The 124607-nt window shown below is 40.4% G+C and overlaps 10 protein-coding genes across 44 annotated transcripts; 4 read left to right on the top strand and 6 right to left on the bottom strand.

Moving 5' to 3' along the window:
- The first annotated feature begins 20337 nt into the window (after positions 1-20337).
- On the top strand, positions 20338-24322 carry LOC1272617 (sodium channel protein Nach). Its single transcript, XM_061661462.1, has 5 exons — positions 20338-21031; positions 21100-21445; positions 21524-21638; positions 21717-21826; positions 22066-24322. Exons 1-5 carry the CDS (start codon positions 20576-20578, stop codon positions 22233-22235), a joined length of 1197 nt encoding a protein of 398 aa, XP_061517446.1. The 5' UTR covers positions 20338-20575; the 3' UTR covers positions 22236-24322.
- On the bottom strand, positions 22522-27162 carry LOC1272618 (succinate dehydrogenase [ubiquinone] flavoprotein subunit, mitochondrial). Of its 2 annotated transcripts, XR_009766528.1 has the most exons (4): positions 26720-27162; positions 24464-26209; positions 23704-24066; positions 22522-23488 (listed from the first exon to the last, which is right to left on the bottom strand). XR_009766528.1 is itself a non-coding variant. In XM_311518.5 (3 exons), exons 1-3 carry the CDS (start codon positions 26771-26773, stop codon positions 23887-23889), a joined length of 1980 nt encoding a protein of 659 aa, XP_311518.5. In that variant the 5' UTR covers positions 26774-26913; the 3' UTR covers positions 22522-23886. The 2 variants fall into 2 exon arrangements, 1 of the variants encoding a protein (XP_311518.5); XM_311518.5 differs by having other exon boundaries at positions 22522-24066; positions 26720-26913.
- Positions 27163-27190: 28 nt separating this feature from the next.
- Positions 27191-31011, top strand: LOC1272619 (1,4-alpha-glucan-branching enzyme). Its single transcript, XM_311519.4, has 4 exons — positions 27191-27745; positions 28272-28441; positions 28931-29621; positions 29696-31011. The coding sequence occupies exons 1-4, from the start codon at positions 27660-27662 to the stop codon at positions 30795-30797; spliced, it is 2049 nt and encodes a 682-aa protein (XP_311519.4). The 5' UTR covers positions 27191-27659; the 3' UTR covers positions 30798-31011.
- Positions 31012-31064: 53 nt separating this feature from the next.
- LOC1272620 (serine palmitoyltransferase 1) lies at positions 31065-37885 on the bottom strand. The gene is made up of 7 exons (XM_311520.5): positions 37667-37885; positions 34381-34568; positions 33815-34302; positions 33411-33738; positions 33081-33316; positions 32862-32991; positions 31065-32787 (listed from the first exon to the last, which is right to left on the bottom strand). Exons 2-7 carry the CDS (start codon positions 34429-34431, stop codon positions 32611-32613), a joined length of 1410 nt encoding a protein of 469 aa, XP_311520.4. The 5' UTR covers positions 34432-34568; positions 37667-37885; the 3' UTR covers positions 31065-32610.
- Positions 37886-39069: 1184 nt separating this feature from the next.
- Positions 39070-41899, top strand: LOC1272621 (general transcription factor 3C polypeptide 3). Its single transcript, XM_311521.4, has 2 exons — positions 39070-40628; positions 40684-41899. The coding sequence occupies exons 1-2, from the start codon at positions 39171-39173 to the stop codon at positions 41842-41844; spliced, it is 2619 nt and encodes an 872-aa protein (XP_311521.4). The 5' UTR covers positions 39070-39170; the 3' UTR covers positions 41845-41899.
- A 162-nt stretch (positions 41900-42061) lies between these two features.
- LOC133394110 (putative uncharacterized protein DDB_G0289263) lies at positions 42062-75399 on the bottom strand. Of its 33 annotated transcripts, none has more exons than XM_061663062.1 (9): positions 75268-75399; positions 72567-73034; positions 64783-64806; positions 49273-49592; positions 48507-48817; positions 48303-48434; positions 47600-48097; positions 44145-46793; positions 42062-43566 (listed from the first exon to the last, which is right to left on the bottom strand). In XM_061663062.1, exons 2-9 carry the CDS (start codon positions 72670-72672, stop codon positions 43224-43226), a joined length of 4383 nt encoding a protein of 1460 aa, XP_061519046.1. In that variant the 5' UTR covers positions 72673-73034; positions 75268-75399; the 3' UTR covers positions 42062-43223. The 33 variants fall into 33 exon arrangements, with proteins under 33 accessions (XP_061519046.1, XP_061519048.1, XP_061519052.1 ...); XM_061663064.1 differs by having other exon boundaries at positions 72567-72971; XM_061663068.1 differs by having other exon boundaries at positions 75310-75326.
- A 1114-nt stretch (positions 75400-76513) lies between these two features.
- Positions 76514-80749, bottom strand: LOC3291085 (uncharacterized). Of its 2 annotated transcripts, none has more exons than XM_559025.4 (2): positions 80602-80749; positions 76514-80457 (listed from the first exon to the last, which is right to left on the bottom strand). In XM_559025.4, the coding sequence occupies exon 2, from the start codon at positions 80427-80429 to the stop codon at positions 77301-77303; it is 3129 nt and encodes a 1042-aa protein (XP_559025.2). In that variant the 5' UTR covers positions 80430-80457; positions 80602-80749; the 3' UTR covers positions 76514-77300. The 2 variants fall into 2 exon arrangements, with proteins under 2 accessions (XP_559025.2, XP_061519070.1); XM_061663086.1 differs by having other exon boundaries at positions 80533-80681.
- Positions 80750-88804: 8055 nt separating this feature from the next.
- On the top strand, positions 88805-90544 carry LOC133393815 (carbohydrate sulfotransferase 8-like). Its single transcript, XM_061660444.1, has 2 exons — positions 88805-89154; positions 89220-90544. The coding sequence occupies exons 1-2, from the start codon at positions 88902-88904 to the stop codon at positions 89954-89956; spliced, it is 990 nt and encodes a 329-aa protein (XP_061516428.1). The 5' UTR covers positions 88805-88901; the 3' UTR covers positions 89957-90544.
- Positions 90545-94223: 3679 nt separating this feature from the next.
- Positions 94224-95802, bottom strand: LOC133393667 (carbohydrate sulfotransferase 11-like). Its single transcript, XM_061659501.1, has 2 exons — positions 95329-95802; positions 94224-95246 (listed from the first exon to the last, which is right to left on the bottom strand). The coding sequence occupies exons 1-2, from the start codon at positions 95522-95524 to the stop codon at positions 94507-94509; spliced, it is 936 nt and encodes a 311-aa protein (XP_061515485.1). The 5' UTR covers positions 95525-95802; the 3' UTR covers positions 94224-94506.
- A 15604-nt stretch (positions 95803-111406) lies between these two features.
- LOC1272625 (signal transducer and transcription activator) lies at positions 111407-115670 on the bottom strand. Its single transcript, XM_061660443.1, has 3 exons — positions 115297-115670; positions 113009-115227; positions 111407-112936 (listed from the first exon to the last, which is right to left on the bottom strand). The coding sequence occupies exon 2, from the start codon at positions 115184-115186 to the stop codon at positions 113018-113020; it is 2169 nt and encodes a 722-aa protein (XP_061516427.1). The 5' UTR covers positions 115187-115227; positions 115297-115670; the 3' UTR covers positions 111407-112936; positions 113009-113017.
- Positions 115671-124607: the final 8937 nt, after the last annotated feature.

Genomic DNA, 124607 nt, shown 5'->3' with positions numbered 1-124607 from the left:
TATTACGTTTCGTGTCATGTTTGGAACAGTCACATTCGAATTAATCTCATACCGCTCCAAGCGTTCCTCAGGATTCCTCTTCCCAGTGCAGTCGTTAGTGCAATGTACAGCACTTGGTGTTCCGGATGGTTTAACCAAATGAAATATACTACCAACGTTGGATGATGAACACCCTTGTGGAAAGCAAGAACATGAACAAGTAAACTGTACAGAAGCGAAGAGAAAACAATTACATAGAGAGCGTTTTCGGCACTGCCGTGAAGTGTAGAGTTTTCGTTGTTTTTGCTTAGCTTTTTTGCACCAATATGTGCTCGGCGCTTCAAAATTAAAAGAAATGGAACAGCGCAAACCATAAAGGAAGTTGTACGAAGATAATTGAATTGTAAATTACGTTACATTTTGCTGTGCGAGGCGTTCATGTTTCGTAACACTGATCATTGACTGCAGGCAGCCAGTATAACCAGAATTGTATTAATTTCGGAAAATGCTACAGTTTTGCTCATGACATCCGGTACACCGCAGTTTGACAGCGGTGTTTACGAGGCATATCCTGTTTCCAACAGCGGCATGTAATAACTCATCTAACAACACTTGCGCCGTTCGAGGCTCTGTTGGTGTTAATGGTTTTTGGTACAAATTACATTGACTCTCAGCGGGAGTTTGAAGAAATGTTGCTAAAAGCCTTATTTTAAAAATAACAAACAAATTGTTCAATTGTAAAAATTTCATTTTTTCAAACTCAAGCAAAACATGTTGTACGATGGTGTCATTTACACCAGGTAGAATTAGTTATAAAACAGGTATAAGATTAAAATTAACCAGATGCGGCTTTAATCCCTGAAATGATAAGTATGTTTTAAATATATAAATCAATATATGTTTTCCTAAAACATAAACTCACTTGAAATGCCATTGATAAGACAATTAGTCTAATCCTATCACAAAACCACACAAATGGAAGCGAAAAGTTTTCGTTATTTGCTCTCTTGAAGTTTTGAACGTTCCCACAAATTTGCCAAGTATAGACTAATTTACCTAACAACAATCGATGTTTGATTGGGAGGACTGTGGGTAAAAGTTTGGGATGTTAATCAAACCATTCTTATCCCGCAGATGCTTTGCAGGCTTTTGAAGCTCTCTTTCCTTTCCTAAATTATCCACATTGCTACGATAAGTCGAACTGAGCCTCGAAGATCGGTTTCTTCAAGCCCATCCGTCCCAAAAACGCTGTCACCGGTGCGACCAATGCGAACGAGCAAATGAAAGAACATCACACGAATTTCTATTGAAATTATTGAAATGACTTCATCACGTTCCCTAAGTGCATAACCACCGAACGTCACTCTGGCAAAGTGCGAAGAAAACTTTCTGCTTAACGCCAACAACCAGACACGACACGAATTCTTCTGTGCACGATGCGACCGAGATTCATTCGATGGTTTCAAGGAGATCAAATCAGAATGCGAACGAAATACCATTCCACATTGCTTCTCTCCCTTTTGCGAGAGCATCCCCTAGACCGCAGGCAGGGAAAGTTTTGAGGGCAAAATATTTTCACTTCTACCGATAAACGTTGGGACTTTTGGAGAACGATGACCGTGCCTCGCTGGGGAAAGCAAATTAGAAATTCATTCACACATTCCTTCAAACCTGATTCCTTCCACCATTTAAAATTTACGCTGGGCAACCGTTTTAACAAGCAGTGCAGAAGAACAAACGAACAGTTCCAACGGCACGTAACTCATACACTTAGCCCCGTAGCTCGTATTGTCACAATCGATACCAAATAAGCTTTAAAAACCACATTTAGTGTGCAGTGTGATGGAGATTTTATAAAAACCAGACTTGGTTCGATTCTTCTTTGGACCGACAGCTCTTCTCCTGCTTTAGCAAGGACTAACTATAACTCAATAGGTTCTTTTAATACCGGCCAAGAAGACAAATATGGTACAACTTACTTTATCATTAGACATTTTATAAACAAAACGAACAATTACAATAACACAATTAATTAAAAGTTTCCGTAAACTTTCATGTTACGGAGAAGAAAATACCAAGGCTCCCCTGTGCTAAGAATTACTCTGGGTAGTTAAACATTGCATTGATTTCTGTTGATCCTAATAATCTTCACATAACGTCACCGGAGAGTGAATTATTATCTTCAGAAAGCTACTAATTTGACACATCTGCGTGTTTCCACCCTTAGGCATATTCGCATCGTCAAAATGAAAGTACCCAAATGGTCATAAACAACTTTTCATACACACAAGCAGCAAAGCATCGCGCCAAGTTAGCAAAGCGCTATAATGTTTACGGGCTCAATGAAAGAATGAGCCGACAGTGCTGTATATATTCATAAATTTTCCATTTTACAGCAGGCGCGTCTCAAGATGAAAGTTTGGGCCATAATTTTTTATCCATCTTTTTCTTTGCACACTCCGTATCGGACAAATTCGCTTGCAAAGCCCCAAGGTGACACTTTGCCTATCTCGGTTAGGCTCACCTTTAATATCACCAATGTCAACAGATAACGAAACAAGCTAAATTCGCACAGCTAAACCGGCACATACACTCTACACTCTCTTAAAGAATTTTATCGACGTGCTCCATAAATTCATGCTAATGGTTAAAACTTTTCGTAGAGCCTAATAAATGTCTCATCGAAATGCGTAGCGAAGGAAGGCCTGCGTTAGGTTGAATTGCCCATTCCCTTTGGCCATCTGATGCTGCACACTAGATAGATTAATCTACTGGGGCAATTCTGTACCCCCCTGCCTCCCCCCCCCTCCCCTGTTACCGATTTAGAATATTATCCAAACAGCACGATAAGCCGCGGCGAATTAAATACTCATTCGCACAAAACATCAACCTTGCCCTCTGTATCTAATCTAGATTTAGCAAAACCAACATTTCTACAAGATTGAAAGAGGAAAGCTAAAAACATGGCGAAAAAAGCACTCCGGCACCATTTTCCTTACATCCGAAACGAGGAGATTGTAGTTAACCACATAATATCGACCACATTTTACTGCTAATGCTCGTAAACATCGATTATCGTGTCCATCGAAAATCCGACCACGGACCGTGAAGAAGGAAACGGCTGACAAACGCGTGTCTTTCGATGGAATCATCATCTTGAGCACAATTCAGACAAGAACCTGGAACTAAAGCTAAAAGCAGAACAGGAGAATGAAAATGAGCACACGATACACCCACACACGCACACACACACACATACACACTCACAGATAACAACAACAACAACAACCTCGACGAGATTGGGGAAGGATATGATGAAGCAGATTAGGTTTCGGAGTGGACCATTCTTTCTATTTGCCGTCATTTTCGTTGAATCGTCTTATCAAAATGAGGTCAACTATCGAGAGTGTAAGTAGATGGTCAAGAGGGCTGGTTGGGCCGTAACGAGGGGAACTACAGTGGCTTGGAATGAGTGACAGCCTTACGGCGATTGCCTGATTCAGGACAACATTGCGAAAAAGCTTCCGACCGTGAGAGTGAAAGATCTTCAACATAAGTATCCAATTATGGGTGCATTATGTATAGTTTCATGAAACTAGCGATATTGAAGTTAATCATGCTTGGAGAGTTAAATGAATATCGTTTCGAGCGTTACGTGGCCATTGGTTAAGAAATTTCTGCGTAAAATCACCAAATGCAGAAATGATGAGATGAGAAAAGCAATGTATCTGCCCTTTCTATTTGTGTAGAAAAAGATTGTTATGGTGTTATTAACAGGAATTTCGCATTTTTAAAATATATTGTTATATGTGTGGTAAAAACTTATTGAAGCATTTGTACAGTGTGCTTATTTATTCCTTTACACGTTGCTTACACCTCACGTTCTTAATACAAAAAATATCGTTTGAGGTTTTAAAAGTTTGTTTGTTTTTTAGTTTGCTATTTTTGTAATGTTTAATAATTTTATAAATACATTATTAGTACTTATATTCATGCACTGCTATTTATATCTACTATAAAACTTTATATTTTTTGTACATATTTAATAAAATGAATTACATATTCCGTATTGCAAACACAGCCGATGCACCTAAAACGAATAGTTGCTTAACTTAATTTACCGGGTTAAGTGTGCTATGTCTGCACTATTGTTTTTTTTTAGTTTGGCACAGAATGAGGATACTACCATCAGTTATCCGAAAATGCCTCCGTCCAGCAAAGTGTTTCTAGAATATCACTCATGCTCGTATTAAAAAGGCTTCAAATTGCCATCTCGAGTTTACTTTTTTCACCAAAAATCTTGAACAACATACTCTCCATAATAGTAAACTTCTGATTTTTCTTTAAATTTTTAGTTCAGATCTGGCTGAGGTTAGTGGCTGGCTGAATAAAGGAACGATTTTATTTTTTCAGCAAATCCATCACGGCTGCTAAATTCACACTATTGACGCTTCATCGCCGGTTTTGTAGGCTTTTGATGAAAATGCGCCGCTATCCATCGTTGGAAGTGGCATCATAAAATTTTGCACCGTGCTCGCAGGGATTTTATCTCAACAAACAATGACGCTCCAGCCTAGTCAATAGAGAGGCACTCGAATCTCTTCCAGCAAAAACCGCAAAACCTCTGTGTCCGTTTGAAATGGAAGGAAAATATTTGATAATAATAACAACAACAAAACCGCCGAACCAAATTCGAAACGAATGCCTGACAATGACAATGGCGAAAAGAAAAGTTTAAAAAGAAACCGAAACGGCTTTCCACACCCAGGATGTTCACCGTGAAACAATGGAAATTCGAAACAGAAACTGTTTTCTCCTGCCAACAAATAACTCCCACAATGCAGCCGTTTGTGGATGGTATTTTTCTCACATTCAACACACAAAAGCTGCGAAGAAAAATGGTTTCCTTTCCGTGCTGTGCCTCGGTGGTGATGGTGGTTTGCTGCCGCCACAGTCTCGTCCGTCTCCGCGAGCTCTCAAAGAAAACTATAGCGGCTAGCTATTGTGCGAGATAGCATAATGATGTTTCAGAAAAAGTAAAAGAGCAAAACAGCATCAGCAGTATGATATTCAAAAGTTCAAACAAAAGTTCTGCAACCCGTGCAGTGCGGGACCACTGTCGAATGAGTTCGGTGTTCTGCAAACTTAATGCACTGAAATAGTTATGCCACTGCAAGCCGGGAATTGCCATGCAGGGAATAGGTGAGCTGAGCATTCTTGCTGACGCTGAAACACACAAAACACCTCTTGAACGGGAAGCTCATAAACGGAAACAATTCTTGCGTGGTATTCCTGTTCATCAAAGAAAACTTGTGAGTTTTTGTATCCCTGGTGTGGTGCCTGCTGCATTGCCAATGACAAGATGAAAAAGGTGGGTGGCCGCAATGCTACAAAACAAAAATCCCTACCTCTGAGCTGATATAATTCTCTAACAATAATAAAACACCGTGCGTTTCCATCGCGACCCGCGAGAACTGTTTTCAAAACCTTTCTTTGTACGTTTGGAAATGCGACCACACGATGTCGCCCATTTACTTTGATCGTCCTGTAACGAGTCGTGTTTCTTGAGAGGCTAGTTCGTTCCTATTCCTGTCAAGTGGACCCATTGACAAGATCTGTAGCGTCTCGTTTAGCCCGTGCCAATCTAATACGGTAACGGCGTATCATTTGAAGAAGTTAATAATGTTGCACTTGTTGCCAGCCAACGAATCCCACCCCAGTTGATAAGACATTTCCCGGAAGACTCTTCAAATCTTCACGGCAGCATCAAAGACTTCCCTATCAACCGGTTTCCCAGAAGAGCCATGATTTGGCTTTCGTCTCTACCATTTGAGAGTGCTGTTTGGGAGCCAAGCTCCGGTGGTTTATTTCCACACAGCAACCAACGCAACGCAGACCCTTTTCGCGCGGTTGACAGATTTTTAGACCATATCTAGGGCCCAATTAATCACCTTTAGGTATCCATTGCCTGCCACCGCAAAACGTATTGGATGTATTGACCGTTTCCTTCAAACAGCCTCGAGCTAATTAGAAAGCGCTGGAGTGTAACCACTTTCAATCGAAAGCTGAGCTATCGCCCAGCTACCATTCCGTCTACGAAAACTTCCGTCTTTTGAGTTTTGTGTGCTCAACCCATCCCTGGCTTCTTCGCTTGCTGCTCGCAACGCATATTTCGTTTGCGTGTAGTCAGCGGATCGAATATGCTCACAATTTACCGAGCTGTTCAAGCTGGTGGCGAACGTTTGCGCAGCCAATATATCAGCGTCCGTTTGGGTGCGAGTGTTTGAAGGCTGAAAAGATAAAAACATCCCTAGCGTCTCTCAAACCATCAGATATCCGATGTTGACTCGCGTGCCAGCCCTTCGGTTCACTCGGTCGCACTCTCCAAATCTTTCGCCAAACATCCAGCTGACCTTGCAAGGACTATTGGCTTTTTTGAGGGCGAACGAACTAAAACTGTCAAAGCCCAAGACATGCGCATTTTCCAACATGAAACCATGTCAATGAGGAGCGGTAAGGCGTTCGGTTGGACTTTGTAAACATTTTACGCTGTCTGCTAACACCATCTCTGTTTGCCGCTGGCCCCGCTGCCATATCTTTTTCTCCGTTGTTGACCTGAAATTTCTTTACAGATATATTTTACCCCACTGCCCTTTTCGCCCTCCCCCTTTGAAAGATACCACTCTCATACCTTACGATAGCGTTTATGCTCCCAGGGGAGGCTCAGTGATTTTTTTTTCTTAGAACGTGACGTTATTCACCAATTTGCCCGACCCGTCAATAAACACTGGTCCCTTTATCCTCTCTCGTTTGCACGTTGGGATGGCACTTTCTATCTACAGTTAGTAGAAAAAAGAAAGCTATACGACATACCATTTAGGAGCATTACATAAAAAGAACATTATGCTTTCTTTTCTACCCATTTATTTCGAACCATCGACACCATCACAAGAGCATTGTGACGGACTGGTTCGAGTCCAGTAGTAGCGCACATGAGCGGATGCAATTGTTTCAAGGTATCCATGAATGCTCTCCCTTACAGCATTCGATTGTATAGAACTGAGAAATGGTTGCCTTCAATGTAGCACTGGGTTCATGTTACGTATAACAACTGGAAGCTGGATGCAAAACGTTCATTTGTTGGAAAGCTTTTATATGAAGCTTCCAATGAGCAATCGCAAAGGCGTTCTGGACAGTGGTGGGGAGAAATGAATTATGATGAATTTCATCAGCTGATAGAATAGCAGTCCTTTTGGAAGCTTCATTCATTTCATGAACAAATTACAATTGAAAATTGGAAATTGGAATACACAGTGGACTATCTTGCAATGAGTTCAATTAATTCCAGGTTTCGAAAACTCGCTGGATATACGAAAAATCGTTTGTGTATCATTTCCATACAATTTGTACCAAAAATCTATTAGTTATTTCGATGGCTCAAATGATATTCCACAAGTCACCTCATTTATATTTGATCAAATATTCGAATTTAATCGTGTTTGTAATAAGTAAAAAAACTGTTTAGCAATTAATCATCGGATTAGAACTGTAACCAAATAAAAACACCACAATTAAAGAAACTGTTCAAGCAACGATAGTGGTTATGTGCTCGTTTTGTGATATTTTGTTCGTTAAAAGAGTGGCGGGCACCCTTTATTAAAAACACTATTGCAAAGATAAGATGAGCCCAATGAGTCAAAATGTTATCCTTTGAGTGTTTTATCAAAACGATTTAAATTATATAATCCGTTATGAATCAACGGATGTATGAATTATATTTTAACTGCAAAATAATATTGATGCATTAGTTTGAAAATAATCAAGCTATAACCATATCAAGTCTTTTTAATAATATAAATACATATTTTAATAATATCAAACATACCGTTATGATTCAAATTACGAAAAGCTATTTAATATTTTCATATTCAGCCTTTGGCCATATAGCTTTTTAATTTTAAATAATTGCCATGATGTACTATAACCAATTAAAAATGTGGCTGACCCCTAGTAGGCCCTAATGAAACGGTATATAAATATTTTCTGTCAGTCAGTTCACCGCCGGAGGCATTCTTTGCAATTTTGCTAAATACCGACGCCAGTGTAATTTCTTGGGTAACTCCTATTCATCTGATTCAGATGCATTGAAGTACACCTGAATCATTTGTAGAGTCAGCTATCCACATGATAACAACTGTGTTTTAACATAATGTGCTCTGAAATTCATTAAAACACATATTTAAAATACTGTCCGGAATTAAACGAATGATTTATTATATTGTTTTTAATTCCAGACAGCCCAAGTAAATTGCGATTAATTGCATAAACATATGTTTTTACACAGTGATAATAGCTAGATTCAGTGATAATAATAAAACAACGATATTTGAAGATAGATGTTCCGAATACCTTGATAGCCATTCGGGGAAGATTGTCGAATGCGCTGCAGTAGTTCGGTTCAATGCAGCCGGACCATCGACCAGAATCGATGTCTACCGGGGTCAACATGCGCCATCCGGTGCAATGTGCTTTTTATCAGGCATTTCATTAATTTCTGATTTTGTTTTTTGTCTTTTACTTTACGGGTGCACTTCGTATAAAGCCCTTGTTTCAAAAGCCGACTCCGGCTGATTCCGGCCGACTCAGGACGACTCCAAACGTCTCCGGACGACTCAGACTTTGATTGACCCTGGACAACTCCGAACGACTCCGAGCTACTCCGAATCCAGTCGAGACAATTCCGGACGAATCCAGACGATTTTGGACGATTCCGTACGACTCCGGACGATTCCAGACGTCTCCAACTCCGGGCAACTCTTGACTACTCCGAATAATGCTGGACGAATCTACCTTCTGGAGTTGGTTCCGAAATTACCGGGCACGGATCAAAGTCACCTCCGAATTTTGGCCAACTTTACCCATTACTAGTCCGGGCCATAAAATAAGTTAGAAACAAAAAATGTGGGTGTGAAAGTTAAGATTATTGAAAAAATCCCGTGGATGTCCAGAATATGAATCAAAACGTCCGTAACTTGAAACATGAGCTCGAAACTATCCAGAATATGGATTAAAATATCGTTGCAATTTCAAGAGTGTTTGCAATGTTTCGAATAAAATTATTTGAAATCCATATTTTTCTTCTAAAATTTGAAAAGTTAGTTTCACTCAAGTGAGTTCTAATGAAGTATGACCAATTTAGTTTCAATTATTAAGAAATTATTGTATGAAAAAATGCCAAGGTATCCGTAATTCGAAGCAATACGGTACTATAAAATGCTTCGACCGAGGCAACATGGACAATAATCTATAGAGCAAAGTAAACAGTTTCTTGTATCAAATCGTACTTTTTGAGACATTGGTGTTCCATTCAGTAAATAAAAAGCGCACAGCTATAAAATATCTCATTTTATGTCGATATTGTCGATTGAAACACATAAAATTAGCTTTAATTTTGGGGTTGATATTTTTTTTATTCAATTTACAAGGCAATGCGATATTCAAACATAAAAGTTTATCAAAATAAAAGTTTATCAAAAGTTTAGAAGAGAAAACATTTCACAACACAAGCGAGGAAACTACGACCAATACCTAAATGCTATTGATATGGACCATTTTGTCAAAATGTTTTAACTTTCCTATTTCGTTGCTATATTCCCATTTTATTCCGCGTTCCGACTAAATAAGGAGATTTAGATCTGTCTGATAACGGATGATCATCATGATGTACCGTTTTTAGCGTGTATAACGGTAAAAAATTGTCCCAAATGACCAAATTCAGAATAGTGGGGTCTTTATATATATAATGGAGTAGTTTTATAAATTTTAAAATAAAAAATGAATTATTGATTTAGTATGGATTGAATTTCGCAACATCAAAAGTAAAAAACAATTATTTTCAAAACTATTGAATAATTCATCAGAAGGGAGTGGGACGTTATACACGCTTAAAAAAAAGATGCCTGTTTTTTTTTTTTGTTTCTAAGCTAGGGTAAAGCTTGGAATTTAGTTTAAAACAACCTTGGTATTTCTTGTAGTTGATAGGATTTTTTTTTCGTTTCGTTATTTTAGTCACATTTAGATTTTATCAGATTTTGGTTTGTGTGTGTTTTTTTATATTTAGCACTTAAGTATATTTTAAATCCACACACAGATACTTGTTTAAAATCTTAAAATTTTAAATATACTACACGAATCAATTTAATAGACGTGCTGGTTCTTAAAGGCCCGCATAGGTTCGATTTCTCATTGACGTCATCGTCAATGAAATGAGAAACTATACTTGATGGTATATTATATAATATAAATGTTTTTTTAGTTAGAAAATAGAATATTTTTTCGTTTCCAGTGTACTTTTGGAGTCTATTTCACTGCATTATTTGTTATTTAATTATTCAAATTCAAATTCAAATTCAACGGACCACTAGTGGCCCTCTTGCAGCGAATTCTCTTACATTAATTACATAAAGTTACGTATCAGTCATCGATTTGTCACGTTTAGTTTTAGGTTAAAATAATTAAAACGTAGAAGGTCGCACGCCACGAATACAATTTAACAACGCAGCGCGCGACATGTCAGCTTAATGACGACCACAAATGACATTAAACTCACCGAACATAAGAATAAATGGATCAAAAGAGCCGAAACGAGTGCGGCGTTCCTACTTGTCGAGTAGCGATCTAGCTCGGAGCGATCGCGGCGGGCATACATATTGAGCCTCGAAAGAAGTGCAGGCGAGTCGATCCGTCGATTGTCAAAAAGTCCCGCGACAATTTCTGAAGATCGTTGTTATTTATGCGTTATATTTTTCAAACAACATAAATAATAGATTTAGATATTACTAAACCTATAATTTTGGAAAATAAACTAATTAAGCCATAACATAAATCCTAACCAAACTATGACAGTAAAGCGAACGATCTGATAATCGGTAGAAAATATCTAAATTAAGTTATATTTATCCAAATTTTATCCAAATAGCATTAATTTTTATATTAATTTACATAGCATTAATTAGGCCTTGTGTTACGAGAAATAGAGTACATAATTCTACAAGAATGACAAACAAAACAAATAAATTGATTAAGTACAATCTACTTTAAGCAACTACAAAGCATCGTGTGAAAATTTATCATCATTTTCAACTTTTCAACAAAAAACTATTCTGTTCAAAGCAGTAAAACAGTAAAGTAGTCCAGCATTGCCTGGTAACTATTTATCAGCAATTAACAGCCTCGGTATGAATGGAAGAAAAACAAACCACCGATCATAAATCGTACTGTTTTCTCCGAAAATATAATTCACTTTTTTTACCCAGCGCTTCATACGCATTTCCCTTCCCCGCTCGCTTTTCGTTACTAAATGGCACCAACACGACGTCGAGACTCAAATCAACAAACAAGGACACACAATTTATGCCTTCTATTAGCATTAATATATCCGTGAAAGTAGTTCATTTGGACGGTAATTAAATTCACCTTCAACCGCGACTCACAACGCCCCGCGATGGCGTTTTTGCACGAAGCTGCTCGCATACGCATCGAACCAAAGATACCCGTGTTGGGGTTGGTACGTTTTCAGTCCTCAAACCACGGGCTGTCTTCCCTCGTTCCTGCACACTACTGGTGGGCTGGGTTGGCCGAGCTTGCAGCACTTAGTCAACTGTCAACGAGTCGTACCGAACCCTCGTGAAGAAGCGTCCACTCGCATGCTGCAATCTATGGTCGCAGCAAAAACCTGTCCAAGTGGTGGCTGCTGGCTGTTTGCTTCACGGCCCGTTTCAAGCGTCAGTGGCAATAAATTATCTCCCCTAGTACGATTCGAAACTCAACGATCACCGTGGTATGTTTCTTGTCGTAGCTTCCGCTCAGCTTTATCCCTTGAGCCCTGCTGGAAAGGACACATTTTCCTATGGTCCGGTGGCGTTCCAGGCGTCCCCGGGTTGTACCCAGCTCACCACTCGCCGAAAAGATCATCATCAGCGGAATTGAATTTACAGTTGTAGCAAGTTTTCTGTCTCCACCTCTTAGACGGCCCTTCAGCGGACCATTCGCCATACAACTGTGACTACCCGTTGCCCATCGCATTCAGTTCCAAGAGTTCCTGCAGTCTCTTAAGATTTGTGGTTTTTGTGCGCTGCAATCTTTCTCAAGAAAACCCCACGCCGTTTCGCTAAAGCGCCCGTCAACCGTTAAAACACAAGCCGAAAAGAAAATGGTACTAGCAGGGAAAGCAACATTTTCGGACTACCAAATCAACGGACAACGGGTAACGGGTGGAAAGCACGCGAACAAAAAATTTGCGACAAGGGACATTTGCACCTCCTCGGCTATCCTTCTTCTCGTGACACTTGCCATACCGTGCGCCTTACGGAGCTGCTTGCGATGATATCGGGGACATTAGCAGCAAAAGAAGAAGTTCTTAAAGGATTGGTTCGGTGTTTGCTTGGAAATTCCTCCGAATGGTGTTTTTCGTGTGGAAAGAGTGGTGTCTGCGCTCCACGCCAAACTTGTCGTTGAAACGGACGACGAGAGTTACAGTTTAAATCAGTGTCATCAATTCCAGTCAAACAGAGGCTAACCCATTCGCGTTGTACCGAATGTTGGCAGTAATTTTGGCCTAAGGATTTTCCACAGCGAGTGTAGAATAATGGTAATATCACTAATTAGTAGTCGCGTTTGTAGTATCATGTATCTAAGGACAATACAAATGTAACTGGTGAATATCACCAATGAGTCAACAATGTTTAACAATATTTCGACGAATTTAGGAGAACACAGGTCACAAGTGAGTCAAATATTTTTAACAAAGATATTGTTGTGAGATCTAATATTTGTGTAATTGATAGACACTGTAGTCACCAATAAGTATAAATAATAAGAAGAAATCCATGGGTTTAAGTCCCTGGACTAAATCTCCTGTACTTAGTACATAAATAAAAATAACATAATAGACAGTATTTAGCATTAAGGACTGCAATACTATGTTTAGAGCAAGGCAATTAGGTTCACAATCAGTTTTTCAATCAGAATTGAATGTATCATTGTTTTCGTTTTGTTGTAACGTAATAATTATATTGGCAATTGAATAATGGATTTTTATATTTACACAATTGGCATCTTTAGTTCGATCTATGCTCGATGTTTGGATTACTAATTCAAAAATAAATAATCAATACTTCATAAAACTGGACATGGATTGACTTTTCAATCACATTTCAGAAAGAGGTCTTGTAAACCTGTACGCACGCCCATAAAAATAGCTACTATATTCCAAGATATATTCTTTGTATAATCACGAACAATTAAAATTATACTTTTGGGATCCTGCACCCTTGTTTACAAAATATCATAAAAATTTGACCTAATAATTTAAATGTACAAATGTACTATCAAAATCGGCATTCTCGATATTCTAAAGCATCACTCATATTGACCATCCAAACACAGGAATAAATTAACAGTAATGGAACACACAAATTATCTAACATAGTGGTTTTCAACCGAGGGGCTTGGGAGTCTCCTCTCTAGGAGAAATTTTTACATTGTTTGCAAAAAAGGTGGAAAATCACTGCTCTAATATCTTAAACATAATTTATAGACTTACTGTCAACCATTATGACAATTTGTAAAATATATAAATATATATAAATCCCTATAGTAATTAAGTCAACCGTGCGCTCCCTCATACTTCATTCGATTGCACTACACAACATAACACATAACGCAAAAGCACGATTCAAAATAGCATCCCACATTGTTGCAAACCAGTTTGCAAAGCTATTCCATCACTGAAAAACAAAACAAACCTGGTTAGAAGCCCTTATATGGGTGATTGGTGTGATCTGCTACCGACTGTGATAACAAGGGTCATGGTGTCCTTCTGGGAGACAACATCTGCCAGCATTGCCAGCGTTTGTATTGACGAATATCGCATGGAGTCGATTCCTAGATTCCTGTTGTTGCGTTCAATAATAAATTGGGTTTCCTGCCATGCGGCTGCGATTGTGCTTCTTGAATGTGGTTCGGCCAAATAAAACGCTCCCAAACAAAGCGCCACGCGTATAGCAGATGCTTTAACATGCCCCACGGTAACATGTCAGCCCGGGTCGATCACGTGTTTGGAACCATTTGTTACCGGTCATTGCTGCCTACAGATTATCGGTGATTTCCGTCTCGAAAGAACATGTTTTCGAATGTACTACGTTTTTTCTTCCCTCTGCGTCGCTGTCACTGAACTAAACGACTATGCTTAATTGTCCTCAAAGTGCTTCGAAAACTATTAATCATTCCAAAACGGTCAAATATAAAGCTATTATGTCTTTGGTTTACCACCATTGTTGCTAATGGTCGAGGGAATATTGTTCTAGAACGACCCTAAAACTGTTCAGCCTTTTCCACAACAGGTCGTAAGAAACAGCTCTAAAAGCTGCTTTAGCAAACAAATTGAGATGAACAGGTATACAATATACGGTGGTTTGAAGAGAGAAAGTCTTTATATTTAAAACATATCTCTTTAACCCAGATTGATCAGCAAAGTAGATTTTTGTTGTCGTCATCATGCAGATTGTATTGAAATTTTGCTTCAAAAATTAGTTTTTTATTTTAATTCATTAATCCGATAATGTAAGTGTTTCTGGAAATTCAAATGAAATGATAGATATATTGTTATAAACTTAAACAAATAATGTTCACTATATAACTATGTTATCTGTACATTTTAAGTTGCGGACAAGCATCCGTGCTGGTTCGTTACCTTCCCTTACATTTGCTCCTTCCTCTACTGTACACTTTCGCAGCAAACAAATCACGTTTCATGCAGTCCCAACACCAGTCTTTCCCGAATGTCAAACATTAATCAACGCCGAGCAAAACTAAATTTGGATATTTCTTTACCATTCGCAATTATGCTTCAAAGATTTGCGAGCACGCATTACCCCCGAGGGTTTAGGATTGGTTGGTCAAATATTTGCTCGTTACATAAATTTACCAATTCTCTTCCCTCACATTTAGCAGCGGTCAGTAGGGGAAGAATTAAATTCGCAAGAACTCAAGCATTGCCGAGGACCTGCGAGAACGATAAGTTTTGACCATGCTCTATTGCCCCGTCGAAAACGTCGGAAAATGAGAAATGGATCCATGCTTTCAAATAAATGGAACCACGGGTAAAAACAATACAGAGATATCCGAAACCCCTGACCGCAGCTTGGGACCGGGCCCAGGAGTCGCAGCACGGGGAGCATATTTATGCCATCGTAACACAAAAATTCAGATGAGAATACGACGACGATCCAAGCATAATCCAAGCAAGACGAAAGCGTGAAAACGACCCTTGCACGAAGAGGGGGAAGAAAAAATGACGCCAAATTCCCTCCGGGTCAATCTGGAATCTTGGGCCAACGGTTTAGCTTTCAGCTGTCCATTTTATGAATATCGCTCGTAAAAATGAACCAAACGCCGTAAAGAACCTTAGTAAAATAAAGCTTCCGCATCCGCCCGCAGCGAGGAGGCACACTCCCGGCCCATTACAGCCCCAAAGCGAAAAAAGCCCGGCAATAACCTGTCCGAGCGTACTGTTTCCACTTTCATACACTTGGCGCCAGTATTTGGCCACGCCATGGAGCGGCAGAACTAAAGATAACGTTGATAGGTTTAATGAGGTTACATAAATTTTATCAGATTGAAGGATCGATAAACGTGACTTCCTTCGTTAGCACCTCCATTGAGTGTGGTTCTGGGGCAAGAGGGTTCACCTGGGACCCGAATCGTAATCCTTATGCGGTATCAGTAAACGAGCGCGGACGGCCGAAATTTTTGCACACTGTAGCCAACTGTTATGCCTTGATTTAAGAAATCCCTTTTTTTACTTTGATGTCACCTCTGAAGCCTCTGAAACATAAAAGCTCTAAAATGTTTATTGTTAGGTTGTTAGATAATTCACAAAGCGCTGCTATCCATTGTTCTACTAGTATTAAGTACAAGAAGGAAATGCCTTACAAATAGGAAGGTATTAAACATAAAGCTAAGGTTTGGAGCAGTATAATGGGATGAAAAAATGTATTTGGATCCAGGTCCCTACAAAATATTATAAACAATGTTCTTTGACAACGTTGAATGATAGTTTTAAATATGCTACAAGGTACAATTTTTATCTCTAATTTAACCAAATATCATTGCACATTCACATTATGGCTTATAAAACTCAAGGTCAATATTTCTTGCTGTTCTTAAAAGTTTACTTACAGATGCCCAACACCATTTCCGATTAGTTACGGGTGAATTTTCCTTTTTTTTTGTTAGCTTTACCCACTGTTGTAGAATTATCACATAAAATATCCCTTTCAATTTCCCATTGCACCTACCTACCACCGATGGCACCGATGGCCGAAACCTCAAATCGAAGCTGAAAATAATTTCCTTCATCGGCAATAAAATAGAAAGTATGTGTCGCCTGTTGCAAATACCGTCCCGGTTGGTCCCGGCAGCCGGAAAGACATCTACCGCATCCGCATTCCCATAATGTCCCACCGCGACCGCAATATTACGAACATTTATTACAGGCAATGCGCATATCCGGAGCGAACAGCGGAAGCGAACCTGTTCCACTTTGCTTACTTCCACGGGTAACCAATTTCATGGCTGCGGCCAGATCGGATACCCATCATGACCAGTATGAACTGAAGCTGCAATCGAATGTGGCAATAGCATTTTATTTCCATTTTCTAATAAAGCATTCCATCCGGTGCCAGGACGCTGCTGCCCGTGAGCGCCTTTGTGCAGGCTGCAATGTTTTTCTGCTTTTAAAGTGTAATTTAAGGGGGAGGTGGGGGGTAGAACACCGGATGTTGTATGTAAATTTTTGAGAAAAAAAAGAAAATATCATATAACAGCGTAAACTTGCAGCTTTGCACTAATAATATCGTTGTTTTCCATCGTTCGAACAAGTAGATTTTTTGATATATTATTGTTTTTAATCATTCAAATAAACACAATATGCGCCTATAATTGACAAGTTTGGGTAATTGCGTAATGCACGTAATATATACAACTTGCGAATACTTGTACAACTAACATGTACAAATTTGTATAAATTAAGCTTATATTTACCATATGTTTCACTTATACTGTCATTTTACACATCTTTTATTACCCAACACATTTTTAATCATTAAAAGTTATGGTTGTATGGCGGTGGTATGGTTTAGTAAATTATTTTTGACGATAAACATTGCTTCACTTTCGCTATTTGCTACACAAATAGCTAAACTACAATCTTTTCAGCTCAATTCAAACTTCTAGTTTATGGAACTATACGTAGATACACTTCTTTTCATATTGGTACAAATAAAACTGCTCAGTTTTGCCTCCAAGCATGTTTGGGCATGGACGGTTATAGAAAGCTTAGTTCGTAAAAGGTTTGCAGCTATGACGAGCATTTCGGCTTCATTATTGTATCATTAATTATTATATTGTCGCTTTCGTCTTTCGACCAATCTGACGTATTTTATCCACATATATTAATAGACATGGACTATATGATCACTAAACGTACAAAATTTAGTGTTACAAAGAGAAATATGTTAAAGCACATTATGAAATGTTTTCTATGATTTTTTTTTATTTAATTAAAATAACAATGTGATTGTTAGGGATTGTGTTTTCATGGGATGGATTGAGTATGGTATTGACGACAATAAGGATAAGGATAGTAAGGATCTTCCTGGTCTCTCTAATAATGTTCAAGATGCAATACACTAATTATGTTCTTCTTGCAAAATAAAACAATTTACCATATTTTCTTCAACTGAAATGAACCAATGAATCGCGATTCACGTTCAGTTCATCTAAATGAAAGAACTAGTACGTTCACGTTCATGGAAATGAACCGAATTGCCCAAGCCTAGTATTGATTAGCGTTGATCCTCGAATCGGACCATCGAACGATTCCGTCTGCATATTTGATACTCACAGTTGTCTCTGAACCCAGCTCATGGTAATCTCCCATAAAGAGGACTCCCATAAACTCGTATAATATTAATAATATAAACCGTATAATATAAATTTAGTGGAAGATAGGTGAAGACGAACACCTTTAGGAAAATGTTTAAAATCTAGAGATGTACAAATACAACAGCCATCAAAATACCTTATCTTACACTCTATCGATTTTTATGTTTTAAGACGGACACCAGATATGGGAAAGATGGACTCCATGGAGGGCAAGATGGACACCATTTTTTACTTTTTTTTATTTTTATAGAGACTTTGAGCCAATTGGCCTCATTCGTCTCTTTCAAGATGGACACCTGTAGAAAATGTTGAAAATTGAAGAGGTTTATAGTATTTTAACATATCCTTTTGCTTTCCACGTGTGGTATGTTTTGAGATAGTCACGGTCGCCATGTGGTATGTTCGATTTTGGGTCGGTTGTCATGTAATTGGCGTTGGCCAGGGTGGATTTCAAACATCGTTAAGGAAGGTCATCGTTTGCCGAATTAAGCAGAACTGAGGTGGATACTGTTTCGAAGCGGACTTTCAATACTCGATCGTCCAGGCGATCATAGAAACCTTTAGGAGGTTTCCCTTACTGAAAACGTTGGAGTTTAGAGGCCTTACCTTGGGTTGGGGGACATAAGTAAACTCTTTAAATGAGAAGTCGATAGATGTTGGATGGGCATAGTCCTATCCTGACAGTCCGAACGAATCTTACCTGCCATGATCGGAGTTGGTTTTATTTATACTCAAAAGAAGTTAAGGGTATCGCACAATTGGCTTCCGGGTTGTATGTTGGAAAGTTATTGTTTACACTAAGCTAGTTACGTTGGTCTTTTGTTGACAAAAACAATGGTTCTTGTCACTAAGTTCCTGTTTTGGGTTTAATGCTTATACTGTTCCTGCTTTGAGTTATAATGCATAAACTGCTCCTGCTTATGTTGTACGTTTCGGTTGGTTCTGATAAGTGTGTCACAATTGTTTTTATATGAACTGTGTGGCCTGAATTCCTCTGGCTGCGTTGTTATGGTATGATCTGATTTGCTGAGTGTGTTATAATGAATGTATTCCAATGGTATGATTTGGCTTTCCGAAGTGTGTTACAATGTGTCTATAGCTGATAGTGTATATTATAATAAGTTCTGTATAGCAGATATGCTACACACGTCCTGATACGTACACAAACCAATAATTGGCCAATTGCAACGACGGTTCATTCAGCCTCTAACATATTACAGAATGCAGAATTTAAAGCATTATCACAAGCCCATATCGATCCTGGAACTGATCATAACCACGTACCGGTCCTGGAACCTATTATTTACTCAAACTGGTCCTGGAACTGATCATAAACCCATACCGGTCCTGGAACCTATCATGAACTCAAACCGGTCTTGGAACTGATCATGAACCCATGAACCCAGGAACTGTTGCCGAAATCCCCATTTCATTCTGGCTAATTTTGCAGTTCGTATCGCCTTTTTTGGACTTGCGTGAGAGCTTTTCCTATGCAATTTCCATTTACATTTCAGCAACTTCCTATAGTTCTAGGATGAATAATCGTTTGCTTTTCCAGAAGATACAAGTTTAATAATGACGTTTTAAATAATTTTTGTTCTTCATACACCAATAATTCGACAGCTTTTAATTTACGAAAAAAAATCTTTTCAGGGAGATTTTTAATTTCAATAGCAATCACTTAAAACGTATCACTTCAAAAATTTAGACCCCTATAATCGATCAACGGACTGCTCCAGGCTCGTCTTAGTCCTTAGATATGTATGCGGAGTAGATGTGTACACTCTAATTTATGAATAAATTTAGAGCTTTTGTGCGTGTTTTCGCTTTATGAGCTTATTATAATTATAGTGCTGGTGGGTAGAGGCTGTAAGAGCTCGCCAACAATTACATCCACTTTCATTCAATAATGCAATCGTACACTCGTGTTCTGCTAAACCATTGTTTAATTATTCATGTATTCACCTTCCCCGTAGTACATGGTCCATAAAGAAAAGTTCATCCCTCTCTGAAAGTAGACATATAATATGATCCATCATGAAACCTACACCGCTCAGTACCGTTTCTTAGCCGCACGCGAGTACATTGCAATCATGAACATTTCACCTGCGCCGGGAATATTTCAACCCAAGCCGGTTCGTGTTTCGCAGCTACCGCGCTATCGAAACCGCCAACAAAACAGAACAACCTTCGGCAAAGCCAAGGGAATTGGTCAGCTCGTGTGGGATGCTGTACGCGATACGTTCTACGACTTTGCGTCCATGTCCAAAATCCATGGCATGTACTATCTGCAGCGACAGGTTACAACCGGATTCGTGCGACTGCTTTGGATCGCCATCATAGTAGCCTTTTTCGTCTTCGGCATCGTACTGATCTACCTGCTGTGGCAGAAGTTTGTCGATTCGCCGACGCGTATGACGATTGCGTCCGAGATGAAGATCGTACAAGTTCCCTTTCCCGGCATAACCCTGTGCCATCCCCAGAGTGTGGTCGACTATAAGGCGGAACGATTCGTAGAAAAGATGTGAGGAGGAGTGAAGCTGCTCGGAAAATGTGACACAGGAGGGCTAATTCTATACTTGCTGGCTTAATGTTTCTCCGCACATCTAGCAAACTGCCTCTCGGTGCGACGAAAGAATCGGTGCTCAAAAATCTACCTTCGCTGGGCTATTTCACCGAGCATCAGTGGACCTTTCCCAGGCCGCAAGACTTGCGGATGATTGACAACGTGCTGCAGCTGAACAACTACACCATCGAGCAGGCCATCGATGAGCTGGGCATGATTTGTGAGGATTTCATACTGGTGTGCTACTGGGCGGGCAAGCAGTTCCCCTGCTTTGCCAAACACGCATTCCTCGGGTGGATAGGTTCCACGAGCCATTACGGTGCATGCTGCTCCTTCAACTATCACCCCAACGTGCGCGGAAACAAGGACCCGTTCGTTGTCAATACGTACGGCATGCACGGGGGCCTGAGCGTCATCGGCACCGGCTACCCGCAGGCATCGGACGGCAAATCTGGGGCACTCTACTCGGAAGGCTTTATGGTGAGCGTCACGATTGCTGCCCGTGATTCAATTACTAATCTAATCAACTAAATACCAACAAAAACTAGCTCATGATACACCATCCGCACGATTTCGCCGTCGAGGCGTCTCCACTTACCTTGATACGCTTGGGTAAGGAGACGTTCGTTAATGTTCTACCGACGGACTCGCGCTGCTCGGAGCAGGTCCTAGCACTACCGCAAAGCCAGCGAGATTGTATCGTCGGGAGCGACTTCACTCCGCCGATCGAAAGGTACCGCCAGCCAGCATGCACGCTCGAATGCTTGCGGAACGAGGTGCACCGCAAGTGCGGATGCCATCCGTTCCATCTGCCCCGACCGATGGTCGGTCCTAATGGGCAGGGTATTAGAAACTGCACTGTCTACGATTCGATGTGTTTTGTAGAAAATTACTGTAAGTTTATGCGAACAACAAATCACCAAAATCAACTTTAAACAGCTAATACTGTTTTTCCTTTTCACTCACGACAAGATATGTTTAAAAGATTGCAATGCAATTGCCTACCGTCGTGCAGTGATGTGACTTACAAAACGGCCTCGATTGTTTCCAACTTTTCTGCCTACAACTTTTCGATTAATCCGTTTTAGTGAGTACTTGGCCGTGAAATACGCGATGCAGTGCCGCATCATTGAACGTATGTGGTTTTTCACTCTCTCAATTCTAGTAAAGAAACGAATCTCACCGATTTTGAGTTCATTTTCCACATCTTTATGAGCAATCAGGTCGTGGCAGCCAACAGAAGAATTGTCGTTGTGTCGTGGATTTCGCTTCTGTGTAAGTATTAAGCGTTGGCAACGATTTTTGAATCCATTCGGAGCACCTTCAGACCCATACGAATGGCAAAACATATTACAAACTAAAACAACAACAGCAGTCAAAATGAGTGTCCGAATGTCGGGTCTGCATGGCTACTACGATCGGATACAAAAATCGCTATCGTTATCTGAAGTATACCATCCCAGGTTGAGAAGCATGTTGACTGTATTTTTGTGTATTTTTTTTTCTTTCTGCAGCCAATCTTGGTGGAGCATTCAGCTTGTGTCTTGGCATTAGCGTTCTCTCCTTGTTTGAAGTGTTGTTTTTCTCTATTTTTCGGTTGAGAAAAAGGTATCATAAACTAAAGCAGCGCCAGGAGCAGCAGATCAAGCTTGTTGCTCCCTTCGCACGGTTGCAGAAATTTTGAACTCAGGGATTTGTTTTGTGACGGTCTTAATACAATGTTTTGTTTGTTTGTTTGTTATTTTGCAAATAATGATTCAACAGTTTTTGTTTATGTTTTGATTGTACTAGTATTAACTTTTATTTTGTGTTACAATTTTCGTCGTGGTAAGAAATTATACCAGCAAAATTCATGCATCGCACCAATGCTACTAATTTCACACTACACACTTTATATGACGAGGTAGAAGTATTTATCATTGCATATCGATTAACAATTCTTGCTTGGAAAGAAACACAAACGAACATGCTTTGTAGTGATTGTTGTGTGGTGTTGTAATTTTTATTGTTGAATAATTTGTTTTACGTCTGTCAAATAACTACATGCTTTCACGTCACTAACAAACTAGTTTAAAAAAAATTATAATCCTAAACTAAACGATCGATTTCCGGTACGGAAGTTTAAACTGTGAAAATCAAAACAAGGACCAGTGATGTGTACAACGGCTAGCTAGAATATCTTCGGCAGTTGCAAGCTCTCTGACCTTTTCCATGGGACATCAGCTATCAAACACATCCCCCTATGGGTGTTTTAATTTTGTGCTGCAAGGTGCACCAACATGTTTTTATTATCGTCCATTTGGTTCAGTTTCGATTTTCAATTTGTAGGGATTTATTATTATTTTTTTTTGCAAATAGTTCTTTTTTTTCATGCATTTCGCATACTAAATCTAATGAAGTACACCAATTAAGATTTCGGTTTTAGTTTTTTTGTTTTGCTTTTGGTTTCTGGTTGCCTACAGTAATGAATAGGTTTGGATTTAAATAAATTATCCAAATCAGGATACGCTTTTCTCACTAATACGGCTCGTTAGTTTTTTTTTTCATTTCTTCGCGTACAAAACTTCTCCTAACTTATCGTTGCCGTCTTAAATCGTCGTTGCAATTATTCTCTCAAATCGCTCACTGGTATCTTCATACGATCAAGACATTATTAGAACAATGGAACAATGGCCAGCAAAACACAAAATTTTGTGCAAAATTGATCCATTATTCATGCCACTGGCAGTGGGGCGAGGATTGACACTTGATGGTAGGTATGTCGTCTACAGCAGCATTGCTTCAAAACCCTTTTCACACATTACCCTTACTGTGTTTGTTGTAAGGTGCCGTTTTTTAGATTTCTTCACTCAGTTCTCTTCTTCACTCTTACGTAAAATGTCGACATTCAAGATGCAATAAATAGTGATGGGGTGTGATCGGATCCGTATGCTGTTACTGAAAGAAAAGTGTGTAAAAAGTAAATAAAAACAAACCGTGATTAGAACAGTGCATTAAAATCATGAACAGGCGCCTGCATCCGTTATCAGCGGACTGATTGTCTGCCTCGTTAACTTCACTCACAATCCAAAACTAAGTTGCTGTCTCGTTATTCAAGGTCAAGGTCATTCAGCGACAATCACATGGTGTTGGGTTATACGCTTGATACTCACATAATACTTTCAATAGCCAAGCTGCTAGCAACGCGCACGCTTCTTGCCGATAGAAGGAAAACGTGCGATAGCGTGAGATGGTGTAGGCTGATTTTCTTTTCTTCCTCGTTGTAGCGGTATACCCCCCTCCCGAAATAGATCACACGACAGCAAACATCTTTCGGTTGTTGTTTTGTTGTTTGTTTAATAAGACCGAATGGCTGGCGGCACGGTAGCACATTCCTCGCTGAGCGTTTCGTCAATGACCGGACGGTAGTCGATGGTGACGTTACCGGTGGCTGGATCGATCCACGTCAGCGTATGTTTACGCCAGTGCTCTTCCACCGGCTTCTTCTGCTGTCCCTCGAGCGGCTTGCTAAAGTCCTGTTGTGGCAGAAACACGAGCGAAAAAGGAACAAATTGTAAGAAAACATTACGTCGCAGATAAAAAAAAAGTGTAAAAACAAAACAAACATCATGCGTCGGTAACGCCCAATTTCTACCGGTGGTGAAATTCGTGTGTTGTGACGACATCATGTCTCATTTTCACCGATAACAAGTACCGGTATGGAAGGTGTAATTACGAACCAAATGAAATGCGTCTTATGATAACGTAATAAAAATTTTTAACCTTTGAGTACATGCATGGATTTTACTTGGTTAATAATTAATTTAAATATTCGATTATGACTTTCGGTTGACTTTTACACTTTTCGATGTGCGCCATCGTTACGTTTCAATCAACCGAATATTGGCATTTTTTTTGGATATGTTTACTTACGTATTCGTCGACACGTTGTTTGTAGTCCTCACGAGCATGGGCACCGCGCGATTCCTTACGGTTTTCAGCAGCGACGATGGTCATGTTTGCGTTCAGCAGCAAATTCTGCAGCTCAAGCGTTTCCACCAGATCCGAGTTCCACACCAGTGACCTGTCCGACACTTTCACGTCCTTGATGGTCTTGTAGATGTCGCCCATCTTGCGCACGCCCTCCTGGAGCGTTTTCTCCTCGCGGAAAACGGCAGCATGCGTCTGCATAGTCTTCTGCATATTCAAACGCAGCGTCGAGGTCGGCACCTGTCCGTCAGCGTTACGCACCCAGTCCAAGTTGGCAACCGATGCTTCGCCCGCATTCGGCTTCAGATCCTGCACCTTCTCTCCTGGACGATTCTCCTCAGCGATCGTTTTGGCGCAAGCACGACCGAACACCACGAGATCGAGCAGCGAATTGGCACCGAGACGATTGGCACCGTGCACCGAGGAGCAAGCGGCCTCACCACACGCGTACAATCCAGGCACAACACGATCGGCACCATTTTCCGTGGTCAGCACCTGGCCCTTGTAGTTCGTCGGTACGCCACCCATATTGTAATGCACGGTCGGCAGTACGGGAATGGGTTCGCGGGTTACATCAACGCCGGCGAAAATCATTGCCGTCTCCGAAATGCCCGGCAGGCGCTGGGCCAGCTGCTCTGGGGGCAGATGGTGCAGCTGCAGGTAGACATGATCCTTCTCCGGACCGCAACCGCGTCCCTCGCGGATTTCGATCGTCATCGAGCGGGACACAACGTCACGCGAGGCCAAATCCTTCGCCACCGGCGCGTAGCGCTCCATGAACCGTTCACCCTGCGAGTTGATCAAATAGCCACCCTCACCGCGGCAGCCCTCCGTGATCAGGCAACCGGCACCGTAGATGCCCGTCGGGTGGAACTGCACAAACTCCAAATCTTCCGAGGGCAGTCCAGCGCGCGCCACCATTGCCGTACCGTCGCCGGTGCAGGTATGCGCCGAGGTGCAGGAGAAGTACGCACGACCATACCCACCAGTAGCCAGCACCGTGTTCTTCGCACGGAAGCGATGAATGCTACCATCCTCCAGGTTCATCGCAATCACACCGACACACTCGCCGTTCTGCATCAACAAGTCCATGGCGAAGTATTCGATGAAGTAGTTGCAGTCGTAGCTGAGCGACTGGCCGTACAGCGTGTGCAGCAGCGAGTGGCCGGTACGATCCGCAACGCAACAGCAGCGATGCGCCTGTCCACCCTTACCGTACTTCAAGCTCTGTCCTCCGAAGGCACGCTGGTAAATCTTGCCATCGGGCGTGCGGGAGAACGGCATACCATAGTTTTCCAGCTCAATGACCGCTTTCGGCGCCTCGCGCGTCATGTAGTGGATGGCATCCTGGTCTCCCAACCAGTCGGAGCCCTTCACCGTATCGTACATGTGCCACTTCCAGTCGTCCTCCTCCATGTTACCCAGTGCGGCATTGATGCCACCCTGTGCGGCGACGGTGTGGGAACGGGTAGGGAACAGCTTCGTAATAACGGCAGTCTTGAATCCTTCCGCAACCAGCCCAAAAGCGGCACGCAGTCCTGCACCGCCGGCCCCAACAACGACCGCATCGTAGGTATGGTCAACGACGGGATACTCTCGCGAAATGGCATCCGGGTTCGATTTTGCATTATTCTGTCCAACGGTGAAATGCAGGTTGCGCTGTGACGTACCAGCAGTCAAGCCTCGAACCTACGCGTAAAATGATATCGAAACATAAGCACGAAATTAATAAAAATAAGCACACCAGTGTACTTGGATTATCAAAACAGCCAGCACTCGAGCAAAGATAACACAACTCACATAACCTACAAACGAATCGAGAAACGGAATGATCTGGATTGTTTTAGTTGGCTTTGCCACCACGGGTACAGGGGTACGGGTACACCTACTGGAGGATGTGAAATTTATTTTAACAACCTCTACAATAGGTACGCGTCGAGCACGTTTTCCTTCAGATTCGAATAGATCGCTAATTATTTATCTAAACTTATTACATAACGGCGGGCGCCGACCGCACAAGTTTGTAACAACCGTTATTCTGTGTTGCGAAATTTGCACAACGTTGTGTAATCCATCTCGTGCACAAGAGTAAATCGCACTCTTGGAACCGTCTCGCGCACGGAAAACGGCCCACATTTCCACTGTGCCCGGTGGTGTAGTTGGTAAACTTTTCACTCCATTCAAACTACTTTCACTTACCGCTGAAAGCGCGTTCTTGGCAAGCACCGTTGGAAGTCGAATCATTCCACTCATCTTGCACCAACTCACAGATGATTGAGAAGTAAATTCACACTGCCAGCGAAAGGAAAACTGCTAATTTTATCTTCCCACTCCAACGCACGACTTCGTGTGCGATTTTTTTGACACCGGGAATCGGAAAAATACGACAGAAGAACCTGTCACACTAAGGCTGCCGCGCGGTCATATCGGAAGACAGCTGCCAATAACAACATGTACACTCAAGAAAGCCAATCCTTGCAGATAAAGTATTGTAAAATTTATTAAAAAGTTTTATTTTTATTGAGAAGCTTTCCAATCACAACAATTGCAGCAAATTTGAAAAATAATTCAATTAAAAATCTTGATGTATCTCTAGTGTCACCACGATCGAACAAACCTGCATGACAGCAAGGAAGCGTTTCCGATTGGTGTCACACGAGCGTTTGAAGCGTTTCGCCGAAAGACGATTCGACTGTTTGTTATTTTGTTTATCTTTACAGATGTTTTCTTGCTTTTAGCGCACCTAAATACCATTGAGCAGCAAAATTTGTTAAAATGTTCTGTTCGAATAATGCCAGATTCCATTCAAACAATCACGCGCCAGCACATAACAATATTCGTACTTTTCTTGTGAGTTGCGAAAAGGAAAACATCAGTACGAGCTGCAGTCCCGTACCTCCGAACCCGCCGACCAGTATTCTTCTTCCAATCTGATCGTCCTTTACTCATCGGACTTAGTGACGAAGCTCGTCACTTCGCTGCTCGTTGCGTAGTGGATCGGACTAACCTCGCAGGCGCGCTCACCCGTAGTAGCTCATTCATAAGTGTCGTTGCGGTGCATCAAGTCGGCTGTTGTTTGTGGCTGATCGAGTAGCATCCAGTCTCGTATCGGGGAGAAAACACAATAAAAGCCTCCACTATGGCTAACGAACCTAAAGTTAATCTTGAAAAGCTGTTTGAGCTGGATCCGTACCTTAAATCGCACGAGCAAGAAATTCGGCGCAGGTAAGCTTAACCGGTTCCATTCATCTCGAGCAGCAAATGCGTACGCGCCGGTAATACAACACCCGGTGGCTCAGGAAAAGTGTAGTGTGTCGGCTAAACCGGACGCGACTGTGTAATATGAAACCGAGCGGATAAGCTCAGCTTTTGGCTTCAAATCTCTCATCGCCAAAGGTTGTATTGTCCAAGAAAGCGAGAGATTTTTCTTCCTAAGCCATCCATCTAATGAATGTCACGCCAAGGTCATTGCCGTTCAGGACGGGCAGAGGCAGTAGCGTCGGGCCGGCAAGTGCCTATGCGGATGCGATCTTAGAATGCGTGCATTCACGTAGATAAGGACAGCATGATACGAAGAAGTTCAACTGACGGTCATCGTCTATCAGCTGTTAAGAAGATTAGTAGCTTTGTTCAAAACAGAGCACAGAACGAGGGACGAAACACAGCCATTTGTGTGAACTTGTTTAATTAAACGTCGACTGCACTTTATAATCAAATGGCATTCTTTATCTCTTTTGGCTGCTTACTTAAGAAACACCGAATTCCGTGGATGGATCAAGCGTTTGAACGACCTAGAAGGTGGCCTGAATGAGTTCACCCAGGGCTACAAATATTTTGGTTTGCACATCGCCCAGGACAATAGTGTTGTAGCGCGCGAATGGGCTCCCGGTGCCAAGGAGGTGTATCTAACTGGAGATTTCAGTGAGTAAAACGATCTTTTTTTTTTTTGGTTGAATGTTTTTCGCTTTAAAATGTAAAATATGACACTTGTAGAATTCTCCTCCTATTGACGACCTCTACACGCGCGTTGGTTCTCGTTTAGCATTTCCCAAGATGTCTCCTCTAATCGATTCTGATCTGATAAACATGACCCGACACTATCACAGGTTATACTAAATCATGTCATTTAGTCATTAGTACACAATAGTGAAACCTATTAAGTAATCCAAAAGCAAAACAAATATTTTTGCATGCATGCTATTATCAATCTTACCGTTAAGGATCCATGCAGAACCGTTTGCGAATGCATTTTCCTTCAACCTTCATTTGATCTTGTGTAATATTTGTGCTTCTTATCCCACTGATGGAAAGAATATTTGGCGCATTGCCCAACAATAAAATGCATTTAATTTGCTTGAGTAATGCTTTTAGTGCTAAATATGTGCTCACTTCTACTTTCTTCTCCCACAGATAACTGGCAATGGTTGGCCACGCCGTACGAAAAACTAGCCTTCGGCAAATGGGAGCTGAAGATCCCACCGAACCCGGACGGTTCCTGCGCTATCAAACATTTGTCCGAGATCAAAGTGATCATTCGCAAGCAGGACGGTGCGCTGGTGGATCGCCTATCGCCATGGGCTAAGTATGTAGTGCCACCGCCGAAAGAGCTGGGGGTTAATTTTCAGCAACGTGTTTGGCACCCGCCGGCGCATGAAAAGTATATGTTCCGCCACCGGAAGCCTAGCCGGCCCCGGGCACTGCGTATCTACGAGTGTCACGTTGGCATCGCAACGGAGGAGTACGGCGTGGGAACGTATCGCAACTTTGCCGACAACATCATTCCGCGCATTGCCAAGCTGGGCTACAACACCATACAGCTGATGGCCATCATGGAGCACGCGTACTACGCTAGCTTTGGGTATCAGGTTACGAGCTTCTTTGCTGCCTCGAGCCGGTACGGTACGCCGGACGAGTTGAAGTATATGGTGGATAAGGCACACGAGCACGGCATCTTTGTGCTGCTCGACGTGGTTCATTCGCATGCGAGCAAAAATACGCAGGACGGGCTGAATCAATTCGATGGCACGAATGCTTGCTACTTCCACGACGGATCTCGCGGTGAGCATCCGACGTGGGGTAGCCGGCTTTTCAATTATTCGGAGTAAGTAGCGGTTTTTGGTGTGGCTCCTTCTGTTTCCCTTCTTTCTAATGTTAACTCATTTTTTGCGTCCGCAGATACGAAGTGCTTCGGTTCCTGCTTTCGAACCTTCGCTGGTGGCGCGATGAGTACAACTTTGATGGATATCGTTTTGACGGTGTCACCTCTATGCTGTACCACTCGCGAGGTGGAGAAGGGTTCTCCGGTGATTACAACGAATACTTTGGGCTTAACGTCGACACGGAAGCCCTCATCTATCTGGCAATCGCCAACTACTTCCTGCACGAGATGGATCCGAACGTTATTACGATTGCTGAGGACGTGAGCGGCATGCCGACGCTCTGTCGTCCAACGGAGGAGGGCGGCATTGGGTTTGACTACCGTCTCGCCATGGCCATTCCGGACAAATGGATCCAGTTGCTGAAGACGAAAAGCGACGAAGAGTGGAACATTGGCAACATTGTGCACACGCTCACGAATCGCCGATGGAAGGAAAGCACGGTGGCGTACGCGGAATCACACGATCAAGCATTGGTTGGCGATAAAACGATCGCTTTCTGGCTGATGGACAAAGAGATGTACACGCACATGTCGGTCGTGTCCGATCCAAGCCTTATCATTGACCGTGGCATTGCGCTGCACAAAATGATTCGGCTGATCACGCACAGCCTGGGCGGGGAGGCTTATCTGAACTTCATAGGCAACGAGTTCGGCCATCCCGAGTGGTTAGATTTTCCGCGCGTTGGCAACAACGATTCGTATCACTATGCGCGCCGGCAGTGGCATTTGGTGGACGATCAGCTGCTGAAATACCGTTTCCTGAACGAATTCGACCGCGCGATGCAGCACGCTGAGGAGAAGTACCACTGGCTCGACTGCCTGCCGGCGTACGTTAGCTGGAAGCACGAGGATGATAAGGTGATCGCGTTCGAGCGCAACAATCTGCTGTTTTTGTTCAACTTTCACTCCACCAAAAGCTTCACGGATTATCGCATCGGCGTGGAGCTGGCCGGTAAGTATCGCGTTTTGCTTAGCTCCGACGACGCCGAGTTTGGTGGGTTCAATCGTATCGATAAGAATGTCGAGCATCACACATTCCCAGAGGGTTGGGCCGGGCGCCGGAATCATATCCAACTGTATCTGCCCTGCAGAACCGCCTGCATTCTTGCCCCACAGTAGATTGCAGCGCGCGCTTAAACTGAAGGGCATTATGGGAAACGTTCATCTGGACGGTAGAAAGCGTTATCTATCTGCCGTTTGGCAGTATAGACTGATTGGTTTTAGTTAGCTTTCGAGCCCTTGGTTGTTCATATCACTGATACAGTGGCTATACTATAGTCTACAAATAGAATCAAAAGAGAGCAAAATAAAATAAGCATGCATTGAAAGTGAACATTATTTATTCTTTCGTAAAAACCGTTCCCCGCACAGATCAAACTGAAAGTGTTGGTGTTTTAAGTTTCCCGTTTTTATTCCAGTGTCTACGAAAATCTCATACATAACTTATCCTCCGTTTAAGCTTATCCTTTAAAGCACTGTTTAAGTATTGACTTTATCTCGCAAAGCGTTTTTACTTATTTTACTCTGTGTTGTTTTTGATAATCTATTACCAAAAACAGAAGGTTCGTACAGTGGACATACCCCGGCGTACAAGTATGCATCGCACAAAGCACGTTGTGTACACATTTTGGCAAACTAAAACAAACATACCGTGATATCGTGACGACAACAACAATACTGTCCTCTCAGCATAGGAAGTTGAAATCACGGTTATAAACAGATGTACCGCATGCAAAAGATAATGGGGGGAATAATGATCAGCTTATGTTGAGACGATAAAAAAGCAATAGAACAGATAGTCGATTTCGTCTCACGATTTTCGTTATTAAATAACTTCAAGCATTTGCTTCTGAAGCTTAAGGCCCTATCATTCGATCGATCCAGAGGGCGCATGTGTTTCATGCAACTGTACACACGTGATTTGCTCTCTGTGTGTGTGTGTTTTCTTTTCATTTCGGAAATATGCCATATTTGCGGGTTGTTTTCTGGTTACGCTTTTGTTTAATAATACTAGCATTACTTGGCGTCCTTTCCAGTGCTGTCTAGCCCGCTGTTTTTACCGGACACTTCCATCTAATTCTAGATTCGCATGAACACGACCCTCTCTTGATCTCTTAAAAATCTAAAGCAAATGCCTACATACTATCAAAGATACTGGTGGTGCTGGTTGTTCTGCCTGTTTTGTACATTCGCATACAAAGTAATCGGGGGATTATGTTAACAACAAAACTTACTTTAATTTGCAAACTTATTGTTGACTATTAGACTATAAGCTGTTATGAATGACATGCTGTCAAAATAGTGGTAAAAGCTAGATAGTTTGACGGAAAGTATCGGAAAATATACATCGACATACGCGCTTAAAACAGAAATCGTGAACATGTTTTAACATAACCATACACAAAAGGTTCAACCTTCCAACCAATACAATGCTGGATGAATGTGTCTAACGAAAATTCACTAAAATATAGATGCGGCATTATTTGTTTCTTACAGCAATGGCGCCTTCTGGCTAGTATTCTGGCTGCGCTAGTTTTTTGTCATAGTGGTTTGATCACAAACCCGAAGAAGCTTCTTTTGAATCCTTTTGTAATCATTAAAAAAAATATCGTGACATTTTCTCTTCCGGGGTTTTGTTTATGTTTCACAATAATATAATTAAACCACCCAACAAATTACATTGTGCATTTGGAGATGCTTATAATGACCCAACCAGGACGAAGGGTCATAGATTTGCTGCACCTGTTTACAGGGGGGCCCATTTATGATAATTTTATTCATAATTCTTTTTGATCATTGTTTCAAATAGGAGCAGAATAGGAAGGTATGTGTAGCTGTGTAAGCCCCCTGGTACGCAACAATTTGTGTTATGTATACGTGAGCTTATGTCACCGGTAGCATCATAAAGTGGGAATATCTTACCATCCTTATTTTAACCCGCACTTGCAAAAACTTTCTCCGAAACATGTTCTAAAATTCGGAAAGCATCGTCTATTTCCTTTTCCGTTAGCAAACGATTAACCGTTAATCGAATACTTGGCCTTGGACAATGCTTTTCCATGGTTTCCAAATACTCTGCCGCTATCACCGCTAAACCGTTGTCGATGCACTGCAATGACCAGACCAGAAAGAGTTTATTGCATTATTAAAAAAGGCATTTTACTCAATGTAATTGCTTTTTACCTCAGTAGAAATCTCGTCCAGAAGCATCTTTTCATGCGCCCAGCTTTCATGTTTGTGTTTTAGATATAAATGCTTCACTGGAGATAGTGGATCACCTCTTGATTGGAAGTGTTTCAGTTGAGAAAGTTTGCTAAAACACGCAATTAAGAAGGATAAATATTTTCACAGACCATTGCATACAACCACGGAACACTACTTTTTTTAATTTAAAATACTTACTTTGAAACCATTCGACAGCGTTCTCTTAGTTCGACGAATATTCGTGGGTTGCTTTCGAATCGATCCAGCGCACTGATGGCAGCCTGTGCAAGCAAGGGTGGTAGTGAGGCAGAGAAACAATACCCTAATCCGGAGAGCCGCTGATGCTCCACGATGAACGAGGAACCAGCACAAAAGCCACCGATCGTTGCGGCTGACCATTCCAGCCCAGCCGACACCAAATCAACCTCCGTTTTCTGAAGCCGTGTAACACGAGCATACATTAATCCATGGCCTTTCTAGTTCATGTTACCCGACGCATGTGGGTCGGATTACCCAGGCTATACTTACATCGACATTGCAGTGCTCAATCAACCCACGTCCACTATCTCCCAACACACCGAAAGATATGCTTTCATCCAAGAAAAAGCGTAGTTTGTAACGAGCACGTAATTCCACCAACCGAGGCAGGGGGCAAACCTCACCCGTGTTCATATAGATGGCTTCGGCTACCAGAAAACGTCGCGTCTTTTTAGCTTTTGCCGGATTACGCTTGTCTTCAATCTGTTGCTTTTGAAGCAATCGCTCCAAATCGTCCATATCGTTGTGTTTGTAGTAAAAAATCTTGCTTCGTGAAGCGTCCAATCCTTTTTGAATAGCAAAATTAACACACTCGTCACTGTAAACAAAAAAAAACGATAAAAAACCCCGTCAGCAATAAAAGTAGAGCCGCAATCATTCGATTTAGTACATACACGAAAATCAAATCTCCCCTCTTCGAATAGGCCGGTATTGCGCTAGCTATAGTGGAAAACGCGTACGAATACACTACAGCTTCCTCCACGTTCATAAATTTCGCCAACCGTTCTTCGAGCTCGAGATGCACATCGACTGTACCGTAGAATCCGCGCGGTCCGCAAGAACCGACACCGTACTTTCGCAAGCTCTTTATCGCCGCTTGCTTAATGTCTTCGTCCTCTGCCAGCCCGAGATAGTTGTGTGTGGCCATGTTGATGCACTCTTTGCCATTTACATTCACCATTTTACCGACTGGTCCCTCGACAATCTTTGTTTTCAGCGCTGGATGGTCCTGTGGTACCTCTGCCACGAGTGGTTCCGGTGTCCACCGTGCAAGAATTTCCTCTTCGGACATGGGCATCTTCTTTGTCGTGCGTTTGTAAAACACTATCCATATTACTCCCAATGCCAGCAAGGCCTCCAATGTCAATTCGAACGGCGAGGACTGAAATTGAATTGAAAAAAACATTAGCCCCAATCGCGTAGATACATCACAATAGCAGATTTAATTAAGCATTATTACCTTCTGAAGAATGTCGTAAATTTCATTGATTATGTACGGTGTGTTAACCATTTTGTGCGTTGTTCCAATACTCGTTACTTGACCCGCAATTGGTTGTGAGACCCGTTGTTAGCTAACAACCAGCACTCCGGGTTAAATATCCACCGCGCAACTCAGCGATTTCAGTACGGACGCTTGGTAGAAGATGTCTGGAATGGAATATTTAAACAAAAATGCACGGATTAAAAGATATGTACAAGTAGTACAGCACGAAAAAAAGGCAACTGAAGAGCATTCAAGATCAACATCAGACTATGTCAATTAGCGTCATTTAGTCAGGGATGATGACGGTGGTGTGTGTACCAACAACAAGCAATGCAAATTTACTTTGTGTACAATGAATGCCAGAGCATCGTAAGTATAGGAACCGGTGGATGCTATTGGACGTCCGTATTCGGTGGTAAATATGATGGCAGACTTAACATAGCCACACATTTAAGCAACACATAGCAAAGACGTAAAGATAGGAAGGGTGTCTAATCTTAATGGCTGATTAATTTCGACGTCAAGTGACGTAACATAGTAAAGAAGTTCCCCCTGCTTGCACGAATGTGCAGCAACTTCCCAATCTGAATCACTATGTAACACATCATGCAATAAACCATCCCCTTTTATCAGCGGGATAAAAGAATGCGATACGTTATCAATACAAAAAAAAAGAATATAAAAATTTATGGCATCACAGCGCACTACTAAACTCACACCATCGCAATCAGCGAAGCTGGCAATACAATTGAATGTATCTGTTTAGAGAATAATAAATTTAAATGTTAAATCACAACCATCATTTATTTGAGAGAAAGTTTTCAGACTGTTACCGGTACATTAGCCAACCCAAGTGTTCGGATTTGTGCCTATGTTACTACATCGCCTGAGCCGGATAACATCGATAGGGGTTCATCGTGTTGTTCATCGCAAACATGTAAATATACACAGGAAGTGGTCAGACCTCGGCAAACTCGTGACATGATGTTGTACTGTTGAATGTTCTATTTTACATTTTAAACGCATTTTTAATTCGATCAGCTTTACAGAGTAAGTCGGCTTTTTTGGCTCGGAAAATGCAGCTCATTATCAAACAGCAAAAAAAAGTCAGTTACCCGCTCTTGGGTGATCGTAATGGCACTCGGGTTAGTTTCTATTAACCACTGTATCATACACAATTGCTCAATAGATACACAAAATGTGGTTGAATATATATTTGTTAGTACTTTTACTATCGGTACCAGTTTGTCACATAAAATCTGTAACATTGTAGGTAAGCCCCGTATGTTTTTTACGTATCCATCACTGGATATAACACCTTCTCAAGGTGCAAGTGCTAAACAGCAACAGCTCAGACCAAGCTTCGGTTCGATTCGTTAGCAAATGGCCGGAGCGACATGTGGTAATTGGAAATCATAAAATATGGACAACAACCTCAGAATACCACAATAAAATCTTCTACATTTCGGCAATACTAAGCAATACTGGACGCATTGTTGAAACAATCTGCACAATAAACAAGCATTTGTTACAACGTTGGATAAATTAAATTATTTTACTTATTTGTCATGAAAACATTTGCTCCTTTTCGTCGGTTGTTCGTCAGGCGATATTGGCGAAGTGCTTAGAAAGAACGGCGTCGCTTCATTTAGAAAGCATTCCCTGAAGCATGTTTGGAGCGAAGCGCTTCATTACAGATTTGATCATATCACACTCCTTCATATGATTAAACGTTCGTTAAGATATATCTATTCCAATTAGGCCTATTTGTCGCTGTACAAATACAATCAGACATTCTCTTGAAATTCAGCTCATTTATGGTCATGTATTTTTAACCAGAAGATTAGAAACTATAGATAGCATACGATACATAGTGACGAAAGTAAGTTAACTTTCTTTGTCACTATGTAACCACCAATGAAGGTTCAATAATCAAACCAAATAAAGCAAAATATTGTCCGCTCCCTTAATTTACCATCAACGTGAATCGCTTTTAGTTAGTTGCCATTCGTGGTGCGTTCGTCGTAAATCCGGGCCACGCAAGTAGACGCGGGTTACTAAAATGAAGCGGGAGAAAGTTTGGAACAGTTTGCAACGAAATCGGTATTGCATGAACGGTTCGTCAAAACAAACTTATTTATATTGTTTCTCAAGATATGGTGCCATTTTCACGCCGGTTAGAACTAAAAACACAACAGTATCGCTTCATTTATAAAGCATTCTCGAAAGCGTCCTTGGGCATTCATTTTTTGGGTATTTCACTCAAATTCGAAATGCACGATGTTTACGGTTTTGCAGAATGTTTTCACTCGTTTTTAATCGACAGCCAACTGAAAATAAGTTAAATGCTGTTACGATATTCAAATGAAAAAAAAACTTCCAATCTCTACCCTTGGTTTATCTTTGAGGTCAGCCCGCCCGCCCGAAGGCTTGCCCATGGAGCTTTCTAGACGGGGTGTTGTAATATTCAGTTTGGGGCACCGGCTGGAAGCAGAGACAGGTGTATTCGTAAAACTGTACGCCTGTTCCCTCTCGTGCAAATGTGACTCATTTCCACCAATCGGGACTCATGCAGATAAGCACGTGAAGCGTTCGTTCGCTCGTACATTTCCACATAGAGCGGCCCCTCTGCGAACTTGTACGGTTTCTTTCGATGAGCTGCTTTTTGGACGTATTATGAGCCCATCCTGCTGTGGTTAATGCCGTCTAAATTTAAAGTAACATTGCCTTGTCTTCAACCTTTCGCAATAAGCTGCTTCATGTTACGCCCGCTGGTGGGCCTCTTTTTCGATAAGCAAGTTTTTCCTTTTAAATTCAAGGGCACTTAATTGGCGAATGCGAACACTTCTTCACATCATCCGATCCGAGGGGGGAATGATTCACCAAATAATCCAAAACTGATAACACATCACATTACCACGCGCCACACGTTCGGTCCCGCTCTATTGCGGTCACACGTTTACCGGGTCCCCCTCCTGATTTCACTGCCGAACAACTCTACGGAACCCGTGCGAGCGAGCATGCAAGCAAATCGTTCTAGTAGATTCCTGCCCGCCCATGAATGAATCAAAAAATCGTTATTATACTGTATATTCTAAATTCCATCCAGTCACACACAATCAAAACTTCGATTGCGCTCACGCACCGCTCACACCATAATATTCTACTGCAGTGTTTTATCCACTTGGTCGACCGAAGAAAAAAAAAGACACGTAAACCTGCACACCCGGTTATGCTAGTGCCGATAAATATCTGGTCTTACCCAGTACTGTTGAAAACTAGCATTTACTAGCGAGACCGTGATTCTTTTCACGTTTTCCGCGACAAGAGATGTTTTACGCTAGCATCTGGTGAAAATATGCACGACCTTTTTTTACCACAGCTCCGCGCCCGAAGAAGAAATTGCTAAGCGGTGTCACATCAGCGGAGTCGGGCCTGAAACTACCCGGTGAGCAGAATTTTGACACGGCACGTCATTTCCTAAGGTAGCGGTCACAGCTCCAGCGTGAGTTTGATGATTTTTGATGTAAATGTAAGCCACTCAAGACCAAGGTCTGCGTGCAGTATTATAAATTTGATAAATTACGCTCATTCAAGGAAATGCTTTTGTCAACTTTAATTTTTGAACATTCAAATAAACATTTTATTCTTCTTTATTTTGTCTCAATTTAAACAAACATGTACAGGTATTCCCCGATATACGCCATAATCGATACACGCGATTTCGCTATATGCTATGTTTTAAATTTGACAGTTCTTTGAGCAAATTATACTAATTTGACACATCGAATGTCGAATGCAAAATAAATTCCCTGTTGGTCGAATTTTAAAAACCATTTTAAAAAATAAAAAAATTGTGATTTACACTTGAAATCAGATTGAATAACTAAATTAGTGGCTAAAACCTACCACTTCAAGCAAAATTATACGAAAATTAGCTATAGTTTCACTGAAAACCTCGAAATTCGACTTACGCTAATAATCGAGATATGCTATCGCCTCCGGTGTACAGGCGGTCCCCGAGATACACGGTTAATGGGGACCGAAAACGGCCGCAAAATACCGCGTATCTCGAATTTCCGCGTAAGTCGAATCTCGTGATTTTTATCCAAAATATCAATAATTTTCGTGTAATTTTCATGTAGGGGGCGGTTTTAGTCGCTTTATAAATTATTTGATATGATTCTGACGGAATATAACAGTTTTAAACGTTTTGAAATAGTTTTTAACATTCGATCAAAACGGAAATTATTTGGCAATTTACAATTGATGTGTCAAATCAGTACAATTTGTTCAACGAACTGTCAAATTTAGAAAACCGCGTATCTCCGAATCCGCGTATAAGAGGTACCGTGTATCTCGGGGACCGCCTGTATATTAATTGCGTATTTCCATGTAATACCTGTATTATCAAAATTTTCGTTATGTTCATTTTTGCAGAATGCCAGAAATATTAATAATTACTAAGCTCAATGAACAAGTTAATTTTGTAATTTCATAAAAAAAAAATCCTTTTTTTCTTTCAATATCGCTCCTGATCAGCCGAGGTTTATGTAGAATCCGTGTTGAAGAGCTAAACAACCTTGTGATTGTGCAACAAGGACAGAGTGTGTTGAAACCATTATGGGTCTCTTTTTAACCCGAACTGTCGGGGTTGTTTGACAACAGCCGTGTTTTGTTCTTTTGTTTACCACTCGAAAACTAGAAACTACCAAATTATTGCCGCAAAGATTAGATTTCCTTAAAAGTTGCCTAATTACAGCACGATGGCGGATAGTGATGTAGAATACGATGCTTCCAATGTGGAAATTGAGGAATTGGAGGTGGATGAAGTTGATGAATCGGATCTATCGGAGTTTGTCGAAGTGCAACAGCATCCGGCGATGATGCAAACCGGTTCGTATAATGCTCCCTCCACTTCATCTGCCGGTGGGAACTCTTCCGCCCAATCGGAATCGGAAACCGACGACGAAAATACACACCAGCGCGAGGTTTTGATCAAGAAGCTTGTTGCACGGGAAATAACCTTCTCCGAGTATCAGGCGCGCATGCAGCAGGATGACGACCTGGATGACGAAGATGCCGAGGTTGATCAGAGTCATAAGAAAAAGACCACTTTTTTTCAGGACTACAGCAATGCACGGCGTGATGTTTTGAGAGGTAACTTGCAAGGGTCTCCAAGAACGGAGGGCAAGGTGACATTGCGTCGCCAGCGACGGTTTCTTCCAGCGGCCCTGCAAGGTTTAATGGGACAGGCAAACCTTTGCTATGCAAGGGGTGACGTGCGCACGGCGGAAGATCTGTGTATGGAAATTATCCGACAAGTTCCGTTGGCTCACGAACCATTCATAACGCTCGCACAGATACACGAGATGGACGATCCGGAAAAGTATCTGCAGTATTCGCAAATTGCGGCCCACTTGAACCCTTCCGATGCGGAGCAGTGGGCACGTGTGGCGGAAATATTTATCGAACGCGGCGATATTGACGAAGCGCTGAAATGCTACACGCGAAGCATAAGAGCCAATCCGAAAAATATCGACATGCGTCTAAAGCGAGCACGCCTCATGGAGACAAGAGACGAAAAACAAGCGTTCAAGTACTACTACAACATGCTGCCCTATATCCCAAAGGAACAGGCCGATTTTCTCATCAGTATCGCCAAACGGGTGGCAGAAAAATTCCACAAGGAAACCAACGTCAGTGCTGCGCTGGATGCAATGCAGCAGGCGTACAGAACGGCCAAGGAGAAGTTTAACATGGAGGACATAAATCTGCTGGTTGAATTGTTAATAGCCAACGGCCACTACCGTCGAGCGTTAGATATTCTAGCAGTACACGCTAACGTAGAACTCCACAACTACGATATGGGAGCTGCTGAGGGAACCCAGCTGAGTCCTAATTTTTCCATCGATATACCGGATGACATAGTGCTCGATCTGCGTACGAAGCTAGCAGTCGTGCTTGTGCATCTGAAGTGTGAACAGTGTTTCGATAAAGCCATAGACGACATTCTGACACATATCGATCCGGAGAACGCTGGTGATTGCTATCTGGATGTTGCTGAAGCGCTGATGAACGAAGAACACTATCACCAGGCTCTTCGGCTGCTGGTGCCATTGATTAAGAGTAAAAAGTTCTCGCTTGCTGCAGTCTGGTTGCGGTACGCCGATTGTTCGCGATGCATAGAAAACTACGATGAGGCTATTGTCGGATATGAGAAGGTAAAGTAAAACTGCATCTCTCTTTTTCGGATCTAATTGTATGTCTTGGTTGTAGGTGATTTCCCTTGCGCATCATCTAGACGCGCGGTTGGCGCTGGCCGCTTTGCTTAAAAAGCAAGGCAAATACGATGAAGCACTGCAAGCACTGGAACAAGACCCAGACAAAGAATATCTCGATCCCGAGGTACTGCATGAACGATGTCTGCTGCTGCACGAAGTAGGCCGCTACCAACAGTTTCTAGCGGCCGGTTTTATGCTACTGGCGCGTCATTGCTATCAGATCCGGAAGCGTCAAGATATTGCGGTTCTATCGCACGTGAAATATCATGAGTGTAAAGATCGCACTCCTGGCGAGGGTGTGCCAGATTTCGTAACCGGGAACGATTTGTCGGTTGAGACTGAGTGGGAACTTGTGCTGCGCTTACTGACCGTGGCTGACGAGCTTCGCGACTATACCTACTACATGAAGCTGGTATTTACCTTGCAGACCTCGAAGCGTTTTTACAACTATCGACCGGAACTACAGCAGCTTGCATTGACGGCGTGCATTTACAATCGCGATCCCACCTTCGGGTTAAACATTATTCGTGACCAAATTCGTCCGTTGTTCAACTTGAAAGGCGATGCATTCGCAGCAAAGATCAACCATCCGCAGCTTTGGAATTTGTTCAATTTAGTCATCTTTATCAGTGGCGACGTACGGTACCATCGCTATTTGGCAAGGGTTTTCTTTCGCTCAGTGGGCATCGGCGTCTATCCGAAGGTGCTGATAGCAAACTATCATCTCAACTGCTCTACCTACAAGTATGCCTTAAATGAGTACAACAAAATATACCTCGTTACTAACGATCCACTGCACGCGATGATGATCGCCGTTACGTTGACACAGATCGCGTGTCAAAAGTTCACCAACAAGAAGCAATCGTTGATCGCACAGGCAAACGTGTTTATGGAAAAGTATCTCACCGGCCGACCGGAAGAATTACGCCACGAAGCCTTTTACAACTTGGGCCGTATGTATCACCAGTTGGGATTGCTGCATCTAGCGGTCGATTACTATAAACGGGTACTGAGCTTTGACAGTGCAGTTGTAAAGGAAAATCCGCAGTATTTAGATTTAAAGGCCGAGGCAGCGTTCAATTTGAGCTTCATCTACAAGCGAAGTGGAAATTATGAGCTAGCTCGTAAATATCTATATGAATACATACAAGTGTAAGCGTTACAACTATTTCTTTTGTAAATAGAAAAATATATTAACTCCAATATTTGTATTCGTGTAGTTTGATTTTGCTATCGGTTATCGATTAATTGATTACTTTCAACAAGCTAAATCTCTCATCGCAACGATCGCACTGCATTATCCTTTGTTTCATGCTGTCTCTTTTCTTTAATCTAATTTTCGGATATTTTTGCCATATAATACCGCCAAAAACTGTTTGTTATTTTTTATTGAATTCGTTAAAATATTAACACTTGATTTATCTATCAGAAGTTCCAGTTTCGAAATTATTCAGTATTTTCCACAGAACGTTATTTCATTCATGACATTTCATTTTGTATGATCATTTTCACGACAGTATTTGTCTTGTATAGTTATCTCACTTTGATTAGTCATTAACAACAAAGGTCTAGAAATAGTTTTTCTGTTGATTCCACATCAATTCCCACCGTACTGTAACACGCTGAAAGCATTATTAGTTTCATGAATCATGATCTATTCAAACGACTTTGTATTTGCAAAAGTAGTTTATTACCATCACTTCAGCAGAAATGTGAAGTGAAATTAGTAATGTTCCTCACAGCAATATATTCTCAAATGTTTTGATTTCACCGTGATGTAATTGACGATCATCCGTGCTTAGTATTGTAGAGAAAAAAACAACAGGACATGAAAGATTGCAAGGAATTATATTGGTATGTATTAGATTTGAAGTTATTAAAAAGCTGATCTAAAATGGTTTAAATAATTTAGGAAGATAGATTTTTTCAATTGTATGATTGTATCATTTAATATATCATTTAATACCATTGTAGCACGTATAATCAACAATTATGTTCACTTTAGTTGTCGGGTTTGTTTAATGCACGATTTCCAATCCATGTATTATCATTAGCAAGTGAATTATTAAATTATAAAAACAAAAATACAGATTTTAAAACTTAATTGCATTGTTAATTATAATGTCTAATATCTTGGTGATTTATGGTGAATGTTAAATTTGTTTTAAGTGTGAGTGTATTACATTTCTTCACTTAACAATGCTAAATCATGAAGAGTGGTAGTAAATGCGGAAACAGATAATTGTATCAACATAGCGTTCTCATTAGCAGGTGGTCTACTTAATATCGGTAGAACAGTGTTCAGTCTTTGTTAATATGCGGTGCTTTAAAAAGTTCAATTACCACGTATCTGTTTTATTGTTTGCATATATTTGAGTAGTTTTAAATGGATTATCTAATAATTTGGTGTGGTAACATAAACAATCCTTGTCAGTACAACTTTTAATCTGTTAGCGAGACTCGAGTAGATGGTTGATTTTAACAGAATCTTAAATAAAAATGTCGTGTATTACATATAAGAAATGATATTTCAATCTAATCCAGCATAATTCGTCGTACGCCGCACGACATGCAAAACTTAGCGCTACTAATCATGAAGCGTGCGCCACATTCATGGCAAAATTTGGACATTGGATTCATGATCAGATTCGGGCCCCCCTCTGGACTATCTTTCATGAGATGGGCCTCCATTCTGTGGCCCTTGATAATAGCGGTCGTGATCGGTGGAAGGGCTGTGTGTAACGAAAGGCTATTGAACGGTTCGTTCGTTGACTGCGCCGGTTGGCTCTGACTGGTAGTTGAGCTGCGAGAATTCGGCCGTGCTTGGCGTATAGGCACAGGGGGTGCGTAGTCTGGTGGTGACTGCGTAGATAGACTGCTATGAATTGTCGAAGTGATGATGGGAATCCAAAAATAAGTGACATAAGAGAAAGCAGTTAGTAAGGCAATCGTTGGCGATACAATTTATGTTGAGATGCGCATGTACATCACGTTGTATCACACAAATAGCAAATGCAATTGGAAACGAAATCAGTTATAGCTAAAGCACAGATATAGCAAACCTTTGCACGTCTTAATTACATATTTCTCAATTGCAATTATTTGAGAATTTTCAAAATGTTTCGTTTTCTATTAACTTTTGCATTGACTTTAGGTAGATGGGAATTGTTTAATTTCGTAATAGAAAAAAATCAATGTTTTATATTTTGATTATGTATTTGGTTTGCAATGATAAAGAGAAAATGTTGTATTGCCAGATATTTCAATAGTTTCTGAGTATCGTTTAATTTCCAGCGTCACAGTTGATACTAACATCGTAAACTCATAACTTAAGTTAATAATCGACGTTAAGGTACAGCTTATGCAACTTGTGCTAGCATAAAATGCTGTTAAGGTTATAATTTTGGATTACTATAAAAATGCTGTTAATATTGACATATTAATAGGAAAACCTACCTGCGATAGGCTGAATCAGCACTGGCTTGCGATCGTTCAGACGATCGTTTGTTAAGCGGGTAGTCTTCCACGCTGTACAACTCCTCGGAATCGATCGAACATACCGAGGACGAGGAGCCGCACATGCGATTTAGTTCTTGCACGCTTTTCAGCAGATCGCGCTCAAGATGATCGAACGATTCCGCTGGATAGCGCGGTTCGTGTACGTTTCCGGTTAGGTGAGATGATGCCGGAGTCGATGCGGACGTACCGGTATTATTAGCGTGATATGATTTGTTACTGTAGCTGTTCTTCCTACCGTTGACTGGACTCGGCGATGAGTAGTAAGGAAGCGTTCCGGGTTGTTGCATAGTCTTATTATTTCCATTAAGCAATGTATCCGCCGCTGTTGCTTTATGAATGTTTGGTAAGTTCTGCAAGCTGGATAAGGCACCGCTTCCACCGGTGTTACTACTAGGCAATGGCGGTACAGCAGGAAGCGATATGCCCGCTGCATCCTCGCTTCTCCGCCGATGGGCGATGGCTGGAGAGTTTCGAGCGTAATTCATTTGCTGGCCCAGCGGATGAACAACTTCAGCGCACTTTGCAGCATCATTGGCATTGCTAGCACTGGTGCTGTGATTATGTGAATTGTTGTTATTAGTCGAACTGCTGTTGTAGTAAGAGTTACTGTTGTTACTATTACTGTAATGGCTAGGACTACTAAAGCTACTACTACTATTGCTACTGTTATTATTACTGGCTGTGCCACTACCATTCCGCACACACACATCCATTCTTGGCACGCCACTACTTTCGTGTTTGCGTACGTAGCGGATCGAGTTGGCAACCGAATTACCATGTCCACTGTCGAGACTGTTGCTTCGCTTGTTATTATTAGTATGATCGGATTGACTGGAGGCTACACTCCGACTGGTGACGGAGCTGTTGGAATGGACAAACAACGAATGTTTGTACTCCCTCGCACTGATTGGTGATTGTCTATGCAAATCTTCCAGCGATTGCATGAATTCGTCAACATCGAATTGCTCGAGTGCCGAAGATATCGTTGGACGGTCACGGTTAACAGGGGTGGACGGCGCTGTGCTGTTTGACGATGGTAGCGTGTTGCTAAAATTATTCAAAGCTGACGATGGGGATATCAACCGGTTTAGCTTGTACGTCGGTTTGAACGCGGGATTTTTGGGCATGTTATCCTCATTGTTCTTGGATGCTGACGGCGATGGGGAAGGCTTCTTGGGTTGCTCATGCACATCCGACTGCCCAGACTCTTGTCCTGTGCGGTATCCCGAATCTTCTCGATCTTGTCGATTGAGCTGCGGCCGTTTGTCACAGTTTGTACTATTCTTGCTTATCCTATGATCCACTGGGCTGGAGGAATGACTCGTTGTGGGACTACTGTTATTGCTTGTGCTAGGTTCGCTGCTGCTAGGTTCGTTGTTGCTTTTTCGATAATCGAAACAAGTTTCGTTTCGCGTTCGTTCTGGTGGTTTTGGAGCCACACTGAGCGAGGCCCTGGGAGGTGGCGATATTACAGCAGATCGTTCCACTTTCGGCTCGATAGTTTTTAAAGCGAGCTGGTTTCCATCCGAACAAATGTTGCCAATGGTGTTGCTATTCCTACTGCTGCAACTACCATCAGCATCTTTTGTAGAAGGCATGACAAGATTTATCGGTAAATTATCACATTTGTTTATAAGCTTTGGATCGATATAGCTGTTATCAGCACGATTGTCACTGTCCACCTGTGGTTCTTTCTGTTTTTTAATACTAGGCTTTCCAATAATTGCATCTAGTGATATGACCACTGGCTTAATATCAGTGACTTCACTTGCATTGTTACTGTTGTAGGTAATGTTGATCGGTTCCAGTTTTATTGGAACTAGCTTTTGTGTTTGCTTTTTCGCTGTTTCATCCTCGATCGCTTGGACATTTTTCTTGTGTTTTTGCTGCTCTTCGTCGACTGTAATTGTTTCGTTAGCTTTCACTGGACTAGGAGCTACGCTCAAAACCTCCTGTTTCTTTTGCTGATTTACCTCGGCACTGAGTGATGATGTCCGCTTACTGAGACTATTACTTTTGTCCTTCATGTCCTTTTCACTTAATGCTAGCTCGTTTTCGTACTTCAGAAACACGGCTAATGAGTCTGTTTTCGACAGCGGTATCTCCCCGCCAGCCGGATTGTTCGGATCCCTAATCTCCAGCTTGAGATTCTTTCGAACTGTGCTGGAATCACGCAGTTTCGGTTTCGGCTCCGCCATCTGCAGTGCGTTAAACGTCGATTTGATCGGCAGTTCGTCATACTCGGAGGATTTCAGAAAATTCGGTGACACCGGGCCGTCATCGGTTATGCCCTTCTGTATGTTTGATTTAGCTTTCTCCACATACATTGGGCGAGATACTTTGCGCGGCATTCGTAGGGAGTACGCACGCCGGAAGTTCGAGTTGTGGGGCGTATGTTTCGTTGCGTTGCCACTCGCTGATTTGTCGTTTGCAGTACCACCATTCGGGCTCATTTGATTGAGACGTGACGTGCTGGTAGTACTGCTTGGAGAACTGGTATGGATCAAAGAAGTGGCAGGGGAAAATAATTCCTCGAGCTGTCGTCTGGCAGACAGGAATGGATCGTAACGGTCAGGGCTGTATCCACTGGTAGTGAAACGGGTGGTATGGGGGAGAAAAAGAATAAACAACAATCGTAGTTCGAATTTGATCCAATTGAGTGCCAAACCAGATTATGCACGATATACAGTTAATTATCTTTGGAATTGTTAATGTTTACAATTTTGTTAGCGATGAAATGGGACAAATGGGATGAATAGTTGGTCAACTGGTAAGGTCTGTCGTAAATGTCTTGTTTAATGCATTTAGTAATTTGGGTGCATAGCATTTTGAGTGCAGATGATAAGAAACAATAAAACATTTTGCAAATAATGTCGTGCTAGTACTCAAAACAGCGTGTCAGTGAATGCAAAATAGCAAATACAACATACAGAATGTAAAATTGTAAATGCATGTATATAAAATAAAACCAAACAACATTCATTTTAGTTTAAAAAAACAGAAAAAATAATCGATACACAAAAATAACTAAAGAGTAAAAATTACCGATTCCTGTTTGAGGAAGATATTCTTCTGTCTACCATTGAACATCGCAACCTAGGACCCAGAACTATAAAACAGTGCGTCAGTATATACTAAGTGCAATAAAAAAAAGATTTCATCTTTCTCCCGTGAAGTAAATATTACCTACTATCCTATTCTAGCCTAATTTTCACAAGTGAGTGTACAATCAACCACAATTGAATTTTAATAGCGCAAACACAACCTTTGATACCGTTACTACTTCTTGTACAAGTTACAATGAAGGCTCGTGTAAGGATTGGATAGCCACTAGATCTAATCACAATCGATTATTAACCCTGGCCAATGAAACGGATAAACGGCCAACGAACCTGTTGCTCGTACACCGTACGGTTTGCGTGATGATCGGCCGATGGGCAATTCGCTCGCTATGGTTGTGACCAATGATTTCGAACTTCTCAACTTTTCGCTCAGCTGTCCGAAATTTATGCTGTTTGTTTGCCAGCCCGTTGTTCTCTTGCGCGGAACGGTTGAGTAGGTTTTTTAGTTGAGTACGGCAACCGGGTTCATTTCGGTTGTTAAGGTTATTGTTATTGTTGTTACTGATGTTGTTGTTGTTCTTGTTGTTGTTGTTGGTGATGTTGTTGTTGCTGTGATTACAATAAGTATTGTTTTTATTGTGGATGCTGGTGTTATTGTTCGTAGTATCGTTAGGCAGTAGTCGTTCACTACTAAGAGTAAATGTCTTGGTTCTTTTCGTAGCCTTGTCGGCGTCTTCTCGTTTAGTGTTCTTAGGGTTCTTGGTGATGCTCACACCGATGCCCAAGGAGCTATGCTGCAATGAATGTGGTGATAGATGGAACTTTCTACTGGGAATGGGATGTAAGGTAACGGGTGGAAGGGGAAAAACATGCGGCGAAAATAAAGAGATAGATCAATAGAAAAGCGATGAAAAATGAAAATTAGTTTTTTTTAAATTCCATATAATTAGTATTGCGCAAACCGCTAAAACATTATAATGTCAAAAATGAACGTTTGTACTCCTGGTACATATGTTTTCACTTCCAGACTTACTTATCGCTCGAGACGGATGAACTCATCGAATTGTGGCGTGGCATGTGTAGATCTAACTCGGCAAGGCTGTTTGTTGAACCACTGCAACTCAAGCTTCCTGAATATTTTTCCCGGTTTAAGGCACGTTTTGATCTACAGTCGAAATTATTGGGGATTAAAACGTATTTACTTCCGCTTGATCTTGTCACTTTTTGGCGCACTTACCGTATTTGCGGGGCTTTATATTGAATTCTTGCTTGAAGTCTTTCCTTTGCTGCCGAAATGCTTTGGTTGTTGTTAACGTTTCGATTGAGTATTGCCTTCTCACGGCACCACTCGACATGTCGATCGTATGCTTTCATGCCAAAGCATCGCTCGCAGTATGGACATGGTTCGTTCTGCTGTGACATGCTACGCTTTAAAGCCGGCTTTGGTGTACTCGCGCTAGGCATTGATGTAGACATCGTTGTGGGGCTGAACTCTTTGCGCTCAAAAGTAGGTGTTTTGCTGAGGCTTAGTTTCCTGACGGGTATGGCCTGAAATGAGTAGTTTGAATTATTACATTATTAAAATGTAGCACGACGGTTATGCGACACAAATGATAGCAGTCAGGGATAGCATTAAAAACTGTTTCATGATTTTTAAAACATTCAAATAAAGCAAAACACGTGGCATACTAAAATAGCTAACAGTTAGTTGCAGTCATAAGTCACAAAGAGTATGGTAGGAACAAGTAATAGTAAAAATAATGTTAGCTTTAAATATTCCAACACATGTAAAAGAAAACAAAATTAATGTTTATGTGCAAATGCTGCAATCAATAATGTGCAATATTGCAACACAGAAATGACAACATGCATATATTGGCAAACTTTACCGGGATTCATGTTTCTCTTTGGCACTTATACATTTATATATTGTACGTATACAAGTATAACACATTTTTCAACGTCGCGGAAATAGCAAGAAAAACATTTTTTTTTAAACTCACCTCATTTGAGGAGCTTACCGTCTTTTGAGGGAGTCCAAAATTCTTCGGCAGGTAAGACGCAAGCTCGGTCCCTTCCCGTCGCTGGCGAGAGGAATCGAACGGTTTCCGTTTTTTCGTTTGAACTCGCTCACAAATACCGGTATGTTTGGATAACGACGCCGGTGCAAACTTTCTCAAACAGATGGGACATGGCTGCAGTTCAAGGTTCGGTGGTGGTTCGTACGACGGGTCAAATGTTTCGTAAGACTTGCATTCTTCAATGTAGACAGGCTCTTCCTTTTCGGCTTCCGTGTATAGTTGTTTTTCGTTGAGATTATTATCTGGAAAAAATGTAACAGTAGCAGACGGGAATTGTTTTACTCAAATAGAAAAAGGTTGTAGAAATGAGTGAATAAAACCTTTCTTATCCAACATACAAACATTATAAATGAAAAAAAAAATGATGTAGCTACTGCATCTTTCTATAGCTCGATTATCATATCTGAGAAATCTGTTGTAGTGCATTTTTAATAGCATTATTTTTTCTCTCTGTGTATGTTGCTATTTCCATTCCAAACGCTGTGATCTATATTCGGTGCTGTTGCTAGAATTATTAATCATGCCAACCAACCCTGGCGCAAATGATTAAAACATCAGTCAACCATGTCGGGACATCGTGGTCTCGGTCGCTGCCTGCCTGTCCATCTGTTACAGTAAGTGAACACAAAGACGAAGGCTATTTGATATCGTATAGCTTCAATCAAAGACAAGCTATCGCAATCGAATGCCTGTGGATTTTGCTACTCGCCTGTGGGAGACCAGACAAATGTAGATGTCGAGCACGGGACCGGTTGTTCGTAGCCATTTCGATTTAGAGATCAAACTACCTCAGCTTCATTTTGTTGTTGAGGATTAATTACTTTAACCATTCACTGGTTGGAATGATGGTTTCACTTGTTATTTGTTGCAGTGGGTGATTATGATTAATTATTTTTTCATCACTTTTTTATCCTAAAGCACTTTCAATTGAGACTAATACATAATCTGAAAGTGATGACATAATTTAATCAGCATTTCAACTTCAAAATGAGTATAAGCTAATTACTTTAATCAGTTATCAGCATTTCGGCTGGGAAAATCGCCAGATTAACCTTTAATATATGTCAACGATAAACCACTGATAAGAAAACATTTATTTCGATAATCGTGCTGCTCTATTTAATGCAACTCTTCACTATTTATTGCATCCCAGGGCTCTAGTATTATCGAATTTATTACACAACCGTTACCCGTTGTAATCATTCCTATTAATAAGGCCAACCACAAATCGGTGTGCATATATGTTGTATAAAAAAATCGCTACAGTCATTGTAATAAAACTTTCATATAAGTTAAATTTATTTTAGTAATTTATCTATAAAATGGTGAAAAAGGAAATGTGTGTCAAAATAGCTATGCTCTAATAGCACGCTGTATTATAAAAAAAAAATTATTTTTTAGATCGTTTAAACCCATGTTTTCGTCAGGGATAGATAAACGAATACTATTAATTATAACATTAATATAACTAAAATAACATTGTTTGCTTTTTATGATCAATATTTAATTCCCATCTGATAAGGATAGAAGAAAAGCGTTTAAATATTAGACATTATATAACAATAACTTCTCTAGCATATACTACGTATGTCAAACCAGAAACTTAACGAAAAAATCTCAAAATCATTTTAATCTATCACACTATCAGAATAGAAATGTTCATTTGGCAAGCCATTCCACCTGATCTACTTCCTGACTGCAATAACAACGAACATAGTGTTACGCTCCACATACCAACTCATTTTCCAGACACGTGCTAACGAATTTAAACCACTGGATCACATGTTCAGAGTGGCGTTTGATTAGTATTCCAAGAAAGTCACTTGCAGCATGTTTTTGTTTACTGTTCAAAGTGTGAAACTCGTTCCAACGGTATATAAAAGGCCTTATTTTTCCACTTTCAAAGTCGTTCAATGTAGTAATGTTGAAATTAAGTCAACATTATAGTTTACTCTTTCAATGTTTATTTGTGTATATATTTGGCACAATAATCCCAAGTAAGTGGTTCATTATCGATAACATACTATCTTGTATAAGTAAAGGCAATTTAATTTGGAGAATCCTGTACTCATTTCGGTTGATATCTCAATATCTTTTATCGGGGATGTATTCCTATCATTAGGACACTAATGAACAGGGTTATCTAGAACTTTCGATATAATCAGTTGCATTAGAATGGCCATTTCTGTGTATGATAAGGCTTGAATTCATACCAGATTTTAACTTGTGATAAGCATGTTATTAAGTCGTAGTTGGCGACTGTACTTTTGTATGCACAAATATTTCGTATTTAGATCCATAGCCTCTGGTCCAATGATTAATGAAGATATTGATTCTTTTCGAAACACTTTTAGCTCCATAACCCACATCGATTGTTAAGTGTGCACTTTTGTGTTTTGATCACCATAAGATACACGATCAGTTTGTTAATGCTTCAAATGGTGTTAATTACACTTCGCCACTATTCCCTGTTTCGCTCGGGCAAAGATCAAATGACTCTAACAAATATTGCACACAACTTTATTTTCCTGTTTATGGGGTGGCGTTGGTGTGACTTCACGGATGTTCTGTTGGCGTTACTCTTCACACTTTACGTTAAAACTCACCACCACGAGCAAAACCCGCTCCAAACTGTCCAATGTAATTAAAACTTTCAATTACTAGAACACTTACCACTTCATCACGAGTGAGGTAGTATATGTAAAACTCCACTTGCCTGCTAGTATTTATGTGTCATGGATAGGTCGTCTAACATATTTATCCTTAACTACATTTATCGAAATCATTGCTCACTTGTCTCACAAAATTGTTTGGTTAACAGCCATACATAACTGTTCTAACAAAGATCTTTCACTAAGAGCAAAAGCAGCAACACACGACACACGTTAAACTGACACAGAGCGTCAGGTCGTTTTCATACACTTGTCATTCATTTGGTTTTAAAATGCTGTTTTTTATATAACAAATGAGTTTCAAAACATTACAAACCGCATTTTAAAGTTAGAGTCCACAATAAGGTTGATTTCAAAGAGGATGTTTTCACAGAAAAACACATCACAGAAAATATTTGTCTCTCACTTATAGAGCACACTCAATCGAATTTTCAATTCCTCGCTCATTCCATGTCAACTGAACACTCGCAACTGAAATCGACAACTCACTACTACCGAAAACTAGTTTACCATAATGCAACTCGCAACAGGTTTCTGTCCCAAAACGTGTCCAACGTTCTCGTCTTATCGTGACGAGATCGATATTTGTTATCTTTTTCCATTGATGCATGGAAGGGTGCTCGAGCAACCACCACCAACCATCTTTGGTTCAACATTTTCATATAAAAAGCTGCTTCACCAAAGAGTAAGAGAGATATCTTTCTACTGTGCCGAGCCACCGAAATTGTGTACATACTCGTACATCAAATAAGGGCATCTACGTGAATCGTCGATACAGGAGTTTCGTGTATGTTTTGCAGTTTCCATTATGTGCCAGCTGTTTAAGAGCACAATATGGTTACAGCAACTCTGAAAGATTTGGCATTAATCAAGCCAACCGGTTTATTCTGTAAATTGTAATGAACTACGATTCATAACATGAGATACAGGAATTCAATCAAACTTGTTATACAAACGTTCGTATTGTAATGTTTGGTAATGAAGCAAACAAACAGTTATTAATTGTTAAAAATTAAGTATCACAAACAAAATTTCAACAATCATTCTTGTTATTTATTTATTTATTTATTTATTTATTTATTTGTCATTTAGTATCTTGAATAGATTTGCTGGGACACTTACTTATATAATAAATCCTTAATTTATCTACAAACATAGCTACAGCGCTATCAATAAGGAAATGAGAGAAAATTTGTTTTAAACTGAGCTATACAAATATTGAAATCGAAGAATCTTTGATATTTGTTGAAGCTATATATCATTTGGTTAATAGGCGCATTGTAAAAATGTGCAGATCTTGAGAACGTAGGTCTTAACAGCTCACGTACCCTGAGAGGTCGTTCAGGAGCATAAAGATTCAACTTTTCTAGCAGGTAGGGAGAGTCTATGTCTCCGCTGATTAACTTCGCGACAAAAGTAGCTTGTAATGCCCGACGTCTATATTCTAAGGCAGCTGTGTCAAACTCATTTCATCAGAGGGCCGCAAGTACAAAATTTCAGTGATTCGCGGGCCGCAAAGTTGGGAATGGAAAATATACCCCAATATTTATGTAAAATACTTTTTTACATTTTTATTGTTAAACAAATTGACTTTTTGTGTACTCCTCGCTTCTTATCTGGAATCGTTTGTTATGTACAAATTCGCGATGTTATTTTTATATGTGCTACTTTTTACATGAGAAAATTTTTTTAATGTACTTTCAACGTTATTACTAAAAAAGGACATTTTACATTACTCGCGTTCTCTTACGGCAGTTCTGCTAGAAAATATCTGTTAAACACACTTTTTCACTGAAGTAGGAGAAGTCTAGCAGCCTGTAGTGAATCTTTTTCAAGCAATCCGAGCTATCCATCACTGGATGAATAACAAAAATATTTGCTTGCAATGTTTTGACAGATCAAGAGAAAAATTGTAATAACACGTGTTGAAACATTACTTTTTGCTAATTTCCAAGTTCCAAGTGTTCTGGTGATATATTCATTTCTTATAACAAGAACCCGTATTTTACGAATAAGTTTTTTTTTTTAAATTACGATAATTTTATCTGACGAAGAGTCGTGGTGTGTGTTCCCATACAGATCGGCAAATCTGTTTTTGACACTTGAAGGGAGATGATTCGCGAATTGAGGAATTGAGGACTGTGTGAGCTAATCTATTAATAAGCTTTGTATTGCATGGCTTCGGCATTTAGATTATTTTTATCCTTAATCTTAATCCTTTAGGCTTAAACGTAATCATATCATTTTGGTTTTGATTTTTGAGGAGGTTGGAAATTACATTAATTCGTCTTGCAGAATGTTGGGTACAAATAATTCCAACTTGGCTACAATCATTTTTATTAACATTTATGGTGGCATGATTATGACAAAAAACAGAAGTGGCTCCAATCGAATATCAATGATGTAACATTCTAAGGTCGGAAAAATCGAAGCCGAATGAATCCTTTACTCGGCAGTCGGGGGCATGGAGATTGTCAAATTCGGTGGGACAACCGATGACTCCAACGGTTCCGAATGGCTTTAAACGGCTCTATAGGCTTCGGACCATAGCCGATTGAGCCGGTCTCGTAGTACAGTCGTCAACTCGTACGACTTAACAACATGCCCGCCATGGGTTCAATCCCCAAATAAACCGCGCCGCCATACGTAGGACTGACTATCCTGCTATGGGGGGAATCAATTAGTCACTGGAAGCCAAGCCCACAAGTGGGTACAGGCAGGCCTTGACCGACATCGGTTGTTGAGCCAAAGAAAAGAAGAAGATAGGCTTCGGACGGCACCGAACGGAACTGTTGGTTTGATTTTGGCCGGATTCGGAGTAAGAATAGCTAAAATCGGAAATGGTTTTGAGCCGTGGATGCGATTCCGACAATCCATCACTAGTTGTTGCGAAGTTTCCTAGTGTGTGTATCAAGTTATTTTCATTTCTTTTTCGTTTGTAGACAGTTGACGCAAATCTATTTTTCCATACAGAATGCGCAATCGAATGTGCACAAAACTATGCTAATATTCAGAATTTAATCGAAACATAATACGACTGAGCTTGCATTCGATTCAATGATTCTTAAAGGTCTCGATTGATATGTACGTTAGTGTAAAATAAGTTTATGAGATGTTATGGGTACATTCATGTTAGTTTCCATATACCAACAAAAGGATTGTCCTTCTCTGGAAAATTTAATACACTTTGACAAATAGTAATAACAGATTTAGGGTTTGCAGTGCTTTTAGCAATTCTCAAAATACTCTTGCGGGCCGCATCCAGAATCGACGCGGGCCGCATGCGGCCCGCGGGCCGCCAGTTTGACATACCTGTTCTAAGGTTTGCAGACCAAGAAACATGCACAGTGACAGGTAATCTAAATGTTGTGATGAAGCCCATTGTAATCGGTGTATTGCTATTCTGGAGAATCTTTTTTGTATGCTTTCTATCCTAGCCGTCCACACGTCAAAGCCAGAGTAAAGGTCCAAATGTTTTTTTAATAGCAATAAATATGTATTTTGCTTAGAACAGAAATGATTTTTTTATTATTTCTTACAAGTACAGATACAATTTTTGACATTTTTCAATAATTCAAAGGAATTACAGAGACAGTATGCCAAATTTATAAAATATGCTCGCTTTTCTTGATATATTACGATATAAAAATACAAATCTACAAAAAAATATCAAACTTCTTACTTAAGTTCATTGAAAAGCTATTGTAAAATGTTAATAAAAGTAATCAAACAGCTGCTGAAGTTGTTGCATAGTGAAGATAACGAGAGTTTTTTTTGTATTAAAATATGAGATCAAACTAAAACATAATGTAGCAAAATGTTACAGCGGGCCTGAAGATATCAGCTCGCGGGCCGCATTTAGACTGTGGGCAGGATTACGAGCCCCTCTGGTATATCCAATCTACCAATTCAATTAGAATTGTTTAAGCCGTATCATACAGTCTTTGTCAATAAGAACAAATTTGACTTTTCTGCCAATGCTTTGTATGAATTTTTCTGGTCTCTGGAATTCAGGTTTTAGGTCATTTACATAAATCGGTTTATTGTTGCAAATCCAACGATGCCAATGTTTCCTTAAATTGCCAAACAAGGCAATTAATTCATGTCAGAAAAAACAGCTAAAAAACAACCTGTTTTGAAGAGCCGTTTTGTTTTCTTTCTGCATACTGAAGATATCAAATAATTATGCAGCTTAAGGTTTACCAATTCCAATAACGAAATAACAATAATCATCCTCATCTCGCAATTCATTATACGTTAAAAAAAGCAAACCGGTTAATCTCAGCTTAAATGAAACGATCATTTAAGATATTCATGTTGTGGTATGAAATTGGTGAATATTGGATATGAAGAACCGGCTAGAAACCAGCGCTTAAACGAATTTTGTTTCCAAATCTGCATAATGTACACCTGTTACTAAATCTTGAACGAAACCAGTTTGGGCTTGTTTTTCTTTCCTTCCAAATGATGTTCTTTATCTGCATTCTATGGTTAAGTATCCAAACGATTGTATTGGAATTTGTTTTTTTTCATTCCTCTGTTTTCGTGACGACCTTCACAAAATCAACCGTATGTGGCAAGACATAGTGTTTTCATAGTTGTTTCCTTATTTAATTTGCTAGATTTTAGTGTGATAAGAGATTGGGCTGCTTTTACGATATTCGACTTAAAACCTTAAAAAAGGCTAAATCTCCAACGTAAATGTGCCATATGGATTATTCATTAGTGTTTACCATTTTCCTGTGTTTGATTCCCAGATTGTTGTTATTATTTTTCATCCCTAGACACTACGCTCCATGCTCAACGCACTCCACCGTTCAACGAAGTGAGCTTTAATCGGATCATGTTAAATTTATTTTAGTCATATTTACTTTCATCATGTTCCCCTTTACAAAGCTGCAGGGTGCCACAAAACTGACGTTTTTGTGGTACCTCGCATTTAACCGCGCATGTACACGGGATTGATTTATCATCGTATACATTTGTCCTGACCCATTTCCTTCGATCACACCCGTCCTGGCAACTTCAACGAATACATTTGCAGTTCAACCATTCATAAGGCGATAATAAGTGAGAAAAAAAACAACTCTGACATATACAAGCCATGTGCAACACGCGTCCGTCCGCAACGCAAATACTGACGCCAGTGACAGTACGTCGGTAAGATAAAAGTATGCACGAAATTGCCTATGAAAGGGATGGATTGTAGTCTCTCTCGATTGAGTTCATGTGTTTACTAGAGGTTTTTTTATTGACCGTTTTTTTAACGAGTAGGTTTTACTTTGCAATTAACCGATGGAAGGGAACAGAAAAGCTCACTGAGCAAATCTACGTTAGTGTCATTCAAGGTTTCAAGGTTTATGTGTTGGTATCAACATCAGTCTTGAACTGTGGACTATTTCGTGAAATTAATTATGCCATATTGCATTTTTTTTCACTCCAAGATAGTCCAATGAATCAGGGGTTGTTTTCGCCGGCTGATAAGAGTTATCTCTGATGTCATTTTCGCAATATTACTGATTTCTTCCATTACGTGTGAAAGCTATAAAAAGAGTTGAGTAAAAGATTCTCATAGTGGCCACACAATTTGAGTTTCCAGTGTTTTATATACATATTATTATTAGTTTCTAGTTATAAACCAATCTAATTAACCCGCTGTCGGTTATCGAGTGATTGATGTATTTTAAAATCGATGGCGAGAGCTTTCTCTAAACATAATGGATAGGCACTTCCCTGCAACTACTGTGCGGTTTCCAATCCCAGCTGTTATATTTTTTTTATCTACGCTTTAATTTGCAATCTCTGCTTTGGGCACTTTTATGACCATTTGCAGTATTCGTATCGACACGTTCGTGTTACCCGCGAAACATACCTGACTTGCACGGTCTCAGCGATGCCCGTTTACTGGCACTTAGGATTTCGTAGTCGTTAAGATCCTTCTTCGGTGGTCCTTCGGGGTAACCATCAGAACCGGGCACTGAAGAAATCTCCTCGGGGCTGGTGACTAATTTGAGACGACTTTTCGAAGCATTTCGCTTCAGACTTAGGCTTTTAAATGCACTAGACAGCTTCGACCGACGCATCGGTATGCCGCACATTTCAACGCCGATAGAATCTCGATGATTCGTTGCACTGGCTAAATCCAGAACATTTGAATCGTGTGTATCAGGGCGCATTCGCATGCGTACTGGTTCTGGCATGTCTTCAAAGCTGCTGCCATACTGTTCGTACTGGGATACCAGATTTAGCCCATTGGATGTAGATTTCGATGGGCCAGGTTTTGGTGACGAGGTTTCCAATCCAGAGGAACATGAACGATTGGACAGGTTCTTTGATGATTTTGACTTGCTCTTAAACAATTTGTTCCACATATTTGCAACAATTTACTATAATGTGGAGAAACTTGCTATACACTTCGCACAGTTGCACAATAACAAGATGATTCACAGTCGCCTAAATATTATAACGCGCACTGCTTATGTAAATGATGGCTTTAAACAAAACAAACAAAAAATCAGTAAAACCTTCAACGAACACATTTCTGTTATAGAATATCACCCTTCACTTATCGCGTATCACATCCGCGTAAAGGTCAAAATTTCACTTTCTTGTTGTTTCCTTTCCTTTGAACAGGCCAATCTTCGAAAATCACACAAGTCATGTTGTCTATTAACTTAATTTTATACTTTCATCACTTTACGCCGATCTTGGAAAGGAATCAGTATCATTCTGTGTTGCACTTCACTTATCTTTTCGTCTACAACAAAGCTCTAACGGGACAACGCAAATTTCGTGTTAAGAACTCGACAAACAATCCCTTGCAGTCCAGGCACCTGTCACCAGAGTAAGTTGATAATTAAGTGTTGTTTCTATTACCATCATTGGTTCCCTATTGTGCTGCCGTTTTTCTACCGTATTTTCACAATTTCTTCACCCTACCTTCACTTAGGTTCAACGAAACCGATAGTTTCCCTTTACTTTCTGATCATTTTACCCTTCATTTTTTGTTGGTGGGTTTTTTGGTTTCGGAAGCGGATAGAAATTCCCTCCCTCCGTTGTAACCCAGTGGCCAGTGCCGTCACCCATCGGACCTACAAAGGCGGGCCCAACCTAAATGGCATAGCGCATTTTCGATCAATTTCCTTATGGGTTTTTGCGGTGGTGCCTAATAGATATTTTCGTTTCCTTTCGTGTTTCCATTAGCCGTATAAAAGATGTTAGAAAGCATATAGATTATTGTGTTTACTGAAGCATGAAACGAAACAGCTTAAGATAAAAGATTTGCTTTATTGGTTGGATGAAGCTATAGAACAAAATAAATTTGTTTGTGTTGTAAAGTAATCTTATTTTAGTAGTGCTGTTTTTGGTTTTTTTTTTGAATTTTTAAGTACTTCAAACTAAAGAATTACAAAATGTACTCTTTTCATTGCGGCGCTAATCGTGGTTAATCAACACCTTGCGCTTGTTACGCGATGGTCTTCCATGTTAAGCCTTGAACGCGCAGTAAAATAACCCGTAGTGGATTGCTGAGGTATTTATTTGCTCGCGACCTGTCACGACCGGTCAGTTAGGAGCCCATTTTCGGCTTGACGAATGAGAAACAATATCCTCTGTCGGTTGAAAAACGCACAGCAATCAAATGTGCATGAGAATGAACTTAAGCTAACGATCATTCATCACCGGAATGTCATGAACCTTTGCTGTGGTTAGCATTGAGCATCTCCACAAACGTACGCTTCCTCATATATTCACAATCAATCACTAAAACACTCTCACACGGGGATCATTATGTGCGGGGAACATTGTTGCACAAGTTAAGCTAGCTCTTTGATGAGCGACCGGCTGCAGGGAAATTTAATCTCCCGGATGCTGCTCCTATGTAAATGCCACGTTACACCGTACCGTTCTCACCGTGCTGGAAGCTGAACACACTTTTACCCAAAGTTAAATAACTGGACGCGGAGAAATTTGATTCCTTCCGCAACCACCGTTCAACCACAGCGACCAGGGCTTACACCATTCATCAAGCCTTCAATTAACATGCCTCGCATTTGCAAACACATTGGCACTTTCCATCAATTGCACCTAGTCACTCATTACACATATCGCTGAATGTAAACGACATTCAAACCACTTGGGAAATTTGCAGCATTATCTTAATGCACCTATTTTCCACCACGGATCGAGCTGGTTCCTGCTCTAGACAAACTATACAGTGGGAATTCTCCATTGTTAGCCTACCAGAAGTTAAGTAACTATATCTTAGTAACACTTCATCCTAGCATAAGACTGTCAGCATGGGGAAATCACGGTCTATTGATCGTTCATCACCATCACCAACTCAAAACACTACGAACATACAAACTATGTGCCCGAAACCGGCTCATCAAAGCCATACATGTTATGGGCCACAGCTGTTGCTTCCGTCACTGTGGTCGTTGTCAAAATCGGTGGTGATCTTGCTGCCGTAGAAGTCGCGATGCTACTAAATTCGTCAGTTTGTGATCCAAATCATCCCACTCGTGCTCTCTTGGCTTGCTCGTGTTGCGCATCGTGGACTTGCTGTTCGAGAAAAGGGCTCTTTCTCTCCTTCTCTCTCTCTCTCTCTCTCTCTCTTTTTCTTCGTCTGATTTTTTCTCTCTCTCTCCCCCTCATTCTCTCCTACTCTATCTAGCGGCGTTTCATAAAAGGGTACCATCTCCAAACGCGAAACAAATGGAGAGATTATTTTCAGTTGCTACGCAGGAATCTCAAGAGCAGTCTGCAAAATACTAGCTCTCTGGGTGCGTTCGGTTTTCAAGATTATCACAAGACAAGAGACGCACCTCCAACAAGCAGATGAGCAGATTTTCGTTGACGAACTTGTGGTAAATAAGGGAACAGTACGAAAATTATTCAAAATTTTCATACATGTCTGTCTGATAATAATTAAAAACTTAATAATTGTTTTAGTAACAGTAGATTATTTTCTGAAATTGTTGCATTATTTCTGTTTTCACTCTCCATACGATCCACATCATGCTACCCACACGAATGATGGCTCTTCGCAAGATGGATCCCACACTTTGCAAACATGTCTAATGATCATTACAGGCAAACGACGTCCACATACGTTTAAGTACGATCCAGCGCAAGGCATGGTATTGGGAACCGTTCACGAGACGATCATCTGCACAGAATATGGCTCTATGGTTGAGTGATGTAAATAAAACGCTCGTATTACACATCTACAGAGCAGCCCCTGGTTGTTGGAGTTGGAGTGTTGTTCTCTCAACTGAAACCGTCCCGTTCGTAGGCACGATTCCATATCAAGAAACATCATCACGATGATGCGTCAGAATCGCTAAAGACGAGAATGGATTGGTTCAACTTTTTTAAGGCAAAACGATTAATATAGCTGCACTGTACGAGGGTGCGTTTAGATGCATAAATATAGCAGATTAACTTTTGTTACACAATATAAGACATGTGTCAACTGAGCATAGTTCGATGTTGTACAAACAATTCAATAACGTTAAACAAATCAGATTGCACCTCGTTTCTAGAAAGCTACGAATCAACGACCCGACTATCCCGGACATAATCTTGAAGCTCCGTTCCTCTCAAGTAGCAAAACCTTTTGACTGAAAATGTCTTTGCACCATTCTCGTACAGCTCGTATTCTTGAGGCAATCTTGGCTCAGTGTTCCCGTTGGAGATGTCGTTTTATTTTCGTAACGCGTTTGCTCACATTTCTTTCACCCTCCGGGCGCTACGCGCTACTTCAGCATTTTGAGGATGCAGTTCAGTGAGCTGCGCTCCCGTTTGTTTATGTTGTGTTTTGATTTTTGTGTCTCCCTTTAATTTTGCCGTTCAACCGCGTTGGAATGGTTCGATTTCTTTACGTTTCTGAAATCATGTGGATAAAAAGGGCAGTACAAGAAATTCTAGAACGCGCCTTTCTAACACAATGAAATACTTCCCGTAAGGCTCCCACACAGAGGCATGCACGATGTTGCATTAGCAAAGCGCAATAGGATGTAGATTGCACTCGATCCCGGCTTACGTACAGTTTTGCCGGCTTAGAATATTAAGAAGGGATTCATAACAACAAATTCAGAAATAGAAACGCGCTGCCAATGCAGTAATATTCTTCCGGAGGAGGCGTATTTTCTTAAGCAGATTGTGGGCAAATTACAAAGACGGTGCTCATTGGAAGACGTTACCTTATGCACCATGGGTTATTTTTTTAAATCAATCTAACTTATGATAAAAAGTACGTTCTAAACACTTCAGAGTTTGCTGATGAAAATTGTTCTTCTGTCATATGAAGAATGTGTTGGGTTGAAAAAATACTTGGGCCCGATGGACTTGCACTATCGCACACGAACGGCTTGCACGCAGTGGCAGTGAACGGTGTTCGGAAAGCGGAACACATATCTCAACGATTGCAAATCTTTGCGGACTCGATCTTATGGGATGCCGCAAACATGAAATACAATTGGTGGCGCCATAAGTGAAGTAAGTCCGGAGGTAAAGCTCCATTGCACAATTTGTAGCTCATGTTATGCATCACTCGTGACAGATAGATGGTCCAATGAATCGATTCTATGCTTTGATTGTTCGTTGAGGGCCAATAAACCGGTTGCAAAATAAGATTTTTTTTTTATTTAAAATCAATCGCAATCGTAACTACCAATTATGTATTTTTGTGTCCTCTTGATTTACCAACTGTAGTCACTATGCTATTTTTTTTTTTTATTCGGGAGGAACGGCTTTGCCGTATTGCTTATTTATGTTACAATTTATCATTATACACTACATGATCATATTTTTTTACAATTTATTTTTATACAATGTATGATCATCATTTTTTGTGCCGTGTAAATGTTTCGTTTTATTGGGAGTAATAGCAGTAAACAAGAATGTCAATATAGAAAATGAAAAAAAATCATGAAATGACATGAATTCATAACAATTCATGAAATTATTAACGTCACAGACAACATTTGTGAGAAAATCCTTCAACAACTAGCACTTGTAAATGAAATTGCTTTCTTAAACAATGATAGAAAATAATCGTTTTACTTACGTAGCGCCCCTACAGAAGAGTGTATTTTACTACCGAATACAAATCATCATGCTTCTCAAAACATATGTTTTTCCGTTCGTACCAAATTAATTTGCATTGAAGCCGGTATACAACATGCTGAGCGGATGTTTGATGCAGTGCAGGTTATTCTTTACTGTTTGTTTTCTCATCTTGTCACATTTGCCGCTCGTTGGATGCTAACGGTGCTGTAATACCCCGGACGCTCCATTCCCGCTGCGCCTAACAAGCCACCACCAAGCATCGTGAATTTCGACGTCTTTCCTTCTCTTGCATGGATACAAAAACTGCAACGGAAGCGAGAACTAACGCAAGGGCAGACGGCACTGCGACCCCATGCACGGTGCATGTAACACAATTATCGGCGTTTAGTAACAATCCTTCCTCACTCACTGGAACAAGATCGCCTAGTGGAAATGAGTTACAAAATATGCCACATTGCCGCCGTTGCTCCGTGCTCCAGATGATAAACAATCCGCTTAATGAGTTGTGCAAGTTCAAGAGTTCACCGGAGAACGTCACTCGTAAGTATTTACAGACCCTAGGCCAAGCAAACAGACTCTCAGCCGGTGAAAAAAGATGCTTCTCACAAAACACAACACCTAACCTTACCACCTTGCCTCACGCGAACGATCACCGGTTACGGCACGGTGAAAAATAGCGAAAGTTTGCTAAAGCCTTGACGCTTTCGTTCGCTGCCCGAAACACATTTTCTCATCGCCTCAGCCAAACTGCAGACGCGTCCGACCGGATCTGATTCGATGTGAACGATTGATAGGGGTGTTGGTAGCAGCGCATAATGATAGCGTAAGGGTGTCGCGGCCGCAGGTTGAAGGCCCCATTTTCTCCTCCATTTTCCTGCGCCCTTTCCAATTTTCCATCCGCGATGCGTGTGTTTTGCGGGGGTGAGAAAAAAAAATCGTTTGCCAATTTGCAACAGTGCCCACAGTGACTATGCAAATACTAACTGGTACTTGCTGAACGCAAGAGAAAGGATGCAATGGAAACAATGTAGGAAGCGACGACTCACACGATCCTCCGCTCACCGGAAGCCCCACGTTACGAAATGGATCTCACGCACCGCACGTACAATCATTGACCATGCAAGAAACTCACGTGCCGCCTACCGTTCATTTTGATGGGTTTGCATTAGCTTTGCAACGATTATTATACAGTATGGATGAAATTGTTCGGCTGTTGGGGCTTCACGAACAGCAGTGAGGCAAAGGCATCAAACGTTGTCTATAAATATCAGAACAGAATGAGACCTAGTTCTGCTAAGCAAAAAACAAACCGTTTGTGCACACAATTTTATTCTAATTCAAGTTACAAGTGATCGTAAAGGGATCGTTGATGCTATTTATAAGTCCCGAGTGCGTTTTCTACCCGCAAATGCATGGGTGCAATTCCCGGTGGCCAATCAGGTTGGCCTAGTTGTCGTTTCGACAGATTTTATGTGGTGTTTATGAGTCACGTGATGATTTCTGGGTGTGTGGTTGAGATAAAATGCTAACTGCATATCAAAACTTCGTGAGAATAACTACAATATTTGTCAAATGGAATTCAACATCAATTTCTATTGACAAATTGTTATTGAAAATACCTTGTTTTTTGCAAGTACTTTACTATACGTCTAATGCTATTCAATATTTTGTTTTTATATTACATTACCTGACCAGCTGCCCTCAAAACGATCTGCAAGAATATAAAAATAAACATAATTATTATATGTTGTACAAAACTGAACATATTTTTACATAAAGCATCTTATTTCAATGTACCTAAGAAGACGAAACTAAATTTCTACAATAAATAAGCTTTGGTGGAACACTTAAGAATGATTGTCACATACAAAACCCTAAAATAGGTAAATGGCGACACCGGATTTCTTCAGCGTTGCTTCACACAAGAACACAGATAGACATAAAATTACCTCCAACTATTTCGGTACCGTGAAACTCTTTCGTTCGACATCAACCTTAGCGATCAGCGCATGCCACGGCTGGACTAATTGCGAGCATCAAACAGTTGCCTCCATGACGGCAAGTTACCGCGGTCTAATGCTCACACACATTCATCCCGCCGGCAAACTAGATATCGGACGTTTTCGCTATTTTTAGCTATGCCGTTGCAATCAACGCTTGACATCCAGAGCGCATCGCTTTGTAGGCTCCCAGAAAGAACTAATTGGATTTCGGGCCCGGACTCTGCAGGTCCCTGGTGACAGTCGTCGTCAAACTCCATAGAAAATGTCACTTTTTGTTTGTGGTTCGCTCGTTGCGCAAGCAGACACTTTCTACGTCCCATTGACGGTGCACTTTTCTTCCCGGGCGTAACCTTCGGCAATGGAAAGTGAAGGTGCACCCATCTCGCCAACCTCACTTCAAACGCGATTTTATCGAACGGAACAAGAGTGCAACCCCGAAATAGAATCGACTCCGGCAATGGGACCTCAACCATACGCGCGCAGCGAAAACGTAATCTTAGGACTCATTAACCGACTGTTTCGAATCACCGGGCGGATCACGGCTCGGGACAGAGTTTTAAAGTTCCAAACCGGCGTTGACAATCCGGTACCGGTGATTGAGTGGGCGGAAATGATGCACGTTTCAGCAGCATCCCTTGAGGCGGCTGCGACCTAGCATGCAAACCAGTATAACACTCATTAATCGCCTACATACATTATCACATGAATGGTGTATCGAAGGCCACCAGGGCAAGACAAATTTATGGAATAATCTTACACTAGTTGGTTGGAATATAGATACTGCACGCAGTTAAATAAACATACATGGTTCAGATTTTTATCGTCGGAAAAGACTGTTAGTGACCAACATTGAAAGCATCCTTTTGATAATTTTGTAAATGAAACCTGCCCATGACACGCACCCGTTTTTGCGTGTACCTTATTTAGTATACGGGCAGCGTACACTACCATCCGGAAGGGAATCGAATCACGTACAGCCTTGTAGGAGTCTTCGCGTCCATGCAATAGGTCAAAGAGTCGGCTGGACTGTAAAACAAATTGACATATTTAAAACGATTACAAATTATACCTATATCTTCGTTTCAAATAATCAAATCCCATTTGCTTATATTTATTATTTTAAACATAAATTGTAAACCTTATTATGCTCAAACACGCTTCTTCTTCTATTTGTAACGTCCTACGCGGACATGCCGCCCTATACAGGCTTTCTAGGCTTGAACCCATGACGGGCATGTTATTGAGTCGTTCGAGTTGACGACTGTACCACGGGACCGCTCAAAGACGCAAACACAATAAATAAATGAATACTCTGGGTAGCAAGAGATGTGACTAAACTAAAATTTAGCTACATAACCAGTTAGTAGTTAAAAATAGAAAAAAAAACTTTCACTTCTGCGAGAAGTGCACTATGAGAGCATCGTGGAAGGAAAAGTCAATCTTGCTTTTTTTCTAAACTCCATCAATCACCGCTAAAGGCCGGAAATCGGCGATGCTCCCATAAACAAAACCAGATGACGAAATGTATCTTGAAGTTTCTTGTTGTCTTTTTGTTTATGCTAACGTGTAGGTTGATGTATTTCTTTTGTTACATTGATGCTCATTCAGAATGACCAGCTTAAGGCTTGAGATCAAAAGGAATACGCGTTTCAATGTATTTTTAAAACGAAGACTTCATGTTTGAATTTATTTACTCGCATTTTAGACCTCTTCATTTAAATGGATTTATAATCATATTTTTTTAAATATAGTAACACTTAAAATAATGGTATATTTGAACTACCAAAATGTAACCCTTGTCTACCATTCATTTATTCGTCTCAGATTCGGTTCGATGTTTCGGTAGACCGACCTTGACATTACTCGTCGTAAAACTTACAGCTCCGGCGCGTTAACGCAAGCATAATCCAAAGCTCCAAAGAGGCCCACCCAGCGTTGCAAGCTGTCACGAGGCATTTACTGCGTCTCTGAACAGTTACAGCACGATCAAAAGCACGCCGACACCGCACCTTTTAGTGCGCGAGTGTCTAAATGCCCTGACGGCTCTGCGACGACGTCGCACGCAGTTGGTTCGAACGACCGACAGCTTGACGGGCCAAACGAACTCGTCTAATCACACGATTAATGTAAAGTAAGCATGTCACCAATTGTATTTGGTCTTTAATCAACCGACTCACAATAGGGTAATAATTAAAAGCATTAGTTTCGGTTGGCGTAGGGTATGTATTCGTCAACGCAAACAGTGGTGTTGCTGGCGGGAAGGACAATTAGCGAATGGAACTCGATATATCGACACCTTTCGATCGTTTGAGTACAGTTGAAACGAACTAAACTTAAAGTTGTTTGTATCAACAACTCACGTTTACTAGTTCGATTTGAAAATGAAAAAAGAAAAAACACATGCGAACCAGCGTTGGCCTAGTTTGCCATTCGCCATATGTTGATTGCCATGTACATAACAGACCTGCGCGATCACATCTGCGTAGAGGTATCCAAATAGTTCAGATTGCTTTACACTATAATCTAACAATGTTTTTATACCCGGTGACACGAACTAAACACTGTGCCGGACACGCTCTAAGCTTATAATTTAATTAATCTACTAAACTATTGCTTCCGGTTCTCCGAACTCTTCAATGGTGGTGAATGCCGTCGATGATGGTGCGAGAGGGAGGCACGGAAATATCCGAAACTGCTCTCACTCCTAAATTCGGTGTCACGCACAAAATGTAGGCTAGTTGAACGAATGACGCTTCCCCATCGACCATTTTAAACCACAGGAAACCGGTACAGCCACTATCCGGTTGGGGTAGTAAACGTTCGCGAGCAATGTGGTCACTTTTGTGTACGTGCCAGTCACCCGCAAGAAGCGGCTATTAATGGCAGAACCAGTCTTGCCATAATCGGGGAATTGCGTAGGATCGATTATTACGCTTTCGGGCTCAATATCGTTGCATCGATCATCGGTGCGTTTCTCTTGCGGTTGCGTGCGCCGTAGTGGGGCGAGAGTTTTATATTTGTGGGATGCTGACAACACTGCAGCCGGCTGGTTTCGGCAAACAATCGGGCCACATTTTCCATTGTTGGCAAGATATATGCGAAAAGAAAGCCAATTTCGATTAAAATGTCAAAGCAACAACGCCGCGAGAAACAATTATTGGCGACCGTACTTGGGGTTGTGATAAGTTTTACATGTTACAAAGTGGACAAATTGATTTATTGAACCAGAATTTCAAGAAAGTTTACTCGTCAAATGATCCCAACTAGGACATTGTTTAATAACACCATGATTGAGAATAGTATGATAGTCATATAAGTTTGTGTGGAATAATATTGAGAAAATACGCGATGAAACGAACGCGCAAATGAAGAGACCTTATTGAACAGTATTTTTGTAGAAATCCCTGGTTCCAATATAATATCCAATAGCTTTCCAAACAAAGCAAGGGCTAAAGAGTTACATGAGCTAATTGAATTTGCAAACCATTGATAGTAGTATCCGTGTACGGGGATTGTGGTCGCACGTTTTCCTCCGTATTTACAATTCAAGGTAAATGTCTACGGTCGCTAACTACAACACCAAATTACTACTGACATCATGCATACCCTTTATACAGTAACTTCATGAGGCTTCATGGCTCCAGGCTTGTTTACTGTACGTTCGTTAAATACGCCCCATAGTATGACTCTCAACTGTTACGCAATATAGTGGAAAAGTTGTGTTATCAAGAAGTTAGTATTGCTTAGCTCCTTACTTCCATTGCTTAGATTGATTCATAATTATTTCTACTAACGAATGTATTCAAACGGCATGAAAATGCTTCATTGCTTCAAGGCAAAAATAAACATATCCCCTGATTTTGTGTCAGAGTATTGATCCCCTTTACATGAGATGCACATTCTTCCACCTCCATCCAGGCATTGTTTGACTTCGCATTCATTAGCATACTGTTTGAGAGGTGCTGCAAAAGATGTGAAATGAAACGTTTTCGCCTTCCTCTGATTGAAGTCAATGAATGATCGTGATTGTTGACCGCCACATTTTGCGTTCAAACCGGAACCCCTCGCCGAAGATCACGCTAAAACCGCATTCCCTAGAAGCGATACACCACCGACGAGCTCAATTTCGAGGAACATTACTGTTGAAATATTCATTAGACGCACAAACGAGCGGTTGGTTAATGGATGGTTAAGCCAAACATCAAGCTACTCGCTGCGGCAAGGCGGCTGTGTTCGCAGGTTTTTAGGACAAGGCGTACGGTAAATATTGCAAATAAATATTTCAGATATAATATTCCAGAACTTTTTTTTTCGAATAACAGATTTTCAACAAAAGTTAACAGTTTTTATTATAGAAGATTAGATTTATTTAGCACCTCTAATGCAACACACTGACAACGACCCTTGGCAATACCATGTACCTCCAACGATTACGTCGTTGCTGTGAGCAGTTACAGTGCAAACAGATGATGTCACAGTTGTGGTGGTAATTATTGGTAATTAATTCTAGCTAGAGACATCTTTCAATGCCAACAGACGGGTTATGACACGGTCGATTGGTGAGTTTGGGTTAGAAAAACGAATTCACTAAATGACACTTCAGTTCGTTTAACAAAACACCAACGGTTGCGCCGGTTCGTAGTCGAGTTGCGGATGAATTATCTTATCTTACGAAAAGTGCAAACAAACACACCTCTCCTTGGCCACGATGATGCTTATTTGTTCGACCTCTGTCCTATCGTTTGCCTGTTTTGCCAGCTCTTCGAGATGAGTTCAGAAGATTGACGCTATGTAGTGTAGGTTTCGGACGAAACTAAATTCATTTATAAGCATTGTTCAAAGCATGGTCACGAGTTATGTAAAAAAAACATTGTAAATAATTTCTATAGCTCGTAATAGAATAGAGTGAAATCTAATTCCAAAAAATTTAGTTCAATCAGATTCGAAAATTCTTATCTTTCATGCACAGATGGACACTTAGCTTAAGTACAGATTTAGTTTTTCGCATATAAATTTCATGCTCGTTTACATACAAATTGTATGAAATAAATTTCGAAAATCTTTAAAATCCACACAAGGTGTCAGAGTAAGATTCACTCTCTCCTACGTAAGGTAGACACTGAATTGAAAGTTTCTCCACGATTTCACGATAATGTTTGCCGCGTATATCTAGTTCGGGGCTATATGCGATGGTAAATATTTTGTTCCAGCCAGTCAATTTTTTTAGTGTGCATAAATTAGCCCCATATAACACCCAAACAAGCTATTTTTCTTCATACCAGTTTTTTCTTCCTTCTGTCATGGAAGTTTTGAGGCGGCGTGGCATTTACTGCGCCATACAGCTATAACCCTTACTAGTGTTGGAGGGGTTTAGCACGGCAGCGAGTTTGTATGGGCGTACGGGAACGCCATGGGCGCAAGATCTTACAGTTAAAGTCTTTAGCACAGCTGACACCCACTAAATGCGAATTCCAGCCAGCTTTCTGCGTCTTTGTTTGAATGGTGGTGTGTTTATTTTGCACGAGCGTACAGAGTTGTGCCCACGGACCGGCTGCTCTTCCGTTAGTGAAATATCATCCGAACATAGGTGGTAAGAGAACTTACGCGATCCATGATCAACACGGTTAAGCTTAACGAATGGCATTCCAACCTAGATTTGAAGTACCACTAACGATATGAGCATAAATTGCGCGCAGTCCCCAGCATGTGTGCTTTAGAGGGCTATACACGTTTCCTAACAGAATAGCATCAAAGATTGGAAACACATCGTGTAGCAGCCCCGCAAAGATAGGATAACTACAACCATTTTTGTTTTGTTAGAAACGTGCGTACTTTTTGTACTTCATATGTGCCTACATGACATGACGCTGAAAGCATTTCTCACCAGTTTTATGATCCTTAGAACAAGATGTTGATTGGGTAAAGTCAGTGGCCTTTGTTGAATATAAACAAATGTGACCTAGTACGCGTCAGGCATACGGTAATCAAATCACATCACCTAATCTTGCCTGTCACTTATTTTCTTTTTTTCAATTGAATTTAATGGACTCATAAATACGAGCGTCTCTCACCTTCCCGTGATTCTATGTCTGTTTCTATGTCAATATTTCTACCAACTCAGAATAACGTGTTTTGTTTGCTTCAATACACTGGTAAGTTTAAACATATTTAAACACTGCCCGACCGAATCGTGAGCAATATCAACAGGCAAGCAAATACGGTTCCCATTTATGGGACATGCGGCTCTTGGCCACAGGTATGTGCATGCTGCTAAGGACCATTTAGTTGAACAGTAACAGCACGATCTCCACAACACATAAGTAGACCTCACCCATGGTGGTGGTCCACGTGCGATGGTGTGGACTTATTTCATCATTGTTCGCTTATCCTTGGACTACCCTAATTTGGTCTCTGAAAAATCCGAGACCTAGCCAAACGAACGAGCCCTGAGCGTCTCATCTGAATTGACCAAGCTGATTGATTGTTTCGCCCACTAATTTAAACACCATCAACAGATAATTTGAAAATGTTATCCTCCAGAAATGACGATCAGAACAAATTCAAATGTAATACATTCCCCACAAAGTTTGACACATTCCTCAATCTGTTGTAGTATTTAAATAAATCTATTTGCACCTTTTTTCTTCAAACTGTAAAGAACAACACAGTGCCAAATTCGTTTCTGGAATCAATATTATATTGCGCATATCAGCTTTCCAATGCATTTTCTGGCATTAAGTTTGACTACTTGTTTTAGGATTAAATTCAGTTAATTGTGAAGTAATAGAAATCAGTACTTAATTCTTAATTATTTTTTTAAACTAGAATTTAACAATTTTGCAATAAAATTAAATTCTCCTTATTAAACGAATATGTCACAATTTACAATCATTCCAACACTTGTGAGCAGTTTTACCAAAAAAATTGTAGCCATCATCACAACATTATTATTTAACAACATTAAAAATTGTAGCCTTCAACATAACATTATAACATTGTAGTCATCATTGTAACAGCCATCATCATAACATCATCTGGCCTTTATAAATGATGTTATTTATTGGACATTTGTGACCATTTAATCTCTCTTTAATAAGCAATTTACGTACAAAATCAATAGAAGATTCTAGTTCAGTGCATTTATCAAAATGCATATGTTAACATAAAAAGCCCCCGTCTTATCGTAAGGGATTATCCCTTACGCCATGGTTCGATTTATTTCACCTTATCAGTTATTGCGAAATCGTTGCACATGCAAAGTTACTTTTTTCGCTATCGATTTGATGGCAAAATTGCTATGAATATAGATAGCGGATCGAAATTTTATACTTCTTGCAAACAACTAAATATAAAACCGGTATCTTTTTGTTTACTTTCCAAACAGACAACATCGTTACCTTCGCCGGTTATCTAACCAATGTGTTGCGATAGGTCGTAGGAAACGAAAATTTTATGATAAGAAACTTACGGTCGTATCGTTCCTTGAAGTCTTCGTCGAAACCGTTCTCGATGGCGTTTTCTAGCGCATCCATGGCGTTGTTGATGGTTCTCTCGAAATCAGTATCGCTATCCATCGTGGCGTCACACTGTCGTGTTTTCACTGTTAGATCAAACAATTTCCGATAGCGGGTGATTGATTTTGAGCTTTTTTACTATTGTTGTCACTGCTTCGTACACTAATCACTTATGCAACATGGTACGCGCTTCCAATCACTTTGCCACACACAGTGAAGTAATTATTTTAATGACATTATTGCACAATTTCAATCATTTCACCATTGATACACAAGGGTACACTTTTCGATTTTAATCTCATTTCATTTCACTTTTTCGGGCGTACAGTCGTGGCTGCATCGCTCATCACGCACACTTCCTATATTGTGGACAAATAAACACCTTTTTCACTATCGCTACTCGCCGGTGGTCTGTATAATGACTGTAAAATGCGATGTATTGTTTTAACTTTTCTTAAACTTTGTTGCTCGATCCTCGTACATCGTGTACAGCCCTAATCGCGAGGCGACCGCGGATAAGCGCGCTTGACGGTGGTCTGTTTGCCGGAGCAAAACACAGCCCTGGGCTTGCCCAGTGAAGCGAACAAACGAGTATTGAATGGAGTTTTCTCACTCGAATGGTTATAGTTGCTTCCCATTCTCGCACAAAGGTGACGGTGTGATTCATTTTTTTTCTTTCCTGCACTTACTCTTGCTCGCTTCCACCTGGCCATTTGTCGCCTTGCCAGAGATCGATCGGATGGAGGCATTCCAGTCCACAAGCGCACATACACACAAACACACACACACACACACACACACACACACACACACACCAACACGCATACATTGATTGGGCCAAAAACCCGTCATAATGTCCATGAACATAGCCACCATCATCATCATCATCACTAATACCATCAAAAGACACGAGGGACACCACAAAATAATATGCGCGACAGGTATGTACCTGTCGGACGTATGATATCATCATTCGGTATCAGAATCCCGTCCCTACGTCCGTGTAAAGGTGTCGCGATCTCATACTAGCATACTGCACGATTGTTGCTCAATCCATCTTGCCCGATAGACTTTGGGTCGATTGAACGGCCGCCCACACGGTGTGAAGTAATAGCAAACGTCAAACAAAACACCCAAGATCCATCCAAATCGATGCAGTTTACTAAACACTGTTCTCTCCCTCTGCTATGCTAGCAGCGGAACAACTACTGCGTGGGATTTGGTTTCGCTTACAACGTCGTGGTGGTGGTGGGTTGATGGATAAAAACTTAGCTAGTAAAACAAGAATTATTTCTGGTATTTTTGCTAAGAAATATAGGAAATATATATGTAGGATAGTTGTTCAAAACAGATCGTCATCTCACCTGGTTAGACACTATTTCCAATCAAAAATATAACGAATTTTTGGAGAAAAAAAATGAAACACTCAATATGCTACTCAAAACATTTCTGCTTGCCTCAGTTAACCTAGCAATGGAAAATGGGCCATCGCATCGAAGACTGGATTGTTCTTTCCGTTGCATAGTTCGCGGTGCTTTGAGGAAGGACCTCCTACAGCCCTTCAATTTGCGTTTCCAAGGTGTTGAATTTCAGTTCGGTGCAAAGTCAGTTAGGTTTGATCGATAGCATACGTTTTCGTTTTGTTCTTTAACTACAGAAAGCGTGGTAAAAATGATTACAATCAATACATTCCCCCTCACTACGGTCTGTTTTGAAGCTTAGAAAACTTTTGCTAGAGGACGTAAAAGTTTGGCTCTAACTATTGCGTGCTAAATGTTATTGCAAGTAGAGCAGTTTACAATTCCATCACGCTATGCTGCGAAATCCCTATAAAAGCCTTAGAACACGCTATATTTTCAGAAGTAATAAAAAATAAATTGTTTATAAAATTATTAATGGAAATTATACATAAACAATAATATATGTGTACCATGAAAATGGACAGTGGTTATGGCAAAGTTAAAGTATTGTCTCCACTTTTTAGAAATTCTTTTCTTAAACTTGTGTCACTTGAACGTAATGGAACTTTAGTAATTACTTTGGGATGACGTCTGTATTTCCGCCAAAGGCGACGCTATAGTCACGGTTCCCATTATATCAATAACATGCCATAAGGTCATAATCATATCCATTTTTTCCATGCATGATTTGTAGTTTCAGTGTCACAGAGTGTAGCAAGCACTGAATCACACGTGTGACTACCAATACTACGTTCGAGTTCGTTAAGTTTTTGCATTTAATTTTTGTTTGTTTTTTTTTTCTACTCATGTGCCAGTGAACGCACCCTTCTGGGGTTAGGAATTGTTTCACGACAGGTAGACTCTCTAATTAAATTAACATAGTTCAAAATCTACCGAAGGATAATCGTAGATTAACGTTTTTCACTTCCATTCTCAGGTGGCCGACTACATTGTTCGAATATTTTCAAAAATAATCTATTTTTCATCCACAATGCCTCCACAAGAATCATTGAAATGTAAAGTTTCTCAAAAAGTTGGTAAAACACATTTTTCACATACAACGCATTCTGCAACCGCACCGAAAAACTCGAACGAAGAAGCAAATCGCAGGTCTATTCAAAATACTTTTGTGTGTATTGAATATTTAATCATGATATCACTATCCTTCTAGGTTATTTTCCTTAACTTTACACACATTATCACCAAAAAGTATATTGTTCACATTTTTCTTCTCCACCTTCCCGATATGACTGTCGGAGCACAACGGACGACCACACGGTTAGACTGTATCGCTCAGATGTTTCCTTTTGACTGACAACCGGACCGAAACGGCGACGATGGCGACGACGTTGCCTGGCGACCACAACAACCATCGCGTATACACACGGTTGTGTGCTCTAATCAATCGCGTGCTGGGTTCAATCCCTAGCCCTCAGCTCCTTTTTGCCATTGCGCTTATGTTTGTGAACGTCCAACATTTTCATGACCCATTGATCAATGCGCAAGGTGATTTTAGTACCCAGTGCGTTTGATGTACAGCACGAACGTGTGTGTGTGTGTTTGGATATGGTCGGGCAAAACCCGTTTGTGTTGGGGACGGCGGTTCGCGTCTGGTAGCTGGAAATTGTAAGGAATTGTTACACCATGGCAACGTGTTCGCTCACGTCCAGAGACGATTATTTGCCATCTGTATGGAGGGAAAATATGCAACAGTACTTTTTATAAGATCAATCGTAACATTAGTCCAATAGAAAAAGGAGGATGTATTTCTTACATAACAAAATATTAAGAGGATATATATTTCTCAACTCCATTCAATTCGAGAAAACGATGTCACATTTCTTATATATTTGGATTTCGTCATACTGTTGCAACTAGAGAAGTAGAACGTTAACCTTTAAGAAGACCTTCTGCGCTAACGGCAACATTTGAAGCTCGTAGTTGCATTGAATCTGCATGATACGAGAATCAATTTAAACACATCAACCCGCATGACCGGCGGGTAAATCGTGTTTGTTACCTCCCATCGATAATTTGCAGCACCAATCAGAATGTACGCCCATAATCTGTAAATATTTTGAAATTTTTTTATGCATTTTTCTACATATAAAACACCAGCATCGTCGTACAACACAAAAATTAAAGGTGTTGATGAACTGAGGAACAACAAACACACAATGCAGGCATTCTTTTCGTCCTCATTCCGTGTCGTGTACCTGTCGCCAATAAAACCTGTTTCCCAATCGGCGAAGAGTTTCGACCTTGAACATGAACTTCCTTCACACGACAATCCTCACCAGATGGTTCTTTGCCGTCGGTAATCACAAGAACTACAGAGAGGCGCTACAACGATATCTGCTGAAATAAAAATCCGAACTCATGCTTGGTTGTGATGCAGCAGTAAACTACACTTCAGTAAAACTACAATTACACGCGTTCGATTTCAAATAAAGTATGTTTTTATTATTAATAGTGTTAAATTTCTGTAAGTTCCTCTAGGTTTGCCCATTTATTTAATATTATTATTTCTTTACTTTAATCATTCACTCCTCGCAGTGGCGTAAACAGAAAGTCATGAACAACACACGCAAAACTGAATTTATCTAAGAATATGCTTTCCTAACTTACGAAGGAAGGTGTAGAAACGAACACAACCATCTTACCTAACACTTCATCCTAATGAAAGCAAACGCAATCCTTCTAAACCTTTCTATCGATAGTGTAAGTACCTAGTAGTTTGTCAAGTCACCTATGCTCAAGATTGTCCTAACGAAAATAGGCTAGCATTTTGCGACATCACAAACTAAGCATTTGGAACGCAAAATGTATACATATCTTCCAGCCACATAAATCTAAAAAACACGCGGTTCAAGACAACACACTGGTGTTAAAACTGATCTTCGGCTGCATCAATTGCTAAAATAAGAATTTTAAAACTATTCGGGTTTTGAAACTATTTCACCTGCCATCGGGTTTATCGAGACTTTGTTTTTGCGATAAGAATTGAAGAATCAAATAATTAGCATTTGTGCGATACGCTACACTACAGTTATTTTTGAACGAAATGTAAACATCAACGGTAAGGGTTTGAAAATGGCGGAATGCAGATACAATGCTACGCTTTACAGCACATGTCGGCGGCGTTTCTGCTTGGTGTTTCTGGCGCATATCATCAGTACGAAGCGCACACGTCAACAGCAAATGCATAATGGAAGCCAAAGCCGTAATCTATTGGTTGATCAAATCTCCGTAGTATGCGGTCAGCGCAATCAGCTTTCGGTCGAGGAAATTCTGCTCGATTTCCACTGCTCCGTTTGGACCGGCCAGCATCGTCAGCTGCTGCGTGTTCGAATTGCGCGGCAAGTAGAGGGCTATGTTTTTACTCACACGTTGAGCCGCTTCCATCAGCTGCGTAGCCGGTACGGGCAGCAGCGATTGCTCCAGATTGTACACTTCATCCTTCAGATAGCCTGGACCGCCCCACGGTGGTGATAGGAACACAACATCGGCCTGTAACCGATCCACCAGCTGCATGAAGTCTCCGACGATGAACTCTATTCGATCGGCCACACCGTACACCGCCGCATTGTGCTTGGCCATCTCTATCTTTCGCGGGTCAATATCGATCGCGATTACCTTTTGACAGCTAAAAGCAAACTGTATCGTGTTTCCACCGCAACCACAGAACGCATCGATGATAAGGTCCGAGCGGCACCGTTCGGCCGTGTGTGCTGCCACCTTCTCCGGGGTAACCGAGAACCACGACTCCCGATCAAGCTTGATGCCAGCGTCGAACAGCGAGAACAGCGAAAACCGCTTGTACCAATACTTTAGCAGCGATCTATCGTTGGCAATGTCTGCTGGCAGACTGGCGACAAATTTCGTTTTGCGCTTCTTTTTCTTCTCCTTCTTCGTCGTGCTGGTCGGAACGTTGCATCCACTTTCGCTGGACGCGATTCCTGGCGTTTCCAACACATTCTCGGTACCGTCGCCACTTTCCAGCGAGTCCACTTCCTTCCCAACGACAGCCGGTGGTAGTTGATTCATCTCCAGGATTGTACTCGATCGTACACTCGCTCTGCCCACCGCTCCCGGATTAGCTTCATCGTCGTCGGAGGAAGAGTGTAGCAGCAGTACATCTGCCGAGGTGGCAGCATCCGTCTTATCGCCACCGCTAGCAGTCTGGAGCTCGTTGCCTTCGTCATCGAAGTATGAGTGCTTGGGTTTGTGGTGTTTCATTTTCAGCACCCGATTGTGCAGGCGAATGTGCTTTTTGCGATACACAACCTCTCCGGAGATATTTATGATCGATTCGGTCTCATTCGCCGGGTCCGAAAAGCAGTACCCCATCAGCTCGAATGCAGCTTTCAAGCGTTCTTTCGGCGTTTCTTCGTTGTCACTCTCGTGGCTACGTTTCAGATTGATGGGCTTTTCATTTGGAGGTCTATCTTCACCCCCATCTCCGGCCGGTTGCTGCGTTTGCTTTCCGAATGCCGTCGGCAAACCGTACGACTGCAGCACCGCCGACAGATCTTCGGCTGATTCCACAGTCTTTCCATCGCTCTTTTCCTTATTGCTCGTCTCGTCGTTCCCATCCTTGGGCTCACTCGCAGTCTCGGCCTGGGATAAGCGCATTTCCGCCACCATTTCCGGCAGCTGCAGCTCTGGCTGTGGTAGCTGGTAGGAATGTGCATCGCCTCTGCATGCACCATTATTGCTGTTGCGTTTTCGTTTATAGTACTTTGAGCTGCTGTTTCGCTCGCCGCAACCCGTATTCGCTTCGTCGTGTGCGTGTTCGGCCATAAAGTGATGATACTGCTTGGCATACAGCTCTTGGAAGTGCTGTTGCCATAAGATTTGCCAGTACTGCTCCCCATCCATCGCAGCCTCTTCGTCTGGTGGTAACGTGGCACCGGTCGCTCGATTCGCCCCGACCAAGTATTCCGTTTCGAGCATGTCGGAGCTGTTCGAGCTTTCGTTGGAAATTTCCGAGCTAAGACTTTCGGACAGGTTCGAGCTTTCCGAGCTAACCTTCGAGCTGCAAAAATCGTAACTGGAAATTGTCATCCGCGTGACATTGGTCATGGAGTCCGTGGTGCCCACCGTAAGCGGTATGCTTGAGGTAACCGAATCACAACGTGGGCTTAAGAGAGCTTCATTTTCGCAGCTACCCGAGCGGTGGGTGCTCCAAAGTGCGTCATCCCCGATACCGCTTCCGCTGCCACCCGCACCTTCACCAAAAGGTAGCGACCAATGTGCCATTTGGTACGTTGATTTTGTGTAAGGATGAGGGGAACAGGCGGACACCACTATTTCCATGGCACTGGCAGCCGTGATTGCATCGTTATCGAAAGAAAAATCTTTATCTACTTCGGTGGCCGTGCCGGGTGTTGCTTCACTTTTATCGTGCGGCGTATTGGTACCGGTGGCCTGGCCCTGATCTCCCGGCTCTAAATACTCCGGATTGATGTAGTCGCTGTACTTTTCAATCCACGACGCCCAGATTATTGCTTCGCCGTGCTTGTTCCAGTACGTTTCCCATGCTTCGTGTAAATCTTCCCGCCCGAACGCTTCTGGAAGACTGTTGTTCCGTTCCATTGACGCAAGCGAAGGGATAGGCCCGCCGCTTCCACGGCCATGCTCGCCGTCTTCTGCGTTCGTTTTGCTGCGTTCGAGTAATTCATCTTTGAGAGACAGTTTCCGTTCATGGATGCGTTCCGAAAGGTCTGCTCCACTATCACTGGAATGCAACCCGCATGTGACAATGTTTCTTACGCTGCTGTTGCCTGTCGTCAACCCTGCCACAATGTTCTGCGATCCACCCCCTGAAGCATAGAGCACATGCTCATGCTCATCCGTGCTACAGTAGTTCGTATCGGAGTGGCTTGCACTAGCACTGAAGTAGCAACTGGCGTCACTGGTCGTCCCCGGATCGCGATCGCCCCATTTGGACGTCAGTTTACGTGCACCATCTCGTCCAAAGCTTAGCTGCTTAACCAAAGGTTCCTCAATGAACACATCGTCCACTTCGGCACGGTCCAGCACATCTAATATTTCGTCACCACCACCCCCAGCTGGCTGCTGTGCAGCTGCGACTACAGCGCCTTCCGCACTCTTCGCTTCCACCGATTTTATTGCTGATGAAGCATTGCCTTGCTCTGCTTGTGTTATGGGATCCATCGATGTTATCAAGGGCACGGAATCACCTCGTTCCAAGGTGGACACGTACACATCGTAATAATTCTTGATGAATACACGGCTGCATAGGCAATAAATGCTTTTCTTCTTATCCTTCACCAATGGATGCGACAGGTAAATCTCGGCTAAGGGTTCCCAGTGGCCCTCGGAAGCGCTCATCGTGGTTGTGTGCACTACAACACCAGCGCTGGAAGAAAACAGCAGAGGGTAAGTTAATTTGTCCCGTGTGGGCGAGGAATTTCCCAGCCAAACAAACCCGCACCTGGGTGGATACTAGCTATGCACAAACTTGTTTCGCACGAATACGTTTGCATTACGCGACACAACTTACCATTATAAACACCACTGGGAGGGGATTTCGTTTCGTTCCTTTCAGATCGACATTTTTTATTTACAATCAGAAGAATTGAACTTCTGACCCGCCAAACGCATGGCCCGAATTCCCGTTGAGCAAGGTGAAGGATTTTGACGTTCAAAAATCGCTGCATCTCGCTCATTTTCTCTAACCGTCCTTTACTCGCTTACAGTGCTCGTTTCGAGGTGAGCTTCTGTGCTTCTCTCTCCCACTTCACTTCAAAAAACTTCCTCAATATTTGTCCATAAGCCTTTCGTTGTGTTGGTGACAATCTACGCGCATCATATACCGAGGAGTGTATGTTCTCGTTAGATTTGTCGTACCATCTCTTTCTCGCACATGGTCGCGTGAAAAATGTAAACAACTTGGTGGGTAGAAATAGTAGCGAAATAGAAGTGCTCAATTTAGTTGATTATTTTGAACAAAAATCAAGAGAAAATGGGTAAGCGTGTTATTTTATTAATAGCTGAAAGGTTTAAATTACTGGGTTTAAATTAAATGAACCATTCGGATTCACTCCCTCCCCTCATGTTCCAATTAACGCTCATGCTACATCCTTGATGCTACCAACCACATCGCTAATTCCACTTCGAATCACTTTTCCAGTTGCGCCACCATATCATTATTCATTATCGTGCTATTTGCTGGTTTTGTTGTATGAAGGGGTACTGATACTAAATGGATGTTTTAAAAAGAAAAGAAAACTTTAAATCATCAATGAAAATAGTAAAAATAGAATTGAACTCATGTCAACCGTGGTACAAACATTACACCATTACCATTTCACCATATCTACTTCATGAACATGAATCGTTATCTTTCAGTTTGAAACGCTTCAAATATAGTACAACCCAAGCGCCACAGATTAAGCTTAAACGACTGGAAAATTGAATATCCATAGTAAAAAAATGAAAGCTCCACAGCTTCATTGGTTTGATCAATAGATGGCGTATTACAACTCATCATTATATTGCTATCCTTTTCTCGCGATGTGTTTCGACAAGTTTCATCTTATCATGACCTATATAGCATTCTAACTTTTTGAGCAAAAATCTATATGAATGGTCGTGTGGTCAGATACGTGGGTATCAACACCAACGACCTTTACTCAAATCTCACTTGCTTCAGTGCTGGTGGTTTCCGTTCGAGTTTAGTATTTAAACAATCGTATCGCCGTTCTAGTTCTAGCGATGCATAACTTCAATGCGAAACCATACAACAGTACAGAAGAAATGAGAAAGCTCTCCTCCAAGCGATGAAGCTCAACTGGTTGGGGTATCCCACCAACAGAGAGCGCCACCATCTTTTTCGCTATTTTTAGAATGCATGAGTCGTTTGCCGTCTGCTAAACGAAGTCTTTCTATATTCCGTTTAGGTAGAGAACTTGAGTCGTTTAGAAGCCGTTTAGTGGTCGTTTAGTGGATTTGTGGCACTTGGGAATGAACAAAGAGATGTGTAAAAGTTCATCGATGCGTGTGAGAGAGTAGGGCTGATGAATAGAAAGAGATGGTATGAGTTTGTGTTCATTATTCCCGAAAAATTTTGCTTGGGTATACTTACTTACTTACTTATCCGGCGCTACAACCGCTTAGCGGTCTTGGCCTGCCTCAGGAGTGTCCGAAACCGCTCACGGTCTCGCGCCTTCGTCTGCCAGTCCGTTATCCCGGCCTTAATGGCGGACGCCTCCACGCCATCTTGCCACCTCAATTTGGGCCTACCACACCTCCTCTGTCCTTGTGGACGGCCTAAAAAGACGCTTGGGTATATTTGTTAAAAATGCTTAATTTGAAGCAAGGCGTGCTCTTCTTCACCTTGCAGAAAAACAACATGAGATGCTGTGCTTAAACGACTGGAAAATTAAATACTAGGTTAGAAGGCTATATAGGTCATGATAAGATGAAGCTAGGCGAAACACATTGCAAGAAAAGTACAGCAATATAATGATGAGTTATAATACGCCATCTGTTGAGCAAATCAGTGAAGCTGTGGAGCTTTCATTTTTTCTATGAACCTGCCTTCACGATTCTAGTTAGTTTTTTTGTATGGAGTTTGACAGTTAGAGGCTGAAATCATGTAAACACTACATACAAAACCACACAAACAAACTAGCCTGCAATTTTCAGTCTAGATTATTCTATAGAGCTATAGCTATAGCCACAAAGCTAGAATAAGATTCGAGTACCTGCTCGAAAACACGGTGTTGTTTACAATTATCCCAAGGTGCATTAAAGAGATCAGGTGGTGGAATCTGGAATCAAAGTGTATGTAGTCCAGGTGGTCTCATAGCATTTTTTTATAACCAATTTTGAACATCACTTTTTGACACAACGAGTGAAAACTTTTGCTCCAATGAGCTTTCTGGAGGCTTAACGAATACTCAAAACACTCTTAAAATCTTCATTCAGAAGCAGAAGCGATAAAAATCAGCCTTCTAAATTCATACACCTTGGGATAAGCCCACCTGTATATTATACTCACATAGATAGCTGCTCGAAAACTGCTATAGAATCAAGGATAATGTATTTAGAAGGTTGATTTTTACCGCTTTTGCTGGGCGACATTGTGGGGGACATCTGCCACTCTCTGCATACAAATTTCATTACCGCGCACCAGCCCTCCCCGATTATTATACCGGAGCCCCCGGAAGAGATGTGTCAAGTCGAGAAACGTCATTTTGCTCTGAACAACTTCACCTTGTCATTTATAACACCTTGTATACAATGCAAACAGCTGACAGACTGAAACTTCAGCCTACGAACTTCAAATGGAAAGGGCCCCAATATTTGAGTTTCCAGTCGTTTAAGCTTAATCTGTGGCGCTTTGGACAAATCCACTAAACGGCCACTAAGCGGGTTCTAAACGACTCAAGCTCTCAACATAAACGGAATATAAAAATACTTCGTTTAGCAGACGGCAAACCACTCATGCATTCTGAAAATAGTCAAATGCTGGTGGCGCCATCTGTTGGTGGGATACCCAACCCGTGGAGCTTCCTCGCTTGGAGGAGAGCTTTTTCCTACCCGCTGTACTGTTGTATGGTTTCAGCGATACGATTGTTTAAATACTAAACCCCAATGTAAACCACCAGCACTGAAGCAAGCGTTATTAGAGTAATGGTCGTTGGTTATGATACTCACGTATCTGACCACACGACCATTCGCATAGATATTTACTCGGAATGTTAGAAATCGCACACCAGCGCGAGCTTTTTGGCGACCATCTTGAACTCTCAAAAACCCTCATAACGACTTACAAAAAGGCTCGCTAGCGAGGAAAAATCGCACCGATTTGGAGCGTTGGCGAGCTCACGAAAACCAGTTTTTGGCCTGCGGGATGTGACCGAAGCGAGTGCTAAGATTTATAGAGCCAAGGTATTGTGCTTCATTTGACAAAAAATGCAAACGAACGGAAATTCAATATTTCTTTTCAAGCTTATCTTGAAATGCTTCACGAACGCTTTGAAAAGCTATCGAGGGCAAGAGCTTTCATTCGTATTTGATTTGAATTGGTAGATATTCCGTTGGCGGTTTTGGTAAAGGATACAGGGTTTTCCAGGATTTTTTATAGCCGTGGGGCACTTTATTGACGCTTTCTTTGGTTATTGGGGACCTTACACGATGCGTTAAAGCAAAAAGTTTACACTTGATTTGTATGAAAGAACGTAAACTTCCTGTCAAAAGATTATAGGGTTGTGTGGCTGAAATCCAATTTACGCCACAGTTCACGCTTTGTGTGATGTCCGTATTAAAATGAACCCATGACGGTCCTGGAACTGAACTGCAGATCCTGCAACATATACCTTTCGGTACTGGAACTGAACCCCATACTGATAGTTGAACTGATTAAGATTCCATGTCAGTCATGGAACAGATCCTGATTCCGAGCCCTGATACTGCTTCCTTTTATATTTCGGGACCTGAATAGTACCAGCACCTGAACCACTAATGGAAACATCTAGTCTAGTTTGCCTATTTTTATTTCTTGTTGCATCGAGGGGTCCTGCGGTACTATCATTAACTCGGACATCTTAATAACATGCCCATCCCATGGAACGTCGCCCTCAGCAAGGATTGACTATCCGGCTAAGTGGTACTAAGCATCGAAAGTCTATATAGGCTGGCATGATCCGTTACTCCTAAAAGATTTTTTTTCAGTTGCTTGTTTTCATACATCCGGATCCTGTTCTTTGGACCACTTATTGGAAAACTTTACTTGCACGTCGTAGAGGACATTGTTTAGTTATGCTTAATCCAAATATTAGGCCCATGTACTGAAAAATCTCGAAATACCTCGGAAAAACGTACAATTATTGAATTCTAACTGTAATTTGTATGAGATCTTCGGGACTTAAGCAATGTCAGGAATGTACACATCTATGACATATTGTACTTCGTTCGAAGGACAGGGACATAATTTTAATACTTAATGAGAGCTTATAAACACTTTAAGATCGATTGATTTGTTTGAGAAGATCCTATGTGTTGTGTGCGACAAAAGAGGTTGCCTACCCCTGGAAGCCGACAGGATGAGTGCCGATCGGGAGAGATAATCGGTGATCGGTCTTCTGCATGATGCAAGAGATCGATACACGAACGGAGGCTCTCTCCTACGGACCGCGATAAGGGTCAGACGTGCGTGCTACGCTTAATATTTGTTAAAGTGAATTTCATCTGTGGCGTTTAAAATAAAGAAACTAAGTTTTAAACAATACAACGCTATGTTTACATATATCCCAAATATATAGGGTTGTCTCGTGGTACAGTCGTAAACTCAAACGGGTTTAAAAAAAGCCCGTCATAGGTTCAAGCCTCTATGAACCGTTACCTCACAATAAGGACTGAGTATTCGACTTGGGGGTACTTATTAAATCTCTAAATCATCTGTATAGGCCGATATGACTACGTTGGTCATTCGCCAAATAGAAGAAGAAGAATCCATGGCCTCTTGCCTACGTTCGGGTTGTTCTACTGTATTAAGATTCAAATTACGACAACTTTTTTTTTCATTTTCTAAATCTTAACCTCGGTTTTAGTCTCTGTTTTCATTTTAACGCGATAGATATCCTACATCACCTCATGTTAAATCTCATAACTAAGTGTTTTTTTCACCAGTTTTTTGTTAAATTACTTTCAGATTATCTTTTGGGTCAATTTTGCTGACATATTCGGCCGTATCGGGGAGCTCGTTCGTCGAAGAACGTTCGTTGCTCATGAGTGCCCAGGATTGTACCACTAGATTGGGCAGAACAAAACCTAGACGGTTTTTTAACTTTTGATCATAGAGGGCTATGAAATGAGTGAAAATGAGCGTCGCGGCGAACGTTCCCGGGAACAAACGATAAATGCACTCTAGATAAAAAAATACTCTAGAATAAAAATCTAGACTCTTGATAAAAATTCGAAAACCGTATAGATTTTGTACTGCCTGACTTAGTGGTACAACCCAGTCCACTCATGAGCGACGAATGTTTCTCAACGAACGAGTTCGCCGGTACGGCTGTATATCTAAGCAGCCGCGAGCAGAGCTCTTTTTGGCAGAAGTGATCGCCTCAATCAGCCGTACCGGCGAACTCGTTCGAGGAGAAACACTAGGATGGCCAGTACAAAATCTATACGATTTTCTAATTTTTTATCTAGAGGACTATGAAATGAGTGAAAATGAGCATCTCGGCGAACGTTCTCAGAAACGAACGAGTTCGCCGGTACGGCTGCTAATTAACTTTTCCAAAAACAAATTGCGAAGGAAGTGTGAGGCAATATTTTGTGAGAATAATTGGACAAAACATGCAGGAAAATCATTTTATAAGTTTTCAAATAACAACAAAAGATGTCCGAAGTGGATGAAACATTTTGCGTTGCAGTTTTAGGAGGAAAAAAGGAGGTCCAGCAGTTTTTCGCTAGTGTCAAAGTAGTAAGCGAATAATTAAAAAGATGGCGCTGGTGTGTAACGTATTTTCATTCAAAATAAAGTTGTCTCCTTTGATGTTGGTTTACCACCAACGATGTTCGTTTAGGCCAATATTAGCCTTGATTATCTGGTATCACATTGATGTGCTCATTGCAGGATAGTTCATCCTACGTAAGACCCGATCCATACGGGGCCTGAACTCATGACTATAATGTTGTTAGGTTTCACTACAAGACCAGCTCAAATCCAACAGACCAACCGAAATTCTTGAATTGACTGCTATATTTCATAGCTAGTTAGATTAATATAATTGAATTTAATCAGTTTTAATTTCAGGATATAAAATCAAATGTATTGATTAGTGGAAATATATTTTTGCTCAAACAAAATTGTCACGAATTTCCGGCAAAACCTGAAACCCGAAAAAAGCACTTTTCATGTTTCACCACAGCAACGGAGAAAAGGAGAGGGATGTTAACTTTAGAGGTGTAGTCTATGGCTGGTATTATTCAGCCGTACCGGCGAACTCGTTCGTTCCTGGGAACGTTCGCCGTAACGCTCATTGCCACTCATTTCTTAGCCCTCTAGATCAAAAATTAGAAAACCGTATAGATTTTGTATTAGCCAACCTAGTGGTACAACCCTGTCCACTCATGAGCGACGAATGTTTCTCGTCGAACGAGTTCGCCGGTACGGCTGATTGAATCCGTTCGTAGCGGGAACGTACGGCGCTCACATGAAATTCTAGGGATGGCAACACATCTCATCAGCCCGGCCCTACAACGCCGCGGAGAATAACTGTAGCAACCATCTAGTACGTTAGGAAAATGAGTGTCGGGACGTACGCCGCCGCTACGAACGGATTCAATAATACCAGCCTATAGCAACCACTTCCTTGTTGTCAAGCGCGTTTCTATGCAATTGCTAAAATTTTCCACGGTGTTACTGCTAAAGCGCAACGCACCTTGATGCGTTAGAATGTTTATACACAGCCGTACCGGCGAACTCGTTCGACGAGAAACATTCGTCACTCATGAGTGGACAGGGTTGTACCACTAGGTTGGCCAGTACAAAGTCTATACGGTTTTCTAATTTTTGATCTAGAGGGCTATGAAATGAGTGAAAATGAGCGTCGCGGCGAACGTTCCCAGGAACGAACGAGTTCGCCGGTACGGCTGACAGTCTGAACTCACTGGCTGGTATTATTCAGCCGTACCGGTGAATTCGTTCGACGAGAAACATTCGTCGCTCATGAGTGGACAGGGATGTACCACTAGGTTGGCTAGTACAAAATCTATACGGTTTTCTAATTTTTGATCTAGAAGGCTATGAAATGAGTGAAAATGAGCGTCGCGGCGAACGTTCCCAGGAACGAACGAGTTTGCCGGTACGGCTGATTGAATCCGTTCGTAGCAGCGGCGTACGTCCCGACGCTCATTTTCCTTACGTACTAGATGGTTGCTACAGTTATTTACCGCGGCGTTGTAGGACCGGGCTAAAGAAATGTGTTGCTATCCCTAGAATTTCTTGTGAGCGCCGTACGTCCCCGCTACGAACGGATTCAATAATACCAGCCACTGGTTGAACTTCGATTCCTTGCCAACTATTAAATATGAGCTTTTTAGTTGGCTCGTTTGTCCATACAAAAAATTCTGAAATTTTTCTTGGTAGGCCATGAGATTTTTGTGAAATTTTCAAAAACCGGGTTTCCAATACAAACGCATGCTTTTTTTATTGAAATGTCAGCCAACTATTGAGCGTTCAACTAAAAAGCATGCAAACTAAAAATTGTTCAATTATTGAATTCTGACTGTATACCAGAAGAAGATAGAGATTACTAATATTTTATTGTAACAAAAGAGATTCACATTCTTTTTCGTTTTAAGAATGTGTTTAATTACCTTGTTTAAATTGAAATAAATTCAACTGTTACATGTGATCTTAACATGGCGATACAAACTGGTTTGTACTGGTTTCTAAAAGCCATTTCAAAACAAATCGGTCTTTTTTTTAACTAAACGATAATAACGCCAACAGTAAAACAAAACCAACATTTATGAATTGGTGCTGTTTAGTTATCGTATGACGTGAACATGAGTTTCACATTTTTGTATCAATTGCCCAATTGTTAAGTGAAGCCTAGCGCGTGCCGCTAAACAAAATGCAAATGCACGAACGATCCTAATTTAAACAATAAAGCTCAATTTATAACGTTGTTGTTTGACCACGTGTGTTGGATGCTTCTATAATGCTTGTTAGTCTAAGGGAAGTTATTCATCGTTCATGTTATTCATCACTCGGGCAAGTAATAGTAGAAAGTCATGCTGAAATAAACTTGCCCGAAGTGGTCCATTAGTATCGGGTTGATTATGATGGGTATATCATGTGTCATACATTTGTATCGTAAAGTAAAAAGACGCGTTACATGTAGACTCTTTACGTTAAACATATCGAACATTCAGGCGTGCATCGGAGGCATATTCATAATCACACTGCTAATGATATGTGTTGTAAACTACGAACTGATTCGTACAGAATTTGGAGAAAAATTTGCCACTGATATCAATAAGTGGAGGCTGTCACACCTGACAAATGTTTGCCAACGATTAAACAATGGAGGACGTACGTGGCGCAGTGTTTGTATAGCACACAGGACACTTCTCTAACACAGAATGTTACACTTTCAGATACAAACCTTCAGCCGGCGTTCTATCTGCACAGCAAAAATTACAGTTTGGTTTATTGCCCAGTGTTTAAGGCAGGCACCAGCACGTGGTTCTACAACTTTAATACATGGGCAGGATTCACGGAATACGAGATCATGCATAACGACAATCTGTTTCTTGCGCGTAAGTTCTACCCGATAGAAAATCGCGTCACGTTAATGCAATCGATGGCACATTCATTCTCGTTTATCATCGTACGGCATCCTTTCGAGCGTTTGATAAGCGCTTTTGAAGATCGACTGGTGAGTATGAAAAATGCGTACTATTCGCGTGTATCCCTAGCCATCTATCGCCGCTATCACCCGACGGGGAGCGGCAAAATTACATTCCGTGACTTTGTGCAGTACATTATCGATGATGTCGAATATCGCAACAGCACAATGGGGTTAGATATTCACTGGTGTCCAGTTAACAATATCTGCACACCTTGCTTAGCTAGATATGATTATATAATCAAACTGGAAACATACGAGCAAGATGTGGAAGTGATGATAAAAGCGGCAAAATTGCAAGGTAAAGTGAAACTAATGCAATTAAACCACGTCAGAAAGGAACCTGTCGAAGTTCTGATGATGAAATATTTTTCACAAATAACGCAGAAACAATTAGAAATATTGTACAGTATTTACGAGATCGATTTCGAATTGTTCGGATATTCTGCTGACAAATATTTTCAAATACCAAAAGCCGTGACGTGAATACAGTGAACCCTCTCTTATTTAAGAGGCGATGGGACTCTCGAATAAGAGGGGTTTTCAAATTACAGAGGTTGAAAGTGAATGAAAGGTCCATACAAGACAAGAAAGAGACAGAACATTTAGTATGCAGCCTTAACTGTTGCTATAGGAAACTGCGAACAGAATCGCTAATTTGAGCATACATCTTTCAATAACCATGGCAACACCATACACAAATAAGAGGGACACAGATTTCAGAGGTTTTCCAAATTAGAGGAACAAAAATGTACTGGAAATCAAGGGACTGTGCAAAATGTTCAAATAAGAGAGGTTTTTCAAATTGGAGAGGTGTCAAATAAGAGAGGGTTCACTGTAGTTATATTGCAAGAGAATCGGGAAAATTTGTAGAAAAGAAGCAATTACAGCTTTGTGTGTAAACGTTAAACTAAAACATGAAACAATCGTGTAATATGTAAAAATTAAGAAAATTAAATTAATACCTTAAATTTAAATAAGTTGTTAATTAACATGGTAAAATGTGAGGCTAAAGCTTGGATTAGGTTATGTATTTTATATTCAAATAAAACAAAAATCATTTACAGTTGTTGATGACTATGCATATTACCATTTTTCGAATAAGGACAATTCGATGAGAATCTTCTATATTTTTTTTTTGTTGCCGTAATTTGACTCTAGACCAAAGGAGTTGGTGCGAGGCCACGTGATCCACAAAATGCTGAATATGTTGTGAACTTTGTCAAAATTGCTTGTCAATTGCAAAAAAGAGCTTTTCCGTGGCCTCATCAAAAATCTACACATTGACGCAACTTGAACGACAAAAAGCTATACTACATGACAAAAAGACAAGCAATTATTATCGATTTTGTTTAGATGGAAAACATATTTAAAAAAAAAAAAATAAAATATTTTTAGATCGATAAAAACATAACCTTAACAAAAAATGTCAGCATTTTGTCATTCCCGTGGCCTCGCGCCTATTGTATGCAAAGAACAAAAAAATCCCTCGTGCTTGTATAATCTAGTGTTCCTGGGATTCATGAATTCTTTGTTGAGATTCATTCATATGATGTGATGAGTGATTCGAATCTCGAATCGAATCTCTAAAGGTTCACGAATCTTCAAAGATACGTGAATCTCAAAAATTGAATTCATGAAGAATCATAAATCTCCAGGATTTCATGAACCATTAGACATGTAAAATTGTCAAAATATTGAATTTGCGTGATCCTATGGTACAGTGATTAACTTGCAAGACATGCCCGTCGTGGGTTTAAGTCTCGCATGGACTGTTTCCCCGTAGCAAAACAGACTATCCGGCTGCGTGGTACCAAGAAGACTCGAATGCCTGTATAGGTTGGAATGACCACGTAGGTTGTTACGCCAAGACGAATAGAAGAAGCTCAAACTCGTAGTAGTTTGTAGTTTATATTATAGGATATTTGGTAGTTAATCGAATGCTTGTTTATCCCATTTTTAATAATAAAGAATATGAGATTTTTAAATACAAAGCTACACAATAACAAATAGCGAGTGGCCAGTCTCGTGGTACAGTCGTCTACTCGTAAGACATAACAGCATACCCTTAAAGGGTACAAACCCCGAATGAACCTTGCGACTCCCATACATAGGCCTATCTATTCTGCCATATGTGGATCAATAAGACACTAAAAGTTAAGCCCACTAGTGCTAGTAGTCCTTGACATACAACAGTTGTTGACCCAAAGAAGAAGGAGAAGAAAAAGAAACAATATAAACAACAATTATTATTATTATTATTATTATTATTATTATTATTATTATTATTATTATTATTATTATTATTATTATTATTATTATTATTATTATTATTATTATTATTATTATTATTATTATTATTATTAGTATTATTATTATTATTATTAGTATTATTATTATTATAATTATTTTTATTATTATTATCATTATTATTTTTATTATTTATTTCTTGTGTAGTGAATAAAACACGATCTGGAAATAATTGAATGTTGGTTTTTGTACTGTTTTTTTGTTTTGTTTCTTTAAATGCTACGTCTGTCGCCAACCAGCCTTAAACCAGTAGACTTGTTATTTTTCATTTGTAGCATTATAATTTGATCAAGGTAGGAAAAGATATATACATTAAGGAAATACAGAATCTAAGTCATTATTGAAATATCGGGGATAACAGCTAAAATTGCCAGAGGCGGATTTATCCATCTCGGGAATCTAAATGGGGTCCCTAGTTTCCATAAAAGTCCTCAAAATGTATAAATATCAACAAACATTACACTAGTCGTACTTTAATGAATATCTTTTTACGAATACCAAATACATAACCCTGAATTTGTTAAGGATTAATGTTTTTCTGTCTTTTGAAATGCCAGTTATGACATTATTTAAATGGTATCTATAGTCTTCGTTTAATCAGGATTACATATTTTGCAATGTTTTTGGATGTGCTAATTTTTCAAATCGTCGTTATTTTTCGGTAGTGCAAATTTTTCAAAACTATTTTCAAATATTATTCAATGTAACAAAATTTACTTTTTCTACAAAAGTTTTTCAAAACAATTTGGTCGTTTTTCGAAGTAAGTAGTATTTTATATGGAAATGAATCAAATAGTGAAACCGTTGTTACTAAAATTCCAGACATTCAAAATTTCAGTACTGTACCTCATAGCGAGTACCCCTTATAACGAATTTTACGCACAACGAGCAAATCTAAATGTTCTACAAATAACCCTCTTAACGACTAAAATCTCGCATAACGAGCAGTTTCATTTTGGTTCCCGATAAGAAAGCGTGATCATTTCGAGAGTTTCAATATTAAGATGCAGTGGTGGATTTAGGACGTTGGGGGCCCTAAGCGTTAAAAGCAGTGGAGGACCCTGGTTGGACACTTTAATGGATTGCTGGCGGGGGGTGGGAGAGGGGGGAATTGATTGATGAATTACTGTTGCCACGTGGGGGTGTTCCGTATCGTTGTGATGGTTATAATCCCTATACAACTGCACTTTTCATGACCTGGAACTATTTAACTTTTCATACAAATTATATGACAATGAGCCTTCCGCATAACGAGCTTTTCGCATAACGAGTGAGTCATTGTTAATACGTGCATTAATAAAAAAAAATCAATCAGTTATAACAGCAAACTAACACGTGGAGGTTTAACTTGGGTCCCCTTTAGACCGGGGCACTCCGCGGCCGCTCAGTAAGCTTATAGGAAAATCTACCTCGGGATGTTGCAATAAATTATAAAAAAAACTCTTATAATTTTCCTCTAGGAAATTATTCAAGTCCGCGAGTTTGGTGTACCTAGTGGGGAAATAATGTAACACAATAATGTTTGGTTGCTATTTTGATTGATTTTACGTTCTTTGCAGGTTTTAATGATTTCTCTAGTAGTTGGTTGGATATATCTTCCGTGACTCTACTCAAGACTTCGGGTTGCTCTTATGTAAGGTTATTTGATAACATCTGTTACTGAACAATTCATAGCATAAGCAAAATATTTTAAAATTTTCGTGGCCATGTTTCCTTACGATAGAATGTCATGACACTTTGGTGTCATGATGCTTAAATCACCAGAAAACATGGGTTTTAATTGCTTTTATAGCTATTATTTCACAAGTTGTTTACATAATAATCGAAAATATAAACAATGGAAGTTGTAAAGCTTAAGATCCGGTGTTGGATCTACAAGCGTGCAAACGATTGAAAATAAGTTGTATCTCTTAAATAGACAAATTTGCAATAAATAATGCCAAAAATGATTTTCGAATGTCTTAAAAAATGATACAAGTAAATCAGTTATGTTCTCCTATACAAGTAAAACTTACTGAAACAATGTTTACACAAACTGTAACACGTGTATTCGCGATGAAATTTAAATAAAAAACAAACTATAAAAACTCAATCATTTGCTGTTTTCTTCGCAAATTAATTTGAAAGCTAATGTACAAAGAATTACATTTTTTTCTTTTCTTCCCAACCTTGGTGATAGTTTTCAAATGTTTTCTGATGAGACAAGTGTTTCGAAATATGCCCTATGAGCCACCGGGTTTGAAAATATCAATAGCACGATTCAACGCCAAGACTGTTGATCAATCACAAATACTGTACGATGAAAGCTACGTCAATCCTACACTGTTGGTGGTTCATGGTTGTTTATGCGATCGATGCGAACCGAATTCGAAAAGCAACCAATAACACAACAACTACGATGATTCCTTATCAATATGGGTTTTCCACAATCCAGTAGGCTATATTTCGATTAGAATGAATGTATACCTTTATTCAGTCATTTGTACACACAGAAACATAACGTATATGAAGAAACTACTACTACTACTAATACTACTACTACTTTGAATGTTCCATTCAGTGTTAGCTTTTTTTTCAAACCATGATAAGGTATCTACATTTGTGAAACCCCATTAAGAAAATATCAAATCAGGAATTGCAATTAGCAGCTAACTTTTCTTATAACTTATACGTTCCTAATTCCTTCCAAAGTGACACATTTTTGCCAGGTTTATTTACAACTGACGCTATTCTTTTTGCTTTACATACTTTGAGAACCTTTCCGCTGAATATTGAAATAATTCAAAATCTATTCGATACACATCATACAAATCATCAAACTGCTGTTTGGTCAGTTGAGAAAAATACTTTTCTATTAACCGATCAACTCGATCGCGACGCGAACGGTTCATTTGCACCGGCTTAATCTTTCCATGCAATTGGGTACGGTTTGTAAGGTATTCGATGTCTTGTGCAAACGTTTCCATTTTTAAGATCGAGTCGTATCGTGCCAGGCAAGGTGTGCACAGGTCGTTTATCGGTCGCCAATGCAGGTCAGATGGTTTTTTGTTTCGAGACTGCTCCACGACGAATCGCGCAAAGTCTTCAAAGGAAGGAATACCAAAATGATTACCATCGTCATGGTAACGTCTGTAGATTTGATGCGAAAGGTTTTTAAAGTACGGATGCAGCTGTCCGAGCAAGCGTTCCTCGTAGGCACTGATCAGACGTTCGAAAGGGTTACGCACCACAATGAAGGAGTAGGTATTTTTCATACTAGTTAGTAACACTCGCGGATTTTCCCATGGATACTTTTGGCGGGCCAGATTAAAATTATCCGTTTTATCGTCTAATATTGTTTCCTCACTAATCCCAGCCCAACGGTTGATGTTATAAAACCAGGAAGTAGTGCCCGATTTAAACACCAAGCAGTACAGCAAGCTTTCGTTTTTCACGTGGATGTAGAATGAAGTTTCGATTGTGTTTTCTACAAGTTAGACAAAGAATACAAGTTTGATCAGCATTTGGTTAGGTATCGTGCACTGTTTACCACCCTCTTCATCACATACTTCCTCCATTATTGGTACGTTCACATGCTTCACGTAGGTGGAACAATCGATCACGATTTATTTTCTCCACAGTTCTATCTGCATGTTTGAAACCGTACAACACGATGCAGAAACATATCAGCATGCCAACGATAGCAATACTTATCACACGTCTTAGCTGTGAACGAAATAAAAACGACGAGTTTAATGTTCCCATTGCGACAGCTGTAATAGAACTGAACCGAAACGCTCGAGCCGCAGCATCGTATGGCAGAAATGGTACAGTTTACACAGTTACTGTATGGTTGACGATAGAAATTGGATCAACATTTTAGGCTCATCTTATTCACATACAAACACACACACACCCACTCTGTATCAATTGATCTTCCTTAGATAGCCCGCTAGAAATACTTTTCTTGTGTTTTGCGTAAATCAAAAGACAAACATTTCACGTTTCTTAATGATACTTGTAAACAATAGAAACAACCATTTTTATTATGTGTTATTGTGCTTTTAAGGCCAATTCTAACTTGACATCTAGAGCTTTTTAATAACTACCGGAATACATTGTTGGGTTTAAAAAATAACACAACGGCCAATCCCGATCTAGACTGTTCTATTAATAAACTAAACCAATCATCGAATGGATCGATTGTTTGTTTTATGTTCACTGGTACAGCGTGTCCTCGAGATACGACGCTCGATCTAATGCAGATCGTAAAGAAACTACGTTTGTCGGATTTTTCGGTTTCAGAAAAGTAACAAAATATAATTTTTGTGCAGTTTTTTTCCAAATGCCTATGCAAAAAAAATGTACCCGGTACCTGGTATGTGTATTTGGATAAGCAAACACGCTTAAATGTGTACTAAATGTACGGAAGGCAATTGAACCTGATATTACACATGCTTCGCATATTCTACAACGATTCGTTAGCTTGAGTGTGAATTATGTTAAATATTGGTTAACATTCTCCCTCGTTTTTGCCATCATTTGGGAAAATTGATAATTTGAAAGTTGTAATTTCGTATCAATACGATTGCGAAACGATTTTGAGCTGCTTATTTGGCGTATAGTATAATTCACCTCTAATTGCGAGGAATAAATGGATAAAGATTATTATAAATTATAGGATAAATTTTCCAAAAGCGTTTCTAAAAGGCTTATATCATGGCAGTGTTTTGGTTCTATGTTGAAACAAGAGTAGAGAAGTATAGTAGATAGTTATAGGTTCTAAACTATCGATATTATCTATAGTATTATAGGTTAGCGATTATCTGACATAACAGGAGATTATCACACTTAGGGATCAATCCAGAATGGGAAAACCAGAAAAAATGCCGGTAGGAAACAGCTACGGCGAGAAAAAAAAAATAACCTGATATCCGAATTTATCTTATGATCTTAAAAATTGCCTCATATTTATTAATTTCAGTAAATAAGAAAAATACAAATTATTTAATTTGATTAATATTGTTCAAATTTACTGTCGCTGCCACTAAATTTTGGCTCTAACTCACCTATTTTTGTCTCCAAGGCACCCATTTATGGTAGCGTGTCATAAGTTTTGCATGTAAGGCATCAATTTCTGTCTCGAAGACATCAATTTTTTACTGTAAATTAATCGCATTATTTATCGCTTTTTTATTGAAATTTAATATTATGTCTAAAATTGTGTGTTCCAAAGTCATTGGATTTAAGTAAAGTAATAAATAAATAATTTGGACTAGTCTCGTGGTACCATCGTCAACTCGTACGACTTAACAATATGCCCGCCCATCATGGGTTTAAACCCCGAATGCACCGTGCCGCCATAAGATCGCCTTGCGTGAAAGTGAACGTGAAATTCAATATGTTTTATAGTCTAAATTGTTGCAGAAAACCCCAACATTTCACGTTCAATTCTTTTGGAACTGTAATCCGGGTTGTACATAGGACTGCCTATCGTGGTCATACATAAGTCATTGAAAGTCAAACCCATAAGTAGTGCAGGTAGCCTCGACCGACAACAGTAGTTGTGCCAAAGAAGAAAAAGTTAATAATTTCATTAATCAAATTTTAAATTTTAAAAGTGTTATGCCTTTTTCGAAACCGTTAATGGGTGAAAGTGAAATTGAAATGTATTTTATGGTGAAAACAATGGCTTTAGAATTTATTACATATAATTATTTTTAAACAAAAACAAAATTATACGCTTTTTGTATTGTTTTTGTGATTTAAAAATGCAGTTGTCATAAGTCTGCTCAAATACCTTGTAAATTGATCATGATTCTTACAAGAGTCAACATTTCTTTTACTTACTGACAACTGATGCGTTGTCAAAAATGTATGCAAACTGAAAACAATTGATGCCAAACTCAGAGCCAAACTTAGGCGGCAACGACTGTATTAAATCATCTTTTCAGTTTTCAGAAATTACCTGAGTGGCATAATTTTCAGCACACACATACCCTTTTCCATATTTCTGCACCGTTGAGTGCCGGTTGCAAAGTGGAATAAGTTGAACATAATAACCTACTGATTCAAATCAGATGCCTATAGTTTGAGTAGCTAGCAAACCGAAACCAATGGCAAGATTCACAAGCAAAGCAGGCAACACTCAAAAGCGCAACTCATCTTGTGAAGCAGCAATGATCACTTAAACGATGAAAATGATGAACGATGGAATAGACCGGCACATTGGCTTGCTTTGGACGAACAAAGACTATCCTGAAGATTGAAACAGAGCCTTGTCCAGTGCAATCGTTTTCATGTCCTACGTTCCTACACACTCACTGCTTGCAAATCTATTATCGTAATCAACAGCAAGGTGGAAGCTCTTCAACACACAAAAACACACAAGAAACCGACAGCACGACACTGCACAACAAACTCATTACGATGGGATATGCAGGGAAGATGGCCGGGGCAATACGGGAATGCAGACAAACATGGATGATACACTGTACATAATCTCATTTGCATTGTTGTTTTGATAGTATCCATCTAATGGAAATGGTATCTAAAAAGATGAGAGAAAAAAAAATAAAACGACTCAGAACCTCAACAAAAACCATGCAGAGATAAAGCAGATGAGTTCTTGTGCTACAAAATCACCCAACAAGTGTAAAAAGAGTTTAGCGAACGACAAGCTCTCCAACGCTTTGGGAAGAAGGTAGGAAACGGATTGGTGTGGATGCCAAGAATAATTTAATTTAAAATTTGAGCTTGTAGAAAGTGGTTTTGAGCTGTTTGAATAAAACAAAAAGTGTAAGTTGGTTTATTAAACCAAGCTTCTACGTGAAATGATAACAACCATCGAACAAAAGAATGCATAACTTATATGGGTCAAACGTCCATGGACGTATTGTTTATGTTATATCTAAAATATTAGATCTTATAAGCTATTAAACAGACAGATCTTCGGGTTCTTTTTCAATACATTCTACCCTACAAGCTTACAAAATGAAACCAATATTTCGATGAAAAAAAAAACAAATAAATAATCTCATTCAATCTCATTACTATTGCTAAAAGGTTACTTCTTTTTGTCACCGATGATCTATTGAGATTCTAATTCTTTAAAGCTTTGATCGACCGTAATTGTATCGAAACGGAAAACCACCGATACCAATCGATCCCAATTCTGCTTTCCGATCCAAATCCCGAGTCATTATTGCACAGCTGTGTCGTTCGTGCGAAACTACCACACTAAACCTCGCTTCCCGGCCGTGCATTCAATTGCACGTTCAATTATTTCATCATCCAGATCCAATTTCAATACACTAATGGCTTTTGATATCATCCGGTATTTCCGCTGTCTGACTTCAGAATACGTTTCACATTATACGTGCTGAAATTTCACAATGTTTCGGCTGTACGCGTTGTGTCTCTCTTTACCACCGCCTGACATATGCCGTATTGACCCCAAATGGTACATTATTTCAAACTTTGTTATTTAATTATGCATGGTGCTGATTGCAATACCGATATGTAGAACAATGGGTTCAAAAAGAGAACTGTTTTTTTTAAATATGGTAGACTAGTTGTGAAAATGCAGAACATATGAATAGAAACGTATAACAACGCTAGAATAAATAAACAAAATCATGTTTAAGTCGTTCGTGTGTTTACTGGGCTTCAATTTTGCATGAGGCCTTGGCTTAATTTTTGCCGTAAGTTAATCCTTGCCTTGGGGGTAATGATCCCAACCACGAGGGCATCAAACCTCGACGAATGTTGCACAGGAGCCAGTGCATCTACAACACATTTTTTTATTACTTCTCCTAAATTATAGTTCTATGTTGTGTAGCAACGTGATTAACAAATACTTTCTTTTGTAAAAAAGCCGTAATATACAACAATAGTCGTTATAACGTTCCACTAAATTTCTTCTTATTCATAGTGCCACCATTGTTTGCGATTGTTTGCGCAAAGGGCATTACTTACCTCAAGTAATCCCTATTGTTCCGTTGCTTACGCTTCACTGTTGTACTATTTGATTCGTTTGCCAGTTTACTACATAACCATATTCAAAGCCCATGAAAACTGAGCCAGCAGATGCAAGAAGCATGCACCTTCTATAAAAGCTGTGATCGTACAGAATGAATTAACATAGGAAAAAACAAATCGTGCCTGAGAAAGGTGCAACGCAATGGCTAGACGGAGCGAAACGGAGCGAAGCGGTGGAGAGAAGAGAAGAGCAAAGGGGGTAAAACATGACGGCATCGTGAAAACTTTGTCCAATTTTCATTTCCGCGCTCCACATTCGTTCAGTTTTCCTTCGCAATTCGTCAAACACGGACGGCAAGTAGCAGGAAACAAATTCATGAGGCTGGACTTCTGATGCAAGCTTAGCTGTGTTTCCCTTTCACTTCCCCGGCCCCGCTGGGTGGTAGATTTAGTTTTCATCTATTATGTGTTTTTTTTCTTTAGTTTTTGGTTATGCACCTAGCACGGCTCTGTTGTGTGCGTTTTTCGTCACTCTCATTCACCTCATAAATGCTCAACAAGGCACAAACTTTATTCAAGTTTTTGTTCCTGCATTCGCAAATTGTATTTGGTGGAGCGTATCGCAAAAAAAAAACAAACACACATCCCTCCGCTGCCCATCAAGTTGGTCAAGTCCGGGGGAGGTAGTTTTCTGTGACTTTCACCCAGTTCCTTTTGTTTGGTAGTTCAAATACAACAAAGCTGTGCAATGCTGCTTTTTGCGTATGATGGTTTGTGAAGTTTTAGTGCACACATTATGGTAGGTTCATAACAGGAACATGCATTGAGCGTGAGGGTAGTACGGAACAAGTATGAAAGCTTTGGAGTAGCTCTATACTAAATAGCCAATTTGTGGTTATTTATTCTAAATTCTATTACACCAGTGTATGATAAGCACCCTTTTGTTTGTTATAATGCGTCCACTTCATGCCTTCATTACTCATCCATTATTGCATTTTTAAAGCTGAAATGAAATGAAATGAAATAAAGCAAATAGAATTGACCATGTAATTATGCCAATCAGCTTAAACTGTATTAAGCTTTTTATTCGTTTCTATGCGCGATGCTGGTTTTGACCTACTAACTAATAATTAGCTTTAATATTTGATCAAAAAATGTGTTGAAACTTTGACAATTTACTCAAAAACCGAAAAAGATAGATAAAACAGTAATCGTATGATTTGGCACATTGTATGGCTACTCTTTTCACAGGAGTTCAGTCCCTCTCGGATTTCAATGCTTTCTTCAGTCCCCTACGATAGTGTCCGTCCATCTTCCCCACTTTGGTGGCAAGATGCAAAGTAAAGTGCGTAAAATCCGTAGTCAAAATGCATCTACGTGTAATATCCCAAACAAGGGTTCTCTAATGTTTTGTTACACCTTCAAATTGGATAATACATTGTTGATTTTTTAAATAATTTCATGTTGTTCCCGAGATACACTATTAATGCGGATCGAGAAGAAACCGCGTATCTCGTGAATATACGCGTGAATCGACTTGGTGTTAGCCACTAAATTAATTATTTGATTTGATTCTCACTGAATATTACAATTTTGAACCATTTTGAATGATTTTTTAAATTCGAACAAAAGGGAAATAATTTGCTTTTGACAATTGATGTGTCGAATCAGTATAATTTGCGCAAGGAGCTTTCAAATTTAGAAAACCGCGTATCTCCAAATCAGCGTATCTCGGGGACTACAAGTGCTTTTATGCTGTGTTCATGAGAAATGTCCATCTTTCACGCTGTGCCCGTCCTTATCTACATATCTTCGAAAATGTAAGAAAAATACACGATACACAAATACGCAAGCAAAGCAAAATCGATGAATGTTGAGCTTGAACACGTTGGATAATAATATAAACTCAAACTTGGATTTACTAAACAATATCTATGCTCCATGATTCTCAAATGTTTTCCAACCGATCTACGTATCCAACACAACCACAAGATTACTAACATACAAAAAACGACCAATGTAAGAAAATCAAAATGCGCAAGCCACAGATAACAATGAAATGTGTCATTATTCCACAGATGAACGTAAAAACGGTGTTATAAGATACGATTGAAGTTGCTTCTGTCATTTTCAATCATTTTCCGAGATGGTAATCTGATATCAACCTTGCCTGGTGTATATTCAAAGGATTGACCGAGCTGTACCACAAGCGTCCATTTGTCCACCGTCCGGGTTTTACACCTTCCATGTATTCCTGGCTTGCCTATTTTACCATTTAATTGTTTTGAAATTTCCATTTTTTGTACAAATATTGTTTCAAAGTCGCAAACTAGTTTGGTTCATAAAAGTTGAACATCACTCCGACACTGGCAATGCTCCGGTGCACTGACAATGAGCATACCCAACACCCAATTTGCGATGCTGGATGGACGAAAAATTGAGAAGCATGTGTGTCATGCCATTACTTATTCAGTGCATGCCCATTTATCGCTAGTATCCAATCCGACTTCTGAACGTCATCTGTCGTTTCTGTATCCGATTTCTGTTGCATGTCTGCACCAGCACCCACACCTCCCTTTCTCCTTCTCGGCTCAAAGCCACCGTCCTGACCACCCACTGGACACCATGATGAACCCTTTTGTATCGGATAACACCAAAGTTAGAAGTGTGCACGTGTTTCAACGCATCGTATTTTTCTTGCAGTGTGAGCACGATGCATGCAAATTCATCTTCTGGTTCGAAACAATCTCAAAACTCTGTTACCGATTTCTCTATACCAGGTTGGATTTTACTGCACATGAACTGCAGAGTCTGCCGTAAACGTAGGCTGGTTATGAACGTGTACAGTGTACCGCTGAATAATAGCATCACAATCATTAGACAATTGTGGCATTGTGGAGATGGCCTATCGAGGCACAGATTAAAAGAACGACGATGCACAACACAAAGCATAGAAGTTTAGCTGTACCAAGGATTTTTCAGCCTTTTCAATCAAAACACAATTTAATTAATCGGAAGGGTTGTTTGGATTTCTTGTTTTAGTAACTCTAAAATTACATTACATATTGATATCATACTTTATCGTTAGTTTCCATGTTACATTCCTAAGAGTTTTTAGGCAAACTGGCAAAAAATATGTATTCATTTCCTTTATTATCTTCGAAAGAAAAAGTTGGAAAATATTTCTTTATTCTAATTAAACAATAAAATTTATGAAAAATTGCTGATGCTGAAAAGTAAGAATATACAGATGCTTACAGATCAATCAGCGAGTCGTAGCTTTGCTACCATTCCTCTCCACCTATCTATCGGAATGTGGATTTTCATCATAACGGCAATACATTGGACATTCAACAAGACTATAGTGTGTGTACAGTATGTTCTCGAGGGAACAGCCTGTAATTGACTTCAGTTTCGGAAATCAAAATACCGGTAGAAAACATCAAAGCTGAACCTTCCCAACTGGCGGTAATCTAGGATTCAAAATAAACCTTTTTTTTCGAATAATTAGTCATTAATTATAAATTCATCATTCATTAAGAATTTAGTTTGGAAATGAATTTAAATTGTTAAGGTAAAGCAATGAAAAAACAACGTGTTATGTTTTATACCTTAAAGGATAGTAGTGTCAAACTTTATTTAAGGGTCCCAAAAGAAAGCGATTACAAATTAAAGCACTCTCCCTTTTCCCCCGCCCTACACTCACCGTCAATGTGGCACACACACCATTTTCGTCCTCCATGTCGCTCAAAAGGAGTTGAAAATTACTGGTCTACACAATTTCGAGGATGCCGCCGGATGGATTCTCGATCCAACCCATCTTTTAATGATCTTCCGACAAGCAAGTATTTCGTATTTGTGGGACAGTAATAAAATATGTATTGCTAAATTTAATGTGTTAATTGAATATCATTACACCAAAGACCACCCGATTGACTATGAAATATTCGATTTATCATAAGTCTTTGATAGAATCTGGCGCCATGCAATGCTCAAACAGCTTAGTACGTGGCTACGGAGAACGTGTTACAGCGTATCTTTATAGCATCCTTTCAGACAGTACCATGAAAGTTTTCGTTGGAACTTCAAACCTGCATCTACTAGGGAAGGGGGTTTCCAAGCTTTTCAGTTCAAGGACCGCATTGATTCACAAATAACGCAGTTCAGGGTTATTTTAAAGTTACTTTCATCTAATGAGAACGTTGAAATCCCGGTTTGTTAATAAATACGCCCGCACGAATTGTCAGATATACATTGATTCGCCCGGTGGTCCTTTACGGACACGAGTCCTGGACCATCCGTGCGGAGATTGCATACGCTCGGGCCGTGTTTGGGCAACGCATCCTCCGGACCATCTTTGGCGGTGTGTTCGAGCATGAAGCGTGGAGGATAATGTGTATCGAGCTTGCTGAGCTTTACGGCGAACCGAGCATCCTGATGGAAGCGAAGGCTGGCAGGATACGATGGTTGGGGCATCTCATGTGTTACTCCGGGTCTCTCCTACTCTCTAGAATCTCTCTTTCTAGACGTGAGAATAGTAACATCAAATGATTTATAAAATTAAATATTGCTAAATTAAATACTGATGATATTATTAAGGAAGATAGGTAAAGACGGATACTGGGGGAAAGATATACACGTCTCATAAATACACGATAAAAGTCATTATTGGCTAGCTCAACAATGTAGCATTCAAACTATATGAAAATACATTTGAGAACATTGTTGGCATGATATTTGCCAAATTGATTAAATTCATCAACCAAACACATTTCCAATCGTGCGCACCCTTGTGGATCTTCTGGGATTTTAATCTCTGTAACTTGCATTGTTTATATTGATTAAATGAGCTGTCGTGACTATTACCCTAAAACCTGGTGAAATAATGGTAATTAAAGCTAAATCTATCTTGTTTTCTGAAATCGAGCCTACTACGGGTTCCACAAACTCCTGCGATCCAGAAGACTCCAGCAACACACAAAATGCGCCATATATCGCGCACTGATTCGTCCGGTAGTCCTCTACGGGTACGAGTCTTGGACTATGCTCACGGAGGACGCTAATGCACTCACCATTTTCGAACGGCGTGAGCTAAGGACTATCTTTGGCGGTGTGTGCGAGCAGGGCGTGTGGAGGAGGATGAACCACAAGCTAGCTGAGCTGTTTGACGGTGCAGATATCCTGATGGTCATCAAAGCCGGAAGGATACGATGGCTAGGGCACGTGATGAGGATGCCGGACTCATGCCCCACCAAGAAGGTGCTCGTTCCCGTTCGGCACGCAGTGACCCGTTCAGCACGAGGTGTAGAGGAGCACAGCGAGATCGTTGGCTGGATAAGGTGGAGTCGAACCTGTCGGGGATCGGATGCAGCCGTGGTTGGAGGACTGCAGCCCAGGGCCAAGTTTTCTGGAAACGAATTGGCGACCTGGCCATGTCTACGAGACGTGCTCATACATGAGCAGGCCAAGAAGAGAAAAAGACGTTATATTACCTACTCGTTCGACGCTGATGATGCCTCATTCACGAAACACAAAATCTTTTCACGACTTGGACTACTTTAATGAATAAAAAGAAGAGGCATTCATACGGCAACATTCAGGAATAGATAAGAGATTATATGGGATTACGAAGGTAAAAAAGTTGAATTTTGACTTGATGAAAAATTACCTAACAACTTATAGGCTGACGGATTTACCTTCAACGGAAACAGAAACTCAGACTAATCTGCCCTTGGTATTGCCTCCAATCACAAATAAATTGGACCTTCAGCAATCAGCTTTGGGCTCGTTGTAATAGCCCTCATCGCCATCACTATACTTACTTAGCAATCGCCATTAGAAAAAATATTAGAACGGTTGTGTCCGCACAAATGAAACGTAAACACGGTGTGTACGGCACAAACAGAATATCTATTTTAACAACTAATCTTTGGTATGTGTAATACAACAAACGCACGCAATGCGGGGAGAGGACGACTGATCTCTCTCGCGCCGCGATCCTCACTGAGGACGTCACAGGATGACAGCCTTGCTGTCAACAGTGAGCCCTCAGGATGAGGCAGCGGTCTGTCCACAACAAGAACCATCTACACCTACAGATCAGTACACAAGCATTCCAATAGCAGTGGTGCAGAGGTGAACCCAACGTGATCTATATTGATAGCGCAAGTGTACTTCAAGACACTTGAATCTGGAATCATCAGTGCCCTAAACTTCCAACAGCTTAGCAATATAACGGATTCAAGTCACCACAGACAGGACGTAATAATCCAGTTTGTCACCAGAGCATCCTTACATGCGTTCACGACTTCAATCGCGTTAGCAAAATTAGCCACTTGGAATTAATCGCACCCATTTTTTTTTAATTTCGAAATTTTTGCTAGCGTCTATTATAAACAGAAACTACCTTTACATTAGAGGTGGGCATTGCGGAGTTTTTAAGTGAACGTGAATGAACCGAATCGTTCATTACCGTGAACATGAAGGTGATTTCGGTTCTTTCGTTGTTTTACAATTGTTATTTGTACAGTCTATAATAGGTAAACTATTCGTAAATTGGTAAAACTACAGATTAATCCGTTGGTTTGGTGGTCGCATGAAAAATAATCGAATATTGACTATATATCATTTGTCCCTAGAACGCGATTCACACAACAAGTTTAAAATCGACTGTTTGTTACTTTGCCTGGAAGCGTTCCTATCTTGTTGGTCGCCCATACTGCGTGAAGATGGGACCCCATACGTCGCGCCATATCGATGCTTCTTGGGGGGAGCCGCAGTGGAGTAACCTTGGACCGCTGCTGTTTGTCATTTTCCTGAATGACGTAACACGGTTGCTCCCTCCTGACAGCCACCTACTGTATGTGGACGACGCTCTTTGAAGGTGCTCTTTGAATGGTCTTGAATTGTGCGTCGAGAAGTGTGTTGTCGTTACGTTTGCGAGAAAGCGGTGCCCCTTAGTGTATGGCTATGCGTTAAATGGATCTACCATTGGGCGCAAAAGCTGTTTCACGGATCTAGAAGTGCTCCTTGACGAAAAGTTGAGCTTCCACGACCAGCTAGATCACGTTGTCACTGAGGGTAACCAATTGATCGACTAAAACAAATAGGACGAGACATCACTGACCCGGTCCGCATCAAGATGTTATACTGCGCTTTGGTGCGGCCAGTGCTAGAATACGCTTCGGTAGTATGGTGGCCTACAGCTGCTCGCCCCCTAGCTCGTTTAGAGTCGATCCAGCGCAAATTCACGCGATTCGCTTTGCGCTCTTGGAGTGTCCAACTGGACTATGAGGGACGCTGTGCTTTGCTTTAAATCGAGACATTGAACCAACGGAACTGCAACGCTCAGAGGCTGTTTGTCGCGAGTCTTCTTGACAATCGGATCGACTCGCCCGCGCTTCTTTCGAAGCTCAACATGTATGTCCCGCTGAGATCGCTCCAAGCTAGATCGTTACTTGACGTGGAGGAACGCCGCACTCGCTTTGGCTCCTCTGATCCGTTTATTCGTATGTGCCGTGAGTTTAATGTCATTTGTGATCGACATCAACATGTCTGACATGTCGCGCACCGCATTGCTGAATAGTATTCGTGTCGTGCGACCTTTTACGTGTTAATTATTTTACTTAAGACTAAGCGTGACAAATGGATGACCGAAACGTAATGAAACCTGAAATGAAATGAAAACGTAAACGAACCTTAATGTAATGAATGTAAGCGAATTCGCTTCAAATGGGCCACTCGCGGCCACTCGTAAAATTCCGTTGAATTTTAATGAATAAATAACAAATAAATAATAAATAACAAAGTATATAAATTAGCGAATATTGCAAGTTTTTTTTCTGTTGACTTATTCAAAATGGTCACAAATGTTTGCACGAATTTTGTTATTCTTTTTTATGTTTTTATGCATGAAAAGAATTAGCGTTCTCTTCTTGTAACACCGGTTCATGCATTTTTTTTTCGCGGGAACTGAAATGGTGCGAGGCCACGGGAGTAACAAAACGCTTAAAATTTTGACCACTTTATCAAAATTGCTTTTTAAGCTTTTCTCGTGGCCGCATCAAAAATCTACACACTTGACAAACCTTGGACGACAAAAGGCTATACCTCACGACAGAAAAGTCTCTTAATATCGATCGATATTTTGTTTATAAAGTACTAAACAGAAACATGTTTTTTTATCAATAATACCTTATCCCATTAGCACTAATCACAACTGCGCCAGATAACTGCTTTTGAACGCTTTTTCGCTAACGACAAATTTTGTCACTTTTTGACAACTTCATTTCTTGGCTGCTCTAGGTTATAAAATATTTACAAAACCTAACGTTTTGAAAAAAATCGTCAGAATTTTGTCACTCCCGTGGCCTCGCGCTTAATGAACCGTACGGTTATGGTTCATTTGGCACACCTCTACTTTACATGCATATTTATTTTTCCGATAATATCCGGGATAAGGTGATTAAAAATGATATGCAAAGAAGAATATTAGATATTAGAATTAAAATTGAATTTCAATCCTTAATATCTAATAAGCGATTAGGACCAAAGTCTATATTAAGATAAATAAGTAATAAGTCCCCGGCAAACAACCACCGCAAAGCAATTGTAGCGCTGGATAGGTAAGTAAGTGTACTAAGAAGCGGCTTTGTGGTTTACTGGTAGTTTGGCCGGCTTCAGTATAGTCATGAGCAGCTTTGGTTGCTATTTGGACCATCTCGCATAACAAGGACTTTACTATACGGGTATCAGGTAGCGTTATTAGTTCATGGTTAGTGATATAATTTTTAAAATAACTATCCCATCAGTATTTATCAAGTGGAGGCAGCACAAATTGCCACAATCTAATTTGAATTTAAACAACTATAGTATCTTACCGAGCGTCTTTTCACAGTCCATTAACATGATTATTATTCTAGTTCCACTATAATCCATTTCTTCGTTATGCTACTACAAGTCCCTATTTAACGTTAGTGGATAAACAACCCATGCGGAATTGATTGCAGAGATGAAATTTCGACTACGAGCACTGTGTCTGTCAAAGCATATGTTGCAACTTTTCTTTTTTAATCCGAAACTTTACCTTCCATCCTAATAGTTGTGTATGTATACACAACACTACCTACATTAGTGTGAATGCAAAAGCAATCGGAACGATGTCTGATAAAGCAACACGCTCCTAGACACGTTGGTAGTGTCATCGTTCTTGCGCCATGGTGCATTGTATTCAACGGTGAGAGGGATTAAGCATTCTGAAGCGTGGTATGTATTAACACGCGAACATAAGAAACGGTCGTTTCGGAAAGCAGCACTTTTGTGCTTTTTTCTGTTGTAGCACTGAAACATTTGTTCCATTAGCGTATGATTTTTTTATTGGCTCGTCAACCTTATTTTCATAAGCTAGAACACATAAGCCGAAATGTACCTAATCACTTCAGATTCGTTGCTGATTTAAGATGATTATAGTCATGCTAAGATTCATTTTAAACGGAATAATAAACGAATATTTTACAATATTCAGAGAATGAACAATGATTCAAATTGCACCATTTTTGAATTGTTTAAAACGTAGAGGCGAAGGTAGCCAGCAGTGATGTACTTTCTTTATAGATATTAACTTTTTGGGTTTTGTCGAATTTTGGCAGTTACATTCTAACTGCAGCATACAATGATTATGGTATAAATAGGGCAAATCTGACTGTAAAAGCAATAAAAAATAATATTCAAATCGAAATGAGTAAATTTTTATTTCATCGCCACAGTTTATATTTTTAGTGTTAGTTATTGTTGATGACTACCTATACAGGGCTATTATTTTCGAGAATCAGACAGTAATTTCTTAACAAAATTAATTGTTGAAACTGATTAAATTAAATTGTTTCTAAAGCTAAAAAATCCATTAAAAACATTTTTCATGGCAAAAACTAAAAAAGTGCCCATAAAAATTGGAAACCCATGGATCTAAGGATTGAATTGGACCAGGGAGGAAAAGAAGGGGCTTTATGTAAAGGACAGCACAATGGGAAAGCTGAAGACACTAGCTGTGTGAAAATAGAGACCGCTTCGTCCAGCGAAGGTGCCGAGTGCACACGAGACCAATCGGTATCTAACAGCAAATTATTAAGTTTTTGAAAATCACACTTTCTAAAATTATATGAGCGATTGAGGTTCCCTGTATTACTCCTACCATGAGACGACAATTGATTAACGAATGTGTGATTAATAGAAGTACACAATTCTAATGCTGGGTGATGCTGATCTTCAGGTAATAGAGGAGAAGCGACTAATGAAGGAACACTGACGTGAGCCGCGTAGTTATCATGAGGAGAGTAGTAGAAAATTAGGTCTAATTGCACATTCCGATAATTTAAAATGCCACTGAGCTGACGCAAGTCATAAAAACGAATAATGTCGAAAAACGCATCAACGAATGTAGGGGAAACTTGTGCACGAAAATACTGATGTGTTGTGTCGTGTATCCATGAAATATCCGCTCGATTAAAGTCTCCAAAAAGCAGCATACGATCATGTTTTTCATCCTCGTCACTATACTATCGATCGTTGCATCAAGTGCACTGAGCGTATTTTGATTTTTGGCAAGAGAAGGGGGTATGTAGATTGCACCGATGAAGATAGAGCAGGAAGGAAGCTTGATTTGTAACCAGCACTGTTCGAGGCAAGCGCTCGGCGGTATAACCTCACAGGTGTTTAGATGACGAGATGCTGCGATGAGAGTGCCTCCGCCCCGAGAGAGAGAACTGTTGTATGCCGTACGATCGCCGCGTACGATCATATCATCACAACATATGCATTAACATTACTTCCTTAAAATGAAAATTCGTTTTAACATTTTGTAAAAAAAAAATAAATAAATAAAGCAAGGAATATTGGTACCGGCTCACCTCCCTCTATAGTAGGAAGTCTTGGATACCTGTATGTGCCGGTAGGATCGGGTAGCTCGTTATGCCAAAACGAAGATGTAATAAAATACAAATTCGATCTTTACATTATTCTTAGTAGTTAAGCCTATCATCATGCTTACATACATTACCACTGATAAAGCAACGGATTACTCCGCTCTGCGTTACCTGCGTAAATTGTATACCGAAAAGCTCGGGATAGACTATAGATCGAACATCGATCGACGAATAAAGTGATGCTAGTGTAGCATCCATGCTATCGTACCCGTTAAAAAAAGTATGCTAACGGCTGGGTAAAACACTGCACATGCGTTTCCGTGTTTAACCATGGTGGTCTCACAACCAATATATAAAATAAATAAAGAAGACCTCCGAAGCAGGTTGAATGAATAAGGAAGAGACTTTAGCGTGAACAACAAATAAATCTTAAGCATAATTATGTAAAAACCCACGCGAAGACTGTCTCCAACAAACGCACCGTGTATCAGCTGGCCGTTCAGCAGAGCCCGAAATCCAGAAGTTTACGCATGCTAGGTGATATACCTTTCCAGTTCTCACAACCTGGAATAATCGGAAGCTCGATCGATACCCGACGCATCGCCTCGCCAATCGCTTCATTTCGATTGTTATGCAACAGAGTTAAGGTTCGATAGAACTTAACGCACCGATCGCGAAGCGCTGATACGGCACTGCTCCAAGCCAGCGTTGCGACTTTCTGCTTAACAGCAACAGCAGCAGCAGCACCAGCAATCGTCATCACCCAGCGTTGCCACTAACACGGGAAGTGCTTCCACACTAGGTCAGCAACACTAAAATTTTAAATTGTTTCGAACTAAATACATCAGTTTTTCTTTTTCATTCAATTCATATTTTATTTTTCTTTGTAAGCTTTACCAAACGTAAATGACATAATCCTTTTCCAAATACTTATAAAAAATAGCAAGTTCTCTGACGTTTCTTCAAGTTTCAAGGCAAACAAATTATTATTAAAAGCAAACCCCAAAGATTAACAGAAAATATTAATGAAAGATCGTAGATATTATCATCGAGTCAGCATTAAATTATCACCTCGAACACACTAGCAAAGGTAATAAATTTAAAGTTAAGCACAATTCCTGAGCACATGTAGGTGTTTTGATTTAAAAATGAAGATAAAAAGTTTAAAATTTGTAACTTAAGTTCGAAAAGTTCTTGATTTGTCTAGTTTTGTCAGAAGACATCCTCACTTTGAACCCGTTTATTTGTTTGGTTTAAGCCATACAACTAGCATTATCGTGATTAAATTTGACTGTAAAAAGTGAACAAAATGTGTCATGTAACAAAAATACTTTTTCGTAATTGTGAAGACTACAAACTAAATAAAGAAGTATCTCGCCATGTTCTTTAATGTTCAGACTTTTTTAAAGCACTACATTATGACCAAGAAGCTGAACAGTATTCATGTGTTTTGATTTAAAAAAAATCCAAACTAACAACTTATGTTTAGAAGAAACGTAATTAAATTATCTTTTTCATAAATTTGCTACACTGACATAGCGTTGTTGTTTGCTGCAAACATTTAGTGCTTTGTTTTAATATGTTTGGTTTTAACCATAAAACTAAGATATCGTTGATTTTATTTGATTATCAAAAATGTAAAAAAAAAACAACAAACTTTTTCGTTACTGTAATGTGTAAAACCCCAGCTTAAATAAAGAAGTATCTCGCTAAGCGATTTATCGTGATCAGAGTTGTCTTAAAACACTACATAAATCAAGGTTAAGTCAATATTGGTACTAATATGAACTTATGACTGTTAAGTCTAATAGCTAAACACATGTGATTTGATTTCAACTTAATATTAAGAAAACTGAGCTTAGTAAAAAGTATTTGAACTATCTTTGTTTTACATTTACTTGTTTGCTGTTGTTTTGGAAAACATCCTCACTGAGATATCGTTTAGAGCTTTGCTTTCTTATATGTTTGGTTTAAGCCATAATGATTATCAGAAATGTAAAGTGTGTGTCATACAACAAAAACTCTTTTTTTGTTATTGTAATGATTAAAAACTAAGCTTTTTTAAGCTTAAATAAAGAAATATCTCGCTAAGCGATTTAATGTATCGTGATTAGATTTTTCTAAAAAAAAGCAACTTCACAAGTTAGGTTTAAACTATGAAGTAATGCCACTCAAATAAACACGCAATGAAGTTCATATTTCCTTGCCTTTTAGGTAACTTTACACTAAATAGTAATCCGAGCACTAACCTAGGTCGCACGTTGCCATTTTTCATCATCTGAATAAAGAAAGCGATTGAAAGAAAACAATAAATAAATACCATCCTTTATACAGTGCATCATAAACTTACGTTTCCTTTTTACTGTTGCTCCCAATAATCCTGAATCGAAAGCATGTCATCATTCTCAATTTCAAATTTGTAGATCTCATCAAGGTTTGTAAGAACATACTCGTTGGAAAACATATCGTTGGATGATGTACTTGGCGATTGTTCAGCATTTGGGGTACTGGAGCTGCTTTGATTGCTACTTGGAGCAAATATTAACACAGTACGCATTTCTGCTGAAATATAATGTTTGCTACGAGGTTTTTGTATTGCAGGTGCTGTGTATCGACCGAATGCCTCTTGCTTCGGAATAGTTGGGTACAGATACGTGAGTTCACCAAGATCACAGATGCGATTTGCTAGGGAACGAACGACAAGATCCTTCGCTGTAAATGGCTGAATGTGTAGAACCTGCCTTTGTCCGTCGTTGGATTCGTGCACCCAGGCAATGCTGATCCCTCCCAGTACACTATCCGTGAACCGCAACAGGAAGGTCCCCGGTACACACTTAGCCAGATATTTTTCCGCGGTAGACTTGTGTATGAAGCCGATAATGGTATTGTCAACCCATAGAACCTGTAGGTGATCGCGTATTATTTTCAGTGCGGCATAAAGCCATTCCCAGAATGTATAGTTGCATTCCGGTGTGGTATCCTTGCAGAATTGGGCAAAGCTGATCATTTGGTCGTTTGACACTGAAAACGAAAGTTTATCCCTGTACGCTTTACGATACATGTATTGCATATTTTCATCGGTCAAACCACGACCTACCCGTGCACTAAATGTCATGCTGATTGCTTCGACCAGTCTATTCCAGGGTATTAGATTCGGTACCTCGAATAGTTTGCGATCGGCTTTTGCACATAGGTTGTCCCAGATAATGGTTGTCCATGCCAGTTGTTCCTGATTTACGTGTACTATTACCACTGCTGGAAGTGATAATGTCCACACGGTAACTGTCAGCTCTTCCTGTTCCAAGGTAAAACTTGACTGGAACAAAAGAGCAAACTTCTCGTCCACCACGAGTTTATTTAGTTTCTTGTTGCCGCGGTTTATCTTTTTCAGCCGCATGTTACTGAAGTTCGCTAGGAATTTATTGCTCAATTGGTACTGCAGATTTCCAATGTTATTTTCGATTTCACCAGCTGAGAAATCTGCGGCAGCGTTCGTACTTTGGATTTGTTGTGCTTGAGTCTCGGAAATGATGGACACCGTTACTTTCGGGTTTCCTATTTTCATAATGAGCGCATTGTCGATAAGCAGGCGAACGGTTGCACAAAAGCGTGTGTTCATTTTCATCACTTGCGGTGGTTGATTTTCAACTATGAATGCTTTATGTAGCAACAACTTTATGAAATCCTTCACGTCTTTCATAACCTTCCACAGGTCTGAGTTGATTTCTTGTGAGACATGTTCTCGTAACTGGCTTTTCATTGTCAAGTGTATCTGATCCTTCGTGTTCCACATGATCGCTGCTAAACTTTCATACCATGTTTGTATTTCATCCAGACTGTACGCATTTGTCGAACGGACCTCCGGAAACATTTGCGTTTTCTGCCATTCGAAGATATACTTATTATACACCAAGTTCAGCACGTCTTCGGCTTTTCGTATTGTCTTCTGGAATGCATCTACAAGAGATCTTTGTTTCAGGCTATAGCACTGAATTCGTTTGTTATGGCTTCGCTGATTTGATAGTCGCTGGACGTGATCTTGCTCGCATTCCTGTATGAGTTGGTGGGTTTCCTTCCAATTGTTTCGCTCCATTACATGAAGCTGCTGTAACCCATATAACACATCTGTCTGTTGCCCATCCGACGAAGTTTGCGCAATCGTATATTCTGTTTTGCAACCTTTTTCGCAATTTGGTTGTATTTGGTGTAAAAGGGTCAAATATAATTGTGTCAAATTTTGAAAATTTTGGTCTCGAAGCATAATGGCCGACCTGCAGAGAAGACATTTCCTCTTATTTGGAAGATTAGCTGATACTTGGTCTACTTCATTGACGAGAGCAGTGAAAAACTTGGCAGCATCAAGTTCATACATCGATTGCATGTTGTTGGTATAAGTTGGCGCGTTGTGCAAACTATCTTTGATCCAATTTCCCAGATGCTGTCGTATTAACACGGGATATTTCAAATCATTTAGGAAATGGAACTGCTCTAAAATACAAGGCGGAAGTTGATGCAACCGAGTCTCCATCCTGTAGTGCCGCCAAGGACATGCACGTTGTCTCAAATACACTGTATTGAGGCGAAAGGGGAAAGATTAGCAAAATCACGTCCATGCTGTGTCGAATGGTATTACTCTACCTCACACTTTATTCCTAAAACTTTTTCCACGCACAAAATCCTGTTCACTTTCGATCCGTTCTTCGCTCATACAGAGCAACTTGCAGAAGGAAATTATTATTCGCACTGTTAGAAATCTTTTAAATTATGTCGTATCTGTAAGTAGCCATACGAGATTGAATCTTTTCCGTATCTAATACGTCTCACGCAGCTAGACGCGCACGCACATTGGTGTTTTTACTATCGGTGCCGCTGTAAAGCAATTTATTCGGCAGGCTTAGAACTGTCAACTTTGACTTGTGTTTACTTCGTTTTTACAGGGGTTTTCAATTCATCTCAAGACCGTATGACATTTTGAAGTCATGTTACAGGGTTTGACACTTTATCTCAAGACCGCGGGACCCCTTCCCAAATCTGTCTTAGCCAAAGCCAAGACTGCGGTATGATGCTTGAAAACGTTGATGATACCTGATGCAATGCTGAATCTGCGGCACATTTCTCGAAACACACTGGTCCGCACCGAGGACATGCGGTCGAATATTTTTTTACACGGATAACCTTTGTGTACATCAGTCTATTAGAAACACTCAATTATCCTTTTCGTTTTTTTTACCAAAAAAAACACAATTTAATGAAATGAGTGAATGCGTATTTGTTTATTTAAAATATTTACAAGTGTTAAGAAAGTAGTTTGAACTGTTTAAATAATCTTTTTTGGTAAAAACACGAAAAAATAATTCACTGTTTTCAGTACACTGATGTACACAAAGGTTATCCGTGTAAAAAAAATATTCGACCGCATGTCCTCGGCGCGGACCAGTGTGTTTCGAGAAATGTGCCGCAGATTCAGCATTGCATCCGATGAATTCAGGTATCATCAACGTTTTCAAGCAACATACCGCAGTCTTGGCTTTGGATAAGACAGATTCGGGAAGGGGTCCCGCGGTCTTGAGATAAAGTGTGGAACCCTGTATAATGCTGTCCTTTTCTTGCAATTTGTTTCGATAAGCTTCATCTAATCTTGACCTATATAGCCTTCTAACTTTCCGAGCAAAAATCAATATGAATGGTCGTATTGTCAGATACATAGGTATCAACACCATCGATCATTATTCAAATCTCACTTGCTTCTGTACAAATGGATCACATTAAAGTTTAATAATCAAACAAGCGTATCGCCGTTCAAGTTTTAGCGATGAAGTATTTTAATGCGAAACCATATAACAGTACAGAGGGAAGGAGAAAGCTTTCAAAGCTAGGAAAGCGCTCCACTGGTTGGGTATCCCATCAACAGCGCCATCAGCTTTTTTTTACTATTTTTAGAATGCATCAGTTGTTCACCTTCTACTAAACGAAGTATTTCTATATTCCTCTTAGGTAGAGAGCTTGAGTCGTTTAGAACCCCTTTAGAGGTCGTTTAGTGGATTAATGGCACATCCCGCCGTTTCGAAGGTAGCTCGCAACAAACGCCGTGACACGATATTTTTTATATATACAGAAGAAGAACATGTTCTTTTGAAATTTAACTAAAATTTCATAAACGTTATTTTACATTTAACATTACCTAATCATTTTTCTTATTCGAAATTAACGTTTATTTCATGAAATATGTCACATAAAACATATTAAACACAACACAAATTATTTCATACAGATTTGTAACATGTATGGGATTTGAATTCTCGCTGGATCAAGAGCTCGCACGTCAGGAGGTGGTGTGTCAAAATGCTCTGTACTTGATCACCTGTTCTATTGGGGATGCCTGACGTCGTTGAAAGATCGTGTGCGTGAAGCTTCGTAAAAAAAATAAACATCTTTGTTTAGTATAGACTTTCACGCAAACTCTAAACTTTTCCAGATGTCGATACTCGGCACTGTTAGTCTGAATTATGACATCTTTGATTGTAAGGCATCGTGCAAGCTCGCAGATTGTTCGCATTTGTTTTGCTGGAATCCCGTAAGCGACCTCTAAATTAAGGATTTAAATGGCTCAACCAATAAGAACTCTAAAAGGAGTTTGTTTAGCAGACAGTAAACGACTGATGTACAGGCGGTCCCCGAGATACACGGTTGGGACCGATGGGGACCGAAAACGGCCGCAAAATACCGCGTATCTCGAATTTCCGCGTAAGTCGAATCTCGTGATTTCCAGCCAAAATATCACAAATTTTCGTGCAATTTTGCAAGTAGGGGGTGGTTTTAGCCACCAAATTAATTATTTGATATGTTTCTGATGAATTGAACAGTTTTAAACGTTTTTAAATGGTATTTTACATTCGATCAATACGGAAATTATTTGGTATTTCACAATGGATGTGTCAAATCAGTACAATTTACTCAAAGAACTGTCAAATTTTGAAAACCGCGTATCTCCGAATCCGCGTATAAGAGGTACCGTGTATCTCGGGGACCGCCTGTATTCTAATTAGTATTCTCAAATTCCTCCATCTTTGAGTTGTTATTATGCAATATTATTGTTTCTCAATAACGATAATCATTATTTGATGTGATTTTAAACATTCTATCTTTTGAGAAATAGTGTTTTCAATCCTGATCACTGGAGGTATAGTCATTTTATATTTAAAAAAATCGAATTTTCACGAAATAACGCCGCACGAAAATAAAATTGGAGCTCGAAGATGTAAATTCCTAAATAGTAACAATTGCTTAAGCAGCCAATTTTGGCATGCTATAAAGATCGCTGCTTAAATTCGCCAAAATCGCCAATTCCAAAATACGTAGCGATATCTAGCGTAGCGAGATCTAGCGTAGCGAGATCTAGCGTAGCGAGATCTAGCGTAGCGAGATCTAGCGTAGCGAGATGGATAGGCAGTGCGCTCGCGAGCTAGGCAGTTTTTTTCTGCATAGATTTTGGATAGGCAGTGCGCTCGCGAGCTAGGCTATTTTTTTCTGCATGGATTTTGGATAGGCAGTGCGCTCACGAGCTAGGCAGTTTTTTCTGCATGGATTTTAAGTATACCCCAAGCGAGTCAACACGCTCGAAAGTAGCAAGGAAAGTAGAAATGAAGTAGCCTTCTACTTCCCCTTCTACTTTTGTTGCTTAAAATCAGAAGAATGTAGAAACATGTGGGTTCCAGGAAAGAGCAAAAAATCAGCTCTCGCGTGTATACACCACACACACGCACGCGACACGACTCACTCACGCTTACGTTCTTGTTCTACGCCCTTCCCCCTTCTCACTCGCCCCACAGATCTATTTTTAGATCATCACACTTCCATCGACGGCGGTCGATGTGACGATGTGTGTCGTCGCGTGTGTGTTGTCGATTTGGTCAGAAAAACTTTTTCTTCACACCAAAATTTCTGACATGGAGCGTCGGCGTACCGATTGAACCATCGCGACTTTGATCAGTGCGCGCGGTTAAAACGAACTTTTGTATTGTGTTGTACGAAGCGTGCGCGCCAAAATTGTAAGAGTGCGCGGAGAGTGCATGTGGTTTTTTGGGGGTGGGGGATTGAGATACAGAGACAAATTTCGTTGCACATTAACACATACATTCTCACTGCACGGGTTGAACTGTGAATGCTCAGTTCTGAGAGAATATACTCGAGCGCTCGCGCATGAGTGCAAGCAAGCGCGGTATAGAGGATAGAGGGAGACAAACGATTATTTTGCTCCAAGCTTTCTACTTTTGTCCCGTTGGGCTGTTCTTCTCACCGCGTATTTTTGATAGCCAGTTCACTCGCGAGCTAGGTTGTAGAGTCGCTGATAAACAGCTGGTTTTTAAAAAGCAAGGTTTTTCGACATACACAAATCGGACTTATAGAGGTTATAATACATATTACCTAGTCTGAATTTCTTCGCTGTATTCGCTGCAGGAAACCAGTTATTACGATAAAGAATATCAGTTGTTTTGTAATAGAAAAAAAAGTATTCCAATTGCATTACGCTACGTTTTTTTTATACAGGAGGACGGCTTTGCCTTATTGCTTAAAGACTCACTATAATAATGATTTGTGTAACATTCGTTCACAGAGTGACATTTTGTTTTTCTTCCTGCCTGATTTTTATTTCATTCCTGCTAAAAAAATCATTATTTCATTAATGAACAGATGCCACGGATGAAAAAAATGGGGAGCACAATTAATGAAATGAAAACTCATTAGTGATTGTTTTGCTCCCATCGAAGATGTAAAAAATGTGTATTTTTGTGTATTGATTTTTTCTCACCATTAACTGTATACTCTATTATTCGAGAACAACCTGCATTAATTAAGCAATACCTCACGAAAAATATCACCTATATCTCCTGTCCAATTAAAGGTATGGCTAGCGCGAGCGGACGAATCACCGCTCGCTCGAATCGTCGCAAAGAATCATTTTGCCCATGTCTACCTCTTACCGATGCCATTCATTAAAAAGCTATAAAGTTTCAGCAACTCAGTACTTCATCAAGTTCGGTACGCTTTCTTAACAATTCTTCAAGTTCCATCATGAACCATACGTATCAGGCTAAACAGCCGCAAGGTTCTAAAGAGTACTGAGTGCTAGTTAAAAAGCGCCATAGTTCCGCAAAGTGCTTCTTATCTCTTAATCAGCCACAAAGTACGACATCGGAACGATTTTATTTATTAAACAGCCTCAAATCAGCTATATAGTTCGAGCTGTTATTGGGGTTGGGACAGTTCTAACAGTGCAAAAAAATGATTTTTGATATTTCTATTTTTTTAAATCCATAAAAATTGAAAATGTGCGCATGTTGAGGAATTGCAGTCTTTGCCCGAGTTACGCAAATTCGAGTGACGCGAATTTTTATTTAAGTCAAATGAAACATAACTTGAAAATTTTTCAAAAGTTTTAACTCACTAAAAAGTCATAAATAACCAATTTTTTACACAAATTGCATTAAATAAGTAAAATAATTATATACATGAACTAAATTCAATCAAACAATGATTATTAATCAAGTACATTTTGGCTGTAAAACGTGATATTCAACATACGCGAAAATCCTAGTTACGCAAATGTCTCCGGAACGCATTATTCGCGTATCTCGGGGAAAGACTGTACAATAGAAAAAAAAAAGATTTAAGCGGGAACGATGGAATTGCCCAAACCGTGCAAGTAATTGCAAGCAAAAATAACTGTTCAAAACCCTCAAAATGTTCAGCGGGTTTATCTCTACGACTGGTATTCCCGAGTATTCCATACATTTTGTAGGAAAAGTTATACTTTTTCATATTAAAATTTCAATAACTTTAGTTGTATTGAAAAATAAAATTTCAAATTTGATACAAAAGTACGGACATTAGTCATATTTACTTAAATGAAAATACTGGGTAGTTGTAAAATCTTTCTACCTATCTAAATTATTATTTTTAAGTTCTACAACTCACTTCTTCGATAGAAGTCTTTAGTGCTATTTTATGATATAAGTTATCATTACTTATGTATTAAATACATGAATATAAATTTTGTCCATACATTTTTCAAGTAATAGTGCTCACAATTTTTTATCGTTTTTTATTGTTTCATAGTAATTTGACCACTCTTTTCTCTGTTCGTGATTTTTATGTTAATTGAAATATGAGAAGGATCTTGAACATTTCATCAAATTAAATAAACATTTAATATATTATAATCGATTGATTTAAAATATAAAAAAAATCTCATTTAAAAATCCTTTTTTGTAATAAATAATAAAATCACAATAGTCACAATCGTGAATTAATTGATTTACTAATGCATCTAATGAGGTACAGTATCGAAGACATGCATATGAAAAAAACAGTTGTCATAGATCACAAAAAAAAATTCAAAAAAGGGAAATGAATCATTAACATTCCAATTTCTTCATTAAAGTAAATAAGACTAATGCCTTAATCTATATACCCAACCGAACACAAGATCGGCCTCAACAACACAAGAATGCAGCGCGCCCCCGCAAGCTACGGTTAAGGCAAGAAACCCGTCTGTTGCTACGTGTGTAGCAATCTATATTTGAGTTTAAAAAAGAGAGGATGACAAAATTCACAAACTAGCTTTTGGTGATGTTCGCAGCGTAGTTTTAAAATTGGTGTTGCCTATCCGTTTTCTAATTTGTGACTAACCGCGTTTCGCGATGGCGCCCTGTTCCAGATCAGCTGTTTGGCAATGAACTTAATTGACCCTTTTAGTGACCGCTGTCGAACTTTATCCTAATTGGCCCTAATCTTGGTCATATATCTGTCTCATATTTTTATCCTTATCTGTTGCTGTACTGTGGCGCCATCTGCTGTGATTCTTTCTACCTATTCGAGCTCATGGGGCATGACAGCTCGATGTTTGTAAATGTTTGTAAATATCCCAATTCGCCTGTCAAATTACATGTGGTCAATATCGTGCCAACACCCCACCCCGTAAATCCTTAGTAAGGCAGGATTTGCTTAAATTCTGCACGATATTTCTACTTCTGGGGGTGATTTAATTATTCAGGTAACTTTAAGTTTGTTCACCGTCCAACCAATTATTGTGCCGGCACGGTATGTGCTTCCCTAACTCTCCTCTCGTTCTCCAGGTGTGCTTCTATTACAGCACTTCAATGCGGTTGCGCTTGCGCTTTCCTACTATCAGCTCATCTATCAACTGCTCTTGCTGGTCTTCCAATGCGTTAACGCTTTGTTGGTGTTTTTTCCTGCTTCTCGCTCCTAGGTTACCAAATAGTTTACATTTTGTTTTCGCGACGCAGGTGGTATAAACATAACCCTATTCGTATCGGCACTATCAATTGTATGTGTGTATTAGTTACTAATCACACCGCTTTTTTGTTTTAGCCCGCTTGCTCCTATGAAATGTGCACCGACAGCAACGTGTTTCATTGAGCTCTGACTGGTACCGGCATCGATGGATCTACAGGGGCCGTATACTGCCCATCCTAGTAGGCTTTTAACAGCTGTGGGTTCGCCCGGATTACCGATTCGTTTATCTAGCGGTGCAACCAGCTGCAAATGCGGCAGCCCAATCAACAACTTCGGCTCCGCTTTCAGGTACGATTGTATAGCGAGTTCCTGAAAGTGAGCAAAGTTTTTGATTAGTGTATTGGCGTCGATTTCTTGTTGCGGCAAACTTAGCTTGTGTAAGGTGCGAGCATTGGCAAGCTCGTAGCGTTTGCTGTCGCCTCTCGCAGAAATCGACAAGGTTATCCGCTCCGACCTAGGATCGTCTCTTGTGATGTCGCCGGTCCAGCTCATCTCCAGCGGTTCTGGAACGCCGGTTACTCCGAGACTGGAAGCTAGCTCTGCTTCGACCAGAGTTATAGCCGATCCCTCATCGAGAAAGGCAAGTGTGTCGATGCTGTTTTCCCCGTGATGAATCGTCACAGGAACTATGCGGAAAAGTATTTCCGACGATCTCGACGCATAGTTATGTGTAAAACACTCCACTCCTCCAAATTGCGTCGTCTCATGGAGAAGTGTATTGTGTCTTGCTTCGCAGTTTGTAACGTCACAACGGAGTCTCGACAAGCATCGCTTGGAGCCGTGGGCGTTTAAGCAAACTTTGCATAAGGCCTTTTCAGAAACTATTTGTAGCCGGTTTGGCATATTCATGTTTCTGAACGTTTCACATACCCTTGCAATGTGACCCGGTTCGTTGCAAATCGGGCACTTCTTTTCTACTATCTTGTTCGCGTTATGTGCGTGCACGTGAACTTGGTGACGAGTGTGTGGTTGAGCAATACGCATAGAGTTTTGTCGTTCATGGCCCTTATCGTTAGGAATGTACTTGCAAGCTTCGCAAGCCTCATCTAATAATTGGTCTATAAACTCACCAAGGTTTTTGAGGTTGGGCCGCTTGATGCTGCTTTTGTAGCGTATCCACTCTAGTCTCCTTGACGCCGGTAGCTTTTCTGCTAACTCTTCCAGCAGCATGGGATTGTTCAGGTGATCTTCCTGTTCCGCCATCACCAGCTGGTCACACAACTGCTGCACTGCCATCCCATAAGTGATGAGCGACTCCAAGTGCTCTGGTTTGGGAGCTTCTGTCCGTCGCGCTTGGTTCAGCAGCTCCTTCACAACCAGCGCCGGTCGACCGTAAAAGCGCTCGAGGGTTTTGATTACTAGAGGCGCTGCTTTGGGAGTGTTCAGCTTAGACAAAACTGCGTCACGTGCGGGACCTTGCAGACACTCTTCGAGACGGATTATATTTTCTCGATCCGTGAATCCGCAGGCTTCCGTCGAGTCATTATAGCAGCTTATAAAAACGAGCCACTCCTTCGTCGATCCTCTAAAGGTGGGCAGTTTTTTGGGGTAGATCTGCCTCGCCACCACTTGGTCCTCTGTAAGGCCCCTTCTTCTTGTTTCCGCAACGGCTGCCACTGTCGTAGGGTTGACGGTCACTGTTTCCACTAACGCGGATACAGCCACATCACTGGTACATGCAGCGGGGTTATACTGCTGTTGCTGCTGTTGCAGCTGATGCAGTTGCTGCTGATGCAGCGGCTCATGCTGCTGTTGCTGATGCTGCTGTTCATGCTGCTGCTGATGCAGCTGCTGTTGGTCGCGTACCCACTCCTCCGTTTTCAACGAATTACTCGCGAATGATCGGTGGGATCCGCGTTCTGCTTCTCCCTCGAACTGGAGACGAAGTTTCTCCTGCTCGAGTTTCAGGCTCGCCATTTTGAGTTCAAACTCCTTGACGGCCATCTCTCTTTCTAACTCTTGCACTTTTGCAAGACGTTCTAACGCCGCGCTTGAATTGCGCGAATGCGCTTTTGACGATTTCGCGCTGGGTGGTCTAGCAGCTTGGGACGTCGTAGGCTGCAGCGTTTCCGCGGATGCTGTACGCCCCGAGGTCTCGCCCTCGCTTGGTGCTGCGTTCTTGGTCTCGTTGCCTTTGCAGCTTCCAGCAGGCTTCCCCGGTTTCGCGATGGCTTCCTTCGCAGGCTTAGGCTGGCCCGTTCCCCTCGCTTCGCTCTTTGCCACTTTCACGCACGATTCACATCGCCACTCCTGGAATTTGATTTCCGCGGTGACGCCAGCACATCCGTAGTGGTACCACTTTTCACAACTATCACACAGCACCATGTCGTCTACGGTATTATGCCGCTCGCAGCCACCACAATCAAACCCGCGTTTACTCATCGTATCTCAAATATTCACACGGAATAGAGCTGAGCAATTTTAAAATGTTGCTACGTGTGTAGCAATCTATATTTGAGTTTAAAAAAGAGAGGATGACAAAATTCACAAACTAGCTTTTGGTGATGTTCGCAGCGTAGTTTTAAAATTGGTGTTGCCTATCCGTTTTCTAATTTGTGACTAACCGCGTTTCGCGATGGCGCCCTGTTCCAGATCAGCTGTTTGGCAATGAACTTAATTGACCCTTTTAGTGA

The sequence above is a fragment of the Anopheles gambiae genome, chromosome 3 (genome assembly GCF_943734735.2).
Source record: "Anopheles gambiae chromosome 3, idAnoGambNW_F1_1, whole genome shotgun sequence".
Taxonomy (NCBI): domain Eukaryota; kingdom Metazoa; phylum Arthropoda; class Insecta; order Diptera; family Culicidae; genus Anopheles; species Anopheles gambiae.
Note: the sequence above shows the minus strand (reverse complement) of the source record. Positions and strands in the feature narration are given on the sequence as shown.

Bases quoted from the DNA above. Each gene is read 5' to 3' on its own strand.
- LOC1272625 (XM_061660443.1), bottom strand. From the start codon at position 115,186: ATGGAGACTCGGTTGCATCAACTTCCGCCTTGTATTTTAGAGCAGTTC.
- LOC1272617 (XM_061661462.1), top strand. From the start codon at position 20,576: ATGTTTCTCCGCACATCTAGCAAACTGCCTCTCGGTGCGACGAAAGAA. The intron at 21,032-21,099 runs GTGAGCGTCACG...AACAAAAACTAG, and splicing joins TCTACTCGGAAGGCTTTATG to CTCATGATACACCATCCGCA. The intron at 21,446-21,523 runs GTAAGTTTATGC...ACTCACGACAAG, and splicing joins GTGTTTTGTAGAAAATTACT to ATATGTTTAAAAGATTGCAA.
- LOC1272621 (XM_311521.4), top strand. From the start codon at position 39,171: ATGGCGGATAGTGATGTAGAATACGATGCTTCCAATGTGGAAATTGAG. The intron at 40,629-40,683 runs GTAAAGTAAAAC...TCTTGGTTGTAG, and splicing joins CTATTGTCGGATATGAGAAG to GTGATTTCCCTTGCGCATCA.
- LOC3291085 (XM_559025.4), bottom strand. From the start codon at position 80,429: ATGAGCGCTTCCGAGGGCCACTGGGAACCCTTAGCCGAGATTTACCTG.
- LOC1272618 (XM_311518.5), bottom strand. From the start codon at position 26,773: ATGAGTGGAATGATTCGACTTCCAACGGTGCTTGCCAAGAACGCGCTT. The intron at 26,210-26,719 runs GTAAGTGAAAGT...TTTTACGCGTAG, and splicing joins CCAAGAACGCGCTTTCAGCG to GTTCGAGGCTTGACTGCTGG. The intron at 24,067-24,463 runs GTAAGTAAACAT...CTGCCACAACAG, and splicing joins AACAACGTGTCGACGAATAC to GACTTTAGCAAGCCGCTCGA.
- LOC133394110 (XM_061663052.1), bottom strand. From the start codon at position 58,393: ATGTGGAACAAATTGTTTAAGAGCAAGTCAAAATCATCAAAGAACCTG. The intron at 48,818-49,272 runs GTGAGTTTAAAA...TACTCATTTCAG, and splicing joins CGGTAAGCTCCTCAAATGAG to GCCATACCCGTCAGGAAACT. The intron at 46,794-47,599 runs GTTCGTTGGCCG...TTTCACTACCAG, and splicing joins GTACGGTGTACGAGCAACAG to TGGATACAGCCCTGACCGTT.
- LOC1272620 (XM_311520.5), bottom strand. From the start codon at position 34,431: ATGGTTAACACACCGTACATAATCAATGAAATTTACGACATTCTTCAG. The intron at 34,303-34,380 runs GTAATAATGCTT...ATTCAATTTCAG, and splicing joins TTTACGACATTCTTCAGAAG to TCCTCGCCGTTCGAATTGAC. The intron at 33,739-33,814 runs GTATGTACTAAA...TTTTGTTTACAG, and splicing joins AGGGGAGATTTGATTTTCGT to TGACGAGTGTGTTAATTTTG.
- LOC1272619 (XM_311519.4), top strand. From the start codon at position 27,660: ATGGCTAACGAACCTAAAGTTAATCTTGAAAAGCTGTTTGAGCTGGAT. The intron at 28,442-28,930 runs GTGAGTAAAACG...CTTCTCCCACAG, and splicing joins GTATCTAACTGGAGATTTCA to ATAACTGGCAATGGTTGGCC. The intron at 29,622-29,695 runs GTAAGTAGCGGT...TTGCGTCCGCAG, and splicing joins CGGCTTTTCAATTATTCGGA to ATACGAAGTGCTTCGGTTCC.
- LOC133393815 (XM_061660444.1), top strand. From the start codon at position 88,902: ATGATGGGTATATCATGTGTCATACATTTGTATCGTAAAGTAAAAAGA. The intron at 89,155-89,219 runs GTACGTGGCGCA...TTACACTTTCAG, and splicing joins ACGATTAAACAATGGAGGAC to ATACAAACCTTCAGCCGGCG.
- LOC133393667 (XM_061659501.1), bottom strand. From the start codon at position 95,524: ATGGGAACATTAAACTCGTCGTTTTTATTTCGTTCACAGCTAAGACGT. The intron at 95,247-95,328 runs GTATGTGATGAA...TCTAACTTGTAG, and splicing joins ACGTACCAATAATGGAGGAA to AAAACACAATCGAAACTTCA.